This window comes from Syngnathoides biaculeatus, chromosome 4 (genome assembly GCF_019802595.1).
Source record: "Syngnathoides biaculeatus isolate LvHL_M chromosome 4, ASM1980259v1, whole genome shotgun sequence".
NCBI lineage: Eukaryota > Metazoa > Chordata > Actinopteri > Syngnathiformes > Syngnathidae > Syngnathoides > Syngnathoides biaculeatus.
Genome location: NC_084643.1, coordinates 33,701,737 through 33,823,632, shown reverse-complemented (window position 1 = coordinate 33,823,632; position 121,896 = coordinate 33,701,737). Strand labels below are relative to the sequence as shown.

At 40.8% G+C, this 121,896-nt stretch overlaps 8 protein-coding genes and 1 non-coding gene across 19 annotated transcripts in view; 5 read left to right on the top strand and 4 right to left on the bottom strand.

The window, feature by feature from the left end:
- Window positions 1-3,881: 3,881 nt before the first annotated feature.
- Window positions 3,882-14,226, bottom strand: LOC133499945 (protein yippee-like 1). Of its 3 annotated transcripts, XM_061818401.1 has the most exons (6): window positions 13,695-14,226; window positions 12,017-12,336; window positions 9,832-10,119; window positions 7,356-7,399; window positions 6,667-6,775; window positions 3,882-6,404 (listed from the first exon to the last, which is right to left on the bottom strand). In XM_061818401.1, exons 3-6 carry the CDS (start codon window positions 9,946-9,948, stop codon window positions 6,315-6,317), a joined length of 360 nt encoding a protein of 119 aa, XP_061674385.1. In that variant the 5' UTR covers window positions 9,949-10,119; window positions 12,017-12,336; window positions 13,695-14,226; the 3' UTR covers window positions 3,882-6,314. The 3 variants fall into 3 exon arrangements, with proteins under 3 accessions (XP_061674385.1, XP_061674386.1, XP_061674387.1); XM_061818402.1 differs by lacking the exon at window positions 13,695-14,226 and having other exon boundaries at window positions 12,017-12,425; XM_061818403.1 differs by lacking the exons at window positions 12,017-12,336; window positions 13,695-14,226 and adding an exon at window positions 11,832-11,992.
- A 2,176-nt stretch (window positions 14,227-16,402) lies between these two features.
- mapk1 (mitogen-activated protein kinase 1) lies at window positions 16,403-40,461 on the bottom strand. The gene is made up of 9 exons (XM_061817247.1): window positions 40,077-40,461; window positions 27,718-27,900; window positions 24,952-25,141; window positions 24,760-24,876; window positions 22,572-22,686; window positions 22,363-22,494; window positions 21,402-21,511; window positions 21,201-21,330; window positions 16,403-18,522 (listed from the first exon to the last, which is right to left on the bottom strand). Exons 1-8 carry the CDS (start codon window positions 40,439-40,441, stop codon window positions 21,214-21,216), a joined length of 1,329 nt encoding a protein of 442 aa, XP_061673231.1. The 5' UTR covers window positions 40,442-40,461; the 3' UTR covers window positions 16,403-18,522; window positions 21,201-21,213.
- Window positions 40,462-44,457: 3,996 nt separating this feature from the next.
- On the bottom strand, window positions 44,458-72,758 carry eeig1a (estrogen-induced osteoclastogenesis regulator 1a). Of its 3 annotated transcripts, XM_061817725.1 has the most exons (12): window positions 72,412-72,758; window positions 72,024-72,304; window positions 55,170-55,290; window positions 54,255-54,284; window positions 52,262-52,378; window positions 52,132-52,178; window positions 51,355-51,509; window positions 50,057-50,155; window positions 49,781-49,979; window positions 48,682-48,803; window positions 46,148-46,217; window positions 44,458-46,068 (listed from the first exon to the last, which is right to left on the bottom strand). In XM_061817725.1, the coding sequence occupies exons 2-12, from the start codon at window positions 72,164-72,166 to the stop codon at window positions 46,023-46,025; spliced, it is 1,149 nt and encodes a 382-aa protein (XP_061673709.1). In that variant the 5' UTR covers window positions 72,167-72,304; window positions 72,412-72,758; the 3' UTR covers window positions 44,458-46,022. The 3 variants fall into 3 exon arrangements, with proteins under 3 accessions (XP_061673709.1, XP_061673710.1, XP_061673711.1); XM_061817726.1 differs by lacking the exons at window positions 55,170-55,290; window positions 72,024-72,304; window positions 72,412-72,758 and adding an exon at window positions 54,800-55,047; XM_061817727.1 differs by lacking the exons at window positions 55,170-55,290; window positions 72,024-72,304; window positions 72,412-72,758 and adding an exon at window positions 54,767-55,041.
- Window positions 72,759-73,042: 284 nt separating this feature from the next.
- On the top strand, window positions 73,043-73,114 carry trnae-cuc (transfer RNA glutamic acid (anticodon CUC)). Its single transcript has one exon. It is a non-coding gene; the product is annotated as a tRNA-Glu (tRNA).
- Window positions 73,115-78,573: 5,459 nt separating this feature from the next.
- slc25a25a (solute carrier family 25 member 25a) lies at window positions 78,574-85,808 on the top strand. The gene is made up of 10 exons (XM_061818256.1): window positions 78,574-78,835; window positions 79,752-79,878; window positions 79,980-80,067; window positions 80,148-80,259; window positions 82,087-82,245; window positions 83,375-83,527; window positions 83,604-83,711; window positions 84,202-84,369; window positions 84,450-84,597; window positions 84,902-85,808. The coding sequence occupies exons 1-10, from the start codon at window positions 78,674-78,676 to the stop codon at window positions 85,084-85,086; spliced, it is 1,410 nt and encodes a 469-aa protein (XP_061674240.1). The 5' UTR covers window positions 78,574-78,673; the 3' UTR covers window positions 85,087-85,808.
- A 2,143-nt stretch (window positions 85,809-87,951) lies between these two features.
- Window positions 87,952-91,621, bottom strand: LOC133499826 (uncharacterized). The gene is made up of 4 exons (XM_061818197.1): window positions 91,291-91,621; window positions 90,212-90,831; window positions 89,216-89,339; window positions 87,952-89,118 (listed from the first exon to the last, which is right to left on the bottom strand). Exons 1-4 carry the CDS (start codon window positions 91,466-91,468, stop codon window positions 88,952-88,954), a joined length of 1,089 nt encoding a protein of 362 aa, XP_061674181.1. The 5' UTR covers window positions 91,469-91,621; the 3' UTR covers window positions 87,952-88,951.
- Window positions 91,622-91,654: 33 nt separating this feature from the next.
- Window positions 91,655-96,951, top strand: LOC133499824 (gastrula zinc finger protein XlCGF57.1-like). Of its 3 annotated transcripts, XR_009794754.1 has the most exons (5): window positions 91,797-91,889; window positions 92,110-92,253; window positions 92,335-92,420; window positions 95,306-95,470; window positions 96,829-96,951. XR_009794754.1 is itself a non-coding variant. In XM_061818195.1 (4 exons), exons 1-4 carry the CDS (start codon window positions 91,810-91,812, stop codon window positions 94,316-94,318), a joined length of 1,932 nt encoding a protein of 643 aa, XP_061674179.1. In that variant the 5' UTR covers window positions 91,655-91,809; the 3' UTR covers window positions 94,319-95,042. The 3 variants fall into 3 exon arrangements, 2 of the variants coding, with proteins under 2 accessions (XP_061674179.1, XP_061674180.1); XM_061818195.1 differs by lacking the exons at window positions 95,306-95,470; window positions 96,829-96,951 and adding an exon at window positions 92,697-95,042 and having other exon boundaries at window positions 91,655-91,889; XM_061818196.1 differs by lacking the exon at window positions 96,829-96,951 and having other exon boundaries at window positions 95,306-95,613.
- Window positions 96,952-100,616: 3,665 nt separating this feature from the next.
- On the top strand, window positions 100,617-104,665 carry LOC133499929 (gastrula zinc finger protein XlCGF57.1-like). 2 transcript variants are annotated; one of them, XM_061818370.1, is made up of 4 exons: window positions 100,617-100,810; window positions 101,587-101,707; window positions 101,790-101,875; window positions 102,899-104,665. In XM_061818370.1, exons 1-4 carry the CDS (start codon window positions 100,759-100,761, stop codon window positions 104,605-104,607), a joined length of 1,968 nt encoding a protein of 655 aa, XP_061674354.1. In that variant the 5' UTR covers window positions 100,617-100,758; the 3' UTR covers window positions 104,608-104,665. The 2 variants fall into 2 exon arrangements, with proteins under 2 accessions (XP_061674354.1, XP_061674353.1); XM_061818369.1 differs by having other exon boundaries at window positions 101,787-101,875.
- Window positions 104,666-110,892: 6,227 nt separating this feature from the next.
- LOC133499495 (uncharacterized) overlaps window positions 110,893-121,896 on the top strand; it is a 32,127-nt gene continuing 21,123 nt past the window's right edge. For all 4 annotated transcript variants that reach the window (XM_061817568.1, XM_061817566.1, XM_061817567.1 and 1 more), the window contains exons 1-4: window positions 110,893-110,990; window positions 111,074-111,171; window positions 119,893-120,381; window positions 120,956-121,078. In XM_061817568.1, the coding sequence (XP_061673552.1) occupies window positions 110,983-110,990; window positions 111,074-111,171; window positions 119,893-120,381; window positions 120,956-121,078 (718 nt within the window). In that variant the 5' untranslated portion in view covers window positions 110,893-110,982. The remainder of the gene's footprint in view (window positions 110,991-111,073; window positions 111,172-119,892; window positions 120,382-120,955; window positions 121,079-121,896) is intronic.

Here is a 121,896-nt window from a genome sequence, read left to right as displayed (position 1 = left end):
GCAAAGCAAATAAAAAGCAGCATCAGTATAATCCCAAGAATTTTCAGTGAGAAACAGAACAGGCACAAAAGAGAATCCAAAATAAAATCTTTCTCCGTCCACCGCAATTCACCGGCGTTCAAGAGGCGCTGATCGGTGTCACATGACATCAGACCAGTTGGGAAACGCTTCCCCTTACCCTCAACCTTCCTTTTCTGCTATCAAAAAATAATAATAATTACTCCACACTTTTGGGGATTTTGCAGATGGACAAGACTTTTTTTTTTTTTTTTTTTGGGGGGGGGGGGGTTACTCACTGATGGTGCGCACCCAAATGAGGCTCTAAGCTCAACAGACGATGACAAGCTCCCGTAACATTTAAATTTCATTTAAGCCCACAGAAGCCAGTCAGAAATATGGATAAGATGCACCGAGGCGGTTGAAAACTTTTACGCCACCACGTGAGTGAATACGCCATTGACTGTAAAACTGGCTCATTGGGGACGCCATCTTGTGCGAAACAAACACTCTTCCCGTAATATACAACCCAATAAGTCAGTGTGAACGTGTTTTGTGGCAGTTTGGACTTTATGAGAACACTTGAACACACCGTTTGCAGGTTGGCCTGCCATGGTGGGAACAAAAAACAAACGCTCCTCCTGTCTCTTCGGGTTTTAGGTGGGGAGTAGATTCAACACAATATTACCACATTTCCAAACTTTATGAGCGTACTTGAATGCACCGTGGGCTTTTCGAAAGCTGCTGGCCAGGTGGGGGTGGGGGGCGCCGGGGTAAAGGAAATAAAACATTTCTCTTGTCCGTGAAGCTATTTTGGAGAACGAGCCAGTCATAACCGTATACATCAAAGTCATGTGACATTTTAGAATTTACATGAGTGTCTGAATGCAACGTTGATTGGAAAGCTGAAGCTTGTGTGTTTGGGACACACACACACACACACTTCTCTTGTCCAGTCAGTCATCGGTGTAAACATTCAAGTCACGTGAACAGATGTGACAGGTTGGTGAGCTGCATCTTTGCTGGGGGAGGAGGGGCTTGCCAGGGTGGGAAACAAACGCTTCAAAGCTTTTGGGAAGCAAATGAATACACAGCCCACTCCAAAAGTATTGGGGCAGCAAGCTCAATTCCTTTGTTTTTGTCGCGTACTGAAGACATTTGGACTTCAGATGAAAAGATGAATGAGAAAAGTTCAGAGTTCCAGATTTGTTTTCATGGTATTTACATCGAATGTTGAACAGTGCACCTCTCGTTTGAAGCCACCCATGTTTCAAGTGAGCAAAAGTAATGGAACATGTGACCGATGGGTGTTTCGAATTGCTCAAGTGTTGCCTTTTACATTGATTGTTTACACATTAGGTAGCACTTGGCTTTGAGTTTCACACGTGAAAACTGCATTTTCTGTTAAGCAAACGTGAAGACCAGCGACCTGTCTACGGGAGAAAAGCACACTTCTTTGAAGCTAAGAGGGAAAATCGATCAGTCAGAATAGTATTCAGTATTCAGAAACTTCCTAAATCAAGAAATACAATAAGGAATTCTGAACTTTCGTCTCATATCCATCTTGACAAAAGACACAAATGTCTTAAGGATACAATAAAAGGAATTGACCCTGCTGTTCCAACACTTTTGGAGGGGTCTGGACTTCCACCAGTGACGTCAGACTTACACGAGCGGCGAGCGCATTGTTAGGCGATTACAGAATACGCCTGAGTAACCCAAACAATAGCTGTCTGAGCACATTGCCACATCCACCTTCCTGCCACAGTCTCACATTTTGTCACAGCAGCAACAAAAACAAGCTCATGTGAAGTTTCCCTTTTTTTTTTTTAAAGCAAGCATCTGAATGCACCATCACCCAATTGCAAAGATGCAGCTGACGGGACGTGACAGCACACCAAACGAAAACCCCACCGCTTAACGTTACCTTTTGGCAACGAGGTCGTGTTTCCTAGTTTAACTGGACAACCAGTGACTGATTGGAAGGTGCGGCCCGGTGGGGATGCCACATAAATGAAACAAACGCTTCTCGCGCCCAACTAGTTACAGGTGTAAACAACCGGGTCGTGTGACAATTCCAGATTTTATGCGAATGATCGAATCCAGCAACAACTTGTTGCAAAGTTGCGGCTTGGTGAAACTGCCAGGGTGAACAAAACAAACGCTTCTCCTGTCCAGCAAGTCATAGATGTAACTCTCCAAGTCATGTAGTAATTTCCAATTTTATACAAAGTCATGAATGCACCAAGGAGAGTGAGAAAGCTGCGGCTCAGGTGAAACGCCAGGGTGAGTAAAATAAACACTTTGCTTGTCCGTGGAGCTTTTTGGGGGATGGCGGTCATCCCAACACATCCAAGTCGTGATAGTTCCCCACATTACGTGAGCAATTGAACACACCGTCAACTAAAGGAAAAGATGCATCTCAGTTGACAGCGGGGTGGTGGTGGTGGTGGGGGGGGAGGCTTCTCCAGTCCCTGAAGATTATTTTTGAGTCTTACACAACGATTTCCAGAGTTCACACGAGTGCCCACGATGACGAACGTCATTTTAATGACCACATTAACAAAGATCTCAAGTCACAGATGTAAACAATGAGACCATGTGACACTTCCTGACTCTACACTAGGACCTGAACGCACCGTTGATGTCAGAAGCTACAGCTCAAGCTGGGACGCCAGGGTGAACAAAACCAACTTTTTTCCAGAAATCTTAGTTTTCTTCAGTTAAAAAACAAAACAAAAAAAAACAAAACAAAACAGCAAGGAGCCCTCATTTGGGATCCAACAACTGCTAAGGCCAGCAAGATGCTAATAAATAACAGGAAATACAATCAAGTGTGCAGCCTAAAAAAAAAAAAAAAAAAACTCCAAAATGGCTGCCAGGGCAAGATGATGGCGGGAGATTCCAGCTCGCCCTCGATGTCCAAACACGCCATTGAATAAACAAGCTAAGGAAACAAAAGCGGCCTAGCTTCATTGGCACACGCTCACACGCAAAGTGCTTCAAGTTGGGGACATAACAGAAACGTCGGTAGAAATATACGTATAAAAAGCTTAAATATGATGTCACCTTATGTACAAAAAAGTGGGGCCATGTCTACGTAATTTGTTGTTCAAGTAGAGTTGCTAATCATAAACGCTAACTTTTTTTCTTTTGATTCAAATTGGACGGGGGGGGGGGGGGGCAGCGTGATCAGAATGAGCTTTGCCGGCAAAGTTTTTATCTCTTTCAGCCCGCCAAAATGTGCACAAGTGGATGTAGAAAGTTTCCTTTTTCTTTTTATTCACCAGGGGCGCGGTTATGCGCTGCACAAAAGTACATATATAATTTATATATAGAATTTTTTTCTTTTGCAGAGGCGTGTGATTGGGCGCAGCTTGGAGGTCAAAGATGCTCAAAACGTTATTATAAAGTGCACTAAAATCTGCTCGTAATCACAAAAGGCAAATAAGAAAACAGAAGTGAAAACTAAATTGTGAAAAAATGTCAAACATCCATTACAGTAAAAACCTAGATGTCATCACAGAAATACGCTTCAAACACGTATCCCAACTATCCCATGAAAAAGTCAGAACTGTCCAACAATGTCCTCCCCCCCAAAAAAAAAAAAAAAAATGGAACTGTTCATTGTTGGTAAAACAAAGTTAGAACTGAATATGTCATTAAAAATGAAAAGAAAGTGATCACAAAAAAATAAAACAAAAAAAGAGTAAGTATAGTAACTGCATGATCCTAGAAAATAGGAAGATGTCATTGTCTATCAACTTAGAAGTAAAACAAGAAAATGGGATTGTCCATCACAAGCGCAAAATAAACTGACAATGACTATTGTGTGTATATATATATATATATATATATATATATATTATATATATATATATATAAAGAGGAAATGCAACCACCGAACACAACATAAGTAAACCCAAAAACATTAAGTAAAAATGAGAAAACATCGGTGCACTCATCACAGAGAACAAAAACAGGACAAAAAAAATCAGAACGGTCATAATCCATCCATTTACTAAGCTGCTTATGCTCACGAGTGCTGGAGCCTATCCCAGCTGTCAACGGGCAGGAGGCGGGGTACACCCTGAACTGGTTCAATTGCAGGTCACATCAAGACAGAGATCAGTCACACTCACAATCATACCTAGGGGACATTTGGAGACTCCAATTAATGCATGTTTTTGGGATGTGGGAGGAAACTGGAGTGCTCGGAGAAAACCCACACAGGCACGGGGAGAACATGCAAACTCCACACAGGTGGGTCCGGGATTCAAACACCCGTCCTCAGAACTGTGAAGCCAATGCTCTAACCAACATCATACAAATAAAATATCAAAATGTAGTAACTCTCATTTCCAACATAAAATTTAAAAGAGGAAATATTGTAACCCTCCATCACCAGAAAAATAAAAGAAATGTCCAGCACACACGAATGAGTAAATATTTTCAATGTCTGGAATCATAGATCTAAAAAAAGAGGAAGTGCAAGCATCCATTACAAAACAACAGGAAAATGTAACTCAACCTTCAAACATGAAAGAAAACGTCATTGTCGAGCATTACAGACCGAAATTGTCTATAATGTCAAATGACAAAATGTCGTGACTCAAAAAAAATAAAATAAAAAAAACAAACCAAAAAAACACGGCAACAAGTTGTAACACTCTGCCACAAAAACAAATTTAAAAATTTTGTAAATATCCATCATCACATAAGCACAAGTGGAAAGAGAAGAAAAATATTAAATTGCAAGGGTTGGGCATCGATGATCACTTTGAATCCCGGAATCAACGAAATTCTGAGCTAAAACGTCACCAAAGCAACTTTACGTCGCAATGAATGAGGGGGGGGGGGGGGGGCGGGGACACACTAACAGTGTGTCACATCGGTGGGGAAGGAATGTTTTATAGCATTTGGTTACGTTGATTGCAAAAAGAAAATCGGAGAAAATATTGCAGTTACTTTTTGTAGAAAAATTCTTAGTTCCGATTGCATGCCCTTCAAAATAAAAGGCTACGAGCTCAAAACAGGACGCCAAGGTAAAACGTGCACCTCTAAACCGTTTGACATGATAAAACAGTCCAGAATAATTATATAATCATAATTTTGACACTTTAATCATGTTAACGTTTTTGAAGAATCACAATTGAAAAAAGGAACTGGGCTTGGTACCGAAATCGCTCAAATTGAAACAATGCCCAACCCGACCAATTATGTATTACTAAAAAGAGTCTTACTGTCTCGAGAAGGGAAAATGTCAGAAATGTTATTAAAATGTAATAAAGCAAAGCAAGAACTTGTCATTATTATTATTTTTTTTTTTTAAAAGTCCTAACGTTGTTGTGTTTTGACCTCCAAGCTGACATGAAGCAGATGACTCCGCAAACTGCAGAAAACAGTTGAGCGTCATATCCAAATACACGTGTGCATGGTAGCGAACAACAGTGACTGCATATATTGTGTGTATATATATATTCATAAATATATGTATAATATCTACATACTGTACTAAATAACCTCTCTTTCTAAGGATCTGAAATCAGTTTCTGAAATGGAACCAGCCACTCTCACATTAACCAAACCCTACTACTAACTTCTTATTTTATATATTTAAATATTAATGTGCCTAGTGTGTCATTTCAAATATTTATGGTGGGGAAACACTTGTTTTTTGTTGTAACATGAAACCTGGGAAAGAAAACACCTAAGAAGAAACCAAAACAGGGTAAATATTGTAAAGAAAATGCAAAATTAACATGCTAACCCGCCGACTTTCTAGCTTGCTAACCATCAGAAACTTTGGAAACAAAATAATTTAAAAGCAAAAAAAGAAACCAAAAGAAGGGTACAGTTTCCTAATAAAAATCTAACATTTGCACACTACTTCAGCAGCGTGTTAGCTCCAGAACATGCTAGCTCGCGGAATTGTTCAGATCCCGCTGCCAGCTCTCCAACATTTAAGTTCGCCGCAAATAGCTCACGAACCTGCCAGCTTGCTTACGCGCTAGCTCCTTCACCAATGCTACATTATTTAGTCAAATCGACGCCTGTGTTAGCAGCACGTCGAGAAGAAAAAAAAAAAAAAAACAAAAAAAAAAAAAACAAAGAGGCTAACCGCGTAGCCGCTAACATACAGAAGTAGTCCATCACTGTTCAACAAAACGTCACCAAGTCAAGTCAGAAAGCATGGTCGCCTCCCTGTGGCGTGATGATGTCACATAAAGAGGAGGGGGCGAGGGAAGGGGGTGCGGGTAGGGGGGCGTCCACTTGTCTCAGTGGACAAGCGAGCGCACAAACAACAGCGTTGAGCGTCACTCCCATCCGTTGTCTTTGATCATGTGAGCCAGCTCGATGATGAACTTTCCCTCTTTGTATTTCTGACTGCTCTCAAAAGCGTGCTCCTGAAAGACCACACATTAGCATTTTTTTTTTTTTACAACTTCCTTTTAACTCAAACTACATTTTAACAGCCTACTCGTGGTTTTAAAACAACTCTATCAAAACAAATATAATCCTTTTTTCCTAATTTGAAACTTTCACCCCAGTTAAATCCCTGCTCTGAAACCCTAACTTGAAATATTACAAAAGTGGCCCGCAGTACTGTAGTAACTCCAAATTCAACAACAAGTGTCCCATGTATAAAAAGTACGTGAGACAACTCACATATTTCCAGCCCAGCGTGGTTTTGCAGTTTTCACAGTAGATGTCGGCCACGGCGTGAAGACCAGTGAGGAGAACCCGCTCCTCGGCCGGACCGCAGCCCACGTTCACTCTGTGCCGCCACATAGGAAGGAAAGTACACCACGCGGCATGTCAGTCCACATACACGCAAGTACGACAACGGCAAGTGCAGCGCTAGTGTTGGGAATTTGCCGGACGGAACCCAAGAAGGGGACTCTGGGGTCAAAACCACACACTTCCTTCAACTTCTTGAGACTTTTGTGTGGGTCCGCTCATGATGAAAATGGGAACTAAACGTTGCTCAGGAGAACTGGTTTGAGGGACTGGAAGGACTACTGCAAATGGCCAGAATGATAACCTTCCTGTGTACTTGCAAATAAATTCTTGAGACTTTTTGTAGAGCATATCATAAACGCAGTGGTTAACAAATTTCATGTTGCTAAGTGGGACTGACTTCAGGGTTACTGACTGAAGTCTGCCTGGAAATGTCTGGAATTAGCAAAGGATGCAGACTTTTCATCATGCTATTGTTTCTGTGGGTTTACATGGCGACCAGATCTCACACTGCTCAATGAAAGTGGCTTTTTCTTTGGAGTGGGGCAGGGGGGTGGGGGTTGAATTTTAACCAAACGCTATAAAAGGTGATGCAGGTGAAGGGGTGTGAGACTTACACAGAGTTAAAAAGATAAGCTCGTCCTTGGCTCCCCTGGAACGACTGAAAGCAGACAGAAGACAAGTCACGTTAACGTCTGCCTCGTTAGTCCGCCTCGGCCCGTTCTCCCGGTTTGCGGAAGGGGTGGGTCCGAATGACACGGAGGCGATATGAGCACACGTGTGGCGCTGTGGCTGATGCCCAAACACAAAAAATAAAATGACACACTGACACACAAGCACACACTGACACTTGTACACGTGCAAGCGTCATAATAGTGCAAATTCCCTCCACCATGACCCGAAACCGTATTTTCAAAGGCGTTCTGGCAAAACACTTGCCCAGCCCAAAATGTTCCGTTTCAGTGTACTTGTACTATAAGCGGCAGTGGGAAAGCCTTTATCCTGAACTTTGGGTCAATTTGAGCTTTCAAAGCTTCCTGGAGCTACAAAGTTTGACCTCCAAATTGCTGCCGGGAAATTTGTGTAGTTTTTTTTTTTTTTTGCTGCTGCCATCACATCCTCCTTGTTTTGCAACAATGACAAATACATATTGGGTTGCGCTCCACTCACCGACTTTCTTCTTGCTCGCACTTCCAAATACGGGGTGGGTGCACCCCATTGTTGCCGCCAAGCCAGCCTGTCCCCCATTGGAGCGTTTTGACAGCACCACTTTAAAGGAATACTCCGTTGATTGCGTACCTTGACGATTATCTTGTTAATCATATTATTACAATTAATTATAAAAATTTGCATATCCAGCAAAATTATAGTAAAAAAAATTGCAAATAATAACTTTAATGTGCTCTTTTATCCAAGTATTCACATTTTTGTATGAGCGGCGCCATTTTGACTGTTTTTACGAGATCACATGACTTAAACAGGAAGTGACCTATCCCGTGCTTAACAAAAGAATACACGATCACAGACGGCGCTGATTTCTCGGATTTATCCTCATTTTATGAAGAAATAGCAGTATCGGTTGATCGGGAAGACGGAAGAATACGTCCATACAGATCTGAACCTGTGGCTGTGATTAATGTTGAATATTTGCATGGTTCTTCAGATGGGAGTGATGTGGAGTCTGAGAAGCTAACTAACCACAGGCGCAGAACAACTAATTATGGAAACGCTATTTACAAAGGTCGCTCAAAGAAAAAAAATGTGTGTACCAAAGTTTCCAACAAGAATGGACAGCCTTTGTGGAGCGGGAGGGTTCTGCTCTGATCAGATGGGGAGGATACCAAAGCATTCATCCTCGATGTTGACAATAAGCATTTTGCCAACTTTGCATAAAGACAAGATAATCAAACGAATAAAAGACATGCCTTTGGCGGCAAGAACTGTTAACCATCTTACTATCATGATAGCAAATCAAATTGAATTACATTCACGGTAAAGGGACACTAGTCTAAACACCCGCATGACAGCGCAAGAAGTCGCATTAATGGTGAGAAGTACTTTTGTCATCATAACAATGTTATTTAAAAGAATTCAGAGACTTATTGTACTCTATAGCAGTGATTCCCAACCAGTGTTCCGGGGTACATTAGTGTGCTGTGGGAAGTTACCCAATTTTATGTAATTTCTAAAAAAAAAAAAAAAAAAAAAAAAAACATTTAATCCAAGAAATAATGTATCTTTATCCATCTATTTATGCCAGTGAAGCACAATGACAGACACAACAAAAAAATCCTCTTCAATTGGATGGCAGGAAGTACATACAGTACATTAATCTATCCATTTTTGGTGACATTTACTTTTGGTGTGCCGTGGGATTTTTCAATTGTAAAATATGTGCCCTGGCCCTAGAAAGGTTGGAAATCACTGCTGTAAAAGTGTTGGTCTTAAATAAACGCGCAAATACACCTGTACATATGCCGTACGGCTCAGGGAGACCACACTTCGCTAGCCACTGGGTCCTTAAATGTTTCTTTTTCTTACTGGGCAGAATATGCCACCGGGCAACCTTCCTTGGATAATTTCTATCCGAAATATGGCAAAATTTCACGATACAGTAGGGCATTTTCACATGTCCGATGGTCGTGGCATTGCAAGTGATAACACTACAAATCGGCTACGATTTCTTTGTTTCCGCATATAATATGTCACATCTTCGCGAGTGGCTCATTTGACTCGCCAAAATGGCAGCACCCATGAACATTTGTAATTGGCGATAAAAAAAAAAAAAAAACAACAACATTAAATGATATCGGATTGACCTCAAATTTTCAAGGTGCAGTACATATGACATGACCTTTTCATTCATTGTTCAGTGGAATATTCCTTGAAAGAACATTTTGCTATCCGATGACACAACACCAGCGGGGCATACACGGAAAATGAGTACGGATGTGGAGGGAGTCAGTCGATTTGCAGAGTGCGGTGTGCAAAGGCCTTAGCCCCAGCTCAAAACCCCAAATAAAAACAATCGATTGTGTTCTTACAGCAAACCTTTTAAAACATGCCATTTTTCCCCACAGAGCAGAACAATACCTTGGAGATGAGCTCGTCGTGGTTGGCCAGGTGCGCTCTGCAGTGGATGCAGCTGTATGTGCGGTGGCAGCTGGGCAGGTAGGCCTGGAAGGTCTTGGACTTGGTCATCTTGACCATGTCCGAGGACCGGAGCTCCTCGCCGGCGCAGCCGTCCGCTCCGGACGGGTTGCAACTCTGCTGGACTTGCTGACAGAACAAACACTGGAGGATGCAAGCCAGGGCCGTCGTGGTGCCGGTGGGCTCGGGCGTGTGGCAGCTCCACAACGACGCCGCGCCAGGAAATCACACCTGCCGCCCGACGGGGAGCGACCCAAAAAAAAAAAAAAAAAAGACAGTGTGGATAATAAGAATCAGTGAAAGTTCTGGTGTAACACATTGAAGCACAAAAAGGGCAAAGGGTTGGGTTTTCTTTGTATCCTTCCATCAATTGGTTGTAAGTAGAAATAAAATGTTACAAAGAATAATGAAAGAACTTGTGAAGATAAAACAAAACTACTCGTTGTCCTATCAAAGTGGACTTGAATGTGTTCTGGTAGGCATGGAGGACAAAATGACGTCACAACAGCAACCAAGCAGCCGCCGCTGCGAGCTTTTCACGGGCGTGCCGTCAATCAAACTCCACAGGGGCGGGACGATGATGTTGATTGGCGTTCGACCGTCAACAGGAGGCGCTGTTTCGCCCATTTTCTCCTTTTGTGACTATACCACATGAAAACCCGTTTTTAGCGACAAAAGACAGATGTAAACGTCTCAAATTGTTCATCTGGTGACTTTAGGACGAAGAGGTGATGATATTTTGTGGTTTTTTTTAAGGATGGGGTGAAAAAAAAAAACAAACAAAAAAAACCTGTTGCTTTCGATGCATAAGCAATGCAGTCACTTCGTTGTGTGTGACCCCCCCACCTTGAAGGTAACAATGTTTTGCAAGGCAGAAAACAAAGCTCTTCGGGAAGAAGACGTGCGTGCACGCGCGCTGTTAGTGCGCATGCGCGGGACAGCTTTCATCTCCTCATCTAATTAGCCCACTTTAATTAAGCCTCTCGCGCTTCTGCTCTGCGTCTGTGATCGAGGCTGTCGCGCATGCGCAATCCCACTTTCATAAACTGCACAAAACATATCAAACAAGAGGACGCGCAACATTTTCGACGTGTCCAACGCGTTTGTTAGTTTGAACAAGTCTGTCGTTGTGTAGTTCTCAACAGATCCGCAGACGTCGTTTTTTTTTCTTTCCATGGGGTCCGTGAAGGCACCGCGTGACCACAAAACACCTTTGTTGGTTTCTTCCCAATTCAATTCTCCTTAAACACATCGTTGAAAAAGTTTTGACACCAAACGACAAAATGTACATTTGTTTCAACATAATAATTACTCGTGGCCACACTTAGTTCGTTTTGAATAGCGCAGGTAAGAAAATGGGGGTGAGGGGGCTGCTAAAGTGGCAACAAAGCTTTGGACGTTGATTTTCGCCAGCCACGGTTCATGAATCTGACACCTCGTCGACGTTTGATTGATATGACAATTAAATCGCTGCTATTGTCGTACTAATAAAACAGACGCGTTGCGCCAGCGTCGACGTTTATTAGTCGTACAGGTGATCAAATTGATCTGGTGAAGTGGCAACAAAGCGAAAGACAATGCTTTTTTTCCCCGAGCGTGGTTCGAGCCTCTGAAGCAAGCACGACCCCAACGCTACCATTTGTTGTCGAGTTTTAGAAAGTTTTGGCCACACTTCGGTTGCTTGCATTCCGCTAACAAGTCATTTTTTGTCAAGTTGTATCAACGCCTAACGATGCTAATGTTTAAAAACCTAAAGGGTTTTTTCCTCTTTTGTTCGGTGGCACAGGTGAGAAGAGAAACGCAAGCCAAAGAGGAAGTGAGCAGTTCAAGTGCAAACAAACAAACACAACAACACGGGAAGTGCACGCACAAGCCTCGTTGCCTTCTCTCCGCCAAGCAAGACTTTTAACCAAACTCGCGCGTTTTCGAACCTGAACACTCACTGGCTCTCTCTTTAGTGTCAATTCTTCACCGTCAACTCATCTCGGAGCAACAGCGTGGCCGTTTTTCCCAGCTTGCATTTTGATCCATGAAGTCACCACGACACCGCGTATATTTACTTGTTCATTGGCGGATTGTACTTAAATGGCTACAGGAAAATCATTGATTGAAAAGTGTTGTCACGCACCTGAATGTTTGTTGTGACGGACGAGAGCGTGTCGAGCACGTAAACACTCAAACGCAACACCACACAATCTCCTTGTTGTCGTCACAATCTCCTCGTCAAAGTCATCGTGTTGGCTTCCAGTCCACGAGTGGAAGTGTGCCGGGCTAGTGACGAAGCGTTGGGCCGCCGACGGCTCGCATTTTGCCCCCCACGCGAGCTTTTGTTGTCTCGCACTGGCCTGCCTGCTTTGGCACGGAAACGTCACCTACATGGGCGGGCGCTGCAATGATGATTGATGGCCGCATTGGCCAATCAGCGACGACACTGCCTTCACGTTCACCCTGGGAAAGATGGGAAACGACGCATCGAAATGTTTTTGTCAACATGTCCTGCTTTTTTTTTTCCTAAAAAAAAGAGACTACCAAGCAACAGTGACCACTTAAAATGTAGCTCGTTTTGACGAGTATTTTGTAGTATTTATTTTCAACTACTTTTGAAAAATTATCGTGCACAATACAGTAATCATGATGTGATTATCCCAGTTGCTATTATTAGTTCCATTAACCCAGTCTTTTGTTTGGCAGATAGATAGATAGATAGATAGATAGATAGATAGATAGATAGATAGATAGATAGATAGATAGATAGATAGATAGATAGATAGATAGATAGATAGATAGATAGATAGATAGATAGATAATACATGAACTAAAACCCAGAACAGTTTCTGCTATAAAATCAAGATTTTCTGACATAGTAGACATCTACTCTTAGTTCTATCCAACCATAGTTCCAAACAGACAATCCAGCCACACTGAGATTTTCGAGCATTCCAGGTCGTCGTGTTTACTGGTAGGATTATTTCCCATGTGACATGAACGCGCCAAGCGAGGGTGGAGGGCTCGGCAAGCACATCCCCGGATGTGTAAATAAATACAAGACGAGAATATGAAATTCACGTGTAAAATAAATAAATAAATAAATAAATACATAGATAAATGCGAACATACCCACATCCCAACAACACGATTAATGTTGCTTTTAAGACTCGCGTGGTGTCATTAGAAAGTCATTTAATAAACAGAAACAAATTGAAGCAGGAAATGTTTTAACGTTATTGCATTAAAAAAGGCGAGTGTAGGCTGTCATATTTAATCTGATAAGAGCTGAGAGCTGGCTGAGGTCACTTTAAAGTCACACGCGCGTACACGCACACTCGCACGGGGGTTAATTTTAGAAAGGCTCAATCAATAAAACGTCTCGTGCCAAAGCGGTTTGGACAAGTGATTCGATTAAACCAATAAAAAATGAAAAGAAAAAAACAGCCGAGCTCACTTGGTCAGTTACGATGACATCACTATTGTACGGAAACGCGTACACTTTTTTTTTTTTTAAATGCAGATGGCTGGCTGGCTGACTTCAATGAAAACAAGATCAGTGGCGAGAGGGACGAGCCGCACTTAAACACAACGTCGCAGATAGCAACGGGCTGCTTTCGCTGATCAGACGTAAAAAAAAACCAATAATAACTAAATCGAACTCTCTTGTGGAATTAAAGTGTCTCTGATGTTAACCTTTAAAATTATCGTCACGAACCGTAATTATTAAACAGCGACAACATCGTGAACCAAAACGAGCAGGAATGGTTAAGATGCGTTTAGGGACCAGCAAAGTGTGTCCTCCAAAGCAGGTCACTCACCCCCGAAAACACTCGCTGAGTCCTGGGGCGCCCGCGCGCAGGATGCGGACAGCAGCGGCTCGTCTCGGCGCTTTGGGCGGCCACAAGGGGCGTCGGGAGGGTACTCGGTTTTTCGGTGGATGCTGGCGGGCATGCAGCGGCTTGTCAGGCGGGACGAGGGCGCCTCTCTCTTGGCCATCAGCTGCCACACGGGCCTCGTTTGCTTTCTGCTCCGGTCTCTGGTGATTAATATTTCATGGAAACAGCAACGAGGCGCATCGTGAAAAACGGCGAGAAGTTGAAATGAAACCAAATTGGATAAAAGAACACGCAGGTTGCGGTGCAAAACTTGGCGGAAAAGTGCAAATAAAGCAGCAATTCTTCCGATGTTTGTGATGCATTTACGTGCCGTGGGTATTATTTATTTTAAATCAGTAAATCGTAATGCGGAAAGAGTAACTTTTTTTTTTCCCGGTGCCGAATAGAATGCAGTGCTTTTGTTGCTTTCAATAAACTTAACACAAACTTAATCTCTGTCGAATTTATACATATGACCGAACTTTAGCCACCCCACCGCACGACTGTTTTAAACGTAGAGATAAACATATTTGGACGTGATTTTGGGCACAAATCAAACGTCGCAGGATGTTCGTTCTCGTTGTGCACTTCAACAAATGCGCAAAGGTTTGTTTTCTGTTCTAATTGGAATTGAGACGACAGAAGTACAATTTCCGAGTTCTGTCAGTGATCATGATGACAGTAGTAGCCTAGCCGCTGTAGCGCGGCTACAAATAGCGTCCAATCCGCGGAGGGCACAATTGCGGCCGGACCATTCGGGGGCCTGATAAGGCGGGGCTGGAGGGTTCCAGCCATTCGAAGGCGGAGAAGGGAAGACCCAAAAACCTGGCTCCAGTGCGCATGGGCGTTTCGTCATTACCACGTGGAGGAGTCTCAAGTAAACAAAATCTGCCATGAGAGACGTCATCGTTTGTGTCTCACACGCCCTTTGGTCGGTCGTTTCATATGAATTCAATTATCTATTTTGACATTCACAACATATTGCAATGGAATAATATTGCACTGCATAAATGCTGGGAAGTTGAAACCGGTTTTGTTACGATTATAACACCAATTTATTTTTTATGTAAATCATATAGTGGGCGGCACGGCGGGGCAACTGTAAAGCTTTGCCCTCACAGTTCTGAGGACCGAGGTTCAAATCCCTGCCCCGCCTGTGTGGAGTTTGCATGTTCTCCCCTTGCCCAAGTGTGATCGAAGAGTCCGACTGTTTGTCTCTTTGTGCCCTGCGATTGGCTGGCAACTAATTCAGGGTGTCCCCTGCCTCCTGCCCGATGACAGCTGGGGTTGGCTCCAGCACACTCACGACCCTTGTGAGGATAAGCGGCTCAGAAAAATAGATACTGTAGGTGGATGGATTATATACGGTATTTTTAAGTCACAAATCAGTGGAACCACAGCCCCGCCTACTGAAAGTAATATAATAATAAAACAACGTGACAGAGATATCCATCCATCCATTTTCTTAGCCTCTTATCCTCGCAAGGGTCGCGGGAGTGCTTGTAGTCTATCCCAGTTGTCAACGGGCAGGAGGCGGGGTACACCCTGAACTGCTTGCCAGCCAATCGCAAGACACATAAAGACAGACAACAGTCGCACTCACACTTAGGGGCAATTTACAGTGTTCAATTAACATTGCATGTTTTTGGGATGTGGGAGGAAAACCGGAGTGCACGGAGAAAACCCACACAGGCACGGGAACTATTTAATATAAAATAATTTTTTAAGGAGTTATTTTCCAAAGCTTTTATTTTAGGATCTGTCTCAGATTATGACATTGTTCAGCAAGATCATAATTTGCATTTGTTTTGTTTTTAATTTTCATGGTCTGATTTAAAAACAAAAACATTTCACTCACTACTAAAACAAGTAGTTTTTTTTCACTTGGTGTTTTCACTCAAGTAGTTACTTGAAGGACTACTTTTTACTTGTACTTGAGTCATATTCTAAAGGAGCAGTATTCTTAGCCGAGTGCAATATCTGGCTACTCTCCACTATTATTTATTGCTAAAATCAAGATTTTCATCATGTGGTGGACACAACCCCCCCCCAATACACATTTAATGAAAGCAATCAAAGAAATGCATGAAGATTTTGGGGTAAAACACTTTTATTGACGATTTTTTTAATTGAATACATTGAGAAATGGTTGCTCCAAAGAGAAACTTATTTGGGATGTGTTGATTGTTGAGAACGGGTGGTCCAGTTACTTCAATACTGATTGGCGACTTTTCTTGGATAGTTTTTTTTTTTCTTCTTTTTGGCTTCCAAAAGGCTATTTCATTACTCACTTTTTTAAGTCTTCTACAATAAGACCAAAATTATTCACCTGACAGCAAAATAAAACTGGCGCCAAAACAACAACAAAAAGCAACGTCAATGACACCTTTAAAAACACAAGGTGGACTTCTTTTTTCCATTTTTTTTAATCATTTTTCTTCACAATTAATCAAAACACAGAAAATGAAGCAACGAGATCATTTAGTGTCTGATAGAAACAAAACATTCATTGGACAAAAAAAATCTGCACAAAAAAGGGGAAAGAGGGAAAAATAGAAATGTTTTTCTCAACAAATCGCGCGCACAGACACACACATACACACACATCGGTGGCAACAAATCTTTTAAAATTTACAAAGCTCACTTAAATTTTGATCACATCAGAAGCTGCGCACGGAATCGTCAAAGAAGGCACAAACAGACAAAAGAATGAAGCACAAGCGCTAATCAGCACACAAACTGTCCCGACGCAGCTGCTTCCCGGTGCCTTTGAACGCCTCCCCCAAACAAGTATGCTTTTATTTACGTATATAATATATCTACAGGCCACCGCCGCCACCGCAGGAGCATTTGATGATGATTTTTTTTCAAATATATATATACTGCTCAGCTGACAAAGTGCTAAATGGGTCATTTTAACTTGATTGAGACCAGTGCCCTGACAACCCCAAGTTACTTTCCAGTCCATTTTGTTGGTCTTTGTTCTGCATTCACCGTTTGTTGGAAAATCCCACAAAACTAAATTACGTGGAAGTCAAACTTGTGGTTTGTGCTGTGTTCATGTTTTTGGAGAAAAAGCAGCGTCACAAATGGAGGAGCATTGAGGGGGGTAGCTCATCAATTGCGAGGTCACTGAAAACTTGAGGGGGCTAACGCCATGTTTGTCATTTTAAGAGAAGAATAGATAAAAGGCCTTTTTTTTTTTCTTCAGATGAACAGTGGTCTAAATAATGGATAAGCACCCATTTTGACATATAGGGGCCATTATTTTATTGGACTTCTCTGGCCAATTCCAATTTTCACAAAGGCCGCACCAATTATGAACCAGGCTTTTGTTAATTAATTTCTGTCATTCCAATTTTAATAAGAATCATACATTTACGGCTTTTGGAAAAGTGTTTCAAGTCCAAAATGCCAAAACATCACGGAAAAACCACAACTTCTGTAAAAGCAAGTATGTAAGACACATAAGTATTGCCGTATAAATAAAGAAATAAATCTGAGAGATTGTCGATGTCATAAAATTAAACTGCCAAATGTCAAAAATTGAGTTAGCCCACTGTAGTTTACAGCGGCTCAATTTCAAAGAATTCATAGCACAAAAGAACGTAACTTTTAAATCAAATGACTTTGTCTTCTTTATTTGATTCCGAATAGAAAGCACAGCATCTAAAGAAATTAATGTTACTTTTGAGTGGATGTTTCTTGAACTTTTCCCGTTTGTTGGGGTGGGATGGGCAGGAGCGGCCCAATCGATACTCCCAGATTCTCCAACATATAAGCAAGCAGCTAAATTGAAGGGTTTGAATATTGAACAGTAACAGTGGCTTTTCGAAAGTCGTCGTGCTGCATTCACTTCCACAGGACGAAGCAAAGTCCTCAAACTATCCTCGCACAGTTTGCTAGTTAGCTGCCAGCTCGGTACTTGGAGCTTAAGTGCTGCGTTTATAAAGTGCAGCACAAGAGTTCTCATGTTGCATTCACGGACAGCAGAAAGCGGAATCTCGAGCTCTAGTAGGTGCCACTCGTGTGACGCAATTGGTCGCGGGCGGACGGCGGCCGGGCTAAATGGAAAAACGAAAATGAGTCCAAATGTGGACGCTGAAGCACCGTGTCGGAGGCGGAACGGTAAAGGCCCGTGTGGCACTTGACATGCTCTTTGTATACACAGCTGCTAACAGTCATGCAGAAGGGCACGCGTCTTCTTGGCGGGCCATGCACACCGGGAAAATATAGTCACTTTCCCAACATAAACACGTTTTTACTATTGAGAAAGGATCAACTATTGGGAGGGGGGTTCTTTCTTTCCCTTTCAAACACGTTAAGACTGTCCCGTGCTGACCCCACGAAGGCTAAAATAGAAGCGTCATGTACAGTAAAAGGACGATTCTCGAGTAGAACCGCAGGAACCATGGCTTTTTTTTGTGGCTGATGAAGTCGACCCTTTGCATAAATTGCTCGTTTTTTTCGAGGGGGGTGGGGGGGGCTGCGTGATGAGCCGGCGACGACAAAAAAGCCTTTTAAAAGGAGGGGAGGGTGAGGACGAGATGAAAAAGAACTCTCCCTCATCCCGGAACCACATACTGATTGATTCCTGACGCCATTCCTGAGCAAAGTGGACTTGATGAGCGACAGCTGAGGATTCTGGGAGCCAAAACGTTAGAAATACAAATAAAAATGTTTAAAAAAATAATAAAGAGCACAAAAAAACAGCTACAACAGCGTGTAGGAGTCACGGGTTGGGGGGGGGGGCGCAGTGGCGGCAAATCATCTGTAGAAAAAAACGAAAAAACAAAAACATGTTACTCTTCATATTTATTTGTTAATAGCAGGGGCCCAACAGATTAATCAAATTAGGGAAAAAAAGGAAGATTTTTTTTTTTTTTTAAATTCAGTTGACACATTACAACAGATTACAACATTCAACCAAACAAAAATCTGCAAAAATCCGTTTCTGTCTCGTGTAGTTAAATACTAAAGGACTAAGTATTGTAAAACAGTCAAATGTTCTCCCTGGCATTCATATGTTTACTAAACATTAAGTATTCCAAAAAAGTAATTCACGATATCTGTTAAATCATTGTCCAATTAATCAGTTTTCAACTATCAGAATTGGCATTGGCCTCCAAAACTGCCGATGAGTTGGACCCGAGTTATAAGTGCCACAATTTGGGAACAGAGCGGCCATGGAAAATGTCCGCTTGGTTGAGGCGCTACATTCAAGGAACCTGGGATTTTGATAGACCACTGGCATTCTTTTGATTCTTTTTTTTTTTTTTTTTTACAAGGCATTTGACTCTGTAGAACATGAGGGAAAGAATATGAAGGCATTAGTAATGGAGACCACACATAATTAGTCAGTCAATTAGCATCTAGCACATATTTTTCTCAAAAATGATATACAGCTCCCGGTATACTTGGAATGGTTGAAGGCCTTTTCAAATGCTTCCTGGTTTGGTCATTAACACAAACAAGTGTGAAGAGGACTCCTTCATTCAAGAACTGCTTGAGTAAATTCACCTACTTTTAACACGATACATCTCGCAAACAGACAAGAAATGTTATGTAGCCTAGCAAGCTAGTGCTAGCAATAACAGTTGTTCGTAAACATGCCAGCGGCATGTAAACATCGTTTTGCGCGAGTGAATAAATGTTAAGTGTGCAAGTACGTTGACAATGGCACACATGGGAGGCAAAGTGCAGTTCACAATACGCAATCCTATTGGTCGACGTCATGGTGCGTGGTTTGAGATTTGTCAATTTTGTCACAATAGACTGAAGACACCAACACGCCGGACAAAAAAAAATAAAAAATAAAAAATTGGTTCCCAGCTGTGGTGCAGACAGTGTGGTGAAAACCAATAAAACAATGAAGGACAACACGCATGAAGACATGCTTTTGCCCAAAACCAGCAACTTACTAGTTGCCTCAGTGCAACACTTGGAATAGGATTATATTGTGCAAGGGAGTCTTTCACTCCCACTACAAGCCCCAAGGCTTCATTTTGCAGAGCGGCAGTGAAGTGAACTTTAAGTCTGTCAATGACGCACTTTCATGCCAGATATGTGGCGCAACCTGAAAATGTGTCCATCAATCTGTCAAATCTTATGAACTCGTGTGGCTTCTCCAGTCAATTTAAGAGTGTGCCCCAGAGGCTGTTGAAATTCGAATGTCCCAGGAAGCAAAACGTCCTATTGCACCTGAAGTTTGGATGCGGTTACAATTAGGCTTCATACCATCAAGATTTTTGGGGCCGAGCATCGATCAGCAAGTTTAAAATAATATTTGAGTCTACTTAAATGACCTGTTTATTTACTCTATATACTTGTGTACTTAAATGCTCAAACAATATATATTTACAATAAACAATGTACGTTTGGTCATCTATTTATGCCAGGTAAAGGGTCACACACAACAAATTACTGGTCTTCAATTATATGCAGAAAGTACATCCGGGCAATTAATGTATCTACTTTGAGTGACATTTTTGTTTAAAACGAGATGTGGTCGTGTTGGAATATCAGACAGACTTTATTGTAATAGTACGACACCATGAAATCCTGAGAGCAAATTTGTCTTGTAGTCTGATTAGCGCATTTTGTTGTCTCTCTCATGCTGCCAAGTTTTTTTCTTTTTTTAAATAACTTTACTGGCCATCAGATATTCTTGCGCGACTTTTATAAGGAATAGTTCCTATAAATAGAAATGTATTTCGTTCTTTGTTATTGCTGCTTTGTTGTTCTTTGTTCTGTATGTCGTACCACAGCGCACCATCTGTCAGAGAAAAATTCTTTGGGTGTTTTTTTTTTGGTTGTTTTTTTTTAACATTTTTTTAACACACTTGGCCAAATAAAAATGGAAAAAAAATTCAAAATATTTAAATTTGCACTGTCACAAAGTTTCATCTTTTTCTTTTGATCTTTTTAACTGCAGTGTTACGCAGTATACTAGCATTGACATAAACCTAGATTGACATGAAACTGAACAAAAAGAGTTCAAAGCAGGTGGTGCGAGTGTGCTATTACAAGATTTTAGTTATTTATGGCAAGGATTACTGGCATAAGAAAAAACAATTACTCTTTTTCAAAATCCAAAGTGTAGCCACCGGCCAGATTACTCCACATATCCCAGTTGTCTGACTACACATCTGCTGCCATGAGGTATTTTCAAATTTAAAAAAGAAGAAGAAAAAAAAGATCTTCTTCACAGATTTACATGTAAGAAGTATCCAGAAAAGAACACGTTCGAGAATTTCTTGTTTTTGTGCAGTTGGCACATCAAGTCTGGACAGAGAAGAATATGAATAGCTGGAAATGAAAAGTGTGCAAGCCCAAGCATATAAAAAAGGACTTAAGCACGAGCTGGAGAATATAGCCATTGACCCATGAACATTTTGAACTACACTGGGGTTCAAGGACAATTAGGGCATTTAAAGCCATTTGACTGACCTGCTGTCAGGTGTTAGGATCGGAACCCGGGCTGGAAACGTGCAGTCTCCTCAAAGATGAGCTCCTTCAGAGTCTCCTTGGGGAGATCGTCCAGCTCCATGTCAAACTTGAACGGCGCCTCGGCGACGGGCTGCAGCAAAATCGCAAACGTCAACACTCAAGACGACGCTTTTTTGGACTAATCGCCATGGCGTCACTCACCTCGTCGGTGGGGTCGTAGTATTGCTCCAAGTAGGGGTGCGCCAGGGCCTCCTCCACCTCAATCCTTTTGTGGGGGTTGAAGGTGAGCATTTTGTCCAGCAGATCCAATGCTGGCCACACACAAAGCTCAATATGAAAACATATGCATTACACCAAGCTGTCCACTAGAGGAGCTAAACCATTACAGGGCTTCATTTGTATGCTTGAGCTGGTTTTTCACCGTAGAGCTGGAGCTATGGAACATTTGTACAAATGGAGTATTCTACCTATTCTCTCACTGGTTAATTGGATCAAAAAGGTTTTAAGCACAACTGCTTTCATTGCGCCCACTGGCAGCTCGTGGATGAAGGTGCATATTCCGTTTTAGTTTTCTGACTGTTTGTTGAATAAATGTGTGAAAGCGCTCCGGCGGATGTGTTTATCATTGACCTCTTGCAGGATCACTGTCATACTTTCTAACAAGTGACGGATAGGCAACACTAAATTTGCTCACATCGCTATGTTGCCTTGGGTAGGCGATTGTAGACATGCTGTCGTGATTCAAGTTGCCCTTTTTAGTCCTTGGTGATTGTGAAAGAAACTTTGGACATTCTCAGTCTTTTAAGGACTCTCACCTCCCTCCATCACACAAACTTATTTCTCCACAGTAGAGTGTTCCTTCATACATGGTAAAAAAAAAATTTAAGAACTTCGATATCGTCACAACCAACCAGGTGACGTCACTGTCTTCTTATTGGTCGCAAGCGAATGCAAACAATGTCATGTATCCATACATGACCGAGAGTGCTGTGAGCTTTCTTTTTTTGACCCAGTGGACCCAATTTCTAGTCTTTCTTTTTTTATTGTGCAAGGTAACAGTTTCCATTACAAAGCTATAACGTACATTGTGAGCACGCATCGAGCATTTAACGGACTTCTGTTTGTCTATTTATCATGTGGAATATTTTCTATAGATTTAGACCTTTGGCGTCGGCATTGGGGAAGAGGCGGTTCCAGGGCACTTTGCCGCGCAGCGGCAGAGAAAGTAAATAGTTCCTCGCTTTGATGTTGATGATGCAGTTGAGATCCTCCTGGGAAGGAGAACCCAAGATACCTGGAGGAGGATAAAAAGATTCATGTTACCATAGATTACACGTCAAGAGGAAGGCTAAAACAACAACGTGGCTTTACCTAGAATGTGATTGAGTTGATCCAGGTAGTGCTTCCCGGGAAAGATGGGCCGGTTCGACAACATCTCAGCCAGGATGCAACCCACTGACCAGATGTCTATGGACTTGGTGTAGCCCTAAAAGCCAACCCAGAGATATAAGTTATTACATATACAGATGGCCACATTTGTGGTTTGTGTGTTTTAGACATAACATACATCTGAAGTAAGAGTGGCTACATTTTGATTTGTGAAAAATAGACAGACACATTAAAAGAAAACAGTTTATTCTCTTTCACGGACAGACATTTTCAAAGCAGAGTTGCCCATATTGTCAGCTGTTTTAGAGTGATTTCAATTTACAAGATCTGTAAAAGTTCTGTAAAAGTATAAACACTAGGCATACTAAAAGGGTAAAAGATAGACTGTCTTCTTAGATTGTACAAGTAATCGAATTTGAATCTTGATCATGATTTTGGGTATGATTAAAGAAGCCAGTGTCAGTGACTTTTTACATTCAAAATCGGGGCACTGCTTCCTATGAGAAGTGCTTCATTTGCAGCAGTGTCTGCAAAACACTTGAGAATTGTATTTTCTACTTTGACTTCATCTTTTAGGCTGGCCTGACCGCAATGAAAAATCATCGGCAGTAAATAGCAAGAAAAATCAAAAGCATCGAGTTCTTTGCAGTTTGTGGCCGACAGTCAAGCAGAACAACAGAGACGTAGCCGTCTTTCATTATACTGACGGGACTTTTCGAATGATAAGTTTCTGCATCCGATCATGGTCTGTGTTTTGGTTTGGATTGTTTAGTTTTACTTCATGTTGCTTCAAATGATCCTTGAATGAATGTCCTCTCTCGAGCACCAGTGATGACCACCACAAGTTTTGTTCATTTTGTTCTCCCCCCGCCCAAAGACACAATACATAGGTGGGCCGCATTGCTGTCATTGACATGGTAACAAGTCAGTCCGGTCTGGTTGACCGGTGACATGTTTTCTTGGTTCCATCTCTCCAATAGTGTTTGATTGGACAAGATAAAGAACGTAAAGTGGTATCGAAATACATGTTGTGTAGTCTTGCCCCTATCTGACGAGAAACCGCAAGATTTTATGCCAGTCCTCTGATATAGTGCAATTGTGAAAGACCAGATTTGTCCTGTAGTCTGATCCGGGCATAGACATTTTCTACTCCAATACTTTGCTGATCTCAAATACAAAGCCATCCAGCAACGCCATCTTCCAGTTTCTGTTATTTTTTACATTGGTTTCTAAACTTGAATTTCACAGACAAGCCAGGGAGAGCTTCTGTGTCAACCTGTTTAAACTCCATCCATCCATTTTCTGTAGCGCTCATCCTGACAAGAGTTGATGCGTGCTAGAGACAAGCTATCGTCAGTTGAGAGGCGGGGTACGAACTAAATTGGTCAGACGCAGAGGAAATATAAACAACCATTCACACTTACAGACAATTCAGTCTTTAACTAACCAACCACGCATGTTTTTGGGATGTGAGAGGAAACCGGAGTGCCCGGAGAAAACCCACACAGGAATGGGGAGATCATGCAAACTCCACGCATGCACAGGTACCCATAAATATTTATTTGCCTTCATAGAAGCAGTACTTCCCTCCCTAATCACGCCAATAGACTTTGTCAATACGTGTTTTGATGCATATTCCCGGTTCTCTATTCACAAATTCACTTTTTTTTTTTTTTTTTTAATACTTAGAATCTGTTATTCAGTGAGGAGAATTGGATTGCTTTGGCACCTTTTTGTGGCATTTATAGGCGGTTAGATACCATTTTAGGGCATCAATGAGTGGCAGAATTTCACTATTCATGGAAGGGCTCGGTCCCTACAATGTGTAGCGAATCTATGCATGTGATATGCACAGTGGAACAATAATCAAACACACATTGCCCACATCAAGCACTTCTAAGAACCTCAACCTAGTAGCGCTGTTAGCTCATGGTTATTTGTACTAAAACTGGAGCTCTGTTTAACTTTTTGTCTTTGACATGGTTTGGTTTAGTCACTTGAAAATGACAGATCTTGGATTATCTGAGTTTCCAAATCATGGCCAGAAAAACTTGTGTGGGCAGGATTATGCAAATTGGCCGGACTGTTATGTGACAATTTGTATTAAAAATATTTAAAAGTCAATTTTCACATAACGTTTTCTTTTTCATTAGATTAAAAACAAGCACACCTTAGAGTTGAGCATGATCTCAGGCGCCCGGTACCAGCGTGTAGCTACGTACTCCGTCAGGAAGCCGGTGTGGTCATGGTCTGGATCGGCCACCCGAGCCAGACCGAAGTCACAAATCTGAGAACGAGACGATGACTGCAGTGAGGACACAAAAACACATAGATGGACAAGGGACTGGATGCTTGGTTGTACCTTGAGATCGCAAGTTGTGTTGAGCAGGAGGTTGGAGGGCTTGAGGTCACGGTGAAGTACGTTGGCAGAGTGAATATATTTGAGGCCTCGCAGGATCTGGTACAGGAAGTAGCAGATATGGTCGTTGCTCAAGTGCTGGGTCTTCAGCAGCTTATACAGGTCTGTCTCCATCAGGTCCTGCACAATGTAACTGAGTGATGTCGTAGTTAAGGAAAAATTCACATACTTTTGAACTTTTGTGGAAGTCTACTTAAAAAAAAAAGAAGTGACAACTCATCAATGAGTTTGGTGATAGGTCCATGTTATTTGCAAAGACCTGTGCACTTAAGTCAAATGACGTTTAGTGGCGGAATATAGTTCACGTTTTGTGTTATCTGTCAAGACCAGTGAGCGTGAGTTATTGCACAACACACACCTGAGAACTTCAATTCAATAGACTGTGGATTATTTCTAGTCGTGCTACTTTCTATTGTGCTATTGTATAAGGTGGCTGTTATGGATGTCTTGAGAAAGGCAATCCTATTTGTCATGACACATTAATTGCGCTCAGATAGAATTTTAACTCTGTGGATTGTTTTTAGTCATTCTGTTTGCATTTTTCAGGGTGGCGGTTATCATTGATAACCAGCAACAAACTAGGATTACAGTGGTTGAATGGCATGTCTTGGGTTGTGAATGTGCATGTCCCCATGTGTGGAGTTTTTTTTTTTAACTATGGATTATTTGTCGTCATTCTGTTTTATTTCAATTGTGCAAGATGGTGGTTATGATAACCAATGTATCTTGGAAAAAAAACAAGGCATGAAAACAATACTTTTGTTTGTCCCTTAAAATTGATGACAACAAAGAAATGGATTAAAGCCATCCATCAGCAGCACATCTGCTTCACAGTTCTGAGGACCGTGGTTCAAATCCTGGCCCTGCTTTGAGTTTGCATAATCTCCACATGCTTGCGGGGGAATTCTCTGGGTACTGATTTTCCCGCCACATCCCAAAAACATATATGATAGGTTAATTGAAAACTGTAAATTATCTGTAAGTGTGAATGTGCATGTGATTGGTTGTTTATATGTGCCCTGCGATTGGTTGGTGACCAGTTCAGGGCGTACCCTGCCTCTCGCCCAAAGATGTGTGTGGAATAGGCTCCAGAGCACCCGTAACCCTAATGAGGATTAGCAATTCAGCTCAGGTGGTAAAGCGGTCGCCTCCAAACCTGAAGGTAGAGGGTTCAACCATCAGCCCTTGTGACCATCATGAAGTATCCTTGAGCAAGACACTGAAACACAACTGCTCCTGCTGCTGCGCCATCGCTAGGTGAATGAGGAAAGAGTTTAAAAGCTCTTTGATTACATTAACGGTAGGAAAGTATTCTACAAGGTTGATTTGTTTCAAAATAAAAACCAGCAACGCCTCTCAGATTTTTCTTATTGATTGATGAAGTGTACTGCAATATACATTTCCTCATAAAGAAATGTGTGTACACAGCCATGCAAACGCTGAAATTTATCCAAATCTTTGTGAGTAATATCATGCTTCAGAGCTTCTGCAACACAAACATGACCCCAGTCACTCACATTTGAAAAATGTATGGGTGTGGTCAGACATGCCCACAGATATAAAGTTACGGGTGTGGTCCACCAGTCATGCCCACAGATATATAAAGTTGCGGGTGTGTGTTGTTTGTAATTATAAATGTACGCCTTTAAGGCGGAGGGGGGCAGTGTTAGGTAAAATGGGTAGCAAAAGTAGGCTAAGCAGCAGAAAAAAAAAAAAAAAAAAAAAAAAGTGAGGCTGTGGTTGGCTGCAGTGGATCAGTTTTCATGTGCGCTGAGAGTGGGACAAGTGCACAATTGCACAGTGGCGCAATTTAGAGGGAACATTGGTCAAAACTACACAAAATAAGCGACGTCTTTTAATATCTATGTATTTCTACTTGTAACAAATTTTCCGCACGTGATTTTTCGTGCTCGACTGTGGAGATTTACGAGGGCGATAGCGCGCGGGTGCATACATGTCTGTCAAATCACAGTGACTGTGACACAATAATCCTCCATTGCTTTTAGAAATAATGGTCAAGTAGGACAGTGAAGTACATAATTAAAAGTTGTACATGTTCAAATAATCATCGAAATATAACCTTGAAGAAAATGATGGTTGTTCAGTCATCAAGTCATATTTAAAAAAAAAAAAAATTCAGAAATTCTACCAGGGTATGTAAACCTATGGACACAACTGGACATATATGCAGTCATATGTACCTGTTGTGTGGGAATGAAAGTGTAGGATACACACCATCTCAGTGACATAATCTCTGGTGGTATACATTTATAACGGGAAAGTTTTTTTCCCCATTTCCCCCTATACCCATGTATAATGCGGAATATTGACTTTTGACATCTTTTGGGGAAGAACAACACACAATAAATGTTACATTGCTTGTGTGTAGAATTTTAGTTCTGTTCATTTCTATTGTACAAAGTTTCATAATTAAACTGGAATATGAGAAGGAGCACGCTTCTTCTTTTCCTTTTGGCTTGTCCCGTTAGGTGGTCGCCACACCATGTCATCTTTTTCCATCGTAGGCTATCTCCTGCATTTTCTTCTCTAACCCCAACTGCCATCATGTCTTCCCTCACAACATCCATCAACCTTCTCTTTGGTCTTCCTCTCGCTCTTTTCCCTGGCAGCTCCAACAGAAGGAGGAAGCTAACAGCAGGTAAAAACGTATGTAGAATAAAAAGCAAATCCACAGACGGTAAAGGATACACGTCCTTCATCTGGTCGATAGTGGGCGTGCGTATGATGTCGTTGATTCCGATTATGTTTTCGTGCTTGAAGCGCAGCAGGATCTTGATTTCACGCAGTGTGCGCTGGCAGTACGTCTGGTGCTCGAAGGGGCTGATCTTCTTGATGGCCACCCGAAGCTTGTTGTCACGGTCATATGCCGAACTGGAAAATACACCACAGAAGCAGTCACAAACAAAAGCAAAAACAGTTCATCTTGTGTTACTGTGATATATTGCCGTTCTACATTTGGATCTCAACTTTATATTGAGAATTTTTGAGGAATTATTAGGGGGTTTTCTTCCATTTTTACAGTGTACAAGCGAAGTACACTTGAGTTGTGTGTTTTCAGTGTGGTGACATTGTGACAAAATGTATAATAGTACCATACCAGTACCGGTATGAGATTTTGACATTCCATCAAAAATCTCTCTCGATTCACTTTTGCGATTTCTGTTTTCAACATTGGTCACACAAAAAAGCAAGTCTATTGAATCAGATTAAATCAGATGTCAAACATCCAAATTAAAATTCAGATTTATTTTGCGAACCAACAAATCACATTGTTGATTCACTGAATTGTACAGTTTATCATTGTCAAAGTACAACTTTTTTGTGAGTTTTTCATTTCTGTTTTTTGCAAGTTTATTCATCTTTCTTCACCATGGCCCCCAAGAAACCTCAGTGGAATTAGAGTAAATTGTCTGTGTGCGTACATACGTACGTATGTTTTCAAACGTTCGCTTCCTGCTCCTCCTCCGTCCCCCATAATGCCTTTTGCTTGTCACTCACCCTTCTCTTCGTATAGTTGACGAATGCCAAAGGTCAATGAACGTATTTTTTATTACTCTTTACATTATGCACTTTGAATGCTTATTTTTGGCACTGGGGCTTGAACGGATTAGGCTATTTACAATCTATATAAAAAGGGCTTCTATTTACAAAAAAATTCCATTACGAAACAACTTCTGGAACGAATCAATTTTGTAAGTACAAGTACCACTCTATCTGGAACTATCAGAATTACAGCCATAACAAGTCAACATTTTGTGATTTCTGGAACAAAATACAGATGGTCCCGAAACATATGGCACATCTGAACAGAATAAAAATAATTAAAATGTAAGTAATGTTAAAAATAAGAATTTATTTTATTTAAATCAGTTTACATACACATTTTACCCCACCCCACCCAACACACAACTACAAATAACCTGGTCTATCTCTCCCTTTGGAAAAGCAAATACGCTCCTTGAGCAGAAGACTTGGCTGTCATGCAATGCAAATCCTTCTACAAACTCGTGCGTGTTGTAGTATTCTTGCAAAGCTGAGCCCCAGAACAAACAAAATGGTGGTCTCGTTCCAATCGTGCATGGTTACGTCTGATTTTTTTCGGTCTTCCACGACTCAATGTAAGAGTCAATGAGCACGACTGATGTGATAAGAACAGAGACAAATAGGACTACTATTACTATGACTGCCATGGGGCCCCTGCATGTAGTGATTTTTTTTTTTTTTGGATGCCGTTGAGTGCGAAGAACACCCACATTGTGTGACAGAAGAAAAGTGATTGCCATGGTGACGGCCAAATGTAAACAGCGGCGTGCCAGCCTTCTGCCAGGGAAATGTGACTGACCTTCCTTTCCACTTGGCTGTGAGGAATGTGTGCGTGTGTGTGTGTGTGGGGGGGGTGCTTATGTGTGTGGGAGGAAGAGACTGTTCTTGTGAGTGGGAGGCTGAGCTGCAAGATACTGACGGCCCTTGTGTTGCACTCAGCATGGGGGTAACATGCTCATCATTTGAACGTTTATAGAAAAAACAAAAATTTCAATGAAAGGTTCAGTCAAGATGTTCAGCTCTACTTTTTTCACACTGATATTAGTATGAGTATTCACTCTTCAGTACTCACTGATACAGAGGAGCACTTTGACACAAAATTTCAATTAACACAATGACTCGTTTTTTCTTGAGCACATGATGATTCACCAGCGTGAAACCACCGTGGTGTAGTGCCATCTACTGTTGAGAAGGACTTCATGTCAAATTCTTTTGCCAAAAGTATCGATGGCTGGCAGCCTTCGTGAGGACCTGGAAACTTTAAATAAGGCCGGTATCAGCCTGATACAATACCAGGTATTGGTACTCGCCTACCCCTAGTTTACAGTGAATTCCCACTTATTGCACGGGATACGTTCCCAACCCACCCACAAAAGGTAAACGCACATCTGTGAAATAGACCAGAAAGGAATAGTTACAAAAACACAAACTAACATTTTTCATGGGATTTCATCAAGTGAACAGTTTTACGTGACTAAAATGAATTAAAATCAGCCATGTAATATTGATATAAATGTGATTATGCTGTGTAATTGCTAAAGCAACTAAGGTATCATTTCATTCTGATTTGCACCCAGAAGAGTTGGCCATTATTTCTGGCATGACTAGTTCGGTTGAATTTAAAACAAGAAGTTGAATGGAACACTTATTAAATAAATAAATAAATAAATAAATAAAAAAGACTACTACCTTGGACAGTGATACCGCTACTTACAACATAATTCGTTCCGGAAGTCGTTTTATAACTAGAAGCACTTTTTACATATAAATAGCCTAATCCGTTCCAAGCCCCCCAACCCCACCCTAAAAAAAAATAACCAAAGTACATGATGTAAAGAATACTAAAAATGATTTTCATTAACCTTTGGCGTCGGGCGACTATGTGAAGGGTGAGTGACAAGAAAAAGGCATCATGGAGGACGGAGGAGGAGGCAGACATTTGAGAGAAAACATACGTACAAATGTATGCACGCATGCAACTTGATTCTACTAAAGTTACTTGGGGCCCATGGTGAAGAAAGATGAAGGAACTTACAAAAAGCACAAACCAAAAAGTCAAGAAAAAGTTGTACTTTTCTAATGCGCGCTAGTTTGTGGCAGCGTGTGAAAGCCCTCAGTGACAAGTGCCCAAGGGAAAGGAAAAGCATCATGGGTAAAGATTGACATCCCTCCTACCCAATGGGATGTCAGGAAGATGCTACGGCAATAGCCAATGGGAGATCAGCTCTCTCACGACACACAAACCAAGATACAGGATGTTTACATTGGTGGAATTTGGGGGCTGCAAATCCAGCGCCTATTTTTACATTTCGTATCTTGAATTTTCCTCTGTAACAAGAGACAATACTTTCTTTGCTGAGGTGTTTCGTAACCCGAATTTCCATTATTAGAGATGTTTGTAAGTAGAGGTACCACTGTATTTTGTAAGTACAGTATGTCAATATGATAGTAGGGTTCGGAGAAGGGCTGATCCTCACGTCACCTGACTAGTTTATAAAGTGATGTAAGAAGTCGTGCTTCCATGAGTGAAAAATAAATGTTTTTGTTTTAATGTATGCTTGTGCCCCATCCCCATCCAAACATACACACGCGCATGCACATTCCCCACTTCCACCAATGAACTTACTTGCTTCATCCAATGCCCCTCACCGCCCCTTCATCATAGTGACAAAATCAGGACTTGCAATTGGCCCTCCAGTAGAGGGGGCAAGGTACAGTTTCTCAGTTTATTGACATAGGAGTGTCCCCATAAAACAAGCACATTCCAACAAAGAGTAGGGTCTAAAGAGACAAAATACAGAAAAAAATGTGAAGAGGCAAAACCATAAATCAAATCACATCAGAGCTTTTAACTGGCCCAAAGCTCAGGTAAGACAGGACAAATTTCTAATTTTTAGCCAAACAACGAGTCATGTCGCATTTCGTGCTTCTTCGTCCTCGGCGGTGTTGCCAGGGAAACGGGAATGCAAAGGTTTCACGCCGCATCTGCCACCACGTTATGTAACGCCACTGTAACCATGACAACGTATCCCCCCCCCCCAAAAAAAATGAGGCTAAGGGGTTGAAAGGTTGGAGGAAGCAGCTCGCCATGCTTGAAGGTCAACATGGGGACACCAAGGAGGCTGATGTTGCTGTGCGGAGGATATGAACGCAACAAGCTGAGCTATTGTTTCCACCACGAGCTTCTGTGTTAACAAATAAAATGACCAACTACTACTGCTGTGACCCTTGATGTGTTGGGAACCACTCATGAACACTGTTTAGTGCCCTACATAGTGAATAAATAATAAAATATAAATTTTATTTAGTTTTGTTGTGACACTTCTTCTTACATATGTAAAATTGCAATTGCTCCTCACTGCTTCGTGAGCCCCACCCTGTGGTAGCATACATGCATGCAAAGTAGCGAGTTTGCATGCATGCTATCTATGTAATGAGCAGGTTTGGTTGTACATAAATGAATTAGGCACACAAAAAAATTGTTTTAGATTTTGGAACTCGGTGCACACATTAGGCACGGTGTCCATTTTGGAGAAAATGCAAGACTTTAAAGTGCATCTTAGGGTCGCGAAAATATGGTAGATATCATACATGGGCGTTTTAATACTGTGTCCATTATTTTTGGGATTCACAGAGTGGTAAGGAAAGTAACCCCTGCGAATACTGAGGGAACACTGTAATGTAAAGTGTGACCATTTGATAAGAACTTCCGAAACTGCTTTAAATTCAACTACAAGTAAATTACAGGTTGTTCATTCTACGGCTGCATATCATGATAATTCTCGAAATAGATTCAACTGACCATTACTTTTTTTCATTATGATTAAGGTACTCAATTGGTCTGTAGCATTTCAGAAAACAGGAAAACAATGTTGATCACCGGTTTCCAAAATAAATGCTGATGTTTCAAAAATGTCTTATTTTGATTAAAATCAAAGACAATCAGATTTCTAGGAGGACTACAGAAATCAATATATACAGAGGCTGAGGTTAAAGGATCTGGAGGATTTTAGGTTAAATAACGGCTTTGTTTAACTAATTTTCAAAATACTGCAGATGATTATTGATGATTGAGTAGTTGTCGCTTTTAACTGTGACAGCTCGACATCATATCAACAAAAATACTTCACAGTAATTACGGAGTAGGGAATGAATATGTATGAATATTTTTTTCTTGTTTTGTCGAGTAGAAATCACAACTCCTTTCCTAAGCCTTCTAAATCTTTGCCATTTGCTGTGAGGGTGGGGGAGTGGGTTGCTTATGATGTCACAGGGAGAGCAGTTGCTACGGAGACGAGCACCACAGTGGCTTTTCAAGAGGACACACAGGGCAACAAGACGAGCTTCAGACTTTGCTTTCAGCTGGAAGAAGGCACCAAAGGGACATTTTTGTAGTGGAACGTGCAATTTAATGTAGCTTAATGCTTCTCTGCAGCCAGCAACACTGCTACTCTGCTCAGCAAAAAAAAAAAAGGCTTTGATATGAGTCCTTCTTTTGAAGTCGTGCTATCACTTGGGAACAAATGCATGAAAATAAAATAAGACTTTTACTTTTAAGATAATTTACAGATGTTACAACAAGCAGGAACGTTCTTAGATGACAGCATCACGTTGCTCCAAAACCTAACCAGATATCTCAAAACAGCTTGGGCCTAGAGCATCCGGCAGCATTTCTGGCTGCAGTTGATACAGTATAGTTTTTGTTTTGCATGGTAGACTTTTAATTTTATCTGTATATGTCGCGAAAAAATGTGTTAAAATGTGTGTTAACGACTTTTTATAGTGATGCACCAAAATGAAAATTCTTGACCTTGGCCTGGGAGCCCCAGGCCGAAGGAAAGAAAATGTACATCAAGTAATGAAACTTTTTGTAAGCACTTTCCATACAGAAAAATGCAACACAAAGCAATTTATATTAATTAAAATAAAAATAAAACCAGCCAATTGTTAATTATAAATCTATGCCAATTATAGCTAAAATTCCATAGATGGCTATGGCTGCGGTGCTTCCAACCAATACAAACACACTTTCTGAACAGTTTGTCTGAATTTCCATATTTTTAAAATCAAAAACATGACTGTACGACAGTTATTGTAGTATATTACATCATTTCCTTTCGGGGTAGCCACAGCGTGTCATCTTTTTCCATCTAAGTCTATCTCGTGCATCTTCTCGAACACCCACTGTCCTCATGTCCTCCCCACAACATCCATCAACCTTTACTTTGGTCTTCCTCTCGCTCATTTGCCTGGCAGCTCCATCCTCAGCACCCTTCTGACAATATACTCACTGTCTCGCCCCTGGACATATCTAAACCATCTAAGTCTGCTCTCTCGAATCTTGTCTCCAAAACATCCAACTTTGGCTGTTCCTCTAATGAGCTCATTTCTAATCCTATCCATCCTGCTCAGTCCAAGCGAGAACCTCAACATCTTCATTTCTGCTACCTCCAGTTCTTCTTCCTTTTGTTTCTTCAGTGCCACCGTCTCCAATCCGTACATCATGGCTGGCCTCACCACTGTTTTATAAAATTTGCCCTTCATCCTAGCAGAGACTCTTCTGTCACATAACACCTTCCTCCACCTGTTCCAAGATGCTTGGACCGGTTTTTTCACTTCCTTATCACACTGACCTTTGCTCTGGACTGTTGACCCCAATCATTTTAAGTCCTGCCACCTTGCTCTCTCTTCTCCCTGTTGCCTCACTCATATTCTGTTTTACTTTGGCTAACCTTCATTCCTGTCCTTTCCAGTGCATGCCTCCATCTTTCTTATTGTTCCTCCACCTGTTCCCTCCCTTCACTGCAGATCACAATGCCATCTGCGAACATCATGGTCCATGGGCATTTCGCCTCTAACATCTAGAATTTACACTGATCTGATTGGTTTGATCAATATCGGCCAATATTTAGCATTTTATGGTGAACGGCCAATGTCATCATGTCATATTTCGCCAATCTGATCTATTACATCAGCGTCCAGCTCCGCAAAAGACATCTATTCCATCATCTTCGGATATAATTTCGAAAAGCCAGTTTATTCTTGGCCTTGTTCCGTGTCTTGTGACATAGGATTGTAACTATCTGTCAGCCAATAAAGTGTTTTGTAATCTAGTATTGCGAAAATAATTTATTGCGATTAAGTCATTTTATTAAGGGATGTTACCACCTTTATTTCTGACATGTTATGTTGAGTAGACCTTAACCTATGTCAGTGGTCAATATTTGAATGCCTCCTAGAGGTCATTGACGTTTTAAAGATGTTTTTAACAAAGTGTATGGAATGTCTAATTTTTAACACAAATTATCTAATCAAGACGAAAATATATGTTCAACTGTACCATAAAATGCGTAAACTTTTCAATGTTTTTACCAAAAAATGCAAGTGTTAATGAATTCAATTCCGCCAACTTTGACCTAGTTTCCAGTGTCTGAAAAACACGTATGGCGGACCTCTGACATCACTACATGTAAACACATCGTACTGCAGATAGTTTCTCATACAAGCACGGGCAGATCCATTGCGCTGAACAATTAACGGCCGGGTGGTCGCGGACCGATTTACTAAATACACGGCGTTTGCATAATTTTAAAACAAGACCAAAAACTTTGTATACACATTCAGGATATCGAAGCCTTTACTATTTATGAGTTTATGACTAACTAAACCAAACAACAACTTTTCTCCATCAAATCCAGCAAAGTGCGATCATTTTTTGCTGATAACCGAAAAATAAAAACGTTTCCTTCATAACGTATTTAAGATTCTAATTCTGCATAAAAAACTATTTCTAAAATATTAGCAAAAAGGTGCGTTGATGACATTCCATACACTTTAAGTCTAAAATTCTAGAGAATAATTTAAAGATAGATACTCAGTACATAAGTATACGATAAATGAACCAGTCATGTACTGTAAATAGACATATTACTGCATCTTGTTATTAGAACAGTTATCATTTTTTAAAACTTGCTGATCGTCTCCGAAAATCCTGATTGTGAAAAGCCTCCTAACATCATCAGTCAATAGTGTGGTTATGTTCGTTTATAATTTGTTCAGAGAAATGAACCTTTTTAGTTAAAGACCTGAATCAAAACAGTTTATGAAATGATTGGTTCTTTTTACTTGTCTGCCGCCCACCAGCGTGAGACCAGCGAGTTGCCCTGGAGCGGAAACGGAACTGTTGAAACGTTCTGTCACTTCACTTCTGAATATTCGGCGAAAGACCAATGAGCAGCCAGCGTGCAAGCAAGGGCGGGACTGATTTGTCACTCGCTAGTGATGTCACTCACTTCGACGAATGACCAATGAGCAGCCAGCGTCAAGTGACACCATGCAGGCAGAGGAGGGAGTTAAGTGAACTGAGTGATTTGTTCACTGAACTGCTGTACTGAGGAACTGAAGAGTGATTCATTCGTTTGTGATTCGTTTGCCAGAGGAATGACGTACTACCCAGTGAGTGTACTCATGAGTGATTTTAACAGCAAGTCCTGACATCCTCGCGAGGAGCTCTGATCTCCGATACAGCCTCACCACCACCTTAAAATTTTCTGTCACACCTACAGCACACCTCACAGCTGTTCTACTGACCTCATACATGTCCTGTATTATTCTAAAATACTTCTTTGTAACTCCAGACTTCCGCATGCAGTACCACAGTTTCTCTCTTAATACTCTGTCATAGGCTTTCTCCAGATCCACAAAGGAACAATGTACCACCTTCTAACCTTGTCTGTACTTTTTCAATCAACATCCTCAAGGCAAATAATGCATCTATGGTACTCTTTCCAGGTATGAAACCATATTGTTGCTCACAAATACATCCATCTGTAGTCTAGCCTCCACTACTCTTTCCCATAACTTAATTTTGTGACTCATCAAATTCATTCCTAAATAGTTAACACCTCACACATTACCCTTGTTCTTAAAAATGAGCACCAAAATACTTTCCCTCCATTTCTCAGGCATGTTCTCAGCAACAAGAATTCTGTCAAATAAGCTGGTCATAAACTACAAAGCTACCAACCTCTCCTAGATGCTTTTATACCTCCACAGGAATCTCATCAGGACCAGCTGCCTTTCCATTTTTCATCCTCTTCAGTGACTTTCTTACTACCCACTTACTTATCATTGCCACTTCCTGGTCCTTCACACTTCTACTCTTCCTTCGCTCTCATTTTCTTCCTTAATCAACTTCTCAAAGTATTCTTTTCATCTATTTAGCACACTACTGGCACCAGTCAGCACATTTCCATCTCTATCTTTAATCACCCTAACCTGCTGCACATCCTTCCCATCTCTATTGATGTCTGCTCAATCTGTAGAGATACTTTTCTCATTCAACCTGGCCCACTACATATCCTCATATGCCTCGTTTAGCATCTCGCATCTCAATGTATTCTTTTCCCCTCTCCTCAGTCCTCTTGGTGTCCCACTTCTTTTTCGCTAAGCTCTTTCCTTGTATGACTTCCTGTATTTTCGAGTTCCACAACCAAGTCGCCTTTTCCCCTTTCCTACCAGAAGACACAGAAAGTACTCTCCTGCCTGTCTCTCTGATCACCTTGGGTGTAGTAGTCCAGTCGTCCGGGAGCTCCACCTGTCCACAGAGAGTCAGTTTCACTTCTTTCTGAAAGGCCGCACAACATTCTTCTTTTCTCAGGTTCCAACAAATGGTTCTCTGCTCTACCTTTGGCTTCTTAATCTTCCTCCGCACCACCATCCTATGCTGCATCTGAAATCATGCAAATGTCCCCAATGTGGGACTAATAAAGTTAGTATTATAAAAATTCATTTTATGGGTACATTTTCTCAAGTGGGCCACTGTGGCGCAGCAGTAGAGCGTTGGCCTCACAGTTCTGAGGTCCTGGGTTCAATCGCGGACCCGCCTATGTGGAGTTTGCATGTTCTCTCCGTGCCTGCGTGGGTTTTCTACGGGCACTCCGGTTTCCTCCCATATCCCCAAAGCATGCATTAATTGGAGACTTGAAATTGCCCCTAGATGTGATTGTGAGTGTGTCTGTTTGTCTCCATGTGCCCTGCGATTGGCCAGCAACCAGTTTAGGGTATTCCCTGCCTCCTGCCCAATGACAACTGAGATTGACTCAAGCACTCTCACGACCCTTGTGAGGATAAATGGGTCAGAAAACGGATGGATGGATTTTCTCAAGTGACGTAGCAGAAGTGACGTACTAATTAGTTTCCTGTTTCCAGTCCCTGTTAAGGCTGTCTATCCAGATCAATGTGATAAGTTTTAAAAAAAAGGAATTTCACCAAAAACTCTATCTTGTCAGAATAGTTAAAGTCTTGAGACTTGTAAAATATAGTATTTTTTCCCCTCCAATATATTTTTCTATTTTCACCGTTTATTTCATTTCAATTTTTTCTTTGACAATCTTTGTACATTTTCCATTCTATTTTTTTTAAAACTTGTGTATTGTTTTCCGAACACTTTTGCATATTTTGGAAAGGTTTATTTTTGTGTGTGTGTATTTTGGTACACTATTTAAATTTTTCTGCATATGAGCTATAGCGTATTACCAATACAATACAACGAATTTTCTCATACATCGGCTCCAGTGGGCGTTCATTTACTCAACTGCAGAGGAAACGTCAATTCAGTCGGCTTGTTCGTAGAATAATCCGAAATAATCACTTAGCTCTCATTTTGATTGCGCAAATTAACCTTACGTTTTGACTTGCACCACATCCCTTTGCCAACCCGTGAAGCAAGCACACAAACATTGCAGATAATTGAGACCGCTTTAGCCTTTCTACTTTTTATTGTTAACAGTGCTCAACTTCTTTTAACACTTGAACGACACTGTGACATCACAAAGAACAGACTGAACTGACCATTGTGTGAGACCCTGGAACTGATTGTTTCCTATTAACACCTGTAGTGGGGAAACTGTTTAAAAAGAAAAATGAAAAACATTCCTTCCTAGAAAGAAGAGTTATAAATGTGTGGAGCTTAGTAAAGGATTATTACCTGATACCCTAACACTTCTCAAAAAATTAAAAAATACGAGTGGTGCAGTTTTGCTGAAAATAGGAGCTATATGAGTACAATTACGTCAATGTTACATTTGAGTGTTTTAAAGCAGCAGCGCACATTGAACAGCTCTACAACTACAGTACATCTTTGTGGGAAAGTGTGTGGGAGTGATTGTGCGCTTTGGGCAGGTTGGGAGTCTTCAAGCATTGCTCAAAGCAGCAGCGACAAATAAAACCACGTAGGAGCACGCTTGAATTACGTAATGTGAGCTCATACAATGAGAGGAAGCAAAAGTACTCAGATATTATATTTTCGAAGTACAGATATTTCTGTGTAAACAAAACAAAAAAATTACCAAAAAAGTACAAGCTGAAATGTACTAAAGTAAAAATAAAATATATATATATATTTTTACTTCAGTTATATACACTACCAATTTTAATAATTTGGCACAATGAAAAAAAAATCTCTGGGCAGAATTTTTTTCCCCATCATGTATTTGGATTTTGCTTGCAATTACTGTCCACAACACACAAAGACAACACACAAGAGCAATAGGATATTGATCAATTTTAGGATATTGATCCATTTTATCAATCAAGTTTGTTTGACAAGATGATAGTTTCTTATTTTTATAATTCATTGCAGCTTCTATACATCAAGGTGCATCTCTGCTGATGTGCACTCCTTACACTAACATGGCTGCACACAATCACCCCGAAAAAATCCCAGTCAGTGTTGACAATTTAGCCGCTGACCATTTTTGTTGGGGAAAAAAAAAGCAACCAGTGACTTTCATTTCCATGATGATGAAATGACCATGATATTTTACACGTTGTTATCCAGGTTTGAGAAGAAATCACAGAATCACTGAATAACGCAGACATATTTTGAGAAAAAAACACTTTTTCCTCACAATTAAACCATCATAACTTAAAAGTCAGACACAACTCCCAAATCATATTCCGATTCAATTCACTTGTATCGGTAATACTAGTAAGAGATTTGAAATGGCTGCAAGTGATGACAATATGGAAACATACCACCGAATTTACAAGTGAAAATGATTGTTTATGCAAACTACATTTTTGACAGTTCTCTCTCAAACCTATGTATGCTGTATTTTTATGTATGTGTGTGTGTGTGTGTGTCTGTGTGTCCTGGCGCTAGCACCAAAAATGAAAACCCATAGCAGCGGCGTTTAAATCACTTTTTCCTCAAGGAAATCTGTTGATTACGCGAAGGGTTCAACCAACTAAAACGTCGTCATCGTCATTAGTTTAAAATAAACTCACGCTGAGTATTCGCTATGTCCGGATGAAGATATAAATACGTCAAAATTGGTGTCGTTTAGCAGAATAAACAGTTAAACTAGACGTGTTTTGACACAAGCCAAACACAGCGTTAGCCGTGCGGCTAAGCTAACTTGTTAACTGGAGGTGTGTTCCGGCGGCGGCTCCTTGGCTTTCGTAACGCGGCTTTGCGGTGTTCGGCGCGCGGCCTCACTCACCACACCATCCCGTAGGCTCCCTCGCCGATGTAGGACAGATTGCTGTAGCGAGGCCCAACGTCGAAAGCCTGCCCGCGTACCAGCTCGGTCCCCGGGCTGGCACTGGGGCCACCGGCCGGAGCAGACACCGCCGCTGTCGCCATGATAAGCGCTGGTTTGACTTTTATTCTGTTTTCCCCCCGACTGGGTCCAACTAAAAAGGGGGAGGGAAAATGGACGACTACGCTATTTGTGTGGAACTCGACGGAGGCCTTCGGGGAGAGCGTGTAAGCAAGTCCGAGGCGGATGGAGCGCAGCGCCGTGGAGGAGCTGCGAGCGGCGCGCAGGCAACGCAAGTTAGTGCAGCAGGAAATAACCACAGTCATGTGATCCACGACACTCCATTTTTTTTTCGTTGCCTTACCTCTTTTTCCTGCTTCTGACAACCTGTAGAGCCTTCAGCGTGGGTGAAAAACAAAAACACGCGCTATAGCGTATTACCAATACAGTACAATGAATTTTCTCATACATCGGCTCCAGTGGGCGTTCATTTACTCAACTGCAGAGGAAACGTCAATTCAGTCGGCTTGTTCGTAGAATAATCCGAAATAAGGTAATATATATATATATATATATATATATATCTCTTTGGGTTAACCCTCAAACTATAGTTTGATAAGGTAATTTGTTTTTTGACTCCAGCGTCAGCTTTACAGATGCCACCTCTGATGACTACAGCCATCAGATGTCATTTTATGTTAAAAGGAAAAAACAACAAATGAGGGCCATATATGTATAGACCCTTTCCCGAAAATTGGAATATCATGAATAAGGTTTTTCATTTCCTTAATTATATTCAAAAAGTATTAATTAGACACTGTAAATTGCCCCGAGGTGTGATTGTAAGTGCGGCTGTTTGTCTCTATGTGCCCTGCAATTGGCTGGCAACCAGTTCAGGGTGTACCCTGCCTCCTGACCATTGAAAGCTGGGATAGGCTCCACGACCCTTGTGAGGATAAGTATCTAAGAAATGGATGGTTGGATTCAAAAAGTTAAATTTTGGTGGCACGGTGGTAGACTGGTAAGCTATCTGCCACACAGTTCTGTGGGGTTCAAAGCCATGCTCCACCAGTGTGGAGTTTGCATGTTCTCCCCTTGCCTGTGTGGGTTTTCTCCGCATACTCTGGCTTCCTCACACATCCCAAAAACATGCAAAATTAGAAAAAAAATATTATACTTTTAAGAAAGCAGAGTTGACCAACTCCTGCACTAGCCATTGCCCACCAAATCATGTCTGACTGTTGGAACTCAAGCAGCTTGGGTTCTCTTCTTCACCTGCCAATTGCCAGGATTTTGAAGGTCACAATGGTTGACACAAGACAGTTGGGACAGCGTGAGGGGCAGCTGTGGTGAAGGATGCCTCCTGAAGTCCACAATCATGAGTGTGTTCAGCTCCAGGTTCTGTTGGCCACACCAAAACTTTAACCTCTCCATTTCCTGTTGATACGCAGACTCATCGCAGTCTTTGATGAGCCCGATGACTGTGGTGTTATCTGCAAAGTTCAGGAGTTTGCCAGCCAGGTGCATTGAGGTCCAGTCATGCATACTAAGCGAAAGGGACTTAATAAATATTTCGTGTACAAACAGTTGTCTGCTGTGAAATTAATGTTATGAAGAGAAATGGAGTAGGGGTTATTTGAAAGGAAGAGCTGGGTAAGAATGTCTTGGAGCTGAAGAGAGTATCAGATAGAGTGATGAGGCTGAAATTTGAAATTGAGGGTGTCATTAGCAGCTACGCCGCACAGGTAGGATGTGACCTAGAGATGAAAGAGAAACTCTGGAAGGAACTAGATGAAGTACGTCTGAGCATCCCAGACAGAGAGAGTTGTGATTGGTGCAGATTGTAATGGACATGTTGGTGAAGGAAACAGGGGCGATAAAGAAGTGATGGGCAAGTACGGCATTCAGGAAAGGAACTTTGAGGGACAGATGGTGGTGGACTTTGGAAAAAGGATGGAAATGGGTGTAGTGAACACTTTCTTCCAGAAGAACATAGTGAGTGATCTACAGAAGAGGTAGAAGCACACAGGTGGATTATATTTTGTGCAGATGATGTAATCTGAAGGACATTACTGACTGCAAGGTAGTGGTAGAGGAGAGTGTAGCTTGGCAGCATAGGATGGTGGCATGTAGGAAGATTAAGAAGACAAAGGTAGAGCAGAAAACCATGTGGTGGAAGCTGAGAAAGGAAGAATGTTGGGCGGCCATTCGGAAAGAGGTGAGAGACTCTCAATGGACAGGAGGAGCTCCCGGAAGACTGGTCTACTACAGCCAAGGTGATCAGAGAGACAGGCAGGAGAGTACTTTCTGTGGCTTCTGGTAAGAAAGGGGAGAAGGAGACTGGGTGGTGGAGCCTCAAAATACAGGAAGTCATACAAGAAAAGAGATTAGCGAAGAAGTGGGACACTGAGAGGACTGAGGAGAGCCGAAAGGAATCCATTGAGCTGCGATGTAGGGCAAAGGTAGAGATGGCAAAGGCTAAACAAGAGGCATATGACGACATGTACACCAGGTTGGACACAAAAGAAGGAGAAAAAGGATCTCTACAGGTTGGCCAGACAGAGAGATAGAGATGGGAAGGATGTGGAGCAGGTAAGGGTGATTAAGGATATGGATGGAAATGTGTTGACAGGTGCCAGTGGTGTGCTAAATAGATGGAAGGAATACTTTGAGAAGCTGATGAATGAAGAAAATGAGAGAGAAGGAAAAGTAGAAGAGGCAAGTGGGAAGGACCAGGAAGTGGCAATGATTAGCAAGAGGGAAGTTAGAAAGGCACTACAAAGGCTGAAAAATGGAAAGGCAGTTGGTCCTGATGATATACCAGTGGAGGTACGGAAGCAATTTGGAGAGGTGGCTGTGGAGTTTTTAACCAACTTATTCAAAAGAATTCTTGCAGGAGAGAAGATGCTAGAAGAATGGAGGAAAAGTGCTTGTCCCCATTTTTAAGAACAAAGGCAATGTTCAGAACTGTGGAAACTATAGAGGAACAAAGATGATGAGCCACACAATGAAGTTATGGGAAAGAGTCGTGAAGGACAGAAGTAACTGTGAGCAACAGTATGGTTTCATGACGAGAAAGAGTACCACAGATGGATTATTTGCCTTGATGATGCTAGTGGAAAAGTACAGAGAAGGTCAGAAAGAGCTACATTGTGTCTTTGTGGATCTAGAGAAGGCCTATGACAGAGTACGTAGAGAGGAACTGTGGTACTGAATGCGTAAGTCTGGTGTGGCAGAGAAGTATGTTCGAATAGTACAGATGTATGATGGCAGAACAATAGTGAGGTTTGCTGTAGGTGTCACAGAAGAACTTAAGGTGGAGGTGAGTCTGCATCAGGGATCAGCTCTGAGCCCCTTCCTGTTTGCAGTGGTAATGGATAGGCTGACAGATGAGGTTAGACTGGAATCCCCTTGGACCATGATGTTCGCGGATGATATTGTGATATGCAGTGAAAGCAGGGAGCATGCAGAGAAACAATTAGAAAGATGGAGACATGCACTGGAAAGGAGAGGAATGAAGATTAGCCAAAGTAAAACAGAATATATGTGTGTGAATGAGATGGGTGGAAGGGGAAGAGTGAGGCTCCAGGGAGAAGTGATAGCGAAGGAGGACAACTTCAAATATTTAGGGTCAACAATCCAGAGCAATAGTGAGTGTTGGTAAGGAAGTGAAGAAACGGGTCCAAGCAGGTTGGAACAGCTGGTGGAAGGTGTTAGGTGTTCTATGTGACAGAAGAGTCTCCGCTAGGCAAAGTTTATAAAACAGGGATGAGGCTGGCCATGAGGTACAGATTAGAGACTGTGGCACTGAAGAGACAGGAAGCAGAACTGGAGATGGCAGAAATGAAGATGGTGATGTTCTTGCTGGGAGTGAACAGGTTGGATAGGATTAGAAATGAGCTCATTAGAGGGACAGCCAAAGTTGGATGTTTTGGAGACAAGGTTAGAGAGAGCAGACTTGGATGGTTTGGACATGTTCATAGACGAGAGAGTGAGTATATTGGTAGAAGGGTGCTGAGGATAGAGATGTCAGGCAAAAGAGCGAGAGGAAGACCAAAGAAAAGATTGATGGGTGTTGAGAGGGAGGATATGAGGACAGTGGGTGTTGGAGAGGAAGATGCAAGAGATAGGCTTAGATGGAAAAAGATGACACGTTGTGGCGACCCCTAACGGGAGAAGCCGAAAAGAAAAGAAGAGTGCCCGTGTTTCTCTGCCCATGACATGACTGCAATGACTCAATCATTTTTAAGTGACAACATGTAAGCACTATTAGGACATGTAAGAACTCTAAAAAGGTGAAAACATAGGATATCTATTGAAATGGAGAAATAAAAAAAATACCTTTGACAGTGGTAGAATAGATTTTTATTGTCTAGAAGTGTTACAAACGTCATTTTCTATCACCCTATGTAAATAGAAGCTTTGTTACGATACAATACTCTTTTTAATATTTCTAACAAGTGAAACACAAAAAGCAGAGGGAAGGCGAGTCGTGTGCATAGCTTATAATCACCCATCCTCCGGACAAAACCATCATCGAATAAAAGGAGAAAAAAAATATAAATAAATGCTTAAAAAAAAAAAAGTATCATATGTGGTGTAAACCCAACAAAATTAGTGGTTCATCCCCAAAACATAAACTAAATCTAACCATGCGTGTGCTTTTCAGACAAAAAGTAGCCTGACAATAAAACCATTGTGTTAAGAGGATAAAAGGAAAAAAAAGGATTTATTGTCATGGTTTGTGGAAAACATTCAAAAATAATTCCTAAAGTTAAAGGATATGGATAAAACAAATAAAAGCCAAGGAAAAGCTACAAGCAGCCGGCTGTTTGTAAACATTCCTTTGTTTCTCAACCCTTTTGTTTGCAATGTTGGTTGTAAACACGTATTGCTCCACTAGGGGGCAGTTGAGCTCCTTATGATGGAGCTACGACAGAAGAGGTTTTGAAACTAAAACTCCAGACTTTAAAGAAGGCAGGGCGAAAAAAAATAAATAAAATGGACGCCTTATCTCTCTTCGCCGTCACCAGCGTTCTCGCTCAAGGCCGAGACGCTTTAGGCTCATCAAGAAAAGCAGGCTTTAAAAAAAAAAAAATGTAAAAAAAGTGGTTCACTTTGGGTTCCCCGATCTACAGGGACCTTCCTGGTTTTATGGTCTCCTGGCATGTTCAGTAGCTCCTTTCACACTCGTCTCGTCTCTAAGTTACGGAAAAAGCATTACGGAGTTGAAGTCCACCCACGAATTTGATGGTTTATGACATCATATCAGATTTGGGATTTTCTGGGCATGCCCTTTAGTGTTGAAAGCAATTGTCACAATGCATCTAATTGCAATGCGTGAAAAACACGTTTCAGATAACTCATGATGTCATTGACATGAAGCAACAACAGTACTTCAGATGATGTAATCTTTCTGAATGAGTTCAACCACAAGGGCATTTAGGAATAGCTGCAATGGCACTTCAGATGTCGTTATTTAATTATCTGAACGCATTAGCGCCAGTGTTTGGGAGACGGAAACAATTGCTTTCAACGCGAAGGGGCTAGTCTCGAATGTTACAGCCGCAGCCATCGGAACCCTGTACCTGACACAAAGGACTGTGAACTGGGATGAAAACTGTGAAAATGGTGGGCGACGTGTTTCCTGGGATGTTCATGCACTCAAATGAACTGCAGATGCTTTTAACTGCACTAAACGTGGGATTCATCATATCATCATATTTGGTTCCACTCTACCCTCCATTTTGTGACCGTGATGAGACTGAGGACACCAGGTGGATCTCGGCGTCCTAAACAAGATGGCGTGCGGTGGTTAAAGTGCTAACTGGTGTGTTTTTCCCACCGTTGTTTCTTCAGACCAGCTGAAGGTAGTGGGGGGGGGGGAGGGCAAGGGATTCCTCAGGTCTAGTGGCTCTCGATGACCACGGGCTCATAGCCACCGGCTGACACCCTGAGGGGACACAGCGACCAGTCAGCACTTTATCAATGACACGAGATGTTGGAGGCGACGCAAGGAGGCACCGACTCACCTGTTGCCCAGACGGATGGCACTGAGCGCGGTGCTACCATCTTTGTTGATGAACAGACGCAGGTTGCTGTCTGTATGGGAGGGACATAAAATGGATGCTAAACATTAGCGTAGCATAAAAGAAGGTGTCATCACGGTGAAAGATGCTAAAAATGCAATATTTATTTATTATATACTGTATATTAAAATGTATTCTTAAATAATGCATTGTTTAAGAAGTAATTCACTCTTAATTTTAAAATTGCATTGTTTATAATTATTGCGTTAGCCTCACAGTTCTGAGGACCTGGGTTCAATACTTGCCCCACCTGTGTGGAGTTTGTGTGCTCTCCCCGTGCCTGCGTGGGTTTCCTCCAGGCACTCCCGTTTCCTCCCACATCCCAAAAACATGCAACATTAATTGGACACTCTAAATTGACCTTTCCGACCTGTCAATCACTCGTACAGTAATAGCCAATCAGATAGCCGCATTGTCTTAACCCCTGGCTTGACACGCCCCTGCCGCCATGTTGTCCCACAAGCAATACTGGTTATCAGTAGCGTGCGCTTGGAAAAGTTAATGTTACGAACAAAATGATTCTCAGATGCGCTTGGGGAACGTGCAATTCTGATGAAAGATATCCGGGTAGGTTGCATGGGGCCCGGTTGATTCATTTTCCAAAGCCTAAAACACAGTTGAAGTGCCTACGGTGGATTAAGACTCGCGGAAGAGTGCACGTACAACTAAGTCTGGACAATATCAACAAACACAAGGCTGTATGTTCGAAGGTAAGTGAGGGAGAAGTAACTTCTAGTGATGAAAGTGGACTTTTGTGAAAATTCCTGAAAATACAAATGTGAGCACCACGGGGGTTCTTGGGGGGGGGGGGTGCATTCTGGCTATATCTGTGAGCAAAATTCTGACAAAAATTGAAAGTAAAATTTCTAAGTCCTGACCAAAAAAAAAAAAATTGGGCAGAAGTTCCCCAAGGGCCAAGCCCAGATTTTTTTGCCCCCATCCCCCTATCACTGGATAGTAGAAAATCACGTCTTTAAAATATGCTTAAAATATGCCATCTTATCTCAAGACAAATGAATTAAGTGAACTATTCAGTAAAAAGACATCTAAAATTGTCCTTTTCTCCACATTATACATATTATAGGATAGATATAGAATATGCGCGAAAATATATCCTAGAATTTCTACACCGTACAGCAAAACATTTTAAAGAAGTTGATCTATAGTAATTACTATTAACGTTTAAGTCTCAAACTTGTTACGTCGCGTTGTACTGATACACTCGACCACATTGCTCACTATCTTAGATATAGATCTAGTAATACTAATCGTATGAGTTGCCTTTAATATTTTGATACACACAGTCACTCACATTTGAAGCATGTACGGGTCATGCTCGCAGATAAAGTTGCAGGTGTGATTAGGGATGACCTTAAAATAACTTACTGGATTAATATAACTGTAAATTAAAATAAAATAAACAAATACATAACTATAATAGAAAACTAAAATTTAAAACTCAGACATGATCATTTCCAATTTCAACTGATATTTGTAAAACATGATATAAAACAGTATTTAAAATTTTTCATCTTCATTCTTGATCTGACAAACTTTATCTGAAGAAAAGTTAAATGCACTGGCCTGTCAAGGAATAAACACGAACAGTCTACTCGCAATGTTTTGAAGATGCTGAAAGTTTAGTTCAACATAATCGGCGTTCGTGGCAACGACTAGGTGGATGACAGTCTCATGTTTTGTTTTGTTTTTTTATGCTGTCACACTGCCTCGCAATCGATGCAATGAGCACCCCTGGTGTAAGTGAATTTCCTTTGACACGGCTTTCGACGTAAATGCGCTCGCATTACGTGAAGCGGTTCTGAACATGCGCTTTCGTACATGCTCCGTACATGCTCAATACGGTTAACTTGCATTTCTCGTTTCCGGGTGGAGACCGGTTGTTTTGGAGCAAGGGCGTTTAGGTAACAACGTTTATGAAATAAACACATAAATTAGTGTCAAAACTACACAAAATAAGCGATGTCTTGAGAGAATGCGAGGGGAGGGGCATTACTGTTACTCATTAAATAATTAAAATAAAAAGATAAACACATTTGAAAATAAAAATGTAAATTAAAACACTTTTTATGCAGGAAATATGACTGAAAAGTGGAAGTTCTCTGAAATGCATGAGAAAAAAAAAGTTTTTAATGTAGATTTGAAAAATAGGTTTTCTTAATTAGATGATTATTTGAGAACTAAAATTTAATCCTTGTGGATAAAGTATTTGTTTTATTTTATGTATTAAAGTAATACATCATTTTAAGAAAATGGGTAAATTACTACATTATAAATAAACTAGAATAAAGGCGCACGTATTATTATATGATATTATTTTTACACCTCACATTTTCATCGACAAACGACGAGGCCTGTTGTTCCATTTTATTGTTGTATTCATCTTGTACAGTAAAGCCTGAATTTTCTTTAAAAAAAATTATTGCGTTTTTGAACGTGTACTTTTCGGCTTTCGGCACCTTCAGTGTTGCTGACGTCCTCAAAGTTTTGGCTCTGGACAATCTTCTCCACAATGTCATCAGCATCCATGCGGGTGTCATTCACCCAAGATGGCTGACTCTCCACAGAATCCTGCTTTCTCCTGCACTCAACACAGGAAACTGATTTCAGAGGTGGAAAATGGAGTGCGGCCAAGTATTTTGGAGACCTGTCGATTTATCTTTTTTTGTGCTCAAGTTTTCGGCTGTCAAAATTCCCCCTCACAAGATCTAAATTTTCACTCACAAAATTTAGTGAGCTAAACTTTTTTTTTTCTTCAAAATTTGCTCAGACTAGATAAAGACAAAGTTCCATGTTCAACTATTTTGCTATCAAAATTTTTACCCTATGAAATGAAATTTTTATCTATATTTGCTAAGAGCGATTTTTGTCTTCTAAAACTTGCACTCCAGATTTTTTGTTCGAAATCCCCCCCACCCAAATTTGTTAACTCACTAGTTTTTTAAGTTTGCATGCAGGTTTTGAATCACATAAATTAGTGAAGAATAATTCGGCAATTTGTACTTTGTTTTTTCGAATCTAAATTTGTGCTTACTAGTTTTTACCTATTGATCCACTTGTTTTTTCTGTAACCATATATATATGCTTGCTTTATGTTTGATTTAGTACGAGTAAGGATCCTACTAAAGGGGAAAATCCCTTGTGTTTTAACATACTTGGCAGATAAAGATTATGCTGATTCTGATTTTTGCTCAAAAGTTGGTGCTAAATTCACATGAGATTTATTTTCTGAAGTCCCTCTTACATGCTTTTATTTTTTGTAATTCAACCTTTAGTTTTTTTTTTTAATGAAATCTGTGTTCAAAATTCAGATCTAAGTCCAAAGTATTTATCTAAATTCACCCCCATAATTTGATCCAAAATTGTATAAAAAATTTTATCCAAGTTAAAAGTTAGCTAAACTTACGCTCAAGATTTGTTTTTTCGAAACTCTCATTTTCACATTTCTGTGATTAAAAACAGGCACGTTATTGTGAAAAAAATTAGCAAAAGATTTTGTTCCCTAAATTGGTCAAACTTTTTCAGTTTTGAAGTCTAAAATAGAGGGCGCATGGGTACCTGGGGGGCCTATTGGTGGGCAGGAGTGGCCTGGGAGGCCGAGGGGGTCTCTCGGAGCGCCCCGCTTCTCTTTCAGCGTCTGTGGGGATGTCCATAGCCAAGCCCCCCAGGCCTCCGGAGGCGCTGCTACCAGTGGAGGTGTTTCTGCGGTGTGTCAGGTCCGATAGGCTGGAGGAACAAGAGTGCTCTGTGCTGTAGCCTGCGGGACATGGCAGGGGTAAGCTAAAGCTCCATGCTAAGCTAAAGGCTACTTGATGTTTGGAAAGCAAAACAAACCTGAGATTTTGCTCTGTTGGCTGGCGTAGCTGGAGTTACGAGAGTGTCCAGACTGAAACATTTCTCCAGGAACAATACCTTCACCGTCATCCAGAAGACCTGACCACAATAAGAACAAAAAATTTGGACATCTGGGACAAAACATGTGAATTTAACAACAACAAAAAAAATCTCTCTCTCTCTCTCTCTCTCTCTCTCTCTCTCTCTACACAAGCACATTTGTTAGAGAACTTTCCACTGACAAATATTCGTCACGTAAATTTGCATTTATAATGATATTTGTAGTCTAAAAATGGACCTTCAGGGTTTTTATCTAAAAGTGCACTGAAAGTTGTTTTTATCTAATTTTGCCCTGACAAAATGTCTGCTTTCAGAACTTTTGTAATCTAGGGGTTTTTAATCAAAATTTGTAATTAACAGTTTTTGTTCTCAAAATTTCCATCATCAATCCATTTTGTCAGCCCCTTCTCCTCAGCGCGTGAGCTCATCCCAAGCTATTTTCGGGTAGGCGGCAACGGGGTAGACCCTGAACTGGTTGCCATCCAACCGGAGGGCACACATTACCATTCATAGTCACATTCACACCTATGGGCAATTTAGAGTCTTCAATTACCCTAACGTGTGTTTTTGGGATATGGGAGGAAACCGGGGTACCCGGAGGAAACCCACGTAGGCACGGGGAGAACATGCAAACTCCACACAGGCGGAGCCGGGATTTGAACCACAGTGATCAGAACTGGGAGGCAGACGCTTTAACCAGTCACACACTGTGCCGCCTGTTCTCAAAATTTATGCATGTTTTTTCCTAAATTTGTGCATACAAGACTTTGTGATTGTAATTCATATGCACAGGTTCTAAACGCACATTAACAAGTTTTTGGTGATCAAATTAAAAAAAAAAAAAAAAAAGTTAAAAAAAAAAAAAAAGTGTTTTTTTGAATTATCTAAATTTGAGACATTTTCATATTCTGTAAGCGCTGACAACGTATTGATGATCAATTTACACTTGCACGTTTTGGTTCTACAAACTGAAAAGCTTTGTCCTCAAGAATTTTATTTAATATACGCTTAATATTTTCTTTTCTAAATTTGTACACACAAGTTGTTTTATGTAAACTAAAGTTACAAAGTGTTGTGTTGAAACTTGAAAATATTATGAAAATCTACATCACAAGTTTAATTAAATTAAACTATTTGTTATCTAAAGTAGCACTTAGGATACATGTATTAGTTTAGTATTAAGCTCAAGTACTAGATGGAGTATCAGTTCAATTATTAGCTGCAGTATTAATGTATACCTGAGCTAATGATGGAGGGTCGATGTTTGGGCGTCCGGCCCAGTGAAATGACTCCAGCTGGTCCAGGTTCAGCCTTGGTTCCCTCACCCTTGCAGTCCAGCTGCAGGGTGTGCTCACGTCCTGGGATGGAGATGCTCTTGGCCGTGCTGGCTGGACTAAAACAAGGAAAATAAAATGAAATAAATAAAAATAAAAACATCATAATCTCATGAGAATAAAGTTTTTTTTTCCAGAATATGTTCACATTTTGTAGTTATAAAAAATACGTTTTTTTCCAAGAAAGAATGTGAGTTGCATTTAAAAAGAAAAACAAAGCTGTATTATAAAACAAAAAGCAATTTTTACATGAAAATCTTGCACTCTTAGGTGAATAAAAATATCTTTTCAAGAAAAATGAAAACAAGAAAACAGTAAAACTATTCCGAAATAATGCTGTGATTTTCAAGAACAAATGTTCAACCTCACGAGAATTAAAGGGGAAGTTAACCCCAACATCTTTAAAAGAATACATAGCATGTGCCCACACTTGTAAAACCACGGTACTAATAATAAGTGGTGCAGTGTCCCCTTTTGGAGATTCAATTATTTTCAAAAGTCAATACAATGAGAATAAAGTCTTGTTTTTCTTAAAAAGATCCAAATATTACTACATGAAAGGTAAAATTCAGTGAGACAAAAGAAATAAGACATTAAATAACAAAGGCAGACAGGGAAAGAGCTTGTCTAATATGTCTACTTCTCTAGAGAAAAGTACAACTTTCTAGATAAAGAACTCACGTTTTAAAACAAGGATCTCCAGACAGGAGGGTCATCCCGATGATTACCTTAAAAAAAAAAAAAAAAAAACACACATGCACAAGCAGTGAGCAAACAGTTCCATGAGACTAAGAGATGCTAAGAGACTTACCTTGAGTATGGAGTTGTCCTGTCGCATGTTCTTGGTGTTGTAGCCCTCCAGCAGGCAGCAGCGCACTGTGGAACCCGAGCCCGCAAACTCCGCCATGTTCAGGTCTGCGAAGCCCAGCTGAGGAGGCAAGCAAGTACATGAAGGAGTCACAATTCACAAGTAGAGCTCGGCAAAATATTAGCACACTGAGGAGGCTCTTCTTTGGACCCTGATAAATTATCACCAATTAGGAGTACATTTCAATTACTGCGCTGAACAAATCTGACCTTGCAGTTCCAGGAATGATACAGCAGTACTGAGAGCTAAGAGTAACTCGAAATTTAGAAGAGTAAATCTATCCTTTTAGTTCTAGGAACTACAAACAACAAAAGTCACAAGGACCTTTAGTTAATTGTAGATGTAAGGCAAGGTTTCTTTTGATTGACATTTCATACATAAGGAACTTTACACGTTTAAAAGCATTTAAAAAGAACATAAAATTTTAAAACAAAGTACATATAAAGAAAACTTACAAAAACAAACTCAAATTTTCACACCACAGTAAACAGAAAATCTTAACTAGCAAATAATAAAACAAATATAAGAAAGGACATGAAATAATTGACACAAAACATGCACTTTAAATGCTATTGACATGCTCCCAACATGCTTCGTGGCATTTAGGAGGTCCATAGTGTCGTAAACCATGCTAGTTTCATTGTGACACCGTGAATGTTTGCAACATAGCAATGACCTGCCTACAGAAGCAGTGTGAAGGGCAATGTAAGATACTTCTCCTTATACAACAGATGTGAAATGAAATTGTTCTTTGCTGCCTCGTGAGCGCCATCATAAGGTATCTTACGTACACACTAAAACGTGCTGGCATGCATTCTGACAGTGTATTAGTAATGCATCCATTATTCACAAATGTTCTTTATTTGCGGGGGCATACGGAACGTAACCCCCGTGAATAACACGGGAACACTGTACTCAGTTGACAGCAGTGCTACTGCTACTGGTGACAGCAACGTCATACAGTATTCCATTTTTTTCCTAGGCATGGAGTTAACTCATGCCAATTTGACGGAACATTTGGTAATCATATCAATTCATCATAATACTAAGAGCCGGTCAACACGAAAGTTGTTTAATTGCTGGCTGCATTTGATGTGTTGGTCATAGAATAATGAATAGAATAATGTATTTAGTCGATCCTGCTGAAGAACCCAAAAATGTAATCTTAAACCGAAATCATGTTTCTTTAAAAAAAAAAAAAAAAAGGCTTTTTAGAGTATTTTCCCAAATTGTTCAAACCTAGTCCTAACAGAAAAATAGCTTTGATTGGGGCTACATCGTTACAAGCTTCCCAGGGACGAGGACTGGCTAAGTATGGCTGAAGATTTAGGCACATACACACGTGTAATGCTGTGGCTAAGTATACACAAGTGTGGCAAGGACATTTTTATAGTTTAACCACATTTAACCACAAGAGGGTTCATGACACCTATGGCAGTCCTACTTCTGTAATCTAAATTCTTGCTTTTTTTTAATTCAATTATGTATTCAAGGTTTTTATGATCTAGATTTCTAATTACAAGTTTTAACTGACTCTGCACCTGCAAGGTTGGTGTGATCTAAATATGTGCTTACACGCTGTTTTGATCTAAATTCACATCTAATAGATATTTGCAATCAAAGTTTTCCTACTTAGAAGTTGTTTTATCTAAATATGCACTGTATTCAACAGATAAAAATTTGTAGTCAAATTGTTTCTTTAACTTGGCAGGACTCCAAAGCAAAAGGTCGCCATTCTTCTTTCTCAGTCGATTGGCTTTTCCGGAAGCTTCTGTTTTTCTTCGAGGTGCATGCCAGGAAGCTTCGCTTACAAGGAGGGAAGTGGACTAAATATAACGTTTTAAAGGAAACAACACGTATGGAAGGTGTCTGCAGGATGCCGGACAAAGATGTTATTCGCGTATTTGGAGTCACTGACGATCAGCCAGTCTCTTACCTTCGTGTATGCTTTTCCACCTTTCAGCTCCTGTGGAAAAAAAACAGGAAGGGCACGTCAACCAAATGAGCCCACATTAGACCTCAAATTCTGAAGCCTCTTTCGAATCAAGAGCCTCCAAAATGAACACAGGATAACTGTAATAATGTTTTAATATAGGGACACAAGTACGCCTATTTTCATAAGGAATTGACAATGCTAGAAGAGCTGTCATTTCACAGTAAGTTTCACACAGAAAGCACTGAAGCAGAATATTGCACAGCGTGTGATAAGATAATTAGATGATAGTATCTGGCGTGACACATTACATTTTCATACACAATTGAAACCAATGTTTACATAGACACGCACACAAAAACCCTCATACAATAATCCCATATTTATCGCTGGGGTTAAATTCTGTACCACCCCCACAAAGTCAAATCCGCAAAGAAGTAACCACATACTTTTAAAAAATGATTTATACATATTTTAAAGCTTTATGAAACTCCCATTACTATTACTACTCTTACCCACACTCCTATTTACCGCGCCCATACTCTTACAAACATCCATCGATTCATTTTCTCTCCTCATCCTCATGAGGGTCACAGGCGTGCTGGAGTCTATCTCAGCTACAGTATCTTCGGGCAAGAGGTGGGTTATACCCTGAACTCTGCGATTTTAGATCTTTGTCTTGGTGTAATGGCACACCTCGATTCTTTGACACGCTCTTTAATGATTATCTCTCTGTTGTTGCTTTGCTTTGTTAATGCTGACACTGAGGGTAAGTGCTTTGGAAAATGGATGGCTGGATGACTTTATACATCAATAACACACATAATAGACACTAAAGGGAAACATGCAGTATTTTACAGGCAGCGTCAAGTGGAAATTGTGTGAAACATTTGCAGACATTTTGTATCATTTACTTACCTTCCTGACAGACACCCGGCAGACCGATGGGTCCAGCACGCCTGTGTGTGGGTTTGCACTCATCTTGGACACAAACGAGAACCTCTTCCTCCATCGTACACAGTTCTCACGTACTTCCTCCCTGCGTGCGCGCACACACACACACACACACACACACACACACACCACACACACACACACACACACAGTTGGAATTGGCAATGGTGGAACAGGCTGTAAAAACAAGCAAGAAATGTATATTTTGGGAAAATGCAGTCCCTGAACCCACTCTGACTTAGCGACATGAAAATTGATATAGTTATCATGAGTTGACTCACAAAAACTATCAAAAGTTGTTGGCTAGAGAGAGGAATACATCCAATTCCAAGAAATGATGCCCCAAAAGGCACAGGAAGTCAGCCATTTCGGTGATACCTTGGTCTTTTTGGCCATTGGACCTTTCCGACCTGTCGATCACTCGTACAATAATAAGCCAATCAGATAGCCGCATTGTCTTAACCCCTGGCTTGACACGCCCCTCTCGCCATATTGTCCCACACACAATGCTGGTTGTCAGTAGCGTGCGCTTGGAAAAGTTAATGTTACGAAGAAAATGGTCCTCAGATGCGCATGGGGAACGTGCAATTCTGATGAAAGATATCCTGCTAGGTTGCAAGCCGGTTGATTCATTTTCCAAAGCCTAAAACACAGTTGACGAAGTGTCTACCATGGATTAAAGGGCTTGTGGAAAACCGCATGTACAAAAAACACAAGGCTGTATGTTCGAAGGTAAGTGAGGGAAAAGTATCTTCTCTGAGTTTGATTGAATTATTATCAATGCTTTACACATTGCAGGAGGACAACTTTTACTTCTAGTGTATCACTGACCTGCTGAATGAAGTGTTTCATGTTTTATACTGAAGAGTTGGGTTAGTGATACATAAATGCGTGAGAGAAATGTCTATTTGCCTATTTGTATCACCTCAGACTTTTAAGAAAAAGCACTGGGTTCCGTTAGGAGCCAAGTCAAACTTTTTCAACTGGTGACTACGGTATTGACTGAGTTAATCACCATTGCTTAGATGCACTTGTAGAAAATTGAACCTAACGCACTTAAGACTATAATGATGTTACTCGTGATCTTTCCAAGTAGAAAGTACTCACCCTGCTTTACATGCGCAGTACGATTAGATTATTTTACCGCGTTGGATTTCAATATGAAGTTTGTGAGCCGTCAAACTTTTTTGCATCGATCGCCAACGTGTCGCTGTAACTCTGACATTGTGTCCTGCTCCGTACAAAATCTTAATTCCATGTACATATCCTTGCGTAAAATAGTTGAGAGCTCTCTGTAGAACTCTCTTGGACAAGTCTGATGCATTTGGCAAAAAACATACCGCAATATTATCTGCAATACGCGTTAGAGAAACGATTTCAAACCTGTTCTGTTCAGTCCCCATTTTGGAAGCTTGTGGGACATAGCAAATGTAGCTAAGATGAGCCGAGCTTAAGATCACCAGTCAGAAAGGTCCATTCGAGGTGGCCTTCAAAGATGAACTGGAGGGGGGGGGGCGTTTAGCCACACCAATGAAAGTTTCATTGGTAACTTGAAATTTGGTAGACTCTTCTATCATGAGTAGACCCACATAAAAAGTCTCAAGAAGCCATGCCCGAGAAGACTGAAGCGTGCCATTTTGGTTTCACGTGGCCATTGACTTGCTGTGAATCCAGAAACACAAATAAGAGCAACTAAATGTCTTTATGATGATAACCATTATAGCTCAGAAGCATGCGAATAAAACATAACCTTTCCCACAAAAAAGTTCACAGAGACCTGACAGCTGCAAGCATTCTATCATGATATTTCAAGGATAATTGCTGCTGTGTGTAAACACTCTAAGAGGAAAACATGAGGGAGGCTATTTGCTGGAAATTACAAGTTTGTTTGGAAAGCCAACATGCTCATTAGGGACCATTCTGAAACGTCCTTTCATTTGCTTCAAGTTGCACAGAGTACAGTGAACCCCTCCTACATTGCAGTCAATCTTTCACATCACCGATAGATCACAGTTTAAGAGTCTTAAATTTATATATATTTTTTTACATTACTGTATCGTCAAGTAAGAATATAGAGTTGCGTTCCTTCAGTGCCGTACCACGTTTTGCTTCAACATGCCACACTGAGGTCTACTGGAAGGAATGCTGCATGATAGAAGAGAGACTTCTGATGAAACTTTAGTCATAGTCACCATTCCCACAGGGCACAGAGTCGAGTATTGTTCAACGGTCTGTTTGTATGTGTTGCTGCAGCATGTGTCGAAAAAGTTCTATGGAGTACTTAAAACTATGACTATCCTATGATTAATTGATCAAGTTAATAATTCAAAGTGTTAGCAACGACTTTCATCACGACATTATGATGTCAGCTGCATTGTGCCATCAGTCACCCGCTATGTTGCACCCAGCAGTGGACCCGGGGAGCTGCAGAGACATATTTGCGTCTCTAAACCAATCCATACACTGAATTTGGATTGTGTTTAGCACTTCTGGTTAATTACTGGATCCTGATTAAGCAATTCAAATAAAGTTCTGACACTTTAGATGTGTACAGTGGCAGACTGGAGAAAGATAATGGCTGCCTACATTACAAGTCAATGTTTTTTTTTTTTTTTTTTAAATAAAAAATTCATACGTACGCTCATCCCAGCCAAACAAACTTGCCCTCAGTATAAATTTAAATCTGACAAGTGACAATATTCAAGGTGATTTTGAAAATATATCGTAAGTTCCTAAGAGGATTTTTTTTTCCCAAGTAGCAAATGTCAGCCAGTGGGCTTTGGGGGAAAGGCAGAGTAGCGTCACTCATCGGTTTATGTAAATCTATGTATAAAACGGATCCTTTTCATCTATAAAGTACCAACTCACCATTTATTCATGATCATAATTTGTAGTTATTTATTTTGTAGACTTTCTTAAACATTTGGTAGATGGAGAGCTACCAGGATTTTGACTCCTTAAATTGAAGAAGTTAGTAGCATGATAAGAGGTATATTTTGTGATAGTGTTTTTTACTTCTTATATCGGAATCAAATCCATAAAAGGTTCATGAGCAAGAATGTTGTTTTGTTACTAGATTCACTGAGGTGGTGGTGAGGTTATAGGTACACATGAAAATCTTAATGTGGCAGTTGAGACTGAGGAGACAAACATTGCAGTGACAGGATGACGAAAAAATATTTTTATTTTATATTTGGCTTTTTTTTGTGTACTTGGTCCATGGCATATTGTAAAAGTATGTGAAGTCAACATTTACGGTACTTTGTTTTTTACAATTTATTACCTTAATGGTGGGATTTGGCGGTACGGTGACGGAGCTGCAAAGTGCTGGCCTCACAGTTCTGAGGACCCGGGTTTGATCCCGGCCCCGCCGGTGTGGAGTTTGCATGTTCTCCCTGTGCATCAGTGTTTTCTCCGGGCACTCCGCTTTCCTTCCATATCCCAAAAACATGCAACTTCAATTGGAGACTTTAAATTGGCCCGAGGTATGATTGTGAGTGTGACAGTCTGTCTCCATGTGCTCTGCGATTGGCTGGCGACCACTTCAGGGTGTACCCTGTCTCGTACCCGTTGACAGCTGGGATAGGCTCCAGCACTCCCTGTGACCCTTGTGGTTATAAACTGCTAAGAAAATGGATGGATGCATGGATGGATGGTGAAATCCACTACCTTTTTGTTTAAAAGAAATCACTCAAGCCAATACTAGAGGAGATGACAAAAATGCTGATTGCGGTTATATTTGTTTTTTTCCATAATTAATGAATGCACGCTTCATTTTCCTTGCTGGCACAAGAAAACAAATTCTGCTAGGGTATGTAAACTTATGAGCTCAACTGCATGTTTATGTCTCCGCATTAACAGGTACTGTAACACCAAAATGAATATATGAATATTTAACTATTAATAGTTTCGCTTGCCCGTTTTATTTACCTTGGAGGTTTCAACAACTATTATCTGCTACGTTGGTTTAGATTCACCCGTGAAAAATTGGGAGAGGAAAGGAACAGGAAACAGTTGGACAGCAAGTCATCTCAAAGATGGACAGCTTTGCTGTAATGCTGAATTTCACCAGTAGGAGTCACCAAAACAGCTTTTAAAAGTTGTGGGATGTTTACACAACTGTTTTGTGTACTTTCATAGACTGCCAATTTGAAATGTCCAATTTTTTCAAAAAAGGATGGAAATTAAAGAGGGTTTTTTTTCCAGATTCATCAACTAAATAAGCAACAGATTGAATTATTTAAAAAAAAATAGTTGCAGACCTACTTTAAACACATTTAAACTTTAAGCACCCTTTTTAAGATGTGTACAAAAGAAAATGTACGTGGTCCCTCTAATCGCAGGTGGTTCACTGAAATCACTATTTTTAAGACGTTTAAATCAACAAAACAACACAAAAGTGGCTTGTCACTGTGGCTTATATTGCAGAAGCGGAGTTGTTGATAGGAAAGACATCGCCGTGGTGACCACTTTGTAGTTAAAGGCTTGTACATGACTAGAAATCTGAACACACACGCATACGGTGTGTATTGGTAATGGAAGCTGTTTCTCACACTTAGTCACTCCCCCCTCTGCCGCCATCATTGTTTAACATGGCCCCCAGAACCATCTGTGTGATTTCTACCACTTGATCACTTGTCTCCATGCTTTGCTCTTCCTGCGGTGGGGCAACATTCACTTCATAGCTGTACCTCTTGGTAATTCGGACAAAAAAATCCCGATGGGAAATAATGGAAACAGATATAATGAGTTCCCATGACTAATATGACAATCACTAAAATGTTATTCATTATAGCTGTGCCTTAGTATAAGAGAGAGCTGAATTAGAAGTATTTTGAGATAGAAGCTGACATTTGGCAGATTTTTTTTTTTTTTTTGCTTTCACTTCCTAAGAAAAACAAGACAAGAGCTTCAATGATGGCAGGGAACCCAACTGAAAACACAAAAGCAGAAGTAATTAAGCATTGTGTGTTTCAAATGACGACGACACACAATCAAAAATTGCCCTCGTTGCAAATGGTCGTTTGTTTATATGTGCCCTTCGACTGTCTGCCTCTTGCCCAGAATTAGCTCAGATAGGCTCCAGTGCCCTCACAACCCTAGTGAGGATAAGCGGCACGGAAGATGAATGAATGATTGCATTATCGTGTTCCCAGGTGGCCACGGCTCACACACCAAAAGGGGCAGTCCAATGTTCATTCTTTTCAATTTAATAATGTCATGACTGTAGGTTTTTCATACAGTACAATATCATCCATCCATCTTCCACCACCTTTCATGGGACGGGTCGTGGGGATAGTAGCTATAGCAGGGATGCCCAGACTTCCCTTTCCCAGTTCTTCCGGCGGGATCCCAAGATGTTCCCAGGCCAGCCGATAGACAGTCTCTCCAGCGTGTCCTGGGTCATCTCTGGGGTTTCTTTCCAGTGGAATGTGCCCAGAACACCTCACCAGGGAAGCGTCCGGGAAGCATCCAAATCCGATGCCCCAGTCACCTCATCTGGCTCTTCTCAATGCAGAGGAGAAGCGGCTCAACACTGAGTTCCTTCTGGATGACCAGGTTTCTCATCCTATGTCTAAGGGAGAGCCCGGAGACCCTGCGGAGGAAACTCATTACATCCGCTTGTATCCCGGATCTTGTTCTTTTGGTCACACCCAACAGTTCGTGACCATAAGTAAGGCTAGGAACCTAGATCGACTGGTAAATTGAGAGTGTCACCTCAAGTGTGTGTGTGTGTGAGTGTGACTGAGCTCCCTCTTTACCACAACTGACTGATACACAAGTCTGCATCACTGCAGACTGTCCGCATCTTGAAGTCTCCTATTGGTGTATGAATGTGTGTGTGAATGGGTGAATGTGAGGCTTTGTAAACCACTTTGGGGAATGTGATAGTGTAGTTAAAGCACTACGAGTGCAGCCCATTTCCCATATCTCTAATCGGAAAAAGAAGTGGTTTGGTACCATTTTATGGCATCAATAGGCAATTACAAACGTTTTGGGTTCGGCTCCACAGAGTGACTGGTGTAAGACTAGTAGAGGCTACAAGTATCAATTAAAGGGGCTGAAAGATCCTACAAGAAACTAATAGTACTCAAAGTGCCTGAAACGTCTGGATGAAAGGAACGGCTAAAGACACACACACAAAAAAAAAACAGGTATTGGTTGTATTTGTTCTGTCCATGGAATCCCGTGAGCTCGTGGGAAGCTTCTAATGAGGCGTTCTTATCAGCAGAGACCTGGGTGGTCAACAGAGTGAGAAAAGAGGAAGGACAACATTCCTAAGCAGTATCAGCTTTGTTGAGTCTCTGTGGAGACGTTGCAGTATGACACCCGCTAGGCTAGGGCTCACACTTGGTTGGTCAATTTCCTTGGAAGGTCACACCTCTTGTTCTCATGAGCCTTAAGACTTCATAAATATTTGTTCCTTAAATATCATCACTTGAGGATTTGTTTCTCCTTTTCACAAACAGCAAACATTCAAACATCACAGAATGTTTTCACCAATCAGTTTCAACTAGAAATTTGCCCATGTGAGTCCACCTGTCAATCATGTTTTAAAGAATAAGATTACTAGAAAATACAGAGGGAAAATATGTTCTTTAAATAAAAGAAAATACAAAACTAAAATAAAATTATATATTCTTAATGTGTTCAGATATTTAGAGTTAAAGTCCCCACCATTTTTACCCCAAAAAAGAAATATATATCCAGAATTTGCGTTTTTTTCCCAAACCCACAAATACAGCCCGGATTTACGTTTTTTTAATGTTGTGTGTATTTATCATGAATTATTATTTAGAAATATTATTCATATAACATTTTTTGTGACTTCATGCAAGTATGTTTGTGGCTCACCGTACGTACTGGTATGCTGTGAAATTAGATATTCACACAGAAAGACTTTGTAAAAGTTTCCAAACACTGACGGACAGAGGAGTAAAACGGCTCAAGCATAACAGAAGTCTGCTTTATTCAATCACCTGTTTACTGACACCACTAATGTCATCTTCAGTATCAGTTGAAGAGTCTCAGAAAGTCTCTGCCACACCTCTCCCTCGCTCTCAGGCGCTCTCAATGTCATTTTCATCTGGAGTTACCCCTGAAGGTTTGCTGTGTTCCTTGTGTAACAGTCCACCCTTTCAATCTATTGGTGATAGACTCTTTCACGCTGCTCCATGTGTTTAAAGTCCACTGGCAGATCTCAGAAAAGGAAGACCTTTGCATGCAGCCAATTTTTGTAAAATATTTTAAATTAATTCAACTAAAAATATATACCTTGCGCTCGTCCCTGTCATGCTGCGGCCTGTTGAGGGCACCAAAAACTAGCGCCATCCACTCCCAGGGCCCTTGTGAGGATAAGTGGCTCAGAAAAGGAATGGATGGATGTATTTATGCGTGTGTGTATGTGCGTGTTTGAGAGCGAGGCACTTATTTAATCACTGTAATAACAATCTGGGTTTTTTTGTATCTTGCTGGCAGATGATGACTTTTTTAAATTTTATTTACTAATGACAGACGAGGCTGGTTTTGTCCACCTTGTTCAGCCATGGTCATTTTACTATGTGTATATCTTGTAAGCATTACATTTATCTATAAATTAAATGCACACGCCTGCTGATCTACAAGTTCACCAACAATTCAAAAGCAAAATGGAATATTTACAGATGACAAGACATAATAAATGCACACACAACATTAAAAAACACATGTAATTCACAGATATATTCTTCTATGTGAGGGACCAGACAAAGTCTGTATCAAAGATCCCCAATGACAATTATAAACATTAGGTTTATTATCCCTCAACCAGATCCGGGTCACCGGGGACCCCCTCTGGAGTCAGGCCTGGAGGTGGGGACCATGGTGAGTTGATCCTCAGCTACAGCAGCTGTTGCGTGGAATGTTTAATATTACCCCACTGGCAGTGTACGAGCTTGAGTTGGTGTGTGATGTTGAGAAATCCCAACTAGATATGCTTGGGCTTACCTTGACAACCAGCTTGGGTTCTGATACCAATCAACTTGAGAGGTGTTGGACTTAATTTCATTCTTGAGTTGTCCTTGATGAGAGTCGCCAAGAAAGTGTGGGAATACTTGTTGCCCCATGGCTAAGTGCCTGTTCATTGGCGTTCATCCCCGTGAATGAGAGGGCTGCCTCCCTCCGCCTTCGGGTGGGGGGACGTGTCCTCACTGTTTTTGTCCTTCCGCACAAAAAACAGCAGCTCAGAGCACCGACCGTTTTTGGAGTCCTTGGAGGGGGATACTGGAGTGCGGTCGCGTTGGGGACTATGCCTTGTTCTTCTGAAGGATTTTAATGGTTATGTAGGCAATGACAATGAGAACTGTGAAGAGCCTGATTGGGAACAAAGTCCCATATCACAACCCAAGCGATTGTCTTTTATTGGGCTTCAGTGCTCGTTATGGAATTTTATAACAAACTCCATAACACTCCCAAACATAATGTGAGGGTGTTCTGGGAAAATCTGTCCAAGTCCTCTCTCAGAAGGAGTTTCAATTCCCAGCTCCGGCAGAACTTCATCCACGTCCTACGGAACGTGGGTGACATTGAGACCAAGTCGACCATGTTCTGTGCCTCCATTGTTAAGGTGGCTGACTCGGGTTGTTGCCACATGGTGGTAAGTCATGGTCGTGCTAGCAATCCTCAAGCCCATTTGTAGACACAAGTTATTCAGAAGGGCTCAGAGTTGAGCCGTTGCTCCTCCACATAGAGAGGCGCCAGCTTGGCCACGTAATTAAGGTGCCTCCTGGTTGCCTCCCTGGTGAAGTGTTCCAGGCATATCCCACCAGGGAGGAGGCCCAGGGGGCTAGCCAGGACAAGGTACAGAGACTATGTCTCCAAGCTGGCCTGGGAATGCCTCAGGATCCCCCTGAAAGAACTGAACAAAGTGCCTGGGTGGAGAGAAGCCTGGGCGTTCCTGCTTAAGTTGGAAAAGTGGAAGAGAATGAATGATCGGTTATTTTACGTGTTGGTACTTTGCATTGGATCAAATAATTATTTTTAAAACATAAACATACACGTGTTCCCCCCAGAAAAAAAGATACAATCCATACATTAGGTCTGGTTCACACTGGTATTTTTTTAATGTAAAACAAAGAATGAATGAAAAGAATCAAGCTTGTCAATTACCGTATCTTTTAGTTAGTTTTAGTGTATTCTACATTAATAGAGTACCAAGTTATTAACAAAAAGCAAAAACTAGTTTGCTTTATAACAATGTCAGCCAAATGATTTCTTATCTCAACTTCCTAAAAGCTGAAGTTAAACAAACACCCACAAATGTGGACATATACTGCTGCTATCTTCCACTGTGAAGTCTACTGGTCAGAAACACAAACATGCCACGTTCCAGTCCGGGTCACAAGAAGAAACATCAGATACACAATTGCTGAGGAAGCAGACACGGACATGACGTCGAGATGGGCCTGTGGGTGGATTCTCGGGTCAAATCATGCAAAAAATATCTTTTCTAAAAATGTATGGAAATGTTTGGCCGGGAAGTGAACTGGATCACTTTTGTTCATGTCGGTAAAGACACTGATAGTCAAACGTCATACCTCACTGTAACGCTTTACCAATAAACTGTGGTATAATGACTGCATTCCCTTTTTCATTAGTGTTACTACCATATTTGGTGCCTGAGAGTTGTAATTCTTTTTAGTTTTTCCACTCTCATTAAAAAAAAAAAAAAAAAAAAGACAAAAGGGAAGAAGAAGGATGCATATATCATAGTGCATGCAAAGCCAATGAGGATATTTTCAAGGTTTTTTTTTTCATTTTTCAATATTCATATTGTAATATTCTTGAGACTATTTAAATAAATATATATTGTTACATTTTCCAATATTTTGTTTGCGTATTTGTATATTCTCTAAGATTTTTTACTTTTGTTTTTAGCACATGTTTGTATTTTTATATTTCCAATAATTGTGTATTTTTATGTATTTTCTCAATTTCACCAATTTCTGTACAATGAAACCTCGGAACTCGAACAAAGAATTGAAAAGAAAATCTGCATAAAAATCCCTTGGTATTCGGCCCAATTCTCGGTTTCCGAACATCTATCCAAAGCGAATCCATATTGAGCGGATAGCCGCTCTCAAGCGCAACGATGACAAATTTACACGGGATGGTGCCGAGATGAGCCGCTACTCACTTGGAGCCATGCAGTCACTTGTTGCACGCCGGTGCTCATAGCGCGAGTATGTATCTTTGTTCATGCTTCTCAAGATTCTTTTTTGTTATATTTCCAGTACTTTGCCATGGGCACAACGAAAGACAGCGCTGCTACCACCAGCGAAGGAAAAGGAAAGTTGAGCGAACCATAGTGGATCTAAGTACGGAAATGCTTTTGTCAAGGGTTTTGCTAACTAGCGTCATATTACTAAGTCAACTATTTCGACCAACCTAAAAAATAAAAATGGAATAAAAGGGAGCTAGTGTTGCCAAAGGATTGAGTAGCATTACAAAGCAAAGGCCACAGATAAGAAATGAGAAGCTACTGGAGAATTACACAGTCAAATCATGGAGGGGTGACTTTGACACTCCCTGCTTCCCTCTCAAATTCCTCCAATGCCAACACACCACAACCAAAAAGGTAAATGATACACATTTAAGTTGCTTTAAGTTTATGCATTTTTATTGTTTAAATGCAGGCTGTACATGTTTTTCCATAAACAGGAAATAAACTATAAACTATTTGGAGGTTTTTAGGTATTTGGAGGTTAAGAACAGATTAAACTGATTTGCATTATTTTCTATGGGAAAATATATTTCGGAAGGACGCGCACATCGCCGCAACTTCCGTAAATAGGATGCAGGCTTGCTAGAACCCACCTTTATGTGCGTGCTCTTGACGTATTGCCCACACCTGAATCAAGCAACGAGGTGGATGATAGTCTGACGTCTTTTTTTTTGGGCACGCCGTCACACGATCAACCAAAACTGCCTCGCAATCCACGCATTGAGCACCCCTGCTATAACGGAATTTCCATTGACATGGCTCATTATGGTGCTGACTTTCGACGTAAATGCGCTCGCAGTATGTGAAGCAGCTCGAAACATGTGCTAATGACATCACTCCCCTACATGCTCAGTACGGTTAACTTGCATTTCCTGTTTTCGGGTGAATACTGATTGTTTAGGATCAGGCTTGTTTTGTTACCAACATTTATGAAATAAACACGTATACTAATGTCAAGAATACACAAAATAGGCAGCATCTTTCAATATCTATTTTTTTCTACTCGCAACAAATTTTACGCACGTGATTTTTCGTGGTCAACTGTGCAGATTTGCGAATGTGATGGCGCGCGGGCGCGATCACGCCCGTCAAATGTGAGTGACTGTATACATACATTTTTTGTCATATCTATCCACTATTTCCCCATATTTGTACGTGTATCTTGTGTATACTGTAGCTTTCACATGGTTAATAAATAAAACGGAGTGACAGCCCCCTCCACTAGGGTGTGTCTTCATTGTGCTGCAACATTTCAACCTTGGACAATATAAGAATTCATCTTGTTTCAATAAATAAGTTTCTTCAATGGAGAATCACAACACATGCACACACACACAAAATGTAAATGTAACTAAAATCAAGCTGAAAACAGGAAACAGCTGTTGAAAAGCCGCTGCTACAGGCCAACCTCTCGCTCATCTACAGACTTACCCTCCTCCAATCTCGCACGCACGCTCTTTACATGCCAGTACACCATCCTGCTGACTGTCAACACCTTTAGCCTTTATGGTCACAGATTTATCACAGCTAGCGCTCAACCTGACTACAAGTCGGCTAAAATTCAATTTGTATTGTACAAATGCTATTTAACAATGACAGTGTTTATATTTTATTACAAAGGGAATCTCGTTGGATGTGTGTCCCCTATCTGAGATACACAAAAAGGAACAGGAAGGCATAAAGTTAGATCAGTCTGCATCCAAAGATGCAATTCTATGGATTAAAGTATTATGGAGTGGTGCTGGAAATCCAGTGTATGAATGTTTTGACAAGATAGGGCTCTGGAGGGCGACTAATTTGATCACATATGCAGACTAATTTCTAAATTAGTGAACTTTTGCTTATTACGATCAATGTATCTTTTATAGCATACTGTATTTGGCACCCTCTGTTTTTGAGGGAGAAAAAAAAAAAAAAAAAAAAAAAAAAAAAAAATCAATAAATTAAGAAAAAACTGACCCTAATATTAAATATTTTAGACAAAGATAGAAAATACAAAATGGACAAAAGGCAAACGTTTCGAGAAGAACTTGGAAAAAATAAAAAGAACATAAGTCAAACAAAAATATTTCTACAAAATACTAGAAAAGAAAAATGTCAGCTAAAAAGCTAAAATACGCAAGAAAAAAAAAACTTACAAATATGGGAAAAAATAAAAATATTAGAAAACAGTATGAACATCTTAGACAAGCAATACAAAACTACAGTATGATCCACAAATGCAAAACAATGAGAGAATAACTAAACTAAATATTAGCCAGAAATCCATCAAGTAGTAGTCCATTACACAGTGGCCATCAAAGATGGCCTCACGTGACGGCATCTGGTTCTCAGGACATCTATTGGGGTCGTCACAAGAAAAACTAGGTCTGACCCCAAAAATCCCAGGGAGCAAAAGTGAAAGTCGGGCACCCAGAAAAAGGATCCCACGGGCCACCACTACTTGTCAATGTCATCATCCGCTTGGGACTGCACGGGCTGAGCAAGAAGCATGCACATGTGCACAACATGTGAGCTGACGTGGATCTCCACAACATCCAGTAGCCATAAAAAGACAATTTTGGTCTTTGCTTGTGGACTCATTCATCACGTTCTTTTTAGTATTTAAAAAATGTCTAATTTTTTGTAGACACACTTTGTACTAACTACCACAACACATACTGTTTATACCAACATAGAAATATCAGTTGACTAATTGAAAACTCCACAGAATTGAATTAGTTAATAGACTTTTCAGCAAGCGGGGGGGAGTAAAACTACATTTTTTTTTTTTAAATCAATGTGTATGATCCCGCAAGATAATGGATTTTCATCAATTGCAGGTAGGCCTTGAAAATATTTCAGCAATACGTTTCAGTATATTTCCAGACGTGGTGTTTTTACAAAATCAAAGTACTTAGGATTAGCTAATAGTTCAATAGAAATCCCCTTCAGTGTTCTTGTTTGCTTTGTTGGCTCTTCTCAGAAAGCACGTGGTCTCTCGGCAGAGCAAGGATAGTCATGAAGTGTTTGGAATCAAATGTCCAAATGTTCATGCTCAAGTCGAAACTTGAAAGGAGAAGAAGCTGAAAAACCCAAAAGAGAGCATGTGCAGGGCGCTGCAGCTGGACACAATCACATTTGGTTCTCTTTTAACCCCAATTACTCTTTTTTCATGTTCATAGCCTATGTAGAAAATGCTAGATGTACAAAATCAAGACATTTACAAATCAGCATCCTGTTCCACATTTCAACCGTTTGAATTCCAATACAAGAACTCCAGCATGAAGTACTGAAACTGTCAAGTTGGAATTCCAAGAAGAAATGTTTTGAAGTCCTGCGCAGCTGTTCTCAATCACAGCAGTGTTTAAGTTCAGAAAAAGTATTTTCAAAACATTCATTTCGCTGGGAGGTTGGAGTTATTAATATGGTTACATAACCAAATATGACATTTTTGTCTTCTGTTATCTTACAGTTGGATGGGTATGTTTGCGTTTAATTGACAGTGTTTGTGTTTCTATTTTTAATTGGCAAACATGAGAGGTGTGGACCCAACATTAATTTTCCGAGGTGCTTATCCTCACGAGGGTCACGGAGTTCTGGAGCCTATCCCAGGTATCAACGGGCAGGAGGCGGGGTACACCCTGAACTGGTTGCCAGGCAATTGCAGGGCAGATGGAGACAGACATCAGTCGCACTCACAACCACACCTAAGGTCAATTTAGAGTCCCCAATTAATGCTTTATAACATCATAAAATAGGGGGGAAAATATTGCATCGTGTAATGAGCACTAAACAGCTCTTATATCTTCCATAACAATTAAGTCGCTTTGGACTGACAGCTAGCACACCAGGACCAGAAGGTCAAATTTGCCACATGTGACATGGGAAGGGGGAGGGTACCGTACAAAGACATGGATTGTCACAACGGTGACATAATGCTAATCTGAATGGATGACAACAACAGACAGAGAGAGAGACAGACAGAATAAAAGAAAGAGATGACCATTTCACGCAGTCTCAAGCATCGTATTCAATTCTACTTGAGTTAAAAGCCACCTGTTGCAATATGAATGGCTGCCTCCTGCAACACAGAGAATTGTTTGAATGTGCGGATACGATAACTGAAAAGTAGGGTGGATCAGTTATGTAACTTCCAGTAAGGTGGGGGGCCCAGAGGGGACATGGAGGAGGTCTTGCTCGGACAAATGATTTGCGCTAAGCAAATGTGTAACAGGCATGAAGTAAAAGAACCCAAAGGTATTTTTAAAAAAATAGACTTTACCCCGATTTGATTGGTGGGATTGGTAATGGCCGGTTGATCTCCAGGGAAAACCCACGCAAGCATGGGGAGAACATCCAAACTCCACACGGGCGAGGCCGGGATTTGAACCCCAGCTCTCAGGACTGTGAGGCAGATACTCTAACCAGTCAAGCACTGTTCCACTCTCAGTCAAGGTCTTTTGAATAAAATATAAATTTAGTTTTAGTAATAATTTTGCTATCTAAATTGGAATTTTTGTCAATTTTTTTGCTTTTGATTTTTGGTTTCAAGGTGTGGTGAAGTCAAGTACCACCAAGCAGGCTCCCTCATGAAGAAATAACTCCATTAAATGTGCACGTTATTTTTGTTTAAACAGAAAACAAACTCATTGAAATAAAGTGTACTATTTGCAAGGATGTCGTTTGATGTGCGAGCCAGTAACTGCAGTTACAGAAATTTGAGGGGCATAAATGGAACTAGTTCCAAAGCCAAACACCCCCGCAATGATGTGGCAACATTTTGGATTCAAGCCAGAAGAACACAGCCATCCCGCTTACACCAACAAGCTGCTCTGTCTAATTTGTATTAAGACAAGAAAACCTCAAAGTGGCAAAATCCATTTTAAACACTACAACGCACACCAATTTCTTCAGCTGGGAATAAAAAACACAATAGGTCATTCCCGGTCATATTGCAATTATGTAACCCTTTACCCAACAATGCAGAAAAAAAAAAAAACATGAATACAGTGACTGTATACTCACACAGTATAGCGTTTCTATTGTAAAAGATGTAGCCATTGAACATTGACATAACAGTTTACAAAAGGCTGCAGACTTTTAAAATGTAGTACAAACCTTGAATCAAAACAGGTTTAGCATTAATGTTGCTACTTGGCACTTTTTCTTAACAAACTGGAAACTCGATTGGCGGTATATTGCCTTAATGACTTTTTATACCTCTGTGCCATATTGTATTATTAATATTAGTTGAAGCGCAATTGTCATGAACAGGAGCCTGATTCTGTTTTATTTGTGTTTTTAAATCTAAAATATTTTATTGTTCTACAATGTCCATGTTCCTTATTCTTAAAATAAAAAGTTAATTATTGTTAAATAGGATGTAATGGTAAATGACCTGCACTTATACTACAAATATTACGCTCTACTGTCATTATATTAGTCTTGAGAGTTTTGCAAAAAATGTATGATCCTATAATATTTGCTTGCATGACAGGCCTAAATACATGACAAATATGGAGAGAAAGCAAGAGCGAGGTGTAACACCAAAACACTGTGCAAACAACTGTAATAAAAATCTGCAATATAGCAGGACGGTGAAGCAACCAGGGTATGGCAGAGGAAGGAATACCATCTGTATTCCATGATGATAAATGGTGTGGACTCATTATTCCCGGATCGGGACTCATTTTATCCATCATATGCATCCCAGGAGTATAAAATGAACTACGTAGTTAGTTGCCGTGGGAATTATTTACCTATGTTCTGTTTGGGACTGATTGTAAATAGGTAAATTGGTTTGTTTCACGAGTAAATAATTTGCTAACTAATATGAATCAGGTTCAACAATACTTTTATACAGTGGTGGTAGACTTACGCAATTGTTTTTAAATGTATGTCATTTATATGGATGTGGTAATGCTCAAAATTAAATGGTTTTCCCAGGGGAAGTGGGTTAGGCACCTTGACTGTATGAGGGGGAAGCCGTGAGTCAAACAAATTATCAAATGAAAGTAAAACCAAAGGGTTTATTCGTTTTGCTTGTTTTTAATTTAATTGAGCAGTTTTGTCTGCCTCTGATTGTTGCAAACGAACATCTTGTTCACAGTAAAATATTTTGCAAATATCATAAAAGTAGGTTGCACCAGTGTTACTAGTGTAAAGGTGAGTGTAGAGTCCTGAAACACTGACCATGGTGGGAAATCTGTTAATGAAGCCTGAACCTTAGTTTGTAGCACATTTGCTTGAAATCCTAACCCTTTCCTGAGACCCTACTTTGGAACACCCTATCTGAGGAGCCCCGGGAGCCATCAACCTTAAATCTTATGGTAATCAATTGCTTGGAATCCTACCTTGAAACCAAAAAAAGCACCTCGAATTGCAGGCCTCACCTATGCTTGAATTCCTAAGCAAGGCTTGAAAGCCTAAGACGGGGTTAAAACTTTCAAATATACTTATTTCAAAAGCATAACCGTGCCTTAAACTCCTCAGTTTCGCTTAACAGCCAAACTTTCGTTTGAAGCATTATGAAACAAAAACGATAGACAGCAGAGCTGTGTTATGTCCATAATCACCTGGAGGAGGAAGCGACGAAGTCTCCGTCCAGCAGACGAACTTTGCAAAAAAGAACACCGTTGACGAAGGGCACCGCGCTCAGTTCTTCCAGGGTCAAATATGTCTGGAACTTGAATTTCTTCTTTTTCGCGAAGAAAGCCATTCCGCTGCCGACGCTTCACTCGTGTTAGAAAAGCAACAATAACAAAACAACAACGGAACTTAATGGTGTCTTATTCCGGTTTGGGCCGAGAAGCCTCCCGTTCCTCTACCTTCACCGGCGACGACTCAGAGCAGAAATCTGGAAACACACCAGAGGACAGTGTAAAAAAAACAACTACAACATTTGGCTGTGTGAACGTGATATACAAGGTTAGGTTAAAAAAAAAGTGAACCGAGAAGACCCACCTTGAGACATTTCTGCTCTCGGAGACGGTTCCCCCCAACAAATAACACAAAAACAACACTTTTTTTTCCACCCTCTTCGAACAGGATTAGTCCAGCCAGCTCCGGGATACCATCAAGCTAATTTAGAGTTATGGCTCGATTCCGGTTAATATCTTACAAATTAATAATTTTGTTCATCAAATAACAAAATCACGCTAATATTTTGTAAAAGGTTAATATAAAATTGCATATAAGTAAATAAAAGCTCTATAAATGTGGCTATTTTTATTATTATCAAGAAATATTCCAGTTGTCGAATCAGGTATCATTTATTTTTAAAGACTAATCCTACAAATTCCGGGTTTATACGTAGTAACGCCTGCTGACTTGATTGTCAAGGTTTCATTTGATCGGCGTTCAAAAGCGAAACGCGGCCTTAATGCGGTAAAACAGCGTCACCTATCAGCAGGTGCCTGCATGTGCTCCTTTTAATGAGTAATGGCGGATGCAAAACTTAAACTGTATTTCTTTGTAACTGCGACTCATTAAAAGGTTCAACTTTACCTGGAACCCAAATTTTAAACATAACAACATACTCTCGAACTGACTTGACATAAAATTTGAAGTGTCTGTACATTCGGAGAACTATCAGTCCCTGGTGGTCTAGTGGTTAGGATTCGGCGCTCTCACCGCCGCGGCCCGGGTTCGATTCCCGGTCAGGGAACTACCGTTTTGTGACCCTACTACTCTCCGACCCCTCCGTACAGGGCACTTAACCACGCCTCCTGAAGTGACGTCACGCCACGTAGGCCAAACAGTAAAAATGGCAAATACAATACAATACATTCTTAACTGAGACAGACTCCATGCTTCTGATTTCATTCAAATCAACGATATATTATAGATTTTAAATACAATACGTTCTTAACTGACGCCATACTTCTGATTTCATTCAATCATTCACACGTAGCAATGTTATGCTAGCAGAGAACGTCTCATTCATTTATACGAGACGTGTATTAAAAATCTAATTTAGGGCATATCTTCGTGCAAACACAGTCTGGTTAACTTTCGGCCGCGAGCCAGCCAGAAATCAATACGTTTGTGCAGTCCGATCATCGCTAAATATCGCTCAACAAAGACTAAGTGTGTCAATTGTTCACACGCAGTAGTGTTATGCTAGCGAAGAACTTCGAATTCATTTATACGAGACATGTATTGAAAATCAAATATAAGGCATACCTTCGTGCAAACATATCTGTTCCGGTTGATATTAGATGGATTTAGTTGATGATGCGGTCTTCCACAAAGTTTGATCCATCGAAGGCATATTTCGTACTGGGTCTTCGGTTTTGGAAAGGGTACGAATCGAACTCCACCAACTAGCCTTTCAGGATACCTGTCGTCACTATTACAAAGTCCGTGACTACACCTCTTAACCATATTTTTTGTTAAATAACCCAAATACGCGATAAAACGCTAACTAAACCTATACTGGACCATGCAATGTTGTCTGAGAAAATGGCGGGAGCAAAAATGGGCTTTGGTTTATGCAGAACTCTGGCCTCTGATTGGTCCGTGACGCGGATTGCGCAATATCCTCGGAGGGGTCAATTGTAATTATTAAGAGGTGCAACAATAGTCTCCAGCACCGTCAACAATATTTTACTGTACACAAAAGCTAAGGGTGTGGGTGAATGGCTTACTGTACATCATGTATAGTAAGAATCTAATGAGTAGTAAGAAAGTAACCAGGAATAGTCATGAACATTATCCATTAAACCATTTTCTGAGCTGCTTAACCTCACGAGGGCCGTGGGAGTGCTGGAGCCTATCCCAGCTATGTTTGGACTGGAGGCGGGGTACACCATGAACTGGTTGGCAGCCAATCACAGGGCACATGAAGAAACACAACAGTCGCACTCGCAATCACACCTAGGGGCAATTTAGAGTGTTGAATTAATGCATGTTTTGGGGATCTGGGAGGAAACTGGAGTCCCCTGAGAAAACACATGCAGGCATGGGGAGAACATGCAAACTCCACACAAGCGAGGCCGGGAATTAGCTTCGGCATCTGGGGGTAACGGCCTCCGCCGCCTGGAAGCTCGGCTCGCGGCACACTGCCAGAGCTCGCTCATCAGACTCCGCGTCATTCCCGTCCGAAGAACCATCCACAGCTGCTGGCCCAGAGCTTTGAGGGCCTTTGTTTACGCACTTATGTCCCACGTGTAAGCCTCCGAATAGTCAGACTCCGCGTCATTCTGCCCGAAGAACCATCCAAATATTCAACATTAATTACAGCCACAGGTTCAAATCTGTATGGAAGTATTCCTCCGTCTTTCTGATCAACCGATACTCCTATTTCTTCATCAGATGAGGATAAATCCGAGAAATCAGCGCTGGGTATAAATGGTGTCCCATGTAATCGAGCCTTTTTTGTGGCACAGTATACGTCACATCCGCACACATAGGTCATGTAAGTCGTGAAAATGCAGCGCCCCTGAAAATTCGTAATTGTCAGCAAAAATCTTCTGAAAACACTATTAAATGAGAGAGAATTTAACATCACGTTGTCAAAATTCGGTACATATTGCATGACCTATTGAATACACTGTTCATGCAAAACACTGGATTTCCCCTTTTAAATGTACTTAAAGGTCCCATAAATGTATTTTGAGTATAGACCCTCTTCAGAATGACTTTCTAACATGGACTTACAGTAGTATGAATCTTTCTTTGGGCTTGTATCATTGGGGGTCACCACAGTGTGTCATCTCAGATACGCGCTCATATTTTTTGGGCACATTTTTCATTTCATTTTAAATAAAAACACTTTGGTTTTGTCACACCAGTGTCCAGAAGCCAGTGTGCTGCTACTGTCTACTGTGTTGTCGCAAAGGTAAAATTTCTACATTGTGGTTGTAATAAAGGCTAATCCTATTCCATGATTATGAAGGTACTTTTACAATTAGTTATAAACATAACTTAATATTGTCAGGCAACACGGTAGCATGACTCAGTCTTGATTGAAGACCCTATATTGCCCATCTTGCAATTGGCTGGCAACCAGTTCAGGGTGTACCCTGCCTCCTCCCCGAAGATGGCTGGGATAGGCTCCAGCACTCCCACAACCCTTGTGAGGATAATTGGCTCAGATAATAGATGGATGGATTGTTAATGTTGTCATTCATTATCTTAAGTGTTGGGCAGTAGAACACTTTGTTGTTGACTTCTTGTCTCACCATTAACAAGCACAAAAACATCATAAAGCTTCCTTTAGCCCATCAAAACAAAACTTGTTATGCCAAATACTGACTCCCCCCCAGTCCCCCTCATCCCCCTACCCTCTCCCCTCACCTGTATCCTGTTTGTTTGATTCGGCAGGTTAAAGTGCAACCGTTGAAGTCATGTGACACAATTGAAACGTCAGCAACAAAAGTTATTGTGACACAAGACAATTGACGAATCAGGGAACTCTTGAAGGCTCGATAATTTTTTTTGTTTCATTTCATCAAGTAATGCTTTTTTTTATATATATATAAAAGACAGCATACACATATACACAGTTGTCAAACTTGAGGCCTGGGGGTCTGATTCAGCCCACTCTATAATTTTATGTGGCCCGCAAAGGCAAATCCTGTAGGTTGTCTTCTATAGTAGAATACCAAATTGTCTTCAGTTTTAATAATGTTGAGATATAGCAAGCATTTTTGCTTTTCAAGTCCTCTTTTAAACTAAATGGAAAAATTGTTGTTGAACATTTTTTTGTTGGCATCTGCTTTCAAAACTAGTTTTCCATCAATTTGTTGTGTATACATAATATGGGGTGATCGTACATTTAAATGGGCTCACAGTCATAACCGCTACCTGAGAGAAATCGATACTATGATGTTGCCTGTGACAAAAATGAGTTTGACAATACATTACATAAAATAAAATACGTGACGTACTGGTTTTTTTTGACACATTTGCCATTCTCTCTCTTTCTTTTGTTTTCTCATCTATAATTGTCTTGTCCAATGTGTCTGCTTTAAAAATTCAATGTGGATTAGAGTCACGACATGCTACAAGTTATGCTCACACATGGGAACTTTTTTCAGTTGTGAAATGTAATTTTGAAATATGTCCCCTACAAATTGCATTACCAAAGCCTAGATTGCAACAGTTTTTTTGTGATCAGGATATCAAGATAATTCAAAGAATTTTGGTCATTTAATTTGTCTGTTTAAGTTTGTCCTCATCTCTATTTTGAATCCTGTCACATTTCATTCCATAAGTGTCGCCCCCTTCTACTTTTTTCATGAATAATTGTCATTTGCGATACGTGCAGACTATGTTCGCAAGTATTTATCTGCATATTTGTAACACCATAAATGTTCTTGTCTTGTGCGAATCACTCCATCCATCAAACCAGCATGATACTGCTGTTTAATTTGGTTAAACAAATCTTCAAAAGCTTCCCAGCTATCTTTGGACTGGAAGCGGGGTACACCGTGAACTGGTTGGCAGCCAATCACAGGGCACATGGAGAAACACAACAGTCGCACTCGCAATCACACCTAGGGGCAATTTAGTGTGTTGAATTAATGGATGTTTTGGGGATCTTTTTTTCTGGCATTTGGAGCTCATCCTCTCTTTCCTTCCAGATCGATGCACTAAGACAGGCTGCCAACACAACAAGCCAATTGACATAATACAGCACGTACAATTAAATCAATTAAGATTGAGACAAGACCAGAATTGCTGATACACACAAAAAAAAAGACAACATGGGAAATGTACAATGACTTGCTTCATCTGAGATCAATTGTTCATCTTTGATTGTATTGTTTACGCCTCCTTTTCAATCCATAATATTTTTCATTTTGCCAGATTCACCTGTATTGCACATACGGTTGTTCTGAAGGGTGGCAGAATCATGTGATTCCCTCTCTCCCCACATGCATGTACACACACATGCAGACATTTTTTACCCTATGTGCCACTAAGAGTTGATGTGGCTTTTACAGGATTGGACATTTTCTATCCCTGTTGATGATTGGCTTTCTGGATGGCCATTAATGATTGATTTTTTTTTATTTTTTTTTTAGGGGGGGGGGGAGAGGAGGGACAAAAAAGGTTGATCAGAATGATTAGTTTGGGGGAAAGATGATGTACATTTGTGTGCCCCCGAAGTACTGTGCCCCAAAAGTTTATGTAACTTTGCAGAATCACGAACTATTGGTCATTTTGGGGGGAAAAGTGAGTGGGGACTCAATAGGAAAAATTCAATTATTTTCTTCATGATTATGTTTTCTCTAATGATAGTGCTCTTCTGAAATTCCTTATTACTACCATTTTGCTTACTTATTATTTTTTTTACTTACTACCTAAGGACCGCTCTGCAAGGCATCCTAATCACTGTCGTTTTTGCATTCCAAAAGCGTGACACCATTTGTGGTAGTTGCGTTTTCCCACAACCATATCAGGATAGACCTGTCCTAACTAAGCCTGATCGCATGAACTGATGAAGGCTGCTCAGATGAGAGGCAAATCGTCCGCTCAAGATAACCAGAAAAGTCCGATGCCCTGAGAATTACATAAGCATGATGAAAAAGAATGTATGTATGCATATGTGTTCACCAGCGTGCCTTGTCGTTTAATGTGAGTCCCATTAAAATAAAATAAACGTGCTTTGCCTGAGCGCTCCTCTTTCTTGAAAGTGCACATCACAGAAATTGGGGGTGTAAACTTCAGCACAACTGTATCTTGCAGATATTGTCTACTGCATATTTACATGCACCAATTTTGTCATTTTCAGTCACCTTTTGTGTCTTGTTAGGCGTGAGCAGCGTTACTGCTTCAATCATCTCTTAGTTTTTACATTATTACTTTTCTTTAGGGCTGTGACCCCGCACCGCCACGCAGCCACCCGAGCAGAATTCTGAATGAAAAGACACATCTGATTGGCTCATCTTTGACACGCTGGACCGAAGCGAGCACCGGATTAGTTCACAACCTGCATTTCCTGATGCAACTTCAAGGCGGGACCAAGCAGACCCATTCAATGAACAAGGCTCCCGATTGGCCCGCAGTAAATAGACGTTGACGCGCGCAACGAGGAGGGGGCCAATGTAGCCAATGACGGCCCAATACCTTTGAAAGGGCGTGCCGTCAATACATTCTTTAGAAGCCGGCTTCTCGTGACCTACCGGCATTTCAGTAGTCCACGGGGGGGCGAGCAGCTCGTCCTCTTCTATGTATTTATTTATTGTGGTTTAATTTGCAGTGGACGGAAATAACCATGCTCGCCCTCTGCCTTTACGTCCCCGTATCTAACTCCGACCCGGTAGAAGTGGACTACTTCGAGTCGAAGGGGCTTCCCAGCGAGCTCAAGTCGCTCTTCAACAAACTCAGCGTGTTCCTCCCGTCTCAGGAGTTTTCCACCTATCAACGATGGCGAAAAGTAAGAAATAATCCGGCAAATTGTATTGTAATCAGGTTACGTGTTTATATTCACGCACAGCGAAGTTTTTAATAGTCCGTACGTGTCCTAAATGCACTTGGTTTGCCGTCGTGGTTGGTGTCTGGGCGCCGGCTTTTAGCATGAATCCTCACGACAAGGCCACAAAGCTCACCGCGGTCATGCCGCCTTCAGATTGTCGGTGCCCACTCCCACTTTCTTCACAAATACATTCACTTGTTTATTTTTATTTACATTTACCAACGCAGTGTTTTTAACGGTATGGGTACTGTCGATTTCTATTAGTTACCTACCCTATTTCAAGTCTTTCATAAGCGAGGGGCGGGAGAGGCCACACTTCCGAGGAAGTCGCTGATAACTTCTCGTTTTTGACGTCACACTGCTTCTTCGAAATTGATTTGGGCACCAAAAGCCACTTCTATATCGTGGAATTATTTTTTTTGTCCAAGTAAAATTTGTTGTTCTAGTTTGTGCTGTTAAAATATGCTAAATTAAAGCCAAACTATCAATCTCGCAGCTCTCAAAGCATGCATTTCCATATCAAAAAATTTTGCAAGAGAAAAAACTGAGTGCCATTGCAGCAGCTGCACAATTTGCCAACAGATGCCTTTCTTGCTTAAATGTTTCGTTTATTCTCCCTGTGCGTGTGATTGCTGCCTGACAAGTCGGGCCAGGTCGGGTGTCGTGGTTCTGCGTCAAAGTGCCGGCGACTTGCTCTCAATTTAGTTCAGGCAGGATTACCGGTGTTAGCCTTAAGGTCAAAGATAGAGCAGTCGGCGGGTCACTCAGGGCTGCGTAAATGGGTCATGATGGCAGTGGGTGACTTTAAATGGGCAAAATTGGATGTTAGACACTATCCATTATTAGTTTTTCCTCATTGTCTGAACGTGACCTGCAGAAAACCCTAAAGAGGGAGCCCGTCATGTCTGACGACCAGCTGGACTTTGAGGAATTTGTGCACTACCTGCAGGATTATGAGAAGGACCTGAAGTTAGTGGTCAAGAGTTTGGACAGGAAAAATGCAGGTGAGCACTTCAGTTTCCCCTCAGACTGCTTGTGTCGCCATGTTTTTATTTTTTATTTTTTTTTTATAAATTTTGATTAATTCTTTTTCATTCTCATCAAGGCCAAGTGGATACAAAGGAGTTCATCCAGGCGCTCCAGGACATTGGCGTGCACATTTCACGTAATCTCGCCGAGAAAGCCCTCAAGAGGTGATTCAGTGAAGGGAATTCTGTAATTTTTCCCAATGTATTTAGATCAGGTGCTGAATTTGCTCATTTTTGTGTTGTAGTATGGACAAGAACGGCATTATAACCATCAGCAGTAAAGAATGGAGCAAGTACCCCATGGTGGAGGAGACTGAGAGCATTCCTGAGATCATCCTATATTGGAAGCACTCCACGGTCAGTTTCACATATGTTCTTTTCAGGCTGTCTGCATATGCGAGGGTTTTTCAGTCAAACATACTTTGTAATATGTTCTGGCCAGTTGCCATTGAAAAGGGAGCTTTTGCAAAAATCCTCTCATTGGGCTTTAATTTGGCCAAAATGCCTGTGTGCCGCCAAATGTGAAGGTTTTTTTTTTTTTTTTTTTTTTTTTTTTTTTAAATCAACACTATAAAATGCTGAACACTTTTTCTCTCCCCTCTTTTTATACCATGAAAGAAATCCATTACTATATACTACTGCTGGCCCAATTTTGGCTTTTTACACCAAAGCGAGGGATGTATCTAAGCCACATTTTTTTTTACACAACTTGGCTAGGAAAATGTTCAACACAATATTTTGAAAGGGTGGGTAAATGTTTCAGCGGTCTCATTTTGGTCTTTATACTCCTCAACCAGGAAAAAATGAGTCAAATCGACCCTTTGAAAGGTAAAAATTAAATTGATCGATATTTTATTTATTTGCAATGAATAGACTTAATTTTTCTGATGGCTGTGTTTCCCCCCCCCCTTTTTTTTTAATATATAAAGTTCTTTTCCCCTACATTTATGTGTAGAAAGGCACGAAAGTATGTGGGTCAAATTGACCACTTGAAAGGTAAAAATAAAAATATGGAATTTTTTTTTAAAAAGTTGGATAAAACTTTCAGATGCTGCAAGTTCTCATTTTACTACTGCAAATCTGAGGGGTTAATTCTCCTTTTTCTTTTAATCCCAGCGATGAGAGGCTACGTTTTTATCTGTGATCGCAAGCATAAGGTATAGCATGACAACCAGACATGTGCCCTCCACCCTGTCCTCTTTTAAATCACTCCCTGCTTTGGAATGATTAGTCACTCTTTATTGACTCCAAAGTGCAGCTGCCAGTCTTGTCTAAATGGGCCAATTAGGCGGCTCATTCTCAGAACGAACCTGGCCGGTGTTCCAGCACGTAAGATGAGGATTATGTCTGGTTATGTAAACGCACCAAAGTAGTCGCTGGTAAAGACAGCAGCTGATGACTGGAAAAAGCTCCCACGGGTTGTGCTAATGTCCACATATTCCATTCGATTGCCTTTTTAATCCTTTTACATATCATGTAAGGGTTACTGGTTGATAAGGACACAGTTTAGACTTTTGTGAGGATCCACTGGAACGGCCCAAGGTCACCACCATCACCATGAGCCCTATGTGGTGCCAGTAACAACAAAGCTCTTGTACATTCCAACCTTTACTCAGGAACACACACGCATTCTTTTCTTCTACTGTTACGTTTGCTTGAGGGCAGATGATATAAGTCGGGTGGTTTCGTCCTCATCCACTCAAACCAATCATTTGTACCATTTTTAACAGGAATACACGTATTGCATTTGCAAAATGCATTTCAGAGGTCATCAAACTTGAAAACTGCTTTGTTTAATCACTTAAAATGCATTGAGTGTAAAATGGAAAAAAAATGTACCCAAATCACATTTCAAAAGAATTTGATAAGATTAAATGCAAATGTATTACACTTAAAAGTTAAAACTGAATTTTACTTGACAAATGTACTGGATTAAAAAAACAGTGTAAGACTCTGTTAGCACAATTATCGCACTTAATTTGATGTTCTTTTTGCACCGCACTTTGGAAATCACTAATGTATATAAAATACATAGCTAACTTGAATAAATTGCAGTAAAATGATCCTAGCCTGCTGTGTTTCCTGTGCTGCCCCTTTTAAAATAAAAGTACTTGTGGATTCATCTTTAATTAACTTTAGAAACATTCTGACTTAATGATGATGGATGCCCATTTGTCTGTGCAGATCTTCGACGTGGGTGAGAACCTGATGGTCCCTGATGACTTCAGCACCGAGGAGAAGCAGAGCGGGATGTGGTGGCGGCACCTTGTGGCAGGGGGCGGGGCTGGCGCCGTATCCAGAACGTGCACGGCGCCTCTGGACCGTGTCAAAGTCATGATGCAGGTAAGGCAGTCAATGCTGGGAATGTGAAGCGTCTCATTGGACCTTGGCATTAGTACGTCAGAAGTTGCGAAAGTGGTTTTATCTTTAACTATAAAACAAAGTTAATATTTAAATCAGGCGATGGTTCGTAGGTGGCAGAGTCCGAGGTCTAAGCACCGCAGTGTGAACTCAATTCCTGCGTCATACCTGGGCTGAAGGTTGCGCATGTGTGTCAGTAGCTTCTGGTTGTCGTCTCCGGCTCAACCTTCACCTGCTGTTCATGTTTGCCCTGACATTGCCCTACTTCGGTGACAACAATTGGTTGGCAAGATGACTGCCAGTCACTCCACGGGACAACTTTTCACATTTGCTCCAACCTTTTTTAAGTCAGTTGTTGCATTAGTCACTAAAGTTGCCTGCTATTATGGAGAAAAAAAAATGTCAATGTGAACAATGAGTCCTATTTTTACCCCCCCGGCCAACACCCGGTACAGGCATCTTTCACGTGAATATAAATCTTATGTATCTGACACAAAAGCAGCACAGAACCTCATGGTACCCCAATCCAACCCATACCTTGTCAAAAGATAACTGTTTGACAAAACAAACATGCGACAAGAGAAAATGGCAGCCAAAGCAACAGAAAGCAATCACAGGTGAAAAGTAGATGCTTTCCCACTGATAAATATAAGAAAATGTTGGCAGTAGTTGCACAAAATCGATTGGATTGGAGAAAATAAAATCTGAATTGAGCATCATTCCCTGCAGGATGAACGCAGCTTTTTACTTTGATGACTGACGTGCAGTTTTGTCCTCAATCTGTGCATCCTGAAGCTTTAGAATATCAGTCCTCCACATTGGCTGATGTGCAACGTTATCAACACTCATGTAAATTGACAGACTTTTAATTGCCATGTACTGTTGAAACAGATGTATGACTTTGACAAAAGGACTCATGCAAATAAGTTAAGTCTGTCCATTGTACAATACTGACTGTCGTTTTTTTTTTTTTTTTTTTTTTTTTTTTGAGTGGTTGTTTAGTGATTAATGGACAATGTGAGAAGTAAACTTAATTATTGTAGTACTTGTTCCGTGCCATCGTTGTTCCTCTGCTGCACGTATTAATTAGTGTTCCTTTTCATTTTGCTAGGTGTACGGCTCCAGAAGCAACAACTTGTGCATCATGAGCGGCCTGGCACAGATGATCAAAGAGGGTGGCGTGCGCTCACTGTGGCGAGGAAATGGCGTCAACATCATCAAGATTGCGCCAGAATCGGCCCTCAAGTTTATGGCATATGAGCAGGTACGTACAGGACGGCTCCCACATATCCACATGTGTGAAACGTGAGCTCACTAAAGTCTCAGATTCCCCATTGTAGATCAAACGCTTGATCGGCAGTGACAAGCAGACGTTGACCATTTCTGAGCGCTTTGTGGCCGGATCGCTGGCCGGGGTCATCGCCCAGAGCGCCATCTACCCCATGGAGGTGAGTAATCATCGCAGGAGAAGTAATGAGTTTAAGTTAATGCAAGCAGCAATTTATGTAATACAAGCAACAATTTTGTTCAAGTCGAAATTTTCAAGGGAGTTGTTTACGCCATGGGTGGAGCACTAGAATTGGTGATATGAATATAGGTACTTATGTACTGTATTGCTGAGTCTGAATAACTTTTCACGGGTGATTTTTTTTTTTTTTTTTTTTTTTTTTTTTTTTTTCCCCCCTCCCCCCCTTTCAAATTGTATCAGTTGGTAATCAAACAATTTTTCACCATCCAATGTCATCTTTTGATGTTGTCTTTAAATGCACAAGATGTGCATTTTTCTAGATGTTAAAATCTGTTTACAAAATGCCACCAAAGCTAAATTCCTCTGCTTGTACATTTACTTACTGGGTGGGGGTGTTACTGTGAATTATATAAAAAAAATGGCATAACTGAATTTTTCTTTTTTTTTTTTTTTGTCCCACAACACTTCAGGTACTGAAAACACGGCTGGCTCTGAGAAAGACAGGACAGTACGCCGGCATCTCCGACTGCGCCAAGCAGATCTTCCGGCGAGAGGGCCTGGCAGCGTTCTACAAGGGTTATGTGCCCAACATGCTGGGCATCATTCCCTACGCTGGCATTGATTTGGCCGTGTACGAGGTGAGTTCCGCTTCTTCCTCCTCCATCTTCTCAATCTGTTCTATTCCCACGATAACTTCCCATCATGTGATGGCCTCCAGACCTTGAAGAACAGCTATCTGCAGCAATATGGCACCGCCAGCGACCCTGGCATCCTAGTGCTGCTGGCATGTGGCACAGTGTCCAGCACCTGCGGCCAGCTCGCCAGCTATCCGCTTGCTCTCGTGAGGACACGCATGCAAGCGCAAGGTGGGCCCTCTACAGTGATTTCAAATTGCCGTTGATAATGTATTTTAATTTGGAGAATCTTGACTTTTTTTTTTTTTTTTGCCCTGAATCTAAAAATACTAAGCATTTTTAATGGGATTTTTTTTTTTTTTTTTTTTGGCCAAATATTAAACATTTATCGTCACTACTAAAACAAACTTTCCATAATACAATTCTACCGAGAGGTTGAAAACAAATTAAGTTTCTGAATTGGGAGTTAATTAACTCAATGAAGTGCTGTTTCTCTTGCTCTTGATTTCATCCAAAAATGACTTTCCTTTTGCAGCCGCAACACGCAGTGGCAAGCAGGCGACCATGACTTCGCTCTTCCGTCAGATTTTGCAGGCCGAGGGTCCGACGGGCCTCTACCGGGGTCTGGCGCCCAACTTCCTGAAGGTCATCCCCGCCGTCAGCATCAGCTACGTTGTGTATGAGCACATGAAGACGCAGCTGGGCGTCACCTCACGCTGACCACCAACAATCCGACAAGCCACGCACCTTCCTGCAATGGAATCCCACCTACTCAAAGTGGGGTCGTGGGGTTCGTGAAGCTCAAACTCATTCTGTGAATGTCATCTGACGATAGACTGGAGAGGAGGTTGTTCGTGTTGGATCGCTGCTATGTTATTACAGTTGCATGAGCGACTGCAACTTGAGGACCAAATGTTTGCGCTCTGTGAGAAGGCATGATTGCATTCAACTGAGTTTTTGCGCAGTTTGCGCTCTTGTTAGAACACACTATTTATTTCCATCTGCTATTTATTGTTTTCATATGGAGCGTGATGTGAACGCTTCGTGTTGTGTGTTCGAGAGCCAAATTAATGCTTCTTAAACAGCAGCCTTAAGGAATGAGACACTATCAGAATTTTGGACTTATCACTGTGGTTAACCTACTCACAAAATTGTTCCCATGTTCACTTCAGTTTAAGGGAGTAGGCATATGTAAATGTTAGGCCTTTTTTTTTTCTTCCTTTTTTGGCAGTGTTCAAGGGCTTTGGAAAAAAGAAAACCTCAATGCACTTTAATTATTGCTGGAAAAGCCTTTGAATGGCACAGCGGTCCAGGTATTACTGAGAGGATGTTTTAAAGTATTTTAATGCAAATAAATGCAAGTTTTTGTTTACAAAAAAGTCTTGTCTTGCTTTAGACACTCTTGATACTGCCTATGAAATAAAACTGCTTCACAATGCTCACTTGCATGACTTCATTAGAAGTCACGAAAATGTACTGAAAATTATACATCCTATAGAAGCATTCCGAAAACCTAATGGAACAGGCTTGCACAAAAATGATAAAGCATTGATAAGTGGAAAGGTGTTGGTCCCTTGATTTAGCAGTTTAAGCAATTCTGTGACCATTCTTGTAACTCAAAAATTGATCTCAAATCAGCACTACCCACTGAATTTTAATGCCGTTCAATATTTTAAATCTGAGAAACTGACAATTTTGCTCTGTAAACATTCTTCTTTCCTTGCCATTAAGAGACTTCATTTGTTTAGCAGGAGCAGAACTAGATTAGAGGTCAAGGCCACCTCCCACTTCCTGTCAATTAATTTCTACTATACTGTGCAATCCAGTGCTATGAGGTGATCAGGGTTGTCAAACTCATTTTAATTTGCAGGTGACATTCACCCCGATTTGATTTTCAAGCGGGCTGTGCAATTGTATACATGGATTAATATAAGCAATCCAAGCTTTTCCTAATTGCAAATACACTTCTCATTTTGTTGCCAATCGTATTAGCAATCTGGAATGTTTTAAAACAATTACATTTTCTGCAGTATTGAATTTTTAAATTATAGTTGCAGTTTACAGAAATGGAGGGATACATACCATTTATAAAACAATGTTAAGGTTTCGAAATAAGTTTAACTTTACATACATTTCTGCATTCATATTAAAATCTTGACTTATCAGTCATGACACCACACAAACTTCAGTGGAAACGATTCAGAAAGAGCGATAAATGTTCCACTGACCTAAATGTATACACGGAAATACAAGTTCTGGCAGTGCATGAAAACTACAGTTGCACCAAGTAACCCTTTTTGAGCTGATGTTGATTGGCATTTTAGCATATTTCCATTAAAAGATTTCTACATACGATATCATTTCATTGTGACAGAAGTGTACTGCAAAGGTGGCAATGCATTTTATAAGTATAACTTGTCAGAGCTTTCACGAGTGTATCAATTTCAGATGTCAACTTGTGAGTAGCGGTTAATGTCAGAATGTTATTTAAGTGGTTGCCAAAATTAGGAATGAAATGTACTTTTATTTACATTTAAGACACCTGTCATCTAGTCAGTGAATACAGTGGGCCCTCATTTATAATTTTTGCCACTTGGGGTCACCATCCTCATGTTCTATACTGAAGTACCCAAGTATGTGTGGCTTTTAAAGGCAAGTAAGAACGCAAAGATCACAATCCCTGAGGGCCAGAGATGCAGTCGGGAAATGGGAGAACATTCTAGAAAGTCGACAATCACTGCAGCCCTCCACCATTTGCGGCTTTAGGGTAGAGTGTTACAATGGAAGCCTCTCCTCAATGCAAGACGCATTAAAGCCCGCATGGAGTTTGCTAAAATAAAAATAAAACACCTGAATGAATCCAAGAAGGTGAGAAATAAAATCCTCGGGTCTGTTTGGACCAAGACAGAGGGTTTCTGGTCTTAATTTTAAGCACTATGTGTGGAGAATACCAGGCACTCTTCATCATCTGTCCAAGACAGTCCCAGCTGTGAAATACAGTGGTGGCAGCATCATGCTGTGGGGGGTGTTTCTCAACCGCAGGGACTGGACGACTGGTTGCAATTAACTTGACTGTGACATTGGTGATCTGCCTCTGAGTTGCCACGACATGATTTGTAGACAAGTAAATGCAAAAGGAAGATGATAAAACAGAATAATAACTGTTGTGAAGAAGGTCCAGGGCGTGACTCGGTCATCACTTTTGACTTGGGCCAAACCGTCAGCAGTGTAACTTAGCTGTGCTTCCATTTTCACTCGTTCTTGTGCCTCACATTTTGGCTCCCTTTCTTTGACAGACTGAAAATCAAACCAAGTTAAACCAAAAGCAAAGCAATATACAGTGCTGGCTTGAGATATGAACAACATCACTTGGGAGCTTGAAAAATATTTAAAAACCTTGCCAGAGAGGAACTTCTGCAGCCTGCGGAAAAATGCCACCTTTTCCATTGTGCAAAATGAATTTTGTATGTCTTGGGATGTGCACAAATCCCTGCAAAGCACAATCTGTTTTTCTTTTTCTCATGGAAAGATGTAAAGATACCGAAACACTTGAGACTGATGCACATTAAGAATCAACAAAAGCTGTCAATTAAGTCATGTAGTTTTTATTTTTTCATTGAACCTTATCCGGATAAGGTATATTCAATTCTAACTTGGTTCCAGACAGCAGAGTAAAACAGGGCACAATAAAAACAAAAACATATAGAAATTATACAACGTGATAACAGAACAAGTCACATATGACGTTACATCGTAGCACATGCTGAATAATGTTATATATGTTATATAACATAACGGGCATGTAAACTGATTTATTCTAAAGATGGAGAACGAGCATGAAAATGTAATCACCTAAATCGTAAGACATGAGAAAACTTGTCTTTATGAAGGAATGGATGAATAAATACAGAATTGTAGAAGGTAGCAGATGACTCTAGATGTGATTTTTTTGGTCTCAAATTTGAAAAGTGGAACTGCATGAGCGTGAAAACTGTCCTGCTCAATTTGCAGCGAATAAATTCATCCAAACTCATCTGCAGGCTTCTGTTTAAATATGTAATCTCAATAAATTAGAAATATATTCTATCTGTACCTCTCGATAATTCTCTGCCACCAAGCATGTCTGCGGCAAGAAACGCAAACCACGTGGGCCACAGGAACCTTTTGCTCCCAGGAACTCAAAAGCTGGTGGAAAAGCCCCAAGAGGTGTGCCTTGGGAAAGCTAACAAATGCTAACACAATTTGCAAAACTCCATAGACGGGATATCGACAGTATCAGTGTCGTTGTTCGATAGCCCTTCAAATGCGTCCACACCAGATGGAGTAGCACAATGTCCATTAAGTTGAACGACAAAATGGGGCAAAAATTGTTAAAATTCGTGACATTACTGTGCTTTTTTTGTCAAGTATATAAATATAATCAGCATTATTTTTATAACTAATAAATACATCTTAATGAACATTCATGAAATTGTTGTTGGGTTTCTGAGGAGGATGGAACAGTAGCAGCATTTCACAGAGGGGTTTTAAACTTATCTCAATCCATCACTGTTTGAATGAATATAACATCAATGAAATATTTCAGCTATGTCTGAATATTTTCGATACAAACCTTTCTGGTGGGCAAAACATAGGATGGCTCAAGAGCCTGAAGCAGTTCCCTGAACGCGTCACTCTCAACAATGCTGAGGGGTTGGGACTCCTTGATTATGAAATTGAGAACCGCCTGGTCCAACGCGTGTTTCCTGGAAGCTTGACGGTAAAAAAAAAAAAAAAAGAAATTAAAAAAAAAAAAAAGGATTTATTATCCACACAGCGCCCGCGAGGATGTTGTAGAATGTCCGTGTACCTGTGGTTATTCTCGGTGTAATTGTGACCTCCTCCTGTTCGTGCCTCGCTCGGTAATGCCTCAGCATTGACGAGGTGCTTTTATTTATGTAGGAGAGCTCGGTCGAACAAATGCGACATTTAACCTGCAGAAAACAAAAGGAAACATTTTGATCAAGAGTCCAGTTCAAAACCTGCGAGATCAGTACCTGTCAAACTTTACACTAAGTACCACCCCAAAAGACAAGCCTCTCTCTTCGTATCGTTATAATGACCAACATTAAAACACAAAGGCATAGTAGGCCTAATGAATAAAGTCAGAATATTGAGCGGGAGAGGGCTAATTTAGTCAAAGTTTTGATATTTTAGGAAAAAAAAACACACCACCACAGTGTTTACAGGAATAAAGTCACAATATTACCCGCAAAAAAACATCTGAGACCTACAACGCAGTCCACTTTACACGCCCTCGCTTTTACACAGACCCGCATAACGCGCCGTGGCTTGTGTCCTGTACAGTACTGAAAGCGTTCAGCTTGCCTAATTTACATAATTGTTTGATGCTAGCTGTGAGGTAGAAGATGACTCAAGTTTTGAGAAAGACGAGGAGGATACACTAAGGATTCATCGCTTGACAACCACGGCCAATGGACTGCACAACAATGAGACCCTTTGACGTTTTGTTCATTACAGTTGTCAAACATAATCAAAGGTGGCATGTTTGTTTATAAGAAAAATCTCACCCAGGAGTAAAAATAAAAAAGAAGAGCACCAACAACGACCTGTAGCTGTTTTCCACTCACAAACACGCACCTGCACCAAGCAGAGCCGCGCCAACCGGCCTTAGGAACTGTAAAACACGCATGTGTCGCTATTCATAATTTCTTGTGTGTCCAGATTGATCATTAAAATTAAATTTCATATTTCTCTTTTTATCGGAAAACACTAATTTGAGCGGAAGAAAATGCATGCAGGGAAGTTTAGATCTTCAAAGATAGATAGATTTAAAAAAAAATACCTTAATTGAGGATACAAGATCAAAATGGTCCCAAACAGCAGAAACCTTTCTTTTTCTTTCAGAGTCCATGTCACAATGGCTCGGAGGGAAGAACTGCGCTTCCAAAGATTTTTGAGTCTTTTCGCGGGGCGTCTCAGCGATGTGGAAAGCAGCAGTTGTATCGGACACTGGGCTTTTACTTAAAGCGAGAGGCGCATCGACACCGGATTTGGCTCTGTAAGCTCGACACTTGCGTCGACGCATGGGTGGCACCGCACCCGCTGTTTGTTCTTCCATGTCGTCGTCACTGTCTGACAGTGGAGCTAACAAGTTGTCCGGCGTTACGCCTCCGCAGTGGTTACCACTCGGACTCTGACCGCGACGCTTGAGTGTTTCATCATCATCGGCTTCATCCTCCATAGAGACACCAGTCAGGGGCAATTTGCTGATGTCAAATCCCTCTTCTTCCTTTTTTACGTAGGCTGGCTCTGGATCCTTTTCCTCTTCATCACGAAGGGTCTTTCGCTCCTCCTTCTCCTCTTTAACAAGAGGACACTGTGTATCATCCCAGTCCAAACTGGAGCTCACTGCCTTTTGCTGAAAGGAAGGTTCTTCCTGATGACCAATCAGCACCTGGACATCTGGAGGAGACAATCAACATAAACACTGTTTTTGCTTACATGGGTCAAATGTTATCTTGTTTTGGGAAATTTTTTTTTCTTCTGATTAGTATTTTTTTATATATTTTAAAAAAGGCTACAAATCTCAGCAGCTAGCTCATTTTTTGTTTTTATTGTCTCGAGGAACTGCTGTCAATTTGATATTTATCGTGAGGTGATATATGTGCCGGAAGGGACAGCGGTAGTTAAACAATCCAGAAAGAGAACTTGTTTCATTTTTTCAGCTATATTTAAAAATTATTTCTATCATTTAAAGTTATCAAAGTTACGCAGTTCAAATTATCGTAAAAAAATGATCATGTCAAATTTAGACTGTCCGATTGTATCGTGTGTTGTGAAAGAAGATACCTTCAAGTCACTTTTTGTGAAAAGCCAAATAAAATATTGTAAATATATGAAGTACAAGATGAATGAAGACACCTTGGTTGCGCATGACAATTTGATTGTTGCAATCACCTTCCAACAGTCGTCGGTGTCTCTCTGTCTCCTCCCTCGCCCGAGAAAGTTGCTCCTCGTACGACACTATCGTTCTTTCAAACAGTCTGAAGATTTCGTCGGCGGCCGCAATGAGTCGCTCCCTTACCAACTCTCTCAACATCTTGATGTTAAAGATAGTTCAACGAGTAGAGGGAGCAGAACGCTTCAGCCTCGCGTTTTGTTGACGTGAAGAGAGACTGCTTTTTGCTTGTTTTCTTCTTCTTCGTTTTCTTCTTCTTCGTTTTTTTCTGCTTCCTCGTAGAACCGACGTGCCTCCGTGGCGGCCATGTTGGGGCGGTCGTCTTCGCAGCTCCCCTTGGGGTCTTGTTCGTTTCGCTTACAGTTCAGCTGTTAAAACAAACAAAATAATAAATTAACGGACGCAATTGCTGAGATTTATAGCCTTGAGTGAAGAATGGAAACGGTCTGTATGGATAACGTAGCTGCAAGTAAAAGTTCTCGATGTATCCAAAATTTCAAACCCTGGTTTCTGGAAAACAGAAGCGTATCTCACAGATGAGTCATCTGAAAAGGAGGGACAGGTAAAAGTAAAACGCGTGTCCCCGACTGTGTGGAGATGGAGGCTGACACAATTCGAAATTTCCCCTGATTCGGTCACGCTTGGACCACAGCGCGACTACTTTTTCGTCAACAAAATCTGCTTCTTTACGCCTTGGCTTTTGAGATGTGATGTTTCACGGAATTCATTGAAAAACGGTTAGTTTTCGCACTGCTTCGTCTTTCTTGCTTTTATATTTGAAGCGTCCTCGATGGCGCCGCAGCCTTGCGGTCGTGCGTTGCCATGGAAACGTCTGCCCCATCTCCCAAAAAAACAGCGGCGAAGAAGAAAAAGGCGGAAGTCAGGGTGGATTCAAGGCAACACAAAGACAGTGTCACGGCGACTAGGTGAAATCCAGTGGATACTCATTAGAAAGTTGAGATAGATGTTACAGGAGTGGAATTAAACATATTGCAACTGTTTAACAGAACAATGGCGTCGTTCGAGGCGAACATGCGACGAGGAAAACAACTGGAAACTGATGGCGGAAATGGCATTGTGTTGTACAGTAAAGGTTTGTCCAAATATCCATTCATCTTCTACTTTTAATATTTAAGGAACTCGCAGTGGAATGATTAATATTCACACCAAAACAACTTCAATAGTTTAATAAATTTAACACATGAGGATAAGAAACGTTTCAAAGTTAGCCTTTCTCTCCCCCTGTTGGATTTCTATTTCTCTGCTTAATTAATCTCATTTTCAGGGCCCAAAACAGGTCGTGTCCAAGAATCTTAAATAATGAACGTGTTCAATATCTGTGACCAAAACTCTTACTTGTGCCATGTAGACCTCCAGGATGTGACTGCTCATCAAGAAGAAAATCCCTCTCAGCCTCCGTGGCCGAGCTCCATACTTGAGTTGGAGGATGCAATGATTCCACAGCATCCACATATTAAAGAGGAAGAGACTGTCTTTGATGTCAGCAAGTTGCCAAAGACTGGTGTCTCCGTTAAGAATGAAGATGATCATGAAGAACCACACAAATTTTCACAGCTTCATCAACACAGCTCGTGTGGTGGAGACCACTGTGGGGGACCACCACCAGACAAAGTCCTAGCGCCACTGTCAGACAGTGACGACATGGAAGAAGCTTTGAGGAGTGACACGGATTGTGAGGGTTACCACAATCCATTAAAATCATCTGAAAAGAAGACAACTCTCGGCAACAAGGAAACCTCACAAATACGTAAACAACATGTTACCTGTTCCGTCTGTGGTAAAATTTACATTACAAATCACATGATTAGACACGTGAGAACAGATACAGGAGAAAACTCCTTTATCTGTTCATTGTGTGGTAAAACATTCACTGTGAAGTCAAACCTGGTATCACACATGAGAACACACATAGGAGAGAAACCATTGTGTTGCTCAACTTGCGGTAAAAAGTTCACTCTAAACCCAAACATGGTAAAACACAGGAAAACACACACAGGAGAAAACCACTTTCACTGCTCAGTGTGTGATAATACATTCTCTCATAAATCATACACGGTATCACACACGAGAACCCACACAGGAGAAAAACCCTTCTGTTGCTCAAAATGTGGTAAAACAGTGACGCTGAAGTCAGACATGGTTAAACACATGCGAACGCACACAGGAGAAAAACCATATCATTGCCCATTGTGCGAAAAAACATTCAGTCAAACATCTCATGTGGTCACACACATGAAAATACACACTGGAGAAAAAACATTTTGCTGCTCAATTTGTGGGAAAACATTCACTCAAAAGCGACTGATGGCGGCACACGGGAGGACACACACAGGAGAAAAACCATTTAGTTGTTTAGTTTGTGGTAGATCATTCTCTCAAAAGCCAAACATGGTAGCACATATGAGAATACACACGGGAGAAAAACCTTTTAGTTGTTCAGTCTGTGATAAAACATTTTCTCAAAAACAAAATCTGGTCTCACACACGAGGATACACAAAGGAGAAAGACCTTTTAGTTGTTCAGTTTGTGGTAAAACATTCTCTTTAAAACAAAATCGTGAAACGCACATGAGAACACACACGGGTGAAAAACCATTTAGTTGCTCATTGTGCGCTAAAACGTTCTCGCAAAAGGTCGGCATGATAGCACACATGAGAGCACACACGGGAGAGAAAGCGTTTTCTTGCTCCGTTTGTGGTCTGTCATTCTCTTTAAAACATAATCTAGTAACACACATGAGAACACACACGGGAGAAAAGCCATTTATTTGCTCAGTGTGTGGCGAAAGCTATGCTCATAGGACCAGTTTAACTGTACACATGCGGACGCACAACAACAGAGAAAAAAACATTATAAGTAGCCTCCCTACAATATCACGGCATGTCAAGTCGACCTCATATTCTTTGAATCAAATTTCCCCTCCCAAGGAACAAATTTCAATGTCCTCGAATGTTCGTATCCCCCCATAAAATAAATACAATGTCCAACCCGTGACAATTTTATCCTAGAAAAATAACTTTACAGATGTTTTTGAAAAATTCACCAGCAACAGCAAAAACAGTCACACGCAGGAAAGACTAATTTCTGCTCATATAAATCCCTCCATGCATCCATTTTCTTCCACACTTGTAGGCTCGTGTTGCTTTTTCTTTTCTGCACCTCAGTGGTTCCTTAGTGTGCATTGTTCGAGTTGTTCATTTGTTGTTTCTGTGACGTCCTATTTCAGACATTTTCTTCCTTGCATTTGAAAATCAACTTCAATTTGCAGAGTTCGATATTAAGTAATTTATCAAAAATTTAACTGAAAATATGTTTTCTTGCTTATCCACTGATGAAGTTTGGGAAAATATCTACACCCCTTTTTGCGAAAAAACATTGGCCTATAAAGGTGAAGCAGAGAGTGAACAGTAAACAACAACAATAACTGTAAAGAACACTTTCTTCAAGTGAATTAAGCTCATCAGAAAATAAAATAACCTTTACAAACAAACTTTACAAGTGTCAAAGTAAATCTTTTTAACTTACCTGTGGAATGTTTTCTCACAGCCACGAAACTGGCAATTAACGCACAGGTCACATGGCTGTTTTGGGAGTATCAGGATGGTGGATGGCGATTTCAGTTTTGGTGGCCAATGAGCGATCCAGCCTCTTTTTTTTTTTAGATCCGTGGCCTATTCACCGCAGCACCTCAAGGCTTATTCAACTCGCTGGTCATTCCGCGACGTCATGTGTGCTTAAAAAATGCATGTTGTTTTTTTTTTTTTTTTTTGGTGGTCAATAAACAGTATATGTGTAACTACAGTCTTGCTTAATACCTGCTCTTGCCCCATATGGTGAATATTTTTTTATACTATTGAATAGGAAATGAGAAAAAACAAAGAAATGTGGCTTTTTGACAATCTTATCTGGACATTCGCCCCCTGAATCACTTTTCAAATCCTGTTTTGTCTTTCTAGGCTCTTTTCTTGGCGCAATTTTATACCCCTGCAGGATGGCGGCCGTACGTTACCAGGGGCACGGCTGCCGTAAAACCACCATCGAAGATGCAAAACACGAAAGTTAACGTTCGACGTAAGCGCACGCGGCGTGACGTCACTTCAGGAGGCGTGGTTAAGTGCCCTGTACGGAGAGGTCCTTTTACGTCCTTTTACGAAATGCATTTGGGCGCATTAAGAAAATCAAAACATTCTGTTGGTTTTTCTCTGCAACATACAAACACCTGATTAACCAATCATGATCATCTTTGCATCTTAAAAGTTGTAAAGAGTAACAATGTTGATTATATATATGACTTTAATAAATAATATAATGTAATATACTATAATGTAATATAATATAATGTAATATAATATAATGTAATATAATGTAATATAATATAATATAATTAATATAATATAACATGGCGGAGCGACATGGTGGATCAGCTGGTAAAGCGTTGACCACACAGTTCTGAGGTCCTAGGTTCAATCCCAGATCTGCTGTGTGGAGTTTGCATGTTCTCCCCGTGCCTGCGTGGGTTTCCTCCGGGCACTCTGGTTTCTTTCCACATTCCAAAAAACATGCAACATTAATTGGACACTCTAAATTGCACCTCGGTGTGATTGTGAGTGCGGCTTTTTGTGCCCTGCGATTGGCTGGCAACCAGTTCAGGGTGTAAGCCACCTCCTCCCCGTTGACAGCTGCGATAGGCTCCAGCAGTCCTGTGACCCTCGTGAGGATAAACGACCAAGAAAATGGATGGATGGATGATATAATATAAAATGTTCTTCGTAGGCCCACACCTAGCCTGTCATAAGAGGCGTGCCCCCGTATTTGACAACCACTGTGTGTATTTTACCTCCTAAAGAAGAGACTGAAGGGACAAAAAAAAAAAAAAAAAACTGATAGAGGCTCCAGGAAGCACCTGGAAAATAATTTAAAAATGAAGAATGTAACAATCTGGTCAAGTCATTGGACCATAGTGTTGATCAAGTAAGGCTTATGTCACCAAATATTAAATGTTATTCACTTTAAGTTAGTTTAATGTCTATTGCAGTACTTTTTCTCACTTGAAAATTGACTTCTAACAAAAGGTGTTGTATCTTGCGTTAACACATCTAGATGTAAATACTGGGAAATCAAAGCTGGAAAAGTCAACTTTTGTCTCATATTAATCTTTTGATCTGAAACACAAATATCTTATAATAAAAAGAATTGACCCTTGGTGTACCCCAGACTCAATTGTGTGTGCTGGACAGACGTGCATTCAGTCAAGAGAGATCTTATTTCCTTAAATGACTTTACAGTTGGTAATATGTTCTGTTTTCTTTGTCCCATAAATAACAGAAAAATAATTTTCCCTTCATCCACCATGCTGTCAAAAGTCCCTGCTTTTGGATTTGCAGTTCCACTAGAGATCCAATTACAGCAATGAAAGACGTACTATAGCATCGTGAGGCGTAACCACTTTTATATGTATATTTTATTTTGAAATTTCCAGCACCAGATTGTTCATCAGGAAGAACCTCTCCCCCGGTTGCATGGGGATCACTCCAGTTTTGCGCACGAGGATCCACAGACACGCCGCGTTAAAGACAAGGAGATGGATCTAAAGACTCCAACGGTTAAAGAGGAAGTGAACAAGTTGGATATCAGCCAGTTGCCACTGACTGATGTCTCTATGAAGAGTGAAGACAAAGACGAACGACTTGAATGGTCAAAGCTTCATCACCACAGTCCAAGCGGAGGCCACTGTGGAGAACCACTATCAGGCAACCTTTTAGCGCCACTGTCAGGCAGCAACGACATGGAGAACGACTCAAACTTTGAAGGTGACAACAAAGAGTTGAAATGCAGTAAAAACAACAAGGAAATGTCACAAATGTGCAAACAAAGTTTTACCTGCATAATTTGTGGTAAAGGTTTCACAAAAATAGCATTTGTTAGACACATGAGAACACACAGTAATGAAGAACTCTTCCGTTGCTCATTGTGTAATAAAACATTCTCTCCTGAGTCAAAAGTGGTACAACACACGAGAACACACACAGGAGAAAAACCCTTTAATTGCTCATTGTGCGGTAAAATATTCACTCTGAAATCAAACATGGTCTCACACATTAGAATACACACGGGAGAAAATTTTTTTTTTTTTTGCTCAACTTGTGGTAAAACATTCTCTCATAAGTCAAACATGATAAAGCAAATAAGAATACACACCGGAGAAAACCCCTATTGTTGCTCGATGCACGATAAGACGTTCTCTCAAACATCACATGTGGTATCACACATGAAAATACACACAGGAGTGAAGTCTTTTTCTTGCTCAATTTGTGGTAAAAGGTTCACACTAAAGCGAAATATGGTGGCACACGTGAGAACACACACAGGAGAAAAAACCTTTTAATTGTTTAGTTTCTGGTAACATGTTCTCTCAGAAACAACAACTAATACAACACAAGAACACGCACGCGGGGGAAAACCCCTTTTATTGTTCTGTTTGTGATAAAACATTCTCTCTAAAGCGAGCCATGGTCGCACACATGAGAACACATACTGGTGAAAAACCTTTTCATTGCCCAGTTTGTAGTAAAACATTTTCCCATAAGTCCAACATGGTAAAACACATGAGAATACACACCAGAGAAAAACCCTTTCAATGCTCATTGTGTGAAAAAAGATTTTCTCAAACGTCCCACATGGCATCACACATGAGAAAAACCTTTTTGTTGCTCATTTGTGGTAAAAGATTCACTATAAAGCGAACTATGACGTCACACATGAGAACACACACTGGTGAAAAACCATTTTGCTGTTCAATGTGTGGTAAAAGATTCAATCAAAAGCAAAGCATGGTAAAACACATGAAAACACACACAGGGGAAAACCCCTTTTATTGCTCATTTTGTGGTAAAACATTCTCTCAAAAGTCACAAATGGTATCACACTTGAAAATACAAACAGGAGAAAAACCATTTCGTTGCTTAGTTTGTCATCAGACATTCATTCAAAAACACAACCTGGTATCGCACATGAGAACACACGCAGGGGAGAAACCCTTTCATTCCTCAATGTGCGATAAAAACATTTTCTCATAAGTCATACGTGGCATCACACATGAAAATACACACTGGAGAAAAATCCTTTAGTTGCCCAGTTTGTGGTCAAATGTTCATTCAGAAACACAGCCTTGTATCGCACACGGGAGAAAAACCATTTAGTTGCTCAACTTGCACCAAAGCCTTCTCCAGAAAAGACAGTTTAGAAACACACATGAGAACACACACTGGTGAAAAACCTTTTGTTGCTCATTTTGTGGTAGAACGTTTGCGCTGAAGTCAAACATGGTAAAACATAAAAGAACACACACCAACAAGAAAACCCTTTGAGGAAGGCATGCGAACAAGGTCAGTTTGACTGGACACTTGAGGACACAAAACAACTGAGAATGCATGTTCATCTGTACTCCCCTTCAGTACTGCTGCATCAGAAGCCAACTAGGCATTGCCTTTACTGAAAGGTATTCTTCTGAAGATCTGTAAATGTTTTATTTACTTGTGTATTACAGTGTCTGGTACAGTACAGTACAATTGTTGTCCTCCCTTTTATACTGCACCCGTGAGTCATCATTGTTGTCTTCATGCTGTTCACTGGTAATTTAAAAAAAAAAAAAAACATATCGTTTTTATGAACCACTTTGTGTGGCTTTAAGTGTGAAAGGTGGAATATAATCAAAGCTTTGAATGGTTGATTTTTCTTCCACTTTCTCATCCAATGCCAACATCGCGACAAAATGTTGGTCGTTCAACGTCTTACAAGTTTTACCCATAGACATACACACACAATGGATACAAGAAGTCAACACATCCCTTTTTGAATGTTAGTTTTTGCTAAAAAGTCACAGTGGATAAAAACTTCAACTGTAACTTCGCATACGATCCGCCCACACACAGATTCAATTACAAAGTATTCCTCCTTTATTCCTAATCCCTTAAAGCGGATGTTTTTGTTTGTTTGTTTGTTTTTTTCAACAAGAAGCTTCCAGTTGTCATTAAAATGTGCTTTTACAGACTGGGTTTTATGAGTTGTCATCTTCATTTAAGGTTTAAATGTATTTATTTTATCATCCAACATCAACCCTCTTGGTCTCAGTTGGATTCCTGTATTTCCTGGTGCTTCTCTTTTTGTTGTACTTTGTACTTGTACTTACTTTGTAGTTTTGTACTTGTCTATTTGTGCGATACAGTGGCAGATGGTGACTTAAGGACGTTAAGCATGTATAACAATGTCAGGCATTCTTTACATTTGAGGATGAATGTCGCTATTACTGGCGACTTTGTGGCGCAGCTGGGAAGTGTTGGCTTTACGGTTCTGAGGTCCAGGGTTCAATCCCAGCTCCACGGATGTGGAGTTTGCATGTTCTCCCCTTACCTGCATGCATTTTCTCTGGGCACTCTGGTTTCCTCCCACATCTTAAAAACATGCAACATTAATTGGACACTCTAAATTGACCCCTCCGTACAGGGCACTTAACCACGCCTCCTGAAGTGACGTCACGCCACGTGCGCTGACGTCAGACAAACAATTAGCAAAAATGTCGGCGCAGCAAGAAAAGAATAGAGCGAAACTGTCCGATTTACCTGCTGATTTCTCACTCGCATTCTTAGCTAACAGTGAAATATCGTTGAAAAGCAGACAGCAGGGCTTCAAGTATTTCACCGAGGGGTATTTCAATGGTATTTACATGCATATCGACGGAGAAACCATTGATATTAGCGCGAGATTTTTCCAGAGTCAGAGGAAGACAGAGAAGTCACATAATATAATATATTATAACCCAAAGACGAATTCGTCATTGACAGTTTCCTATTTTCGTGTTACACATCACACTTGTGTGTCACGTCTCATCAGAACGAGAGTAGGACCCAAATGCAGGACTCGGAAGATGCAAGGTAGTTCAAGGAGACACGTTTATTATATGCAGAGGTAGGGGATCGAGCAGGCAGTCCGGTGCAGCAGCGGTAGTTGGGACGTCGGGCGAAGAGAGCAGATGAGCGGACAGGCAGGAGTTGGTACACAGGGGAACAATCAATGCAGGCAGAAGTATCAAAGGAGTCAGGCTTACAAGGTGGGTCGGAGAACATGCGAAGGTCGGTACACACAGGTTCGATCAGGGATACCGGAGCACACGAACGGGACATGAAGATCAACGAACTGGCGCCGGCCAGTTGTCATCGCGGTCATACAAATCCACAGCATAATCAGGCTGCATGAGGCGCAGGTGTGCACCTTCCAATCAGCGCACCTGTGGACACCCGGACAGCTCGTGCTGGAGCAGCAGGATCATGACAAAAACTCAACAAATTTGGTCTTTATATCATACATCCATCACTAATAAGAAAAATGTTGTTGCTGTCAGCCAATTTGAAAAATGGGCTTCATGTGGAAAGTTCATGGTGCCTTCATATCCAATTGTTTTGGCCGTAAGTGTTCCAAATTTCATGCTTTTAACCCAAAGTGAACAATGTTTTTGTATTTTTAGCTAAGCTGCTCCACTACTGTATTACATTGTGTAGGGATTTGAGAGTTTGGACCCTACGCGTGTTCACGAGTCGAGGAAGATATGACCAATGATTAGAAAAAGTTAACAGCAAATGGATTTATTGCAAAGGAAAGTGCAATACAGACGTCCGGGCCTTATCTTGGTATCTGCCACACACGAGACGTGTGTCTTCTGGCAGGATAGCCAAAGAAGAAGACAAAAGCTGCCCGGTAACACAAGGTTTTTATATGTATGGTGCCCCCCCCAACCCCAACCCCGTAGTCTGGTCCTGGGCCGGGATGGTAACTTTCCGCCCCTTATCTGGTGTTGTTCGTCTCCACGGCAACGCCTGGGAGACTAGGATGCCGCCAGCCGGTTTTCTGCGTACAAAGATCAAGGACAACCACCGGCTCCACAACACATCCTTGTCTGAATAGCAAATGGACAACACTTTATCTATTGATTAAATGTATGAGGTCATATCTAAGCAAATAATGAAAGTAAAATAGTCTTCAATTGGCATGATATATTTTTTAAAAACAACCTTAAAAATATTTATATTCATATTAAAGTCGTTACTCGAATTCCACCTTAGGTGTTTTATTTAAAATCCAGTGTAGATAGCTCAACAAAAAAAAAAAACATAAATATTTTCAAAGCAATTATAACTTTCCTAACACTAAAGTACTTTTGTCTTTCTCGGCTCTCATCTTGAAGCCTCAAGATGGCAGCCCTGCGTTGCCATGGATACTGCTGCCTTCAAAACACCACCGAAGAAGAGAAAGGCGGAAGCTGGTGAAGCTTCTCGACGACACAGAGACATTGAGAAGACTATCAGGTGAAATCGAGTGTGAAACACACCGTAAAGTGCAAAAGGTTGTTGCGGGGGTGACTAAAAACATATTCTTAATGTTTAGCAGAATAATGTCGTTGTACGAGGAGAACGAACGACATACAAATCATCTGGAAGCGGATGGCGAGGATCGCGTTGTGTTGAACACTCAAGGTCTGTGCACGTCCATTAAACTTACACTTTACCATCTTTTACCAAATTAACTGAGAGAAGACATTCATGTAGAGAGTAAAGTTACAACATTGCACTAAGGACAAAAAGAAAATGCGTGATGTGGATAAGCAAGTTCCTCTGGCATTCTGTAAGACGTTTTAAGGCTGGTTAAACCATATGTTCTCCATTCAACCCCAACCGAATGAAAAATGCTCCATATAAACATCTCAGTCGGAATAATCTGTCTGAATTCGAATCGAATTGAATTGGTATTTAAAATATTGTCTAACATGTGGGCTGTTGTGGTCGGGGGGAAAACCGAGGTAACTATGATCATTAAGCATTTCATTATAAAATGGCGTGATCACTACATAGTGCCTTATATAGCGGTTAGTAAGTGATTTCGGACACATTCTGGGACATTCAGCTGATCTGAATGAGTTCAAGCACGTTCACGGCCACAACCAAAAGACATAATCGGTGGAGCTCCAATGTGTCACTTTTATAGAAACATGTCAAGTTACTTTCCCCTTGGAAATTGAGATGCTCATGCAGGCTTTTAGTGATATGAAAATAGATTCCGTTGGAAAAAGACACTGATGAGAAATGGAAAGGCAGTTGGTCTTGATGGCATACCTGTGGAGGTATGGAAGCAATTTGGAGAGGTAGCAGTGGAGTTTTTGACCCAACATTTTAAAGAGGAGTATGCTGTTCATGTGGGACGGCTTGGAGCAGATGTTAGGTACGGAGGGAGATGGGCCTGGCTCATGTTGGAGGCCAAAACAAAAAGGGAAATCGATAGATGAGGCAGATTTAATGTTAATAGTGCATCTGTACATCAACATGTACTTGAGCAGTGTGAAGAAATGTTTGTCTGGTTAAAGAAAATTGTGTATTTGGAGTTATTGTACAGTTTTCAGTTTTTCAGATTGCTTCGTATCTGTTAAAATTGAAAAAAAAGTTTTTTTTTTTGTCACCTTTTTATGCCTTTTAGTGTTTGCATGTCTGTGTTGTGCCCTGCAGACATCCAGCAACTGATTGTTCATCAGAAAGAATTTGCCCCTCAGTCCCCTGGAGGGAGCTCCAGTTTTGAGCACGAAGATCCGCAGTCCCCCCACATTAGCGAGGAAGAGAACCATTCACAACCTCTCCACGTGAAAGAGGAAGAGGAGGAGTTTGATGACAGCAAGTTGGCACCGACCAGTGTTTCTGTAAAGAGTGAAGACAAAGCACTCGAGCAGTCACAGTGTGATCAGCACAGTCTGAGTGGAGACCAGTGTGAGCTCCTCCCTCCTGTGTCAGACAGTGATGACACTGAAGAATGTTTAAGGGGGGACAAAGACTACAAAGGTGACAACAAACAGCTGCAAACCTCCCAAAATGAAAAAAGCCTTGGGAAAAAGCAAACATCGCAAACACGTAAAAAATGTTTTACCTGCTCAGCTTGTGGTAAATGTTTTGCTCAAAAAGCCTATATTCGACACACGAAAACACACAGAGATGACAAAGCCTTTTGTTGCTCATTTTGTGCTAAAACATTCTCTCAAAAGTCGTCTGTTGTAAAACACACGAGAACACACGCAGGACAAAAATCCTTTACATGCTCAGTCTGCGGTAAAAGTTTCACTCGGAAAAAGAACATGTCCCTCCACATGAAGACCCACACGGGAGAAAAACCCTTTTCTTGCGCAAGTTGTGATGAACGATTCACTCTCAAGTCCAATTTGGTAAAACACATGCGAACGCACACAGGAGAAAAACCCTTTGCGTGCTCAATTTGTGGGAAAACATTCTCCAGAAAGTCAAACATGGGCTACCACATGAGAACACACACAGGAGAAAAACCATTTTGTTGCTCCATTTGCGGTGTAAGATTCACTGCTAAGCGGACCATGACAGAACACATGAAAACACATACCGGAGAAAAACCCTTTTGTTGTTCAGTTTGTGGGAAAACATTCTCTCAGAAACGGCATCTGGTAAGACACACGGTAACGCACACAGGAGAAAAACGCTTTAGTTGCTCAACGTGTGGTAAAAGCTTCTCTCGAAAAGACATAATGGAAACACACGTGAAAAAACACACGGGGGAAGCTCCTTTCAATTGCTCAACTTGTGATAAAATATTCTTTAGAAAGGACAAAATGGAAACACACATGAGAAAACATGAAGAAAAACCCTTCAGTTGCTCCGTCTGTGGTCAGAAATTCAATACGAAACAAAATCTGGTGTCACACATGACAAGACACACAGGAGAAAAACTCTTTTGTTGCTCCACTTGTGGGAAAACCTACTGTAGAAAAGATTATTTGGAAACACACATGCGAACACACACAGGAGAAAAACCATTTTGTTGCTCAACTTGTGGTAAAAGGTTCACTCAAAAGTCAGTTCTGGTTCGACACACGAAAACCCACACAGGAGAAAAGCCCTTTAGTTGCTTATTGTGTCCGAAAACATTTTCTCACAAAGCACACATGGTATCGCACATGAGAACGCACACCGGAGGAAAACCTTTTTTTTGCTCAATTTGTGGTAAAGGCTTCACTCAAAAGTCAGTTCTGGTTCGACATGTGAAAATACACACGGGAGAAAAACCCTTTAGTTGCTCAAGTTGTGATAAAACTTATTCAAGAAAAGACTATTTGGAAGCACACATGAGAACACACACAAGAAAATTAATCCCCCGCAATACTTTAGCATCTGAAGCAGACAACATATTGTTTTTGTAGCATTTTATTTCTACGGTCTGTTTGGCTATGTAATAAACATGTTGTCATCTTCGGCCTGCATTTAATCCTCGTCATTTTCTCTACACAATTTAAAATGTTCAGCTTCGATTCACAGTAATCCCTTTTGCACAGTACAGGGACTAGTCCTATCCTGTCATGAATTCTGAAAAAGTATGAATAATTGACACCCCCCTAAAATGTTTTTAAAATCCTGTATTAATATTTTGAACTGTAAATACTGTTTACAGCAATCAAGATTCCAGGAGCCATTTACTCTTGAATCTTGAGTATTGTGTCATATTCTTTCTGTGACAGTCACATCTCAAATCACCTGTGCCCATTGAAAATGAGGAGAAAAGTCCCCCCCACCAAAAAAAACACGAACAATTTTTAAAATGTTTCTTTGTATATTAAAATTGCACTGTACAGTATTGTACTCTAAAGAAACAGTAATATCAGAATAAAATAAAACCAAAGAACTAAACATTCGTCATCATCGTCATTAACTATTAAGCATCATGCATAGATGTAAATGGGTAGGTTTCCGATTACCCATCATGCCTTGCGACGGATGCCATACTGTGTGTCTTGGAGTTCAGAGACCATAGGCGAATGGTGAAGCGTGAAGTTTTTTCATTTCATTTCATTAATTTTTCCATTTGGTGTAAAAGTTTGAAGCAAATGCAAAGGTAATGGACAAAAACACGTTTGATGCTTTAAACAGAGCCAGATACTTGGAGAAATTGAAGGACATCGGCGGGAAAGATCCATATTAATTTCAAGCAAGCGACTGGAGTGACAATGTGGAAGGCTACCCTGACGTTACATAACCGATACCGTTAATTATTTCATGAATTCTGTGAGTGCATATACCCTTGATGAACTAAAGGCTTACAAGTCTCTACAAGCCTACAATGACATTGTAAGTGGGTGGCTTCAAGGTGTACGACAACGGGTGATCGGTAATCAGTGTGTAATGGCGGCTCGAGTAAGACCTTCTCAGAGGTCTACAGACCCACTACTACGTCCCTGGATCATATCCCAAAAAGATGGCTGCGTTCTCTCCGGTCATTGCACTTGTATGGCCGGTCTTGGAGAAGTGTGTTCACACGTGGCTGCCCTTTTTGCAGTCGAGGTTTCGATAAAATTACGGGATAGGAAGACAGTTATAGAAGAGAGGTCTTACTGGTTACGGCCCTCTGGAGTTACAAAGGTAAGTCAATTTTTTTTATCTTTAAGTCTTCATGATAAAGATTTCTCTGCCATAACTTTATGTACAACACATAATTTATTCATTCCATGTTGCCTCATGTATTTAATTGAAAACATTACGTGTTACGAAATTATCCAAGCAAACTTTACAGAGTCTCTTTGTTGGATCAGGAACAAATCCTGCTTGGTGGTAGACGCTTAGTTTTACTTCCCAGGTTGACAACGACCTTTGGAATATCAAAATACTACCTCTTTGTTTCAACGCGGTTAGTACAGCCCCAAACTAGGCATGTGTGGCCCATTATTTTCGGATGAAAGGAGCTTGCTTGATTTGTTGACATAGACGCTAACTTGCTTCAGACACTCAAAATGGCGGACAAGGGACTCCTGGGACTGTGGCGACGTCATCGGAAACCAATCCATTGTTCCGGTTTGGCCGTATTTTGTTGTTCTGGTATTACAGGGAAGTTAGGAAAAAAAATGATCCGGAGATGACTTCATGACATGCACATTACGCTAACCTGGAGATTTCTAGTGAGCGAGGAAGTGGCTCTTCCTTGGCCTCTTAAGTCCCTTGACAAGTGATTGGCTGACGTCAGATTTGAACGCTACCAATCGATCAAGGTTGGTCGAGTTAATGTTTGCTGATGATGTCCTCATATTTTCTCAAGTCAGTCTGACTCTGAACCAACCGCTGGCTACGAAGTGTGGCTGGGGCACTGCTCCTATCTTTTTTGTAGTGGTGAATAAGCTACAATCTTCACAGGTAGTGTTATCAAGAAAGAAGGAGGAGTCGTAATTAATAAGGAAAGACCATTAAGCCGTGCTAAATCTTTCCAACGATATTGTCCAATGTGGTCACGAAACACTAGAATAGGTCAATCGTTCAACATTAGAATTTGCACTGTAGACTCACTGGAACCTTGTTCATTACAGTATATAACAAACCAATTATGAACAGAAAATTAGTCAGTCAGTTAGTTCAGGAGGATGCAAGACGGTCTAAAAAACTCCGCTATGATAATAAGCATGCAGTTAAAATAGAGGCATCTCTCCCTATATCACAGTTTTTGTTTTTTTTTTCAAAGGTGTAGTGCAGTTCCTCAGCTCCATATCTTGGTTGCAGTCATCGCAACAATGACCCTCAGAAGTTCAATTGCGCTCTTGTTTATGACAGAAAAAAAACTTACGAAGTACCTTATATGTATCCAAGTCAAACATTTGGCAAATCACATTGCTTGAGGGTGCTCAGGATGTGACCGAAAAGTAACTGTTAAAAACACACAAGTCCGTTTTGGGAAATAAATTTGCAAATGCGAGCCTTAGCCTGACGACTCGCTAACGCACACACATACACACACGTGACAATATAGAACATATACACATATATAGAGAACAAATGAGTACTGTAAAGAGCAACGCTTAACTTGGTTTTCTACAATTACAGTATTTAAGTTTAAAAGAGAGACACCACAAGTCTGTACTGTGATGAGTTCAGAAGCCTGGGCGAAATTTCACCACAGAGAATTCAGGGTACTCATCTTGTTTATTGCTGACTTGGTTCCCGGGATTGCCAGTGTGAGGAATGGTGTAAGATAGTGGTTAGTGCATGAAATCTCCCGTTGACACTATGTCCTCGTTGTCTTGTCAATCTGTGTGTATTTAACTCTCTGGTTTCTTTCAGTTCTCGTTGGTCCATTGTTGTTGTTGTTTGTTCCTGTCCTGTCAAAGTTGTCAGTTGTGTGTTGTTTAACGTTGGACAAGTGAAGCCTCTGAAGCACTGAGGCTTTCCTGACAATAGATGCTTTTCGCATGACGTCATGAGTCACATGACTTTTGTTTAGGACGCCATAATGGACCCCAAAGCTACAATACAAGTTGTGCTTTTTAATTATCTTTTTGTGAATATTGGTTTGTGTCATGATCAGCGCTCGAGGGTTGACCCAAATGCACGACTCAAGAGACAGGCAGAGAGTGCAGAGGAAACCTTTATTCGGTCCAAGGTCTGGGATCAGGCGGACAGTCCAAACAACCAGAAGTAATCGTACGGCAGGCTTACGAGGGTGGTCAGTGGACAGGCGTGGGTCGGTACACGGAGAGCAGAAGTCAGGCAAACAGGAGTGCGGGAACGAGGCATCAAGGACGACGATCTGGCGGAGGACAAGTCGTCCCCCGGGTCCTATATATACTGGGAGGCATCAGCTAGGACAAGGTGCAGGTGTGCGCTGACTAATTGGCTAGCCACGCCCAGCCTGGGCAGGAAGCCAGGAGCATGACAGTTTGCTTATAAGTATGTTACGTCCTTTTCATCATGGTATTTCACTATGTGACTTATGGTTGTAAGAATGGACAGAAAAAGGGGTCAACTTATCTTCATCTCCGGTCAGTGTCCACGTATTGCTGACATCTGGTCCTTTATCGCCGATCCACAGCAGGAGGAAACACTTTTCCTCTTCAGCTCTTTTTTTAAGTGGTCCCGTAAACATGAGGTCAGCGTATTGCTTGAATCCCCGCCACGCATCTGGTAAATTGAATGAGTCCCAGTCTGTCCTCGGGGTTGGAACACCGAACGCCTCCATCGTGGTCAGTTCCTCGTCGTCTTTGTTACGTTTTTTTTCTTCCCCCCATTATGCTACCGTCACTCTGACACCATCTTGCTATATACGAGAAGTACTATCGCTCAATCTAATAATAACGAGACGATATTTGCTCTCGAGTTTCACATGTGGCTTCTTTCTTTATTCCTCACTCCAGCAGAAGTGCCTCAATCACCTTTGGTTACAGTGTTTGTTTGTCAAAGGGCTTTCAAGATAAAAGATCAAACGCTAACCTTAGCCAAAACATTACAGTATACACTTTTATTGCTTCCCAGCCAACAAAGAAAGGTGCGACAGATGGGTGTCTGTCATGAAGAGGGACAACTGGGCGCCCACCAAGTACTCTCGACTGTGCAGCAAGCATTTCATTTGTGGTAGATACATGTTCTGTACATATGTACGTTGGTGGGGGTGGTGGTGAGAGGACGGGTAGCTGTGGTTGGGGTCACCGAACACGTTCCCTTTCTTCCAAACAAAACTGAGACTCATCAGCTGTCTCTTCAAGAGTCTGATCTTTCTTGCAGTGCAGACACTTGATCTCGATCAGCCCCACGGCGCAACAATCACAAGATGTGTAGCCGTCAATGTCAATGTAACGTAGATCTGGCTTGCGAACCAAATCAATAAAACTAGTAAAATTATGTAACTGCTTGTATCTTTTCTGTATATTGTTGTTTGTGATTACTGTACAACTGTTGTGCAATATATGATAAAACCGTCGAGTTTAGGTCTGACAATGACTTGTCTGCCATGGTATGTAGACACAATCTTGCCATTCAAGATGACGTCGTAAACAAAAAAACACTTGTTAGGTGTGCCGTCACTGCGAAGATTCAACACTTCCAGTCTTCAGTGATGCTGACATCTAATGGACAACTGAAGCCATAGCAAGGATTGAAGCATTGGCAATTTCCCCGTGACAAAAGTTCAGAAAAATTGTCATTACAATAAAATATGTAAATGCTCTCCCCTATACTCTAAAAAAAACATTCCAAAGAATAATGCAAATTGCATTAAATGCAAATTATATTAAATGTGGAATTTTCATCCATGTAAAGCAGTGTCAAGCTTCTTGAATAGGTGACTTGCAGGTGACGTCACATCCGTTTTGAATTTTTTCAGGCCGCCATATTGGGAGGTTAGATTTACATAAGACGCTTTTTGACCTCTGAGATGATGGTGCACACGTGTTGTGTTATTGGCTGCTATAACAAGTTCAGCAAAGAAGGGAACAGATGGTTTTTCCAATTTCTGAAAATAATTACGCACCAAGGACCCCAAACAGAAGAAATGTCGAGCAAACGGCAAGCGAAGTGGCTCAGTAATATGTCGCGTGCAAATCTCACTCGTCCCACAGTTTCAAGTCGTGTGTGCAGCGATCACTTCATAAGTGGTAAGTTTAAGCCTAGTATTGCACTTTGACCATATCCTCCTACCGCTATTTTTACATGTATGTGTTGTTTTCTGTGTTTTATATTACGAGACTAACGGTGTTTGATCGGTCTACATGTACACGTACATCCAACTCGGCCGCCGATCGAAATCGGCCGCCAGTGACAGGCTTTTCATCTACAGTTTAGGATATAAACGTATGAATGTGTGTTGTCTGTTTACTGTCTGTAAACGTCAAATTATTTTTAAGAAGGAAATATACCATATATATATTAAAAACAACACGAGTATGCATATAGCACCTACCACCTACCAGGGCATCATTCACGCTAGCCCTAAAACAACAGTAGCAGCTTTCTATACGCTGACATTTGAGTAAGGCAAATGTGAACAAATAGAAAGCCGCTACTGTTTTATTAGGGCTAGTATAACTATTAGGGCTACATTCAGAAATTCACGATATAATTTGTTAGTACTTAGTAATTTACACCTTGTACATTTTAATTATTGTCACATTACTTAATGCTCCTTCAAATAAATTTAAAAGATGGTGTAATATTTATTTGTCATAGTTCTTTTTCCCTAATCGGTCCAATTTGTCGGACCTGAAAAGGCCAAAATGGCTAAGCAGAAACAACAACAGTGAGTTACGCACTCTGTCCCGGGTGATTACAAGTTACTTACTCGGGCAACAATTAAAACATTTTCTTCAGACAACGTTTTGCAGAGGACACTCTGAATCCACCCACTTACAAAGTAACTGTAAGCATCCAAGTAGTTCACAATGTCGGGGTATTCCACTCTCGGCCAACATTTTTCAGTCGCAAAATCAGCCTTCGATAGACTATACGGGTCCAGATCCTCACATAAACTGATTTTCTGATCAGCCGACAGATCCTCGAAATACTTGGAAAACGCCATAGAAAGTGCAGATACAATGAACGCGATGCTGGTATGTAGACAAACTTTAAGAACTGTTTACAACCTCCCAACATGGCCGTTACACAAAAAATTCTTACCCACAATGCACGTGCTCTGAAGTTGTGCAAGTGACGTATACCGCCGCAGATGGCAGGCACGCGTTGCCACTGACTCCCTGCTGGCTGAAAACCACCGTCGAAGAAGAAAAAAGGCGGAAGTTGCCGAAGCTTTGAAACAGCATATAAATAGCGGAATGGCCAGGTAAGTTCGAGTGAGGCAAATAATCAAAAAGTGCAAAAAGTTGGTACGGGTGCGGCTGATAACATATTCTAACTGTTAACCAGAAAACTGGTGAAGTACGAGAGGAACGAGGGACAACGAAATCAACTGGGTGATAATGAGAATCACATCTTTTTCATCCGAAGAGAAAGTCTGACCACACGTAAGCTAACCTTCCATTTTTACTGTATTTAACATTAAATGCATTGATACGATTAATCTTGACAGTAAAACATTAATACGATTTGAACTAAAGGACACGTCAGTTGGGGGAGTGGTCACTATTTAAAATGTTTAAAATGTTTTTAATGGCACTAACTGTGAGCCTTTATTTATTCAACCCCCTCAACCCCCCCACCCAAAAAAAAAAAAAAACCTCAAACGTAAAATCAAATATAAAATATCGAAAAAGTGACGATGAAAGTCACAGTTCAGTGCATTTAACATGTGTAAAAAATGTAGAACTCAGTCTCAAATTAGGTTTTCACTCGTATCATATTTAAGTAGGTATGTTTTAAATTGGAAACCCCTGTATATCAAAATAGAGTAAATCATTAGCTGGAGAATTGAAACAATAAAATGAGCCCCAGTTTGAATGAATCTGGGCAATATTACCCTATCGTTTTTTAGCTTTTATTACGCCGATTTATTTTTATTTTTTGGTCATGATTTGGTCCAGATGAAATTGTTCAGAAATTAATGTACTATGGAAGCATGGTGAATCAGCTGGTAAGCGTTGGCCTCACAGTTCTGAGGACCTGGGTTCGATCCCGGACCCGCCTTTGTTTGCATGTTCTCCCCGTGCCTGCGTGGGTTTCCTCCCACATCCCAAAAACATGCGACATTAATTGGAGACTATATTGCCCCTAGGTGTGATTGTGAGTGTGGCTGTTTGTCTCAATGTGCCCTGTGATTGGCTGGCAACCTGTTCAGGGTGTACCCCGCCTCCTGCCCGTTGACAGCTGGGATAGGCTCCAGCACTCCCCGTGACCCTCGTGAGGATAAGCGGACAAGAAAATGGATGGATGGACGAGTCTACTACTCTCGCGACCCTTGTAAGGCCAAGCAAATAATTGATCAATGGATAACTGTACTGTGGGTCTGGAAAGTATTCACAACGCTTCAGTTTTTAAAATGTTGTAATATTTCAACTTGATTCCAAAATAGAGTTAAAAAAATACAACACATAACACTCCTTTTATTAAAATGTTGAGCCATCTCATTCTTCTAATCATCAAATTTACATCAAACTTCACAATAAACAAGACAAACAAAACTTTCAATTGTGTCAAAATCCTGTAAACACGTGATTTTGGGCGACAAAATCAAGAAACATTTTCATGTCTGTCAGACATTCAAGAACAACAGAAAAGCTCAACCGAAATGAACATTTAAAAAATGATGTGCTGACTTTACAATGTAAATGTGACAAGAATGTTCTTGTGTCTGTGAGGCCAACACTCTACAGCTGCACCACCATGCTGCCCAGGCAACATTTTATTTTATTTAACTCACAGTTGAGCAAAGTTGTGACAAGGAGGGAGTCTTCTGGCCTTTAGAGTAGTTAGAATGCCCATTAGCATCGTAGTCCAGTGCCATGACCATTGTGCAAAGGGCGTCAATACTTCAAGAAGTGTATGGAGTTTATAGTGACTAGTGACTAGTCATGCTATAGTCCAGGGGTTGGGAACTTATTCGAGAGCCATAAATGCCATTTTTTTTTTTAATGGAATTTCAAAAGAGTCATACAGTATTTTAAAAAGTAAATACAGGTGTATTTGCGCATATATTGAAGACCCACACTTTTAGAGTGCAATAAGTCTCTGAATTCTTTTAAATAACATTGTTACGCTGTTGCTAACTAATGATGACAAAAGTACTTCTTACCATCAATACGACTTCGGGTACAGCCTGGTTTTGCTGATGGTCTTATGGTCTGTTTTATATGTCATTAGCTTAAACTTCATGCAGGCGTTGAGACTTCCATCCCTTAATCGGGAACGTAATTCAGTTTGATTTGCCATCATCCTGGTACAATGGTGAACAGTTCTTGCCGACAAAGGCATGTCTTTTTATTCCTTTGATTATCTTGTCTTTATATGAAGTTGTCAAATTGTTTATTGGCAACATCAAGTACAAATGCTTTGACATACTTCCAATGTGTGAAGGGCTTTCCATTATTCACAATAGCTAAAGCGGCAACAAAGCTATCTGATTTCCGTTCACCTGGTTGGGTCCAAACACCGATTTGCTGCTGACTAACTTGGACTCTAAAAAGTAGCTCTTGCGATCTGCGTTCGAACCCTCCTGTGCCCGCGCACATCGACTGGTACAGCAAACTTCGGCCACTCAACTAGGACAAACTGTCTGCATCATTTGCGTTGCTTGCACGACAGAAATGACATGTACAGTATATCGTTATGATGGCTCGTGAGCCATAGGTTCCCGACCCCTGCTATAGTCTATTGTATATAATATTGTAATTTCTCTAAAATAATGCACATTTTTTTCCCAAAAATATTTTCAAAAAGTCAATAGAAGGCATTATATTTAGGTATGGATGAAAAATAAAAAATACAATAACATTCTATAGTCTTATACAGGTACATAGAGTGGTTAAAAAAAGGTATACATAAACATTTCAATATGATATTGATGTCTTATGTTACACATTTATATAAATTACGCTAATGTGTGCCACTAACCTGAACTCTGACCTCTTTGGGCGGAGCTTTGCATTTTACGATCGTCAGCATAACATATTTGTTGCTACTGCACCAAACATCAGAAATGACTGCCCATGAGTTTGTTTTAACCTAAACCAAGACAAAAAAATTTCAACTACAAGGGCTAGTTGTGCAGCTGCTTACAAAAGAAATGTCATCGGTGCTGCCGATGACGCAGCCAAACCAGAAGCAAAACAACATGAGCTGAAATTACGCAGTGCGATCGTACGATCCTTTAAATAAAAAAATGGGATAGCGTACACACTACACGTCACTCTTCATATGTTTCCAAAAGACCCGATTCATCGTGAAAAATGGATTGCGCAGGTGGAAAGGATGAGAGCTTTGTGTGTTTCAAATGACAGGTAGGTGTTTATAGAGCTATTAAAAAAAGTAATAGTTGGTGGGGGACTAATTTGTCTCACAGTTTTTAGCATATGTTACGTGATACTTCAGAATAAATCTCCTTGGTTAAACCAGCAAAATATAACAAAGCATTTGTATTGTGTTTAAGACAATTTAATCAGACACAAAACAAAACAATCACAAAATAGAACTACAAAGACAATTTAGTAGTGTGTAACACAGTTGCTCTTTAATGAGCCATTTAGGTAGAACAACACTGTATTGGCACTTCAAAAGATCTTGACTCAGAAACTTTTATTTTTCCAGAACCCATAAAAAAAACATTTTTGTCTCACATGTTGAGAGACCGCTGCTTCGTTAACATAAAGTAGCTCTTGAAAATCTTAAATTCAGCCTGACACATCTGAAGAACCCGGCGATGAGAACTCTGAACAGCACACAAAAGTTTCTTTTGAGTATCTGGGAGTTTGGGGCCACGGCAAGCATTTAGGGACATTTCGATCTCAAAGGAATGTGTTAATGCACCTGCCGAGACTATGCAAAATCAAGTTGTTGTTTTTTTTCCACTTAAAATGTGCCACAATGATTATTATGTCATGCTTTACTTGGGAGTCGCATGTTCAGTGTTTATGTTTTGTTTTGATCTGCTTGTGTTGCTTAACTTGAAATGATTGCCAGCCTTTGTCTTTATTTGTGTTGCAGGCATAAAAACAATCCAATTTGCATTACTGATTAATAATCCTGAGGTGTTTGTGACTGTTTAGTAAATTTGTATGTTTAAGTTATACGTGTTCTTCCTTTGTATGTAAATATGATCTGTTTGGTGTTTGGGATGTGTGTTTAAAATTCACTTCATATTTTTTTTTTGAGAAAACTACCGGTATTCATTTGCTTATTTCTTTGTTTTCCTAGAGTAGGATGAAAAACAGTTTTTTCCTCTATGATACAGACTGATGTTATTTTGGAATGTTGCCTCGACCACATGGTTATTGATCATTTCCATTAAAAGATTGTTACCACCATACTATTAGAACGCCTGTGAGGGTTTGGGATGACTGATGATTGTACTGCGGTCCAATTATGACAGCGCAAATTACGATTCATTTCAGTGTCTAAAAATTGGCCTCTATAGGGACCATGAGCTTCCCAATACGGCCACCACACTATATTCCATATCTGTTCACGAAAACTTACCCAATGGGTCTGACTCATAGGCTGGCTCTGGATCCTGGTCCCTGTTAAAGGCACACTCTCTACAGAGGATGAGAGGAGAGAGTTCAAAATACTCCAGTGGGCAAATTGCATCGCATTATCAAATAATGCCAAAACTAACACATCCAAATATGCAGATTGTAGTCATAAATGTAAATAAAGATTTGGTACCCTCAGGATCAATTTCAATGTCGTCGAGGGACTTGCCCTTGAATTGAGCGAGACGTCCTTCCTCTCGAGCAACCACGAGTTTGATAATTTTCGCTTACTGGAGAATACACTTGGGAATTCGGTAAAACTGTCGTTGCAAGTTTATGCTGTGTCCCAGGAAATCACCGAGTTGATTCAGCTCGGTATGAGTGAGATTAAGGACCTGTGACAAGATTCCCATTTGTTTGTGGAATTCTTGCGAGCTCAGGTTTTCCGGCATCTTTGCACCGCAGACTTTGGCGAAGTTTCAAAGAGTGACAAAACCACGGTACAAAATCGTACTGGACGGTCTTGCAAATAGGTAAGTGTTTTCTGGTAAAATCCCACATTCCTTTCTTTTTCTGACAAGAAGATCCAATGTCTGCAGCATCACTGGAGTCAAAAGTACACGAACCTGTCTGTCTGCTTTACCAGGTATTTGTATTCTCCAAAAATTCTGAAATAGCCTCCTCTCCAGATCAGAGAGTTCAATGTTCACATCCTCCTGTGAGTTTGATTGAATGGAATACAAATAGGCAGAAAGTGGCATTTTTGAGATTTCTCCAGCTCTTTGTCTGTTAAAGTGATTTGGGTAAAAATGACGGTTGTCAGTTCTCCATGCGTCACGAGGAAGGATTCCCAGGATAGTTTTTGGAAAAGATCTTGTTGTTGAGTATGTAAATATGAATGGCGGTTCTCCACATCTTCAGTGAAGAGGCCCATCTAAGGAACTTTCCACTTGGACTCCTTAAATTTTTTTGAGTGAAGCCGATGGGAGGAGTTCTTGCCTCCTGGCTTTATACTCTGCACGGAACGCCCTGACATCTTTTAAAATGCCGTCGTTGCATCGGACATTCACGCTACTTTCCAACAGCTTTGAAATCTTTTCCAAGCCGTGTGCAATTTTGCGCGCCAAGATAAGGCTTTTGTATGTATACGTTTCACAGTTGTAACCTGCAGTGTCTTTCGTCGCCTGGAACACATGCATGAAGTTTGAGGGCCGCATATGATCTTTTGATTGTTTTCATAGGAATGTTTTTTCTGGAACATACAAGCAGCCTTTCCAACGCTCTCATTTGATCGCCGATGTATATGCGTTTAGTCGCATTGTGTCCTTGCCTGTTGTACAAATGTTCCCCATACTGCATGATGCATGGATTGGACTTTACAGCTTCATAAACATCATCAATATTCATGCTGTTTATCACTTTCCAAAACTGTTCCTTAACTCCGGGTGGCGTAGGTGCAGCAAGTCCACAAAGAGCCTCAACATCCGTTTTGCTGTGATTTGGCGAATTACTAGGTTTAAATTTGCAGGTCTTCATATAGTTCCAAAGCGCATGTTTTAACAAAAAAAAAAGCCTTTACAAAATGCACAGTGTAAATTATTTTGCATTTGAGATTTGTATCTTGGTCGTTTGCAAAGCACAGGCGTTCCAACGGCAGAATTTAAAACTTTGACATTGTACGTAAAGTTGCCCTGGTTTCTTAAATGTTCAAAATACATCCTTCCCTTCTCTCCAAACTTGAACAAATGTTATTTCCAGCAAATGTTCCAGGAAGTCAGTGTGGTGTCCGTGTACTTGTCTGAAGCAGCAGTATTAATATAAAGCTCAGTCCACGTCCGACGACGTAATCCTTCTCTCAGAATGTAGCAAAAGATCCGTGTCATAATTTAAAAGTACGTATGTCAGGGGTGCTAAATGTATCGACGCGGGCGGGGTGGCGTTCGCCGGTGGCCAGCATTCGCCAGTGGCCGGTGTTCACAGACGTAAACAGAGGTGGGTCCATGGCTTGCAGGGAGGAGAAAGGAGCTCTCCCCCCTACCGGTCACCGGTGTCAGGGCACCCCTGACATACTTACTTTGCCTGGCATGTGTCCTCCTGAGTACGCTACGTACACAAGACTTGTAAAAGTGTTAGGAAATCAAACAATTATGGGCTAGCCATTTTGAACCTTTGATCGGGTTCCTCGTCCTCCTCGCGTGTCTGTCGGGGAGTCTGTTGTCAGAAGTGATCTGCAGATCATCTAACATGTCTCAAAATGATAGGGTAATATTATCCTGGTCACTCCAATGGGATGTCAAGTGAGACTTGTGCAACTTTGCACATCAATGACACGCTCTCCTCTCTTATTTTCGTATAGACATTGAAATGAATAATATTATTGGTTGTTTTCATAACAATATCTATTTTAAAATGTATATGAGAATGTCAGTGGCACTTTAAGGTACAGTTGTTCATGTAGAGTGAGAAAATCAGCGTGAAGAGGACCCAACCTTGAGGTGCTCCAGTGCTGATGGTGCGTGTGGGTAGTGGTGTCCCCCAGCCTCACCTGCTGTGTCCTGCCTGTCGAGAAGTTGTAGAACCACTGCAAGGTGGTCGATGAGACGCTGAGCTGGTGAAGCTTTAAGGAGAGGAGTTCAGGGTTGATGGTGTTGAACACAAGTACCCCCGCTGTCAAGGTGTTCAAGGATGAAGCTCAGACACATGTTGACTGTATCATCCCCAAACCTGTTAGCTTGGTAAGCAAACTGTAGTGGGTCCAGCTTGGGACCTGTGACGCTCTTGATGTGGTCCAACACGAGGCCTTCAAGGGAATTCATGACCACAGATGTCAAAGCAACAAGCCTCTTGTCATTTACACCTGATATAGCACGTTTCTTGGTGGAATAGTGGAATGTGTGAAACAGGTTGGTACTTAGTTCTCGAGACCTGCTGAAGAGCTTTGTGAAGACTGCAGCAAGTTGGTCTGTGCAAATTTTGAGGCCGGATGGGGACACGAAGTCTGAGCCCGCCACTTTGTGAATATTTTGTTCTGTGACGATGTTCCTCACATCCTGTTCGTGGATGGTCAACGGTGGAGTCAGAGATGTTGAAGTTGTTGGTGGTGCGACTTCGTGGGTGCATGAATTGAAAGTGTCCTTTTCAAATCCGTAGTAAAAGTTGTTCAGGTAGTTGGCTAGCCCACAATTGTCATCTACTGGGGGATTGTTGCTTGTATTTAGTTAGCAATTGTAATGCGTGCCAGACTGATTTGTAGTCGTTGGCGCCAAACTGTTTTTCCAGTTTTGCTGCATAATCCCTCTTTGCAACGTCAATTTCTGTAGTTATGCTGTTTTGTAGTGCAATTGTACAGGGCCCTATCCTCATTACGGTATGCAATTCCTTTAGCCTGGCAGAGTTCCCTCAGTCTGGCTGTAAACCACGGCTTGTTGTTATTGAACGTGTCAAAAGTTTTTGTTGGTACGCAAAGCTCACAGAAACTCACATACGATATAACAGGATCCGTGTATTCATTTAGCCCCTTCGCTGAATGTTCAATAAGTCTCCAGTTGAGACAGCTTTCAAGTTATAATTTCGCCTCATTGGTGCACTTTTTCACAGATTTTACCAAAGGCTTTGGGCACTTAAAATCCTTGCCCGTTTGTAACTATTAAGTAGATTAAGCAGTGAATAATAAGAGGAGCCAGAGGAATGGCACGAAATAATTTTTTTATTATCGTACAGCAGTGGTTCAAAGTGTTATTTTCGATCGTTAGACGGTCTATGTGCCGTTTGTATTTAGGGAGTTCGTGGTTTTGTTTAGCTTTGTTAAAATCTCCTTGAGGGGTAAGTCGGAGTGTTTTTTTTTTTCCCCCTCATATTTACTTGTTCGGTGAGCGTTAGCACTGCTGTGTTCATGATGGTTTGAGGCGGCATGTAGACCCCGACAAGGATGAACAAGGGGAACTCAAGTGGCGAGTAAATAGGCTTACAAATCAGAAAAAGGGGTCTACAGTGTGTTCTAAGTTGTGTGACCATGCACCATTTCTAATTAATATAGAAACATATCCCAAAACCTTTTGTTTTTCCCGCCATCTCCACGATGCGATCCAACCGTATGGTATCGGTGGCTGAATGTGTTTGGATAGGTGAGTGGGGGCAGGGGGCTGCATACAGGGTCAGCGGGTAGCATATGTCAATGGCATGGTAGGGCTGGTCGATCTAAAACACAACAGCGGGGAAAGCAAGGAGGATGTGTGACTCTTCAACATTACTGCACTTTTTAACTGGCTCACAGCTGGTTAAATTAAACATGACTGCCAGATTCTCCATCTTCACTGTGAGGTATGCTTGAAGTAATTTTAGAGGCGGATACAATAACATCAACAACAAGCATTATCATGGTTAATCAGAAAAGCCCAAATGTATTCTGTTGGGTTAATGTTTACAGTCAATTGCATATACTGTGCACCTCCAGCTCCTAAAGCTGATTGACTGTGCAGCGGCTGTCTTCCAGTATGTATATGTCTGAAAATTTTCTGCACCCAAGCTCATTATTTTTGCGAGAAAATGTTGACTATTTGGCAGTAGTTTTGATAACATCATTGACTTGCTTATGTTCTGCAGACCTCCAGCGGCTGATGAGTGAAGAGGAAGAACTTCTGCCTCAGTCGCATGGGGGGTACTCCAGTTTGGAGCATGAGATGTCACTGCCCTGGCACATTAGGGAGAAACAGATGCATTCACAGCTTCCTCACATAAAAGAAGAGGAGGATCCACAGTTGGCACACATTAAAAAGGAAGAGGAGGATACACCGTTGGCACACATAGAAAAGGAACAAGAGGATACACAGTTGCCGCATGTTAAACAAGAAGGGGAGGAGCCAAAGATGTCCCATCTTAAACAGGAAGTGGAGGAGCCACAGTTGCCCCATGTTAAGAAGGAAGCGGACGAGCCACAGTCTTCTCATGTTAAAGGAGAGGATCCACAGCCCCCACACATTGAGGAAGCGACCAATCCAACCGACCACTGTGGAAGACCACCACCAGACAACCTTTTAGCGCCACTGGCAAACAGTGATGAATTACCTTTGACAATACACAAAGATTTAAAAGGTAACAACAAGGAGTTGAAAAAACTCACAAAAGTGTTAATAATAATAATTAGCTGCTCAATTTGTTGCAAATTGGACACATGGGAACACACAGATATGAAAAACGCTTTCATTGCTCAATGTTTGCTAAAGCTTTCAGAAGTCTTTTGTGAAGAATGGTCCGTCAGGCTGTCTAAAATCAGTTTCAGGAGTAGCAGTGTATTTTCCTTCCTGTCCGTGATACAGTGGACCAGCTCTAAACTCTATGCAGGGTCCTTGAGCGTGCATGTGTTTTGTTGACTCTCAGAAGGTGTTTGACCGTCTCCCTCGGTTACTTCAGGAGTATGGGACACTACACCCCCTATGGGTTCTTTTGGTCCATGTATAACCGGTAGAGTTTGGTTCACATTGCTAACAATAAGTGAAACATGTCGCATCATCAGTCTTGATATAATCCATTTTGTCAGTATTTGCCATCAAGGCAAATACCTTGTTTGAATTGTACACATATCAATCTGTGCTGGAAGTTTCTTCTACTTATACTTTGAGTCTGTGGATGTTTGGTCATACTATAATGGTTTTGTATTTCATGACAGAATTTACACTGGCTACAAGGCGAAGCAAGAGGATACCCCCATTACAAGATGCGGAAGAGCATGCAGTGAAGGCATTGGACAAGACGGCAGAATTGGAAATAAAATTAATGAATTCATTGAAAGGTACTATTTGTTGACAGTGCACATTTTGGTTCCAAAATTATAAACAGACAAATCCAAGATTGTGATCTTGCTTGTGTAGAGTACATAATATACTCATTGAGGTTTGACTCCATTATTTGTGACAATCCCCCTTTCGCAGGATGACTACCGTTGTCACAGAAATTAGCAAGGCTAAAATATTAAGTCTCAGTTACTAGGAATTAAATTGACAGGTTATCATCCAGGGGTGTCAAACAAATGTTTGTCGTGAGCCACATTGTGGTCATGTTTTTCCTCAAAGAGCTGTCAAGACAATTATAATTGATCCCAAATGGGACAAGCCTAAAGAAACTTACTTATATTATAAATATGCTTAAAAATATTGGAACCCCAAAGTTGCTCTTTTTTTCTTGACTGACATGAAATCAGACTAAATTATCTCTTTTAAGTGAATGAGCCTTACCAAAATGATATTTGCTAAATGCCAGACTAGTGAGAGGATTCTTTTATACGACTAACTTCTTCTTTTCCTTTCGGCTTCTTCCGATTAGGGGTCGCCACAGCGTGCCATCGTTTTCCATCTAAACCTATCTCGTGGATCTTCCTCTCTAACACCCACTGTCTTCATGTCCTCCCTAACAACATCCATCCACCTTTTCTTTGGTCTTCCTCTCGCTCTTTTTCCTGGCAGCTCCATCCTCAGCATCCTTCTACCAATATACTCACTCTCTTGCCTCTGGAGATGTTCAAACCATTGAAGTCTGCTCTCTCTAACCTTGTCTCCAAAACATGCAACTTAAATGCGAAAAAAATTGGCACAACTTATACACTAAATATAA

What these genes read in the sequence shown, in the direction of transcription:
- LOC133499945 (XM_061818401.1), bottom strand. Translation starts at nt 9,948, where the DNA reads ATGGTCAAGATGACCAAGTCCAAGACCTTCCAGGCCTACCTGCCCAGC. An exon ending in ACGACGAGCTCATCTCCAAG is followed by an intron (nt 7,400 to 9,831) that starts GTATTGTTCTGC and finishes GTCTGCTTTCAG; the next exon opens with TCGTTCCAGGGGAGCCAAGG. An exon ending in GCTTATCTTTTTAACTCTGT is followed by an intron (nt 6,776 to 7,355) that starts GTAAGTCTCACA and finishes GTGGCGGCACAG; the next exon opens with AGTGAACGTGGGCTGCGGTC.
- mapk1 (XM_061817247.1), bottom strand. Translation starts at nt 40,441, where the DNA reads ATGACTGTGGTTATTTCCTGCTGCACTAACTTGCGTTGCCTGCGCGCC. An exon ending in AGATCATGCTCAACTCTAAG is followed by an intron (nt 22,687 to 24,759) that starts GTGTGCTTGTTT and finishes GTTGGCTTTTAG; the next exon opens with GGCTACACCAAGTCCATAGA. An exon ending in TCAACTCAATCACATTCTAG is followed by an intron (nt 22,495 to 22,571) that starts GTAAAGCCACGT and finishes ATCCTCCTCCAG; the next exon opens with GTATCTTGGGTTCTCCTTCC.
- eeig1a (XM_061817725.1), bottom strand. Translation starts at nt 72,166, where the DNA reads ATGGCTTTCTTCGCGAAAAAGAAGAAATTCAAGTTCCAGACATATTTG. An exon ending in TTCGTCGCTTCCTCCTCCAG is followed by an intron (nt 55,291 to 72,023) that starts GTGATTATGGAC and finishes GCGCGCACGCAG; the next exon opens with GGAGGAAGTACGTGAGAACT. An exon ending in CCAACAGAGCAAAATCTCAG is followed by an intron (nt 49,980 to 50,056) that starts GTTTGTTTTGCT and finishes CATGTCCCGCAG; the next exon opens with GCTACAGCACAGAGCACTCT.
- slc25a25a (XM_061818256.1), top strand. Translation starts at nt 78,674, where the DNA reads ATGCTCGCCCTCTGCCTTTACGTCCCCGTATCTAACTCCGACCCGGTA. An exon ending in CCTATCAACGATGGCGAAAA is followed by an intron (nt 78,836 to 79,751) that starts GTAAGAAATAAT and finishes CGTGACCTGCAG; the next exon opens with AAAACCCTAAAGAGGGAGCC. An exon ending in GTGTCAAAGTCATGATGCAG is followed by an intron (nt 82,246 to 83,374) that starts GTAAGGCAGTCA and finishes TCATTTTGCTAG; the next exon opens with GTGTACGGCTCCAGAAGCAA.
- LOC133499826 (XM_061818197.1), bottom strand. Translation starts at nt 91,468, where the DNA reads ATGTTGAGAGAGTTGGTAAGGGAGCGACTCATTGCGGCCGCCGACGAA. An exon ending in ATCTTGTATCCTCAATTAAG is followed by an intron (nt 89,340 to 90,211) that starts GTATTTTTTTTT and finishes TGTTTTCTGCAG; the next exon opens with GTTAAATGTCGCATTTGTTC. An exon ending in TACACCGAGAATAACCACAG is followed by an intron (nt 89,119 to 89,215) that starts GTACACGGACAT and finishes TTTACCGTCAAG; the next exon opens with CTTCCAGGAAACACGCGTTG.
- LOC133499824 (XM_061818195.1), top strand. Translation starts at nt 91,810, where the DNA reads ATGTATCCAAAATTTCAAACCCTGGTTTCTGGAAAACAGAAGCGTATC. An exon ending in CATCTGAAAAGGAGGGACAG is followed by an intron (nt 91,890 to 92,109) that starts GTAAAAGTAAAA and finishes TTATATTTGAAG; the next exon opens with CGTCCTCGATGGCGCCGCAG. An exon ending in CATTGTGTTGTACAGTAAAG is followed by an intron (nt 92,421 to 92,696) that starts GTTTGTCCAAAT and finishes TGTGCCATGTAG; the next exon opens with ACCTCCAGGATGTGACTGCT.
- LOC133499929 (XM_061818369.1), top strand. Translation starts at nt 100,759, where the DNA reads ATGGGCTTCATGTGGAAAGTTCATGGTGCCTTCATATCCAATTGTTTT. An exon ending in GACATTGAGAAGACTATCAG is followed by an intron (nt 101,708 to 101,786) that starts GTGAAATCGAGT and finishes CTTAATGTTTAG; the next exon opens with CAGAATAATGTCGTTGTACG. An exon ending in CGTTGTGTTGAACACTCAAG is followed by an intron (nt 101,876 to 102,898) that starts GTCTGTGCACGT and finishes TGTGCCCTGCAG; the next exon opens with ACATCCAGCAACTGATTGTT.